Source organism: Panthera leo, chromosome D1 (genome assembly GCF_018350215.1).
Source record: "Panthera leo isolate Ple1 chromosome D1, P.leo_Ple1_pat1.1, whole genome shotgun sequence".
NCBI classification, from domain to species: domain Eukaryota; kingdom Metazoa; phylum Chordata; class Mammalia; order Carnivora; family Felidae; genus Panthera; species Panthera leo.
Genome location: NC_056688.1, coordinates 91,317,363 through 91,461,541, shown reverse-complemented (window position 1 = coordinate 91,461,541; position 144,179 = coordinate 91,317,363). Strand labels below are relative to the sequence as shown.

The window sequence follows — 144,179 nt, the reverse complement described above, 5'->3', positions numbered from 1 at the left end:
CAAACATTCCTGGGTGTGGCCGGCACCTGGCCATTTTTTGGTGAGACCCTCCTGCAGAGGGGCAGAACAGGTCAAAGCCACAGTCCTTCAGAAGTAAGGGGTCAGGAAAAACAGCCATATCTGAGACAAAACTCAAGAGGGAGGTGCTGCCTGGGGCTTGTTCACAGACTGTGTAAAAGTGGGGAGTGGATGGAAGCTGAAGACAAAGGACGGGTGCGTGATTGCTGTTCGGGGAGAACAGAGCTCTGATACTAGAGACTGGATAGCTAGGTGACACCATTTTCACCAGTCCCGCGCATGCACATGTGCACCTACAAGTGCCACGATCCACCCCAGTAAGCTAAGCAGTGCCATCTAGTGGAGAACAGGGCTGTTACACTGACCCCTGCCCAACTGGGTGAACCTCGCTCTTAAGGAACACAAGTCTCTCCTCCTGCTTAGTTTATGGACTATAAAGCGCTTCATAGATTGACTTCTAGGGGAAAACAGTAATTTCAGATGTATTTCAGTCTCTTTGCCAGTCCATCTATTCAATTTTCCTTCTTTCTTGTTCTTTTTTTCCTTTTTCTTTTTTCTCTTTTTCATTTCTTTTCTTTTTCTTGAATACAGAAAGAGAAAAAATTCATTTTCATTTTCAGTTTTTATTAAAAATATTTTTCTTTATTTTTTTCTACTATATTTTTTACTTTTGTGTAAATTTTTTCAAATTCTATTTTACTTCCACGTTTCATTTTAGTCTACTTCCGTGTATTCATTTTTTCCAATTTTCAAAGGATTTCCTTTTTTTTTCTTTCCCGTTTTTTCTCTAATCTATCAAGCCTCTTTCAACACCCAGACCAAAACACACCTAGGATCTAGCATCATTTATTCAACTTTTTTTGTGTGTATGTTTTTAATTTTTTAATTTTAATTTTTTTAATTCTACTTTTTTAATTTTAATTTTTAAATTTTTTTACCTCATTAATTTCTTTTGTCCCTTCAAAATGACAAAACAAAGGAATTCATCCCAAAAGAAAGAGCAGGAAATAACAGCAGCCAGGGACTTAACCAACACAGATACAAGCAAGATGTCTGAACCAGAATTTAGAATCATGATAATAAGAATACTAGCTGGAGTCGAAAATAGACTAGCATCCCTTTCTGCGGAGATAAAAGAAGTAAAAGCTAGTCAGGATGTAATAAAAAATGTTATAACTGAGCTACAATAACGAATGGTTGCCACGGCGGCAAGGATGGATGAGGCAGAACAGAGAATCAGCGATATAGAAGACACACTTATGGAGAATAATGAAGCAGAAAAAAAGAGGAAGATTAAGGCAAAAGAGCACAATTTAAGAATTAGAGAAATCAGTGACTCATTAAAAAGGAATATCAGAATCATAGGGGTCCCATAAGAGGAAGAGAGAGAAATAGGGGTATGTGAGCAAATCATGGAAAACCTTCCTAACCTGGGGAAAGACACAGGCATCAAAATCCAGGAAGCACAGAGGACTCCCATTAGATTCAACAAAAACCAACCATCAACAAGGCATATAATAGTCAAATTCACAAAATATTCAGGAAAAGATATAATCATGGAAGCAGCAAGAGAAAAAAATAAAAGTCCTTAACATACAAGAGAAGACAGATCAGGTTTACAGCAGACCTATCCACAGAAACTTGGCAGGTCAGAAAGAGTGGCAGGATATATTCAATGTGCTGAATCAGAAAAATATACAGCCAAGAATTGAAAGAGTTTGTGACCATTAAACCAGCCCTCCAAGAAATCTTAAGGGGAACTCACTGAGGGGAAAAAAGATGAAAACAAACAAACAAAGAGCAAAAGTACAAAGACTAGAAAGGACCAGAGAACACCACCAGAAACTCCAACTCTACAAGCAACATTCTGGCAATGAATTCGTATCTTTCAGTACTCACTCTAAACGTCAATGGACTAAATGTGCCAATCAAAAGACATAGGGTAGGGACGCCTGGATGGCTCAGGCAGTTAAGTGTCCGAGTTCTGCTCAGGTCATGATCTGGTGGTATGTGAGTTTGAGCCCTGTGTCGGGCTCTGTGCTGACAGCTGCTTCAGATTCTGTGTCTCCCTCTCTCTCTGCCCCTCCTCCACTCACACTCTGTCTCTCTCTCCTTCAAAAATAAATACACATTAAAAAATTTTTAAAAAAGACATATGGTAACAGAATGGATAAGAAAATACCATTTATCTATATGCTGTTTACAAGAGACCCACTTTAGACCTAAAGAAACCTTCAAATTGAAAGTAAGGTGATGGAGAACCATCTATCATGCTAATGGACAAAAGAAAGCTGGAATAGCCATACTAATATCAGATAACCTAGACTTTAAAATAAAGAGTGTATCAAAAGATGAAGAAGGGCATTATATCATAATTAAGGTGTCTATACACCAAGAAGACCTAACAATTGTAAACATTTATGTGCCAAATGTGAAAGCATTCAAATATATAATTCAATTAATCATAAACAAAAAGAAACGCATTGATAATAATACCATAATAATAGGGGACTTCAACACCCCATTCACAGCAATGGACAGATCATCCAATCAGAAAATCAACAAGGAAACAATGGCTTTGAATGACCCACTGGACCAGATGGACTTAACAGATATTTTCAGAACATTCCATACTAAGGCAGCAGAATATACATTCTTCTCCAGTGCACATGGAACATTCTCCAGAGTAGCTCACATACTGGGACACAAAGCAGCCCTCAACAAGTACAAAAAGATTGAGATCATACCATGCATATTTTCAGACCACAACACTATGAAACTCGAAATCAACCACAAGAAAAAATTTGGAAAGGCAACAAATACTTGGAGACTTTTAAATAACATCCTACTAAAGAATGAATGGGCTAACCAAGAAGTTAAAGAGGAAATTAAAAAGTTCATGGAAGCCAATGAAAATGATAACACCATAACCCAAAACCTCTGGGATGCAGCAAAAGGGGTCATAAGAGGAGAGTATATAGCAATCCAGGCCTTCCTAAAGAAGGAAGAAAGATCTCAGATACACAACCCATCCTTATGCCTTAAAGAGCTGGATAAAGAACAGTAAATAAAACCCAAAACCAGTAGAAGACAGGAAATAATAAAGATTAGAGCAGAATTTAATACTATCGAAACCAAAAAAACAGAACAGATCAATGAAACCAGAAGCTGGTTCTTTGAAAGAATTAACAAAACTGATAAACCACTAGCTAGTTTGATCAAAAAGAAAAAGGAAAGGACCCAAATAAATAAAATCAAGAATGAAAGAGGAGAGATCACAACCAACAGAGCACAAATAAAAACAATAATAAGATAATATTATGAGCAATTATATGTCAATAAAATGGGCAATCTGGAAGAAATGGAAAAATTCCTAGAAACATATACACTACCAAAACTGAAACAGGAAGAAATGGAAAATTTGAACAGACCCATAACCAGTAAAGAAATCAAATTAATAATCAAAAATCTGCCAAAAAACAAGAGGCCACGGCGAGATGGCTTTCCAGGGGAATTCTACCAAATATTTAAGGAAGAGTAAACATCTATTCTCTTGAAGCTGTTCCACAAAATAGAAATGGAAGGAAAACTTCCAAACCCTTTCTATGAAGCCAGCATTACCTTGATTCCAAAACCAGACAGAGACCACACTAGAAAGGAGAACTATAGACCAATTTCCTTGATGAACATGGATGCAAAAATCCCCAACAAGATATTAGCCAACTGGATCCAACAGTAAATTAAAAAGTTATTCACCACGACCAAGTTGGATTTATACCTGGATGCAGGGCTGGTTAAATATCTGCAAAAAAAATCATTGTGATTCATCACATCAATAAAAGAAAGGACAAAACCGTATGATCCTCTCAATAGATGCAGAGAAAGCATTTAACAAAATACAGCATCCTTTCTTGATAAAAACCCTCAAGAAAGTAGGGATAGAAGGAGCATACCTCAAGATCATAAAAGCCATATATGAAACACCCAACTCTAATATCATCCTCAATGGGGAAAAACTGAGAGCTTTCCCCCTAAGGTCAGGAACAAGATAGGGATGCCCATTCTTGCCACTGTTATTCAACATAGTTTTGGAAGTCTCAGCCTCTGCAGTCAGACAACACAAAGAAATAAAAGGCATCCAAATCAGCCAGGAGGAGGTCAAACTTTCACTCTTCAAATATGACATGATACTCTACATGAAAAACCCAAAAGATTCCACCAAAAAACTGCTAGAACTGATTCATGAATTCAACAACGTTGCAGGATATAAAATCAATGCACCGAAATTGGTTGCATTCCTATACACCAACAATGAAGCAACAGAAAGAGAAATCAAGGAATCGATCCCATTTACAATTGCACAAAAAATCATTAAATACTTAGGAATAAATCTAACCAAAGAGATGAAAAATCTATACACTGAAAACTATAGAAAGCTTATGAAAGAAATCGAAGAAGACACAAAAAAAAATGGAAAAAAGATTCCATGGTCCTGGATAGGAAGAAAAATATTGTTAAAATGTCTATACTACCCAAAGCAATCTACATATTCAATGCAATCCCTATCAAAATAACACCAGCCTTCTTCACAGAGCTAGAAAAATAATACCAAAATTTGTATGGAACCAGAAAAGACCCTGAATAGCCAAATCAATTTTGAAAATAATACCAAAGCAGGAGGCATCACAATCCCAGACTTCAAGCTATATTACAAAGCTGTAATCATTAAGACAGTATGGTACTGGCATAAAAACAGAAACTCAGATCAATGGAACAGAATAGAGAACCCAGAAGTGGACCCACAAACGTATGACCAACTAATCTTTGACAAAGCAGGAAAGTATATCCAATGGAATAAAGACAGTCTTTTTAGCAAGTGGTACTGGGAAAACTGGACAGCAACATGCAGAAGAATAAACATGGACCATTTCTTACACCATATACAAAAATAAACTCAAAATGGATGAAAGACCTAAACACAAGATAGGAAGCCATCAAAATCCTTGAGGAGAAAGCAGGCAAAAACCTCTTTGACCTCAGCAGCAGCAACTTCTTACTCAACACATCTCCAGAGGCAAGGGAAACAAAAGCAAAAATGAACTATTGGGACTTCATCAAAATAAAAAGCTTCTGCACAGCAAAGGAAACAATCAGCAAAACTAAAAGGGAACCAATGGAATGGGAGAAGATATTTCAAACAACATATCAGATAAAAGGTTAGTATCTAAATCTGTAAAGAACTTATCAAACTCAACACCCAAAAAACAAATAATCCAGTGAAGAAATGGGCAAAAGACATGAATACACACTTCTCCAAAGAAGACATCCAGATGGCCAACCGACATGAAAAAATGCTCCACATCATTCATCATAAGGGAAATACAAATCAAAACCACAAGGAGATACCACCTTACACCTGCCAAAATGGCTGACATTAACAACTGAGGCAATAACAGATGTTGGCGAGGATGTGGAGAAAGAGGATCTGTTTTGCATTGCTGGTAGGAATGCAAGCTGGTGCAGCTTCTCTGAAAAACAGTATGGAGTTTCCTCAAAAAGTTAAAAATTGGACTACCCTATGACCCAGCAATTGCACTACAAGGTATTTATCCAAGGGATACAGGTATGCTGTTTTGAAGGGACATACACCCCAATGTTTATAGCAGCACTACCAGCAATAGCCAAAGTATGGAAAGAGCCCAAATGTCCTTCAATGCATGAATGGATAAAGAAGATGTGGTGTGTGTGTATATATATATATATATATATATATATATATATATATACACATACATATATGAGTGAAATGGTAAGATTTCACTCTTTTTGATTGCTGAGTAATACTCCATTGTAGGTATATATATATATATATATATATATATATATATATATGTATATGTATGGATATATATTGTATACATTGTATGTATATATATGTATATGTATGGATATATATTGTATACACTGTATGTGTGTGTGTGTATATATATATATGTATATGTATGGATATATATTGTATACATTGTATGTGTATATATATATATATATATATGTATATGTATGGATATATATTGTATACACTGTATGTATATATATATGTATATGTATGGATATATACATATCCATTGTATGTGTGTGTGTGTGTGTGTGTGTGTATACACACACACACACACACACACACACACACACACATACAATGGAGTATTACTCAGCAATCAAAAAGAGTGAAATCTTGCCATTTGCAACTCTGTGGATGGAACTAGAGGGTATTATGCTAAGTGAAATTAGTCAGTCAGAGAAAGACAAATATCATATGACTTTACTCAGATGAAGACCTCAAGACACAGAACAGATGAACATAAGGGAAGAGAAGCAAAAATAATATAAAAACCAGGAGGGGGACAAAACACAAGAGATTCTTAAATATGGAGAACAAACAGAGGGTTTACTGGAGGTATTGTGGGAGGGGGATGGGCTAAATGGGTAAGGGGCATTAAGGAATCTACTCCTGAAATCATTGTTTCACTATATACTAACTAATTTGGATGTAAATTAAAAAAAAAATTAAATTAAAAAAATTAAAAACAACAACAAAGGAAAAAAGTAATGGCCTGAATTAGGCAAATGTGATTCAGGTAGGGGCTCACTAATAGTAAAAGTAACATTTAAGCGGACAAAGAAAAAAGAGCAAATCAGGCTAACAGGGAAGGGAGTGGGGAAATCATTCTAAGCAGATATAATATCAAACAAACAAGTGCTGAGCTAGGAAAGAGTTTAATATACTTCAGAAACTGGAAGAAAAAAAAATAAGACCAATAAGGCTGTGAGTGAGGATGGAAATTATGCAACATGAGGTTGAAAATATAATGGGTCATGGCACAAAGGGCCAGCCAACCTGAAGGTTTAGGAATGAAGTTTCATACTTCTACTTATTGCACTGGTTGACCCAGGAAATATTTAAATAGGAAGTGGCACATTTAGATGTTCAAAAACTCAGTCTTCCTACCACATGGCAAGCAGATTAGGGTGAGATTTAGATAAGAGACATTCAATTGTGAGAAAATGCTGGCTTGGATTATGATATTGGATAGTGGAGGTGCAAAGAGGAAGACCCATTGAAGACCTGCTTAAGAAAGTGAATTCGTAAGCTTTGCTGCTGGATTGGATGTAAAAATAAGGAAAATAATGTAATTAATTAATTAATTAATTAAAATGCTACATTTGAAAAAAAAAAAAAACAAAAAAAAACAAAAGCAAAACCACTATATTGGGGCACCTGCTGGCTCAGCCCGAAGAGCACAGGACTCTAGATGTCAGGGTAGTGGGTTTGAGTCCCACATTGGTTGTAGAGATCACTAAAATAAATAAACTTTAAACAAACACCGTATCAATAAAGAGTATTTACTAAGAGTTTATTGTGCATGTAACAACAGTTTGCAAACTAGGAGTTTAGCAATTTAGAAGTGATGTGAAACTCACCGGTATGAGGTGACAGGATGGTTTACAAGGTGAAAATGAAGATATTTAACCTTTACAGTGATTGGTTAGTTTCTGTAGATGGCAGAGGATTGCTTAACAGGGATTATCTTTTAATATTTTTAGGAAGATGACTCAAGTTTCTTTTATGATTTATAAGAGGCATTTACAAGAGGCAACCTAAGTTAAGTTCTGCCTGCATTCATGAAACAAGCTAGATTTAGCTTTGCTTATGTGGCTCAGATGGTTTTGTCTTCTCAGGGAATTCTCAAGTCCAGTCTCCATTTTGCATTTAATTCTAACAATTTCTAGATTTCAGGCATATGCAGTTCAGATATGGTGTCTTATTTCCCAAGGTTGGAAAGTTTACGGCTGAGCCAATAGGAATCGAAGTCATTTCACAGTCCACTGAATTTTGGACTGACTCTAAAACACCAACAAGAATAGCCAGTAGAGTTGCCTATCTTTGTAACTGGGATATAAAGTTGAGGAACATTAGTTAAAGAGATTATGTATTCACGAGTAGATGAGATCAATTTGAGAGGGGGTGAAAAAGAAAGGCACATGACCATACTCTGAGCAACTTAACATGAAGTGCTTGAAAATAGTTTAAATTTGATGTCTTATTGATTCATCCAGGTACAGGGAATGTTTTTGTTAATGTGTTTATGATAAAACACCCTTTAATTCAGCTTACGTTTGTCTTTTACAGCTGTTCAAATGCAACAAACAGATACCATCCTAAGTTTAAACCCATATTACTTTAAGGGGAAAAAAACCCCAACAGCTTACATTTTATGAAATCACAGCACTGTCCAGATTTTTCTATTCAACACTTGCATTTTCACTGAATAATTAATTGCACAATGTTTAGTTTCCTTTGGCTAGTGGAGGCAAAAATTGAAATTTTAAAAGGTGGGATACAGGAGAAGAAAGGTGTTCTTTCTCTAGAAAAAATATGCATAAACCTAATTTTGCTTTGCAATTTTTATTTGCCTCTGCCAAAGGCACAGTTCTCAGGAATAATACTGTATATAAATCCCTTTATAATGTTAGTGCTTGAGGTAAGGATGTTCCAGCCAGATAAGTAGCAGGAGCCAACCTTGTTAGGAGATCAATGTGTTATAACAGATTTTAACTGAATATGGTAGTTATGTTTAGGGGGGAAAATAGCATCTGAGTGTTTTTTTAAGATAAAAAGAAATTTGCAGTCCATCTAATCTCAATTGTACAGAAAAAGAAACAGAAGTCTGCTAAGGTTAAGTCAGTTTCTCAAGGTCATACAAGTAGCTATAGAATAGCTGTGGAACTTGAACTCAAGTCTCCAGACTGGAACCCCCGTAACATACAAGCTGACCTGAGCTAGCATGCATGTGCATCTGATGGTGCAGCTATTTCATCAATGAGCTATATTGGGATTGTCTTTTGGTGATACTGTTGCTTAATTACAGTTATAATCCTTGCTATGACCAATTATCTCTAAGGGGCTAAGAGAGGTCTCTTCAGAGTTTGGGGCAGATCCAAAAATGCATTTAATTTCTTCTACTCCACTAGTTGCCATCTCTTCTGGGTTTTGAGCAGCTGCCCCTTTGCCATTGTAACACTGAGGTTAAGAACACCAGGGTTTAGAAAAGCACAAAAATCAATCATCTCTACTTCACACATTGCTGAGATTTCTCTGTTACAAAGAGCTGTCTGGAGTTGGATTTTGTTCTGCCTTGCCTACAAAACTTAGAATTCTTAATTTGCTGAGCATTTAATTCAATTATTCATTCACTCATATATTCAGCATTCTTTAATTCAACAAATATTGTTATGCATGAATTTCGTGGTAAATTGAGTAGAAGAATGCAGAGAATCCATGAATGCAGAAGGGAACAAACCAGTCCCCATGTAGCTTATAGTATCAAGTATGAAAAAAGAAACTGTCAATTAAATGTATAAGTTCATAATTGCAAATTGTGATATGTACTATTTGAGACAGACCCAAGTGCCATGAAGAATTACACTGGAGGCACCTGAGGGGCTCAGTTAGTTAAGTGTCCAACTTTGGCTTGGGTCATGTTCTCATGATCCGACTGTGAGTTCAAGCCCTGCATCAGGCTCTCTGCTGTCAGCACAGGGCCTGCTTCAGATCCTTTGTCTCCCTCTCTCTGCCCCATCCCTGCTCATGCTCACTCGCTCTCTCTTTCTCTCAAAAGCAAATAAACTGAAGGAAAAAAAAAAAAAAAGAATTATAGGGGCACTTAGGTGGCTCAGTCAGTTAAGTGTCCAACTTCAGCTCAGTTCATGATCTCATGGTTGGTGGGTTTGAGCCCCACATTAGGCTCTGTGCTGACACCTCAGAGCCTGGAGCCTGCTTCAGATTCCACGTTTCCCTCTCTCTCTCTGCCCCTTCCCACCTTTCCTGCCGCCCCCGCTACAAAAATAGGTAAATACACTTTAAAAAAAGTTTAAAAAAGAAGAATTACACTTAGAAAGTATATTTAGATAGTAGGTTAGGGACAGTCTAAATACAAATGGGGCTGGAAACAAACACACTAAGCATTCAGGCAATTGAGTAAACAAAACATTTTGAAGAAAACCTGGAATATTAATTATTAAAGGTAATCATATTGAAGCCTTTCATAAAGAAATGTAGGTTTTTTAATCTGGGTAAATTTTTAAATTTTTATAGATACACACATCCTCAAATTACAAACTTCCTACAAACATACACACACAGTTAGTCTTTCCCTTATGATTTATACAGTTGTCTGAAACATTAGTAAGTTGTCAATTTCAGAGTATAACAGAGTTCACTATTGCAAACCATTATATATTCACATAATGTAAGTAGTCAAAATTTGGAGGGTGTTTTCTGGAAGAGAATTTTTCTTAAATCTGTGTATTCTCTGCTTCTTGAATCATAAATGGGTGACCTTCCTAGATACAAGGACTGTTGGATTTGAAAGAAAAAAGAACAAAGCCTACTTTAACTATGACCACTTGCATGACATTTGGCAGGATATTTATCCTTTTTCAGCCTAAGTATCCTTACATCTATAATTTAAAAAATTGCATCCATTTTATAAGGCTGCTCAGAGGTTGATATAATGCATAAAACAATGAACACAGAGGCGCCACCACAACATAAGCACAAAATATGTAACTAATATCATATCACCTCTATTAAAGAATTATCATATTGCATTTTAATTGTTCACTTATTTTTCTCCTCAACTGGTCTATGAATTACTTGAGGGCTGCAGCAACTCCTACAGCAGGGATTTATTTCTTTGGTTTTGAATTAAGTACCATAAATTTAAAAAATTTAACCATCTTAAAGTTGCTAAAAGGTATTAAGCATTTCCCTGCTTTCTTATATAGAGTATATTTGACTTAATGAACCCCCTTTGGAATTCTTCCAGTCTTTTGTGAAAGCCTGTTTTTTTTTTCTTAATATGGTTAATATCTCCATATTCACTGAGCTCTTTGATTCCTTTTGCCTACTTTTCTTTTACTCCTGTCTTTTCTTTGACTGTATGCTCTTATTTCTGTTGTACTGATACACCTGCATATTTCAGTCTTTGTTCTTCATGATCAATTATTTCTTCTAATCTTCTCTACACACACAAGCCAGATTATAAATCTTGAAACTATGATCTGTAATATATTGTATGGATTCTGAGTTAGATGTTCCTATATATGCCAAAAGCATAAGGTTTATCACATAATCTTTTAGGCACCTAATTTTGCAATTAATGTGTCCTTGAAGTTGCTTTCCTTATTATGCTTTGTTGTAACAGACATACCACTTAGTATGGAAGATTGTTACAACAGAGGTGAGATATTCATTACTTATGCCATAATTGTAGTAAAAGAGACATATTTTTTACCCAAGCAAGGATACATACTGATACTTGGAGATATCCCAAGATTCATCTCCTCCAACTTTCTCATTACAGACATGAGGAAACAGACAAGTTAACTGATTCATGCAAAGTTACACAGTAATTATGAACAGATACGAAATTTGAGCTAAAATATTTTAATTCTAGGTAATTTTTGTGTTATCTTGTATCTAATAACATTTTCTAGTGTCAAAAACTTATCTAATGACAAATTTTAATTGTATATGATGGTGAATAAAACATATTTCTAAAATCTAAAGGAAATATAAGTTGCCAGTAAGATATGGCATTTATCTAGACAGAGAGATCTAGATAGATAGATAGCTATCACAATAAATATGAAACAGGAGTTCTTTAATCTTATTTTCTATTTTTTGGTTTTGTTTTTGAGATTCTAGTGTCAGGTCAGCCATACTTTTCTAAAGTAAAATGGTCTTCTCATTTCAAAGTCCATAAACACTTTCCTACTTTCCAATTCCTTGGTTCTTATTATGCCAAAAACTATGGGAGGGAAGAAAGAGAGGTTCTTAAAAAATGCCTAGGATATTTGTGACACTTGAGCTTACCTCTTCAATGCCAGAATTCCTAAGAACATGGAAAGTATACACCTTGTGGTGTGGTAGGTTTAATTTACTAAGATTTCAAGTGGTCTCATTGTGCCTATTTTGCCCAGACGCCTGTAGATTATAACAAAGTCAGGAATTGGAGATTTATTTGCTTCTCACTCTTCTTCATAGGATCCAGGGTGTACTATTCCATTCTGTGTCATTTTTATGTAATTTTAGTTAGCAATGTGTAAAATTTAAATTGAACACTTATCAATATGCTACTTCTATGTGAATTCTGATAAGCGAGGGATATGAACTATGCATGCCAACCTGGATTTGCAAACCAAATCATGGACAAGCAAATCACATTTTCTATAAAGGCAGCTAATCATTTCATTGGCAGAAGAGAGAATTTTTTGGAAGGTAAAGTGTGGCATACCATTATAAGCCTTTTATTGGATTTTGATACAATATTAGGCTTTTAAATGTTTAAGGAAAAAGATACTGTATATTTTGGGTGTTTTACAGAGATTTTCCAGAAACTAAAAATAGTAGGCGTCATTTGCAAATTCCAAGAAACTGACCTAAATGTATTAGCATATAAACAATAATTACTATTAAAAAAAGAAGATAAGCATGTATTATGGGCTAGTACCATATTCTGAAAAAGTTAAAACCTTGAAAATAAAGCAGCACAGAATTAATGGTTTTATTCAAGGAAAGGACAATCTGGAAATCAGTCACATAGGCAGCATGAATGAACCTAGCAAGAGATAGCATAATGACTTCCAGCAATGGTTGTCATCATAACTTAACATTTGCATAACTTAAAAATATCTGTGGGGTACTGGCTAGAATGATAATTCACAATACTTACTACACTTTCCAAAAAACAAAATCCACATTATCGCATTTGATCCACTCAATGATGCTGTATTGTCCAATGACAGCATGGCAGTCTCTTATCATCCACAGAGATAGTATATATCGAGAGCTGGTTGATGACAGAATTTGAACTTGAACCTGTGTCCTTTGGGTTCAAACCTCATGCTATTGTATTCTATACTTCTCTATCTCAAAAGAGAACGGTAACTATATTCTAATAACTCAAATTAAGTAATCAAATTTAATTCCTCATTGATTTGTAATGTCAAATACATATGCAAACATAAATACATATTGATTTTTTAAAAATATTTAAAATAGCAAATATTTTCAAAGTCAAGGTTAAAAATATCAAAAAGCACCAAAAAGTCTTCATACTGAAAATCAAAGTCCCCTGACACACCCTCATGCCAGCTTTGTTCTTCAGAGGCAAACATTTTTTAACTATTTGAGTTTAACTTATTATTCTCCCCCTCTCCTTGCAAGGTGCATTTGTGCCTAGATCATCCTCATTGACATTTAATTTGGGTTACTGCTTCTTATTAGTTTTTATTATTTTTAAATGTTTATTTATTTATTTTGAGAGAGAGAAAGCGGGAGAAGGGCAAAGAGAAAGAAGGAAAGACAGAATCCCCAAGCAGGCTCCGCACTGTCACTGCAGAGCCCAGTACAGAGCTGGATTCCATGAGCCAAATGCTGAGTTCATGACCCGAGCTGAAATCAAGAGTTGAATGCTTAACTGACTGAGCCACCCAGGCACCCCAGGACTGCTACTTTTCAAATGTCTTCCTTAGCTCCATGCATTTCAACCCATGGACCAGTAACACCCTAAGCCCTTGCCTGGCTCACATTTCCAGCAAGCCAAATTCTAGCCAGTGGTGGCCTTAGCCACCTCAGGTTTCTCCTGTTAAAGAAAATTTAGTCCTTTGTATATTTCATCATTTGTTAATCTTGACTATACATAACATTTATAAGGCATGCTTAGTACTTGCCCACAAATTCTTCAAAGGCAACTTGAATAGACATCTACTTACTGAAAAGGTGAGTCTAGAAGCTCTGGAATTGGGTTTGGATATAATGGCGGTACTTATGGTTCTGAGGTGGTGTAAAATTCAAATGTACATGAAGGTGGCTTGGCACTGCCCTCTATCCATATACTTTATATTTTTCTACAGATTCTACCTCTTGTTAGAAAACACTAGGTGCTAAGGAACTATAAAAAGAATTAAGATGACTCACGGGGAAAATAACCCTATGCTAGTCTTTTATTCATCTCTGACCTTTTTTCCTCAATCTTGCATGTCCTCAGCACAGAGAGCCATAGATATACAAGGATAAAAGGCTTTAAATACAGAGCCCAGTGCACATTACACCGAACCTATTATCTCATACTCTAACCACAGTTTCCCTTATATCACAGATGTCTCAAAATCAAATTGAATTGCTTTGCATCTTAAAGTCATTTCTTTTCTTATCCTCTCTTTGACAACAAAACTATTCAAGATCCACTCACGACAGCCTGTTTACTCTTTTGCGTTTCAGTCTCTAGTAACAGAAACCCATTCTCATACTTTGGAAGGTGTATGCTAATATTGAAATACATTTATCAGTAGATAAATCGCCTGTTCAAATGAAAGGCGATTTCACGAGGATCATCATTTAGCCAACACAGCGGGGTTTCCAGATGTAGAAATGTAAAAAGTAGGACAAAGGATAGATGGCTTGTTCTAGGGCAATATATAGCAATGTGCCATTGGACCCTCTGATATATCTACAAATCAGTTGGAGGTGATTCATTTCTAGTAATGAGTAACATGGGGTTCATGCCATAAAAAGGCAGACGGGCCTAAAAATAAAAGCACCATATTTTGAACTCACAGGTAAATAAAGTTAGCAATATATGGAGTGTGTATTTCCATCGAAATAAAACCTAACACATATTATTTTTCCATGTTTTTTTTCTATCTCCTTTTGAAATCTCATAATATTGAAGGAACTACAAAATCACCATTAGACCAACACCAAAGTAATTGTTATAGGCAAGATTGATCTGGCAGGATCAATGGAGGTAAGATACATGGAAGTTCAAATTTATAGGCGAAAGTTCTAATAGAAAAGCAACACTTGTGGGGTGTCTGGGTGGCTCAGTTGGTTAAGCGTCTGACCGGCTCAGGTCATGATCTTAAGGTTTGTGAGTCTGAGCCCCGCGTCGGGCTCTGTGCTGACAGCTCAGAGCCTGGAGCCTGTTTCAGATTCTGTGTCTCCCTCTCTCTCTGCCCCTCCCCTGTTCATGTCTGTCTCTGTCTCAAAAATAAGCATTAAAAAATTTGAAAAGCAACACTTGTGTATTCCTAGCATCTCCTCTGAAATACATATTAATTACAAAGAAAAAAAATGGCAACTTTATGGTGAAGACTTAAGCCAGCAGTCACCACTTCAAGTGATCAAGGTTAATACCAGCAGGAGTAAGATATATTGACATTATGTCCCCCTTGATAAAATGCACAGAGAAGGGCATAATACTTTATGGTATTCAATCTAATCATGAGAAAATCAGACAAACCCATTTTTCTACACATCTGACCAGTACTGTTCAAAAGAGTGTGATAGTCGTGAAAGACAAAAAGAACAGAGAAGCTTTCCTAGAGTAGAGGAAACACAGAATACTTGGTAATTAAGTGCACTGTATCTCAATTAAATCTTGGAGACAAAGAAGAACATTAACAGAAAAAAATATAAAGTCAATAAGACATCAGCAAAAAAAGACGTTAGTAGAAAAACTACTAAAATGTGAATAGGGTCAGTAGTTTAAGTAATATGGTTGTATAAATATTGATTTTATGGTTCTAATGATCACATTATAGTTTCAAATATATTAATGTTAGGGACTCTGGGAGAATGATATAGGGAAATTCTCCGTATGATCTTGTAATAATCTATAAGATTCTATACATATAAAACTATTTCAAAATAACAAGTAAAAAATCATTTCCTAAATATTTGTAAATAACAACATAGTGACCATCAGAAAATCATTTTAATACTCTTTCCTATGAAGAGATATTATATATTTAAATAAGTGTAGAAATCATAAATATGCCTTTAAATAAATCACCCCAAGTGAGCATATTCGTACAATTACCACTGGGCTCAAAAAATAGAATATACCAACAACCTAGAAGTGTGCCATAAGGCTCTTCCAAAAAGTTCCTTTGTCTCTTACCCCCAGTGTAATCCCTGTACTGTCTTCTAATAGCATAGAGTTTGTTTCTGAATTTTGTATCAGAGAACGTAACAATTCATAGACTACGCAGCAAGAAATGAGAGTTTTCTTTGTTCCGCATCCTCACCGACACTTGGCTTTGTCATTTTTATTTTAACCATTCTGGCATGTGCAAGAAAGTACAGAGAGTTTCTGTAATACTTTTTCGTTTAATCCCAGTGTTCCAAATGGCTGAATTATGGCTGTGCAAAAACATTAATTAAAAAAGGAGTTCTTATCAGAATTTTAAAATATTCAGCATAATATAAACTACTTTTATATTATTAATCACATTCTAAAGTCTCATTTACAGATCCTAGAAGAAGCCAGATCTTTCTCAGAAGATTTGTCTTACAGAGACAAAATGAACAGCACTGAATACGGTGACTTGAAATTGTTTAGGTGTTGCGTGCTTTTATTTTACCATAAAATTATTTCAACTATTTAAGTTTCAAGCACACACATAAAAGCATAACATTCTCTCATGAGAAAAAGGACTGATAGCTATTTTAAAGATACAGATATTTTGTATTAATTTCATTTCAGGCTTTGACTTCCTTGATTACTATACATATCACATTTTTTCCAAATAGAAATAGGCCATTTATCAATACCATATATTGATAATTTCAAAAAAAAATTATAAAACATTGAAAGACAGTTGTAAATGACTTAAACATTCCCTTAATAGCCTGCTAACACCTGCATGAATATATTACAATGATTTGCTATAAAAGAGAACTTTTAGTAAATAAAATTGCCTGAGATATAGCAAGAGTGATTGATAAAGAATAACAAGTAAAAATGACAATGGACATTTTGGTAAATCTTATACAATTTATAAAATTATTTTTGATTATTTCTCAATAGTCTTAATGAGATTTTTTGTTATGTTCTCAGTTGTTCATTCAACCCCAGAGAGAGTTATAAATGTCAATATATAATGTGATTCCATTTATTTATGTTTTTTGAGTTTTTATAGCTCTATACTCAGAGTTTGTCCATCACAGTGTGATTTTTGCCCCCAAAAATAAAAAAAAAGAAGGAAAGAAATCAATTTATTGGTGCTTCACTTTACTCTTATGTGCATCCTATAGCTGAGAAAACAGATCACATGTAAGAGGCCACATTCCTAGTATATCGCAAAGCTTTCAATTCAAAGTAAACTCTGAATTAAAATCTATTATAGTATTTCCTCCTGCTTATCACTACATTATATTCTGTAGAATATGTACTTACAGTTACATTCCTCACTCAGGAAGTAAGGAGAAACCAAACCAGTGGTTTTGAAATACAATAAAACCTTTGTGAGCAAAATTCATTCTGGAAACATGCTTGTGGTCCAAAGCACTTGTATACCAAAGCAAACTTCAAGAACCATTGGCTCAGATGTGATCATGTGCCGTTCAGTGTCACAGAACTATTCGTATTGCAAGACATCACTCATGTATCAAGTTAAAATTTATTAGAAATGTTTGCTCATCTTGCGGAATACTCGCAGAACAAGGTACTTGCAACCCAAGGTTTTACTGTAACAGAATCAGTTGTGAACTTCATTAGACTTCTAACAGCTAAAACCTTGCACTTTCTTAAGGTCTACAGTCTACCTCTCCTCCTACTTTTCCTTTCCTCCCCTATTGCTCACTCCCTTCTACTTGCAGTCTTTCCCTCTTTTTTCTTCTCAAGTCATTAAGAAGTAAGCATTTGAGATAAGAACAGTTGACTATTGGCAATGATCTCAAGCATTTTTAGGACATAACTTTGTTAGGGTTACCAAATCAGAAAGAAATTGGTATTTCTCTGCTCAGTTGCACAAGAAGATACATACAGGATTTTGAGTCCCATCCTGATCTTACTGTAGGTACAGAGCCAGCTCAATACTAGAATATGAAAGAGGTGAGAGTAAAGTTGAACTTGCTAGATCAGGCAGCTGGGGTTGTACTTGACTTCTTTATGTGTCCAACTATCAGAATAAGATTTGGCTATTAGTTGCCAACCTGGAACCAATGGTGGTGAACCTCCTGTCACTACTGCTTCAGCCAAAATAACAGGTTTTTATTTGTGAAAACTTGACACCAATGATCCACTTCCATTCTTACTTGCACCACTTTATTCCTGTGTATATATGTATTTTGTTTAACCTTGTTTTCTTTTTATTTGAGAAAGGGGATTTATGAATTTGTTTTGTGAGTATGTAAATAAAAATCAGGTTTGACTACATGTATTAGAAAACTCCAAAATGAACAAAATGAAATTTTATTTCTCTCTCATATGTAATTGGCAATCAGGGGTTGGCATGGCAGGTCAATGATATTAACCAGGACATCTCCTTTTAATATCATACACTGCTACCCTAGAAGCCATCTCATAGTTAACTGTGACTTGTGAAATGACAGCAAAAAGAATAAAGATGAGGAATCATGTGCTCTCTCTCTTTAAGGAATCTCTTTTGGAAATCACAAACAAAAAACCCTTCTGCTTATATTTCATTTGCCAGAACTTGGTCACTAAGCCAAATCTAGCTCTAAGGGAGAAAAGAAAAATAATCATAATTTGATGCAACAATATATTTAAATAGTAAATGTATTTGACAAAGTTTATAATTATATGTCTATGTATATATAATAATATGTGTGTGTATAATATACATGCACATTCCAAAATGCAAATAAATTGGAACGTATATATCTTACATTTGTGTTAGTGTTGAGGGTAGAAAGACCTCTGAAGGAGGACCTCTGAAGAGGAGCACTCCTCTGAAGGAGTGCTCTGAAGGAATATTTCCTTAAGTCAAAATATTATCATCTACAGAGGAGAAGCAGTTGAGTACCAAGCATTTCAAACTGGTTAGCTATAATATTCACCTTTTCATAACTTTAAAATTTAATAATAGAAACTAAAAATGATATTCTTAAGAAAAATACCAGTGATTCAGTGCTAGATGACACAGCTTAAAAAAAAAAGGATAGAGATAATAATTAAACCTATTTTAATTATGAGAAAAAATAAATAATATTTTGCTGGGGTACCTGGGTGGCTCATTCTATTAAGTGTCTGACTCTTGATCTCAGCTCTGGTCATGCATGATCTCTTGGTTAATGAGATTGTGAGATCAAACCCCACATCAGGCTCTCTACTGATAGTACAGATCCTGCTTGGGATTCTCTCTCTCTGTCTCTCCCCTGTTCAAACTCACTCTCTCTCTCTCTCTCTCTCTCTCTGTCTGTCTCTCTCTCTCTCAAAATCAATAAATAAACTTAATAAAATAATAATATTTTACCTATTTACAAAATCCAAATAATCAATAATTTTTGTTTATGATATTATAATATATAGATGTTATATTTTAAATGCATGTATTATGTGGAAAATAATTTTGAAAATAACTTCTAGAAAGCCATCAACATAATAAAAATATTTTGTTGTTCAATAGTTTTTTTTTTCAAAATTTATATTATTTTATTTATTTTAAGAATAAGCTTCCACTCCCAGAAATGTCCACATATGGATAATAAATTGTATGGTTCTAGCTATTGTTCAATGATAGTATTTTGAGTCAAATTTTGCATTACACCTATTTTGACACTTTTCCAAAGAAGACATCCAGATGGCTAACAGACATATTTTGAGTTACTTTCACATAATTAAATGAAAAACCATATTATAATTATGTCATTTCTATAATTATATATGCTTATAATTATACAAAATGAGGCAATTAATCCTAATAATGGACTTTTATAAAAAAGTCTGCTTAGACACTCCCTGTTGACCATTTACCCAAGAGAACAAACAAACCTAACATAAATTAAGATAGTATACAAACTCTGACATTCCATCTATACACCCATTCAACTTTATATGTTTGGTCATTCACTTTAAATATATAATGATAGGATCACCTGGGTGGCTCAGTCAATTAAGTGTTTGACTCTTGATTTCGGCTCAGGTCATGATCTCACAGTTTCATGAGCTGGAGCCCCACATGGGGCTCTCTGTACTTTGGGTACATCCTGCTTGGGATTCTCCCCCTCTCCCTCTCTCTCTGACCGTCCCCTGCTCATGCTCTCTCTGTTTCTTTCAAAATAAACAAATAAATAAATGGGACACCTGGGTGGTTCAGCTGCTGATCATCTGACTTTGGCTCAGGTCACAATCTAACAGTTCAAGCCCGCCATCGGGCTCTGTGCTGACAGCTTAGAGCCTGGAGCCTACTTCAGATTCTGTCTCCTTCTCTCTCTGCCCCCTCCCCTGCTTGCTCTCTCTCTCAAAATAATAAACATTATAATAAATAAATAAACAAACTTTAATACACACACACACACACACACACACACACACACACAAAGAGGGTGCCTGGGTTGCTCAGTTGGTTAAGTGTCTGACTTCAGCTCATGTCATGATGTTACAGTTTATAAGTTTGAGTCCCACATCGGACTCTCAACTGTCAGTACAGAGCCTACTTTGGATCTTCTGTCCCCCTATCTCTCTGCCCCTCTCCCTTCTCAAAAATAAATTAACATTTTACATATGTATATATATATTCCCAAAATATGCTAAGTACTAAAATAAAGTAGGTTAAAGATGAAGACATACAAAATACAAAAAAAAGTAAAAAGAATAGATTTTAGGCACAGGAGCAAGCTTCTTTTTTGTGTGTGTGTATAGGATGAAACAAGATAGAAATGAGTTAGTTGGCTTTCTGATTATTACTTACATGTCATATTATTGCTTACATCAATGGAGTTTGTATTTTATCAGTTTCTTAGACTATAGCATAGCCCTTTGTATATAAAACTGAAAAGACCCACTCTTGAAAGAAAAACTAGAGAAATAACAAGAAAGCCCACACTTTTGAAGTTTACCCATTCGTATTGTAGTAGCTGCAGACTTTATCCACTGCTTTGCTATATCATACATTGTATTTGATATCACTGATATCATATCATATGCCATACTCATAAAATCCCCCCAAATAAAATATTTTAGGTTGAATCTAATTATATTAAGATGTTTAAAAAATTATTTTCCTAAATTAAATGTAGGACCTAATTTCTTTTTTCTCAACAGAACAAACAAAACACAATGATATTTTCACTTGATAGCACTATTTCATAACAGTGGGCATAAAAGGTAACTGTACAAAATTAAACCTGAAAAATTCTGACAAAGACGAAAAGAACACTAACTTCAATTCAGAAACCTGAAAGCAAAAGGCCAGCTTTACCACTAACTATATAATCTTGGTCTCCATACTTTACCTTATAAGCCTGATATTTTTCCATAACATACACAGAAAATAATATTTACCTTTCAATATTGGTTTGAAAATTCAATTAAAATTATGTGTGCATTTGTACAATTTAAGCAGGGTGCACTCTATAAAACTGAAATATGAATATTAATAATTTAAAGAATAATGGTAGGAATAAAAATAAACACTATTTCAAAAAACAGAAGATTCTACAAAATCAATATACCATTTTCCCCACTTAAGTAGTAGTATTTTTAGCAATTCTGTTTCAGAGAAAATGTGTACAAAGAAACCCCCTTAGGAAATTCTTTGTTGTTATTTTTTTTTTTTAATTTTTTTTTTTCAACGTTTTTTATTTATTTTTGGGACAGAGAGAGACAGAGCATGAACGGGGGAGGGGCAGAGAGAGAGGGAGACACAGAATCGGAAACAGGCTCCAGGCTCCGAGCCATCAGCCCAGAGCCTGACGCGGGGCTCGAACTCACGGACCGCGAGATCGTGACCTGGCTGAAGTCGGACGCTTAACCGACTGCGCCACCCAGGCGCCCCAACTTTGTTGTTATTTTTAATCTCAGAGTAATTATCTAGGAATACCCCTCAGAGTCATGTTTTCTTTAATTTGACATTTTACATATTAGAGATGATGAAAGGCAAGCCATGCCCCAGAGTTATTTAACCATATGTATCATTGTAATTTATCAGAAGTTTCAGGAGTAATGGCGATCTCTTAAAAAATAGTAATAATCCTCAAAAGCAGAATGTCATTTAAAATGCAACTTTCCCTGCTTCCCGGCCTCTAAGTCCTCACAATGAAGAGTAGCAGTTGGATTTATGTGATGATGTTGCTGATGATCTAAGAGGGAAGAGACAAAGCAACACTCTCAGAGTCTTCCTGGTCTGTATCAAACTCTGCTATGCCAACTCCAAGGATAAAAGCACAACTTGTTTTTGTTGGTAAAGTCAGCAAATGTGACTTGAAGATAAATAGGGAGCAGATGTGATGAGTTAGATCGTTTGCTTTTACATAGAGAAATGTGGCTGTAGCCATCATAACTGGGAAATGCTTCAGCTGCAGAATCCGCTTTGTCTCCTAAGTACCAAGCTTATGTTTCTTACCCTCTCGGCGGTTCTAAAGGAAACATAGAGAACGCACCAAACCTCTGAGCTCTCATCGGAGAACGTTAACTAAAGCAACATTAATTTTGAAAAATGATTTAAAAGGCATGTGTTGCCTTTTACACAGATTACAATGAAATGCACTCTGTTGGCGTTTTTGTTGTTAAAAAAAGAAAAGAAAGAACAAGAAAATAATGGGGAAAAAAGATGTTTGGCTGAACCGACATGGAAAAAGATTAAAAATGCAGCAGTTGTGATGGAGTTGGGAGATAAGAAAACACACACATAAAAACAACCTGTTATTAGATTTGGTGGGCCATTTCTGAAGGTGATATTTCTTTCCTTGAAAAGCCCAAATGCTCAGATATCGAACTTCTGACCTTTCCTTCTAAACCTTGCGGGAAGTTGCTAATCATCTGTGCCTCTGTTGTGGATGTTTAGTGCAATTTTTTAAGGCAGAGAAAAGGGAAGGCATATTCCCACTGCATTTGGAATCTCTCAGCTCAAATCTTAAAATCTAATGGTAAAATTCTATCAATTCTGAAAACCAGATCTGCTATTAACTTTTACCCCAGTCCTTCATTGTATCTGAGTGATACCTTAGGCAGGCGGCTAACACAGTTAACAGCGTAGCGGTGAATTACTTTTCATCTTTTCCTTTTTTTTTTTTTTTTAATGTTTATTTATTTTTGACACAGAGAGACAGACAGAGCATGAGCGGGGGAAGGGCAGAGAGAGAGGCAGACACAGAATCGGAGGCAAGCTCCAGGTTCCGAGCTGTCAACACAGAACCCGACATGGGCTTGAACCTACAGACTGCGAGATCATGACCTGAGCTGAAGTCGGAGGCTCAACCGACTGAGCCACCCAGGCGCCCCTTCTTTTCCTTTTTACACATATAACCTATAAACCTAAACAACAATTAAAACATGAACATTCATTTTTTTCTATACTCATCCTATTTTTTTTATTCTGGATGTGGTTAAGTGAGATTCCTGCTGTTTAATAATGCAAATTATTCTGACATTCTATTTTACTTCTACTAGCCCCAAAATGAAGTAATCCTTTGCATCCATTTATCTTACTATTATCTTTGATGTATACTGTCAAACTCCGTGTAAACATGCAGCAACTACAACACTATCCAGAGACCTAACTTGAACTGACAATATTATTTTCCTAACGTTTTTTAACATTTATTTATTTTGGAGAGTCAGGGCAAGACAGAGCACTAGCGGGGGAGGAGTAGTGAGAGAGGGGGGACACAGAATCCAAAACAGACTCCAGGCTCTGAGCTGTCAGCCCAGAACCAAAACCAGAGTTCTAATTCATGGACTGCGAGATCATGACCTGAGCCAAAGTTGGACATTTAACCGACTGATCCACCCAGTCGCCCCTGACAATAGTATTTTCTAATGCAAATTGCATGTGCATTCCAGAAGGATTTGATAGAACAATCTCCTGATATATGACTATGCTTAATTTCTGTGACTAATGCTAAAATTTAAATGAACCATGATATCACCTAGTCCATAAAGGTGGCAACAATGACATTTTCTGTCTATCCTGAACTCTGACTTAACCTGTTAGTTTTGCAGGCCTCCAGTTCTCCAAATGTAAAATGAAAATTGTAATATCTAACTTGCTGGGAGTTGAAAAAGATGAAATCATGTCATACTGGTATAAAGCTTCTAGTCCATAGGATTACTCCGTGTTTAGTTGTGCACACATATAATCTGATGGTCTGATTCTGACTCTTCCTGCCTGTGTAACTGCAGAAGCTCCTTAATCATCTGAGCTTCAATTTCTTCATCTGTGGGATAATAGCTACATCTTATAATGGTTGAAAATTAAATAAGGTAACAACTGATGAAGTGGTTACAATGGTGCCTGGCACCATAAGGCTTGTTAAATAGTAGGCTTAATAAATGTTAGTTGTTAATCTTAATTCTCCCTTTCTATAATTCTTTCATCTCTATTAATCTGCAGAATTTACAGTGAATATTACAGGTATGCCTCATTTTATTGTGCCTTGCTTTACTGCACTTCACAGATGTTGTATTTTTTACAAATTGTAGAAAAAATTTTGTTCTAATGTGTTGCCACAATGTTTCATAAGCTCTCTGCTCAACTCCACACCTCTATAAGTATAAGGCCGATACATGTATTCAAAGTCCTTGTTCTATTCTCCTAGCTTTCAGAGCCCTGTTGCTTGTTCTGAACCTAAGAGAGATTACACTGTAATCTTAAACAGCCCTTACTTACTTTGTGACTACATTTAAAATATAACTTTATAAAGTTAACTTTGAATCCATTGTTCTATTTTATGGGATACGGAGCACAAAGAGCCACAGAGAAGAAAATATGCTATATTTGCTCTCCAATCCATCCAACAGCCTGTATCACCCTATGGGAGTGACAGCCCCTTATACATATGTAATTAATTTTTTAAATATATAAAGACCTTTTTCACATAATAAGTCTAAGAAAGTACTGAATTTCTAAGCTTCCTGGATATATGAGATAGTAGAAATTAGAAAATGAGAGCTTTCATCCTGGGTTAGCTAGTTTAGAAGCAAGTTACTCAGAATAAGTTACATAGCTGCTTTGAAACTCAACTTGCTTATCTGTGAATTTGAGATGGTAAGTCACCTCCTGTAACTTCTTCACAGTATTGTTTCATTGAACATGTAAGAGGCTGTTCTACTTCCTCTCCCCACTAAGTACACCCATTATCTTTACTGACTTCACCTTCTAATGAGGTCATCTCAAACTGTATTCTTGCTCCTCCTTCGCACATCATCAGCGATTGCTTTCTTCATCATTCCAGATGAGTTACGTTTCATTTTGTCCTCATCCTGGATCTTGTCATTATCTGAATTTTTGTAACTTCCATAATCACTGATTAAGTCACATGATGCTTTCACCACACACTGTATTTCTTCCACACATGGTGACTGTTAGTCCATATGTACAGAACTCAGTCTTCTGAAGTCTCTTCTTTGTATTCCACGATTCTTCACCTTTCTATACTTATTTTCCCAGCTCAGATCCCACAGCTTGTTATTTCATGAAGATTTTTGCCAATACTACAGCTCACCTTGATATTTTTTTTTTGTTTATTATTATTTTTTTTTAGTTTATTTATTTATTTCGAGCACAAGTAGGGGTGGGGCAGACAGAATCCCAAGCAGACAGAATCCCAAGCAGGGTCTGCGCCAATCAGCACAGAGCCTGATGCGGGGCTCGAACTCACGAACTATGAAATCATGACCTGAGCCAAGATCAAGAGTCAGACACCCAATTGACTGTACCACCCAGACTTGATACTTTTTTTTTTTAATTTTTTTTAACGTTTTTTTTTATTTTTATTTTTGAGACAGAGAGAGACAGAGCATGAATGGGGGAGGGGCAGAGAGAGGGAGACACAGAATCGGAAGCAGGCTCCAGGCTCTGAGCCATCAGCCCAGAGCCCGACGCGGGGCTCGAACTCACAGACTGTGAGATCGTGACCTGAGCCGAAGTCGGACGCTTAACCGACTGAGCCACCCAGGCGCCCCCAGACTTGATACTTTTAATTCTCATACCCATCTAGCAAAATACCAAACCAACATGCAACTATTTTACACTCTTTATGTATATATTTCAATAGCAAGAGCTACTGGATAAGTCACAATTTGTTACTATAAATTCATAATTATGAACTTCAAATACACTCCCAGGTTATGTGCAAATAGTACTTAATTCTACAGAAAAACCCAGTCATAAAAATAAACACAACTAATATTTTCTGATAATCACCACCCTATGAATATATAATACAGAGAAACAGATGATAGGTAGATAGATAGACAATAGATAGATACATAAATACTTAAATTCATACCACAGAAATAATTTTAGAAAAGTATAGTCAGGGGCATCTGGGTGGCTCAGTCAGTTAAATGATCAACTCTTGATTTCTGCACAGGGCATGATCTCCTGGTTCATGTGTTCAAGCCCTGCATGGAGCTTTTCGCTGGAAGGAGGAGGCCTGCTTGGGATTCTCTCTCTCCCTCTCTGCCTGCACCCACCATTTCTCAAAAATAAGTGAACATTTTTAAAAAAGAAAAGTACAATCATGCTACATACTACATTTTAGATATTATCAAACTTAAACATATACAAATTTAGTCAAAGATGAAGAACATTTAATGAATTTGAATGCCATCTGAGATTTTAAGAAATTTTCCTAAAGATATGGCTGTCATCCTGGATTTTACATTATAAGATTTTTTTAAGGTTATTTACTTTTGGGAGAGAGGGAGAGAGAGAATGAGTGGGAGAGAGGCAGAGAGAGATGGGGACAGAGGATCAGAAGCAAGTGCCACACCATCAGCACAGAGCCCAATGCGGAGCTCCAACTCATGAACCATGAAATCATGACCTGAGCCAAAGTCGGATGCTTAACCGACTAAGCCACCCAGGCAACCCTAACTGCAGTTTTAAAGTTTAGATATTACACGTGTAACTTCCCCTTCTTCACAAACCACTCACTTCGTGTTAGTAATTTTGCTGTGCTCTGTTTGAGTGTGTTTTCCTAACCATAATTCCCCAGTTGCTTAATTTCAGTTGTACATTTATATGGATTAAACCCTCGGCAGTTATCTCTTTATCTTGGTGGCTTTATTATTAAGATCTTTATTATTCATATACCTTTGCCTGGATTTTGTTGTCCAGAGCTGTTATTTGTTGAATTTGGTTTGGTTTTGGTTTTGGTTCTATATGTCAAATGTGTTGAGTGTTACAATATCTACATTCTTCCATTTTCAAAAATTGATTTCATTAACATTCATACATTGTTCATATTCTCACTTAGAATAAGTTTCAAGAAGGCAGAGAATTGTCTGATTAAGTGCTGTTTCTAAGGGCCATAACAACAATTGGACATGTTAGGAATCCTGTAAATATTTACGTAAAGAATAAATAAAATAGAACCACAGTTAGAATTTAGAACTAGATCAGAGACATTTCCCAAAATGTTCAGAATGACTCAAGGCACATGGGATAGGGCATGGGTTATTTCATTAAGATATTAAATGACAAAAACCTTAGTAGTTATTGTTTGAAGTTTATATGGTTAAAGTTATATTGTTTAAAGTTTCATGGTTAAGAAAAAGATACCATTTTAAATACCCTGTTACGTTCAAAGTGGCTCCTGTTTACAGACAACTGCCGACAGTGAAGTTACCCCAGAATTTATAGAAATATTGGGAGTAAGAAAGAAGCAGATACATGAAGGAGATCTTAGGCACACAAGGCAATTGAAAAAGCCCCACACCTAACAACATGTATTTTCTAATTTTACAATAGTTAATAGAGGTAACATCAGACACATTTCAGATGCTATTTTTCCATGCAAATAAGAAATTATAATGGCAGCTTGCTGGAGTAGCTGTCCCTTGTTCTAAAAAGGAAAACACTTAGAAATAATGTGTACTATATTACATATTCTCCATAAACCCATGAAATAAGGAAAAATATCCCTGGTATTTGGTCTATAATAATACATTTACATCTCTGGCACTTTTTATGCATTGAATATATATTTATAGACATTTTGTTTATCCAAACATGCCAGGTAGAATAGTTACCAACATTTCAAAAGTAAAGTTATCGAGGCTAAAAGAGCTTTATATTCTTAGTGGGGAAAATGTAGCAGAAAAGTATGAGAGATGGATTTCATACTCAAGTCTTCTGACTGCCTATCAATTCTTATACCTCTGTGAGCTTTCTCTTCTAGTTAATAAGTAATTGATGCCAGTGTCATACATTTATAATACTCAAGATTGTCCTTGAATGCATACTCCAGATGTTCCTGATAAATAGCAAGCATACTAAAGCAACCTTAAGACAAAAGAAATAGTAGTCAATATTAGACAAATAGCAGAATTTAGTCAGAATCATTTCAAAATAACTAGGAAATACTCCATTGTAAATACATGCCTGAAGTGATTTTTTATTGAAGTATAATTGACATACAATATCTTATTACTTTCAACCGTACATCATCATAGTGATTTGAAATTTTATACATTATGAAATGATCCTCATAAGTCTAATTACCATCCATCACCACGCAATGTTATTACAATATTATTGACTATATTCCTTATGTTGTAATTTACATCCACATAACGTATTTATTTTATAGTTGGAAGTTTGTACTTCCTAATCCCCTTCATCTATTTCTCTTGTCCCTACCCTTCTCCACCCTGGTAACCAACAGTTTGTTTCTTGTATCTATAAGTCTGCTTCTGTTTTGTTTTGCTTGTTGTTTTTTTGTTGTTGTTTGTTTTTTAAGGTTCTGTATATAAGTGAAACAATATGGTATTTTTCTTTGTCCAATTTATTTCACTTAGGATAATACCTTCTAGGTCCATCCGTGTTGTCACAACTGGCAAGATTTTATGCTTTTTTATGGCTGATTAATATTCCATTATGTGTGTGTTCATGTGTGCATGTATACATATACAATTCATGTTTGAAAAAAAAATAAGTCAACACGCACTTTTGAGTGTTTATCTTGGACCCCAGTCCCCTTGTCCATCTGTGTCTATACCAAGAGATTTTATAATCCACCTATAGAATCTGGAAATCTACCTGCCAACAGAAACTCTAATTGCAGGCACATGCCTCTAAAAGAATGTTCCAAATCTAAGAGTTATTAATCCAAAGGGACTTTCTCAGTTATTTTGAAATGAGGCTGACTATATTCCACTATTTATCTAATATTAACCACCTCTGTTTTAAGGTTGCTTTAGTGTCCTTGATGTTTATCAGGAACATTTGAGATATGCATTCAAGGACAAGCTTAACTTGTATAACATGAGCAATCATAAATACATGATATCAGCATCAACTACCTGTAAAGTAGAAAACCCACAGAAGTACAAGAACTGGGAAAAGCAACAGGGTTATCTCTGGCTTTAAGTGGACCTCCCCAAGCATCTTTATTTAGAGGATTAATTTAATATGTTCCGAGAGAGAGAGAGAGAGAGAGAGAGAGAAAGAGAGAGAGAGAAACTAAGATGATCTGAAATTGGTAGCATCCTATGATAGAGAAGAAATTCTTTGAGATTATTAGGATATCCAGAGCTACTAAAGTGATCATCATAATTCATTGTTTTTCATGATATATCCACATCCTTCATCTTTTGCTAATAAGTGGGGAAAAAAAAAACATTAGCTAATGGTTTACATGCAGCCCCACCTCCCATGATAGATCAAGGCTATAACAACATGGTCTGAGACTCTTGTTACTGTTTTCATTTTTCTCTTGCAGCACTATTTTGTTAGGAGTTATCAGTAAAGCCTGGAACTGAAGGTTTCATTTTACTGGAGTCAGCATCAGTGGAATCATTCAAATAGAGTAGGAAAAGAGACATCCACGTCAACGACTTCATCAAGGTTTATTTTTCATTCCTTCCACTGTGTTTGCTGCTGAAATATGGTCTGACTGCTTTGCTGTATCATGGGGAAAAGCAGCAACAGAATGTGATTCAAAGCAAGCAGTTTCACAGTCTCATTGATGTAAAGAGCAGAAAAAATTTGTCTTAGGTTGTTCACTGTTCTGAATAGCAATCAGTAGTTTGCACTTGTAGGTAAAGCCATCTGTTAAATATATCATAGATGCGTTCCTTGTTAATATTTATTGAAAAAAAAATAGATCCTAGAGTCAGATTTCATCTCTAACAAGTTCCTTAACTCAATCTGGACCTTATTTTCCTTAAATGTATAAAATGAGAGCCCAACCCTAAGATTCCTTCTAGTTTTAATATGGCTAAGGCTCTATATAGATATATTTTTTAAAAATTTTAATGTTTATTTGTTTTTGAGAGAGAGACACACACAGAGTGTGAGCAGCGGAGGGGCAGAGAGAGAGAGAGGGAGACACAGAATCTAAAGCAGGTTCCAGGCTCTGAGCTGTCAGTACAGAGCAAGCACAGCACAGGTCTTGAACCCACAAACCAGGAGATCATGGCCTTAGCTGAAGTCGGAGGCTTAACTGACTGAGCCACCCAGGCACCCCTGTAAAGCCCATTTTTTAAAGGAAGTTGTGTATAAGATCTTCATTTTGCTTTTAACTTTAGGGCTGAAGCCACATTCCTGTGACTATCCTAAACTTCTCTGATAACTATTGATTTTATAAGCCAATTTATTCACCCTCCTGTAGCAAACCATGTTTCTATTGGTTTTGTACTGATGTTAGCCAGACTCCCTACTACTAGCCACACGTCCACGTCAATCCTGACCAAATTTAAGGTTGCTTCTGGTGATAGTGGGTCACTTTGAGAAGTTGCTTGGAATTATTTGTAGTTTTCATAGAGAGACTAAGTGAGCGAGAAGTAGTGATATACAGAAAACAGTATGGGCAGTGCCTATCACATCACATCACTTAATCAACAGTACCCCATATTATTATTAATATTATTCTTACACCCTATTTAGCAATAACTTCAAAAAAAAGTCAAGGTAGTTTTCAAAGTAATCCCCTTCCTCTCTTGCAAGTCTTTTGTTTTTTTTAACTGATAGACCATTACCATGAGATTTCTCAGTATTCTTGCAATCCAGAGATTAAAGGCAGAATCAAAAGTAAAGAATAATTTTTTAAAAATGGCCTACATTTCATTACTCAATATGCAAACTTAATGTGAGCTTAGTTTACGAGTACAAAAAATAATTTGTGGGAGAATATATTTCAGAAGATAAGTATTATAAATGTCAAAAATGATTTCCTGTGTAGACACTCTCAGGAAAGTACTAGAGGATGTTCAACAACAACAACACAACAACAAACAGAAGGAGACTAAAAGGTGAGTTAGTGTGGCTAAAAACTAGGGCATCCAACAGAGGAAATATGTAAACGAATTCACAGAACAGAGGCAAAGGACAGTCTTAGTAATGTGGCCATGTGAAAAGTCTAGAAAGTGGTCAGAAGAATCCAGGAGGGATATCTCAGGGGGAGGGGTATGAGGGGTGCAGATTTAAATTTAAAACATAATATTCTGACAGATTTGACAGTGGATACTAACTACACTGATACCTTTAACAAAGCTCTTGGAAGGATATATTTTACTTTAGAAAGGAAATTAACTTCCTCCTTCCCTCTCTCCCTTCTTCCTTTCTCCCTCCCTTCTTTCCTTTCTTCTTCTTTGCCTCCCTCCATTTTTTTCTCTCTCCTTTTCTTCCTTATTACTTCTCTCCTTTCTTTCTTTTCTGTTTTTGGTTTACACTGTAAAGGGAAAATTAACATATTGTGAATTTAAAACTAATTCAGATTAACCAAAAATATATGTACTTGCCTGAAAAATAAAACACAATTTATATTTTCAGCTATACAATATCTCTATAAAATCCTAAAACCTCAGTCTCTATGGCTTACCACAATTTTCCTTGTTTTACTAAATTGCTCTAGTAAATATGTTAATACAATAATTCATATTTTCCCAAGGCAATGTACTGTATTCAATCCAAGTGAGTCTTTGACTATGCCAACACAAATAATTTTAAATGGAATTCTCTACCTTTTTTTAAAAAAAAATAATGTTTATTTTTGAGAGAGAGAGAGACAGACAGACAGACAGCATGAGCAGGTGAGGGGCAGAGACAGAAAGGGGGAGACACAGAATCTGAAGCAGGCTCCAGGCTCTGAGCTGTCAGCACACAGCTTGACACGAGGCTCGAACCCACAAACTGTGAGATCATGACCTGAGCCAAAGTTGGATGCTTAACCAACTGAGCCACCCAGGCACCCCTAAATGGAATGCTCTTCTTTCTTGTGTTTCATTTATTACATTTTATATTTAGCAATGTAATTCTGAGAATAGTTTATTCTGGTGTAAATGATATTTTATTCTGATTTTATTGCCATCAGACACGGTTTTAGCATCACAGTTGCCATTTAGACACAACACACTATCTATATACGTAATTCTAAAAAATATCATGAATTTCAGTTACTTCAATATGGATTCATCCTCATGTATTCTGTTCAAACCCCTCCCTTCCCTTCCTTTTAAAGTTTTCTGCATTGGTTCATTGCCCAATTTACTTCATTTCCGTGTCTTTATCTTAGTTAATATTATTTTGATTCACTTATGATACTATGATACCACAACATAATTTTACATTCTCTTTCACTTCATTTTGGTCATTATGGATTACATTTTCATCATCTCAAATCTAATTCGTATCATTTTAAAGCACGCACTAGTCCTTGTGTGCTTGTGTGTCCAATTATAATTGTTTTCTTTTATTTCCTGTTATCTTGAATTCAATTACCCTTTTTATTCATTTCTCATCTGTTTATATTATTCTCAATTTGATTTTCTAAGGCTCTGGTTCTGCTAATATTACTTTACAATATAGTGTTTCCCTGATTTCATGTACTTCCTTTTCATTTATACTTGTTCAGTGTACATACACACACACACAATTTCTTCTAGAGAAAATTGCTTCACCTCATTTTATGCCTTTTGGCATTACTTATCATTGTTTTCAGTGAAACAATACTTTTAGAGTTTCACTTTTAACTTCACCAACTTTTTAACAGTGGTTTGAGTGCATTTCCCTTGCTAAATTCATCTGTTATTTTGGTCATAATTTTTTTTAATGTTTTTATTTTACTTTATTTTTGAGAGAGAGAGAGAGAGAGAGAGAGAGCAGGGGAGGGGCAGAGAGAGAGAGAGAGAGAGAGAGACAGAATCTGAAGCAGGCTCCAGGCTCTGAGCTATCAGCACAGAGCTGGATGCAGGACTCGAACTCCCGGACCATGAGATCATGACCTGAGCAGAAGTCAGACGCTTAACCGACTGACCCACTCAGGCATCCCAGTTACTTTGGTCATAAATTCTGCTATTACAGGATTTGTATAATGACACTTTTTCTTCATTTACAACTTTGAGTTGATCTTTATTCTATATTCTGTTTCTACTAGTGCATTTGGCTAAACTTCATACTGGCTAATCACTGGTGAAGATATTATTCTACTTCTAATTCTAAATCCTCCTTTCAAATCGTTAAGGAGAAGTCTAATGGTGAATTTAGATTCCATTTGTAGTCTCCCAGTTTGCAACACATGAGTAAAATAATAGCTTTTCACTTTACTATTCACAGTAAAAGTTTTTAATCATGCTTGACTTCATAGCCATTTACGCAATATTATGTGTCTCAAAATAATGGCAAAATGTTAGATTTGTGTAATTATTAACATAATAAGCATAACTTCTTAAATTCTGATGCAAGAAAAATTAATTGAAAACTTAATGCACTTATACAGAATCTTATCTTTTCTCATGTGTTTTTTTAATTAATTTATTTATTTATTCATTTATTTTTGTGGGATTCTTGAAATTCCCTATAGAAAGTGCTAGAGATTCATACACAATTTAAAATAACTTTGTCCTGGGTCACCTGTGTGGCTCAGTTGGTTGAGTGTCTGACTAAGGCTCAGGTCGTGATCTCATAATTCATGAGTTAGAGCCCTGTGCTGACAGCTCAGAGCCTGGACCCTGCTTCAGATTCCATGTCTCCCTCACTCTTGGCCCCTCCCCCACTCATTCTCTCTCTCTCTCTCTCTCTCTCTCTCTCTCTCTCTCTCTCTCTCATAAAAATAAACATTAATTTTTTAATAAAATAAAATAACTTTGTCCTATGGCTATAACATATATATTCTGTTTGTTGGGACTTGTCAAAGACAAGAGATTTGTTTTCTTCACATTCTTTCCTTTTCAAATGGAAGTTCTGATAATTCATTTTTCCAGAAAATGGGCCTGAGATCTTCATGTAAATTATAAGACCCCACAGAACCCCACATCAGTCTCTGTGCTGACAACTCAGAACCTGGAGCCTCCTTCAGATTCTGTGTCTCCCTCTCTCTCTCTCTCTCCCCTTCCCCCTCCCCTGCTCATGCTCATGCTCTGTGTCTCTCTCTCTCTCAAAAATAAAATAAAATAAAAACATCAAAAAAATTATGACCAAAGTAACAGATGAATTTAGCAAGGGAAATGCACTCAAACCACTGGTTTATCAACTGGTTTATAGATCGACTGGTTCATCCAGAGCAGTGCTGTTCAATTTATGTGACAATGGAAATATTCTCTAGACTGTCCAAGATGGCAGCTACTAGTGACATGAGCACTTGGAATGTGTCAAGAAACATGGGGGATTCATTTATAATGTTATTTAATTTTAAGTAATTTAAATTTAAACATACATATAGCTAGTGGCTTCTATAAACTGAACTATATTAAAGAAATACCCCTTATATCATTTAGGATCCTCAATATCACTATTCAGTATGTATTATTGCCAGCACATCCAAGAGGATCAAATTACATGAATCCAAAGGAAGATATCAAAATTTAATTTTTCAATAAGAAGAGCAAAACTTACAAAACAAAAATGGGGCACCTGGGTGGCTTAGTTGGCTGAGTGCTGGACTCGATTTTTGCTCAGGTCATGATCCCTGGGTTGTAGGATCAAGCCCCACTTCTCGAGCATCTGCATTGAGCATGGAACCTACTTGGGATTCCCTCTCTTCCTCTCCCTCTGCCCCTCCCCTGCTTGCTTGTGTGCTTGTTCACTCTCTCTCTCAAAAACAAAACAAAACAAAAACAAAACAACAAAACAACAAAAAAAACCCATAAAAACAACAAAACTCTATGAGTGTGTTTCAGAGACTTGAGTTGTTTGCTTGCTTTTTTATTTTTAATTCAACAGGTAAGAATATTTATTGACTAACTATAAGGTAGGGCATTTTCCCTGAAACAATAAGATGGAATGAGACAAGCGCAAAAACAAGTTGTATTTATGAGGGGAGTGACAATTTAAATCAATATTTCATAGCTGGACTGAAGTGATGGTACATTTAAAAAAGTAGGGAGAAGAATCCAGGGAAGGGACATTTCCAGAAAATATCTATACTGCTTTCAGCTCTACTGGTAAGTTACTTTCGTCAGTAGGGGAGAAGAGAATCTTTACCTGCAGCTGAGTCACGGAAATGAACTAACTTGGATGCTACTTTGTAAAAGTATTATTGTTAAGCTTTCCAGTTCCATAACATGTACATGGTATGTATGGAAAATTCTATTTCTACACAAAAATGTCAAAAAACAAATAAAGGTAAAACTGCCATTTCTAAATGAAAACTAGTATATTTTATGCTTTCACAATTAATATAAAGCTAATTATACTTCCAAGTTTTGATATGCCAATATGATACTTCTAAATGCAAGCAAAGTGTAACATGGGACAGGTATATTACAAATTTGTACCCAAATATTCAGAAAATTTGCTAAATGGCTCAAACGGAGAAATAACAAACATTCTCATCTAAGAATCAGGCAAACTACGGCAAGTAAAGAAAAAGGTTCCAAATGGCCACCTAGGACACCTGAGAAAAATGAAGGACTTCCAAAGTTTAGAGACAGACTTCTGGTTTCAGCTATACCCTATCAAGAACTTTGAAGTTATCATTCCATCCTCTTAAGAAAAAGATGAAGAAACCGAAAACCAATGATTTTTCTTAGATTCATCAAGAACTAAGCCTTCAAGGCAAACTGTCGCCCTAAAATCTGAAGAGGGGAAAATCCAGGGTCTGTCTCATGATTTGCTTAACCGGAACAGAAGCTGAAGGAGCCATAAACTTATAGGAACACTTCTAGGTAATTAAAATTGCTGGAGGGGCGCCTGGGTGGCGCAGTCGGTTAAGCGTCCGACTTCAGCCAGGTCACGATCTCGCGCTCCGTGAGTTCGAGCCCCGCGTCAGGCTCTGGGCTGATGGCTCGGAGCCTGGAGCCTGTTTCCGATTCTGTGTCTCCCTCTCTCTCTGCCCCTCCCCCGTTCATGCTCTGTCTCTCTCTGTCCCAAAAATAAAAAAAAATAAAAAATAAAAAAAAATAAAAAAAAAAATAAAATTGCTGGAGGCTGAATGTTGAGGACCCTGAGACTGAGAAACTTCTGGGGCACAGTATTAGGAAGGCACTATCTTTCCATGGGCTTTACCTTCAAGGATCCTTACTAGGTTCTCAGAATGAAGATCAGAGAAAAATCTCCTTAGGTCATGGCAGGAGAAGAAAAAAGGGGGAGTGGCAATCTTTGTGAAATATGCTCAAAGCCTTCTCCATAACAAAGGTCTGCTCTCCAGGGTGAAACTCTTCATCAAAGCCTCATCCAGGCTGGAGAGGGAACTGCCCACACCTCAGCCTCCTGGAATCTTTCTGTCTTATCAGAGTGAAGAAAGAAATGCTTTACTAGTGAAGAAAAACACTTATGCTGTCACAAGCCAAAGACAAAACCCACTGAAAATAATGATATAATCATCATATTATAGGATGCTTCCTCTCCTCAATACCTGAGCATACACAAATAAGGCTTCTGTCTAATAACAGTGGATTGCCAATAAAGAGCTGCAAGGCATAGACTCTCTCCCTGGAAGAGTACCTAGCAAAACCCGAAGTCAAGAGCAGAAACAAAAACAGACACTAGAGGAAGTAGACCTACTACTTACTACTACCTACTACTGTAGGCTCGGACCTACAGCTACAACAAATATTTGAACATAGCTCAACTCATAGGTTCACATAAATTCTCACATTAAAGTCCTACTTACCTCAGTTTCTATTATCTGACACAGTAAGTCCAGCTATCAGCAAAAAGTGAAGAGGCATACCAAATTGTAAGAAAAAACATTAAAGAAACAAAGGAAGAGTTAGAACCAAACTCAGAGATAGGACACAGATGTTGGAATTATCTGAGAGGGAATTTTAAATGACTATGGTTAATATGTTAAGGGCCCAATGGAAATAGTAGACAACATTCAGCAACAGATGGGTAATGTAAGCAGAAATGTGAAAACTCAAAAGGTTAGGGATGTCTCATATCTTGCTGGCATAACTTTTTATCTATAAATTAGTTGTGCAAATTTGCATAATGATGCCTTGAGAATGAAATAAGATATGCAGAAGATGATGTTGCCTAACATTTTAACAGTATTTTGGAGCTCACAATATGTTGTTGCTTATCTTATTTCATTAGGCCCTAACCACAGTTCTGGGAAGAAGAACATCAGGCATTATTGTTGTCCTTGAACAAAGCAGGGTTTAGAGGTTGTATCAGTCTGTGTAAAGCAAAGTCATGCTGTGATAACAAACAGCATCCAAATCTTATGTCTCTTAGATTACTGGTTAATCAAGTGTGTGACTTTGACTCTTTAATTCTAAGAAACAAGCTGCAAGAACATTGCTTTTGTCATGTTAGTGGGGGAAAAGAAAAGCATCGACAGAAGTAAGTGATGCTTCTTAAAGTTCTTTTGGAGAAAGAGTATATACCATTTCCTCTTATTTTGCATTGAAAAAAACAAATCATATGACCACATTTGTTGTCAGTGGTGAGCACTTTTAATCTACCCACAGACCATGGTTCAGTAGGAAAGAACCAAGAGTCATAGGCAGGAATTATTTAGACAGTAATATACTCTACAGCAGATATCAGGGCTTACTCAAGATTGTGTGGTGGCACTATGTGATTATAAGTTCTCTGATTCCAAATTTAGTGTTGTTATAATTTGTTCATTTAGAAAACAAAACAAAGGAAACTTAAAACTTAAAATTGAATATGTAATTTTAACAGTGTTAATTCAGTAAGCAAATGCATTCCTTCACATATCAGTTAGGAGTAGCATCAGCTACATGCTTTTTGCTGAATAAGTGGGAGTTTTATTTTCCTACCTAGTAAGAATTTCTAAAAAGACAGTCCTATGCCTGACACAGAGTTCCATGTTGCTATCAAAGACACAGGCATTTCAAAGCTTTTCTTAACATATGACTTTTGTCTTTATACCTATGGTCTCTAGTAACTCGCCCATAGTCATGTCTGTATTCCATGTAAAAAGAAAGACACATTTAAGAGATAGAAGTTTTCTAGTAAATGAAAACTTATTGTCCTTGACTGAATTTTAATAAACATTATATTTTTCAATAAATGCAAGCTTATTTTATCTAATACTTACAAATTTGATTTTGTACAAACTGTTGATATTAAACAACAGAAGAAAAATGGAGTAAGAAAAAATATATAATCAATTTTTTTAAGTGAAGGCCAGAAAGGAGATAAAAGAAACATTAGAGATAAACCAAATAATGTAAAATAAGATGGTAAATACGAAATTCAAATGCAGTAACTAATTATGTGTGATAAAAATGGACAAGTAATCTTGTAAAGGCATCAAGACAGATTTAAAAGAAAGGAAAAGAGAGTAAATAAAATCTAATGCTACACTGCTTACAAATGACTCATTAAAAGCATAAGGACCTATAAAGGATAAAATTAAAAGAATAAAAGCAAACAAAAATACTAGACAAATTTAAACTAAACATAGTAGATATAGCTATAATAATGCCAGGTAAAACAGACTTTCATATAAAAGCAGTTAAAAGTATAATGAGGACTGGGGCAGCTGGGTGGCTCAGTCAGTTAAGCATCTGACTTTGGCTCAGGTCATGATCTCACAGCTGGTGAGTTCGACCCCACGTGGGGCTCTGTGCTGACAGCTCAGAGCCTGGAGCCTCTTCAGATTCTATGCCTTTCTCTCTCTCTCTCTGCTCCTCCCCCTCTTACTCTCTGTCTCTGTCTCTCAAAAATAAATAAACACCAAAAAAAATTTAAGTGTAATGAGGATTACTTCAACATGGTTAATTAAACAAGAATATATTATACTTGTAGATTTGTGTGCATCTGATAAATAGCTCCAGAACACGTACAGTAAAAATTAATGGAATTACTGGCAGAAAGAGAGACAAAAAATGATACTTTCACGTAACTTTCTCAGTAATTGGTGGAATAAATCTATAAAATAAGCAATAAACAGGGGTGCCTGGATGGCTCAGTTGGTTAAGTGTCCAACTTCCGCTCAGGTCATGATCTCACAGTTTGTGGGTTTGAGCCCCGTGTCAGGCTCTGTGCTGACAGCCTGGAGCCTGGAGCCTGCTTCAGATCCTGTGTCTCCCTCTCTCTGTTCCTCCCCTGCTTAGGCTCTGTCTCTCTCTCAAAAATAAATAAATATTTTAAAATTTTTTAAAAAAGCAATAAACAAAAAATTTGAGCAAAATTGTTGACAAAACCAAAAAATGCAAGTTCATAGAATCTCAGAAACAACAATTTCAGAATATGCTTATTTCACACATATAGAAAGTTTATATGAATAGGACCACAAAATTCAAAACCTGTGATAACAAATATCAAAGGATAAAATACTATACTCCATAATCTGATCCCAATTCAAAAAAAAAGAAGCAAATAATGAAATATAAGTAAAAAATTCCCAGGTCTAATAAGTTAAAATAAATAACTCATTTATCAAATAAGCAATTATAAAGGACACTTAAAGCAATTTTTGGAAACCAGCGAATAAAAATATTAAATATCAAGAAGTCACAAAGTCACCATCCAAATATGGAAATACATAAAAATGGGAGTTGCAGATCAACAAGAGTTAGAGTTTTCAATAAATACTGCTAGGAAAATTGCTTATTTAGGTGGGAAAAAATGTCTATAAGGAAATGAAATTCCTTCCTTACAGTGTACAATTTCAACTGGATGCAAGACCAAAATGTCAATGGAGAAATCTTAAAATCTTTGAAAATGTAAAGAATATCTTCTCCAGTAAATGTTTTCTAGTAAAGAAGAAATTCTTAAACCAAGCTTTAAGAAAAACACTAGTAAAAACAAAATAATTGATAAATTTAACCATATCAAAATTAAGAAACTGTGTTCAGTAAATGCTCCAATAAAAATTCTGAAAAAGATAAGCTATGAACTGAAAGACAGTATTTGCAGAACACAGAACTATCAGTATCTAAAATACTCAAAGTCCTAAGAACCAGTAAGAAAAAAAGAGGTAACTCAAAACAAAAAATAAAAATAAAGAGGGTAAAAAGCTCACATAAGCTCCTCAACAAAAAGGAAACTTAAGTGGTCTATGAAGATATTAAAAGATGTGCCAATATATCAGTTTGAGGCATACCCAAAATAAAATTAAAATGAGATACTATTTTTAGCCAAATTTTTATTTAGGCAAAATAAAATTTAAAAGCATAAGCTAACAACTGCTAGTGAGATCACAGATCAACAAATACTTCCTTGGCAATTGTTAGGGGTAAAAATTTGTACGCTACTGTGGAAACTACTAAGACAACCCCTAATAAAATTAAATATGCATGCATCCTTCACTCAGTAATCTCATTCTTAAGTATAAACTTAGTATGTGTTGCATATTTCTGCCACAAGAAATACACAAGGCATCCACAGTAATCCAAATATCAATCAGTGGTAGACTGTTGCTTATGTTCGTAACATAGAATTTCATACAATAATACAGATGAATCCTACAGGCTTAGTAATAATAAATGAAATAAGCAGGCATGATTTAATGCATGCAAAGTTAAAAAACAGGCAATAATAAATAATGTAATTGTATTATTTTCACAAAAGTCAGGATGGTGGTTACCTTACTTTGGATGGGGAGCATGTGATTTGGAAAAGGCAGACATTGGGCTTCTAAGGTATTGGCAATAATCTACTACAAACCAGGTTATCCTCTGAGTATTTACCACGTAATAACTCCTTTAAGTGCACCCACAGGTTTTATATACTTTTCGATATTTATGCTAAATTTTTATAATAAAGTTACAAATTATAAAGAAATTCTAAATTATAAAGATTGTAACTATTCTCTGTGCATCATACAACACATTATGAAAAGAATGCAGATGTGGAGCTAGATCGAACAGCCTTCAAATCACTTTTCTATTACTGTCTAAGCCTGGACCCTGGAGGGCACTAGCCTCCCCTATTTATAAAAGAGGCATAGGACCACGGTTAGGATTAAATGAGATCATCTAACATGTTTGTGTTTTGTTATGCTCCCAAACGTACCTGTTCTTATTCTTAATATTTGTTAATGACACCACTACTTATTTCCTAATTTCTCAAGCCAGAAATTGGCTGGTCAGCCTTTTCCCCATTAGCCCTCATTTTTCACTCCAGTTCCAGCACATTGTACATCCTCAAGGTCCTACACATGTCTTCTCTATGCCACTTTATGTTTAGGCTTCTGTGATCTCTACCCCGAAATTATTTCTATGGCTTTAATTTTTATGTTCTTAGCTGAGGTCTTATCTACCCCCCCCTTTTACTTATCCCTCACAGATAAACAGAGCGACCCTTCCCAAATATATGAGCATGTCTGTTCATATATCTGCCATCCTTAAACAATTTCAATTACTCATCATTAACTAATTGATAACATACAATTTTCCCTCTATTTGTTTATTTATAAATATCCATGTATCTGCCTATTCATTGTTCAACTTATGCATTCATATATCCATCCATCTAAAATGTTATCATCTCTTTAAGTATATTAGATTTTTTTAATGCAATTACTGAGGCTGCCATAGTCTAATGAAGGATACTTTCATACTGTATAATATTATCCCTGAAATCTTATATTTATTTTCTCTCTGTAACACTTTTTTCTCCCAGAATACTGAAATATGAGTATCTGTTAAAACATACTTTGCTGTACCATTACGTTGTGATGTACCCTCTGTATCCATAGCCCTTTCCTGATGGTAAACACATTCTCACAATTAGTTCTGTATGATCTCATCTTCTGTAGGATGCCATCTTTGATTGTCTTGGATAACGTCAGTCATACTCACTTCTATATTCCTTTAGAGATTTCTGTCAATAAATCCATTTTATTATGTTTACATATTATGTTTACCTATCACAAGCTATTGAGAATAGAAACTGCCAAACTTAACTCTATAGTCTCATAAACTACACAAAGAGCTAGATCATCAAAGGCATTCAGTAGAAGATATGCATTTTGATGATATAATTTTGATGATTATAAGATTTTAATTCTTTTTTTCCCTCATATATTGTTCTATACTCTTGACTTGCAATTGCTTATTTTCAAGCCTCTGCATTTTTCTATCTCTCTCTTGTGAGGATTGTGCAGCCTACTTTGTTTCCTGTACAGTCTGGTAAATCTGGGAAGCTTAATAAATATTGGAATAATAATAACATATAGTGAGCCAGAGCCCCTGTTATTTTTATTTCTCTGCCCAAGACAACTTTATAGGCAGGAACTTCAAAGGAAATAATTTCATTATCAATGACAGTTGAGTTTACACTTTATAAAACTTTTTCTATTTTCCCTGTCTGTGAAATTTATGAGATACCCAAATGTGTTTAGGAAAGTAATTTGAAGTAACACTCTGGCCTTAATATGAGAAGTACTAAAACCTCTAATTGCATTTCAGGTAGTAGATCAACCCGACCTTCCATAATAGGAACCTGAAAGATAGGAGGAATTTGTGTATTGTTAACATTCAAATTCAATATTATCTTTATTTAAAATGCCTATGTATTGCTACATTGCGATAAGACAGCCTTCATTCTGACTCTACCAAATTCATACTCTTATACCCTAAGTACAGCACCAATAAAGTTACATTATCTGATTTGGAAGCACTCTATGCTGTGGATTACCCTTACCAACAAGCAAAGAGTTGTGAATAAAGTCCATTTGTCACCCACTGTTGAAATTTCAGGGTTGAACAGATTGGAGAAAATCACCCTTTCTTTTCTGCCTGTTGCATTTTACTATGAGTACTTATAAAATTAACTGGAAGAAGAGCACAATTTAAAAATATATATTTTCTATATTGACATGGTTCTCTCTTGTACAGGCAAATCATATCATTATCCACTCTGTCATCAAGTGGATTTTCTTCTGATTCTTAGTGTGAGCTTATTTTTTAAAGTTCTATTTCGAAAAAAAAAAACAACACTTCTATTTAGAAAATTGAAATAGCTTTCTATTGCTAACCACCTATACAGTGCTGTTTATTTCAGCAGCATTTTTTAACAGAAAAGACAACCTGTCTTTCCATCCTATTCCTTGGAATATTAAAACACTGGTAGATAACCTGTATTGAAATACGGTGTCGGGTGGGGGGTGGGGGGTGGTGTGTAATGTAACCTAGTTTGCATTCGCTATCCACCTGAAACATATTTACTTTCTCTATGAATGAAGCAAGGGCTCATTTCCTCATTCCACCTTGATGATTATGAACTTTTTACACAACCAAATTTTCTACTGATTATAATTTGATGAAGAAAATGTCAGAAACATTAAATCAAATCAAATGGCATTCCTCAGGAAAAACATACACACACACACACACACACACACACACACACACACACACTCATACACACATAAAGTGCCATATCCTGCATCTGTTAGGTTGCCAAGTCAAGGATTCTGGAATAGAATATAATGTTACTGTTACCATGGCTTATGGGTATAGAGAAGATCACCTACTCTTTGTGTCTTTTCAGAGCCTTTGCAAAGGCATTTGTCACTGTCAAATCTATGAATATGCATGCTTTGGTTGTGGATGAGCTATAACACAGCCATTCACTGTAGTTATAAATCAGCCACTCCTTGGAATATCATTTCTTGCTGCTACATAGAAGGTTAACAGAAAGGAAAAGTGTTCCCCCTACCATTTCTTACTTCTCACGGAAGTCTGTTCCCTCAGGTGACATTTATGAAAGAAACTGCGGTCTTGTTAATGCTTGTGAAAAGCATTAACTGTCAGCATATCTGTCCTCAGTTGCTCAATCTGCTTCTATTAATACAATTCGTCTTTAATGTCCCAACCCTCTAATTATCACCTGTGCCATCTAAAATTTAATAAGCGAAATCATGGGCTATGGTTTTTATCCTTCTTTGAGTCTTTATTAAGAGTGGAGGTAAAAGTCTAAATAATTTGCATGTGTTTTTTTTTTCTTGATTTCCTCAGTGGATGAAATCCCAAAAAGCAACTTATGGATTCTCTTGTTTAAATGTATAATTTCATCAATTCTGCTGCATTTCTGGATCCCAAATATGTATATGACAAGTAAAGATGCATTATATTCAAAAGAAATATTTAGGGAGAAGCAGATTTTGACTCATTGCATCATTTGGAGATGTATTTACCAAATTCAGTGTGTTATTATATCACAAAAATGGAGAGCTCAGCATTCAAATTCCATATGATAATAATACTTAACAGGATACATTACGAATACACATAGCCTTTTTTTCTGTTATTTAAATATGTGTATAGGAAATTAGATTATTGTATTTGGCAAGGCAAGAGTTAACATATAAAATATAAACTTCTCATTTCAAAGTGTATGGCAAGATGGACAGTGGGGGTGTGAAAGCCTCTGTCCAGGGACAAGAGACTGGGGTGGTGCCAATTTCCCCCCAACACCAACACAGTGGGACTTTAGAGAGCAACACAGCAGCCCCCAGTGGAGAGAGGACCCACTTACACCAAAACCTGCCCCACCCCCCAAATCCTGGCAACTGCTTATTTACCTGGGCAAGACTGACTCTGAGCCAAAGCAGTGGGTCTCTCCTCCAGAAGACCAGCACAGACAGAACCCCACATGCTGAAAATCGAGTGCTTCAAAATGACACCTGCAGTTCTGGTGGAAATAGGATCAAGCTTACTTTAGGTCGTCGTCGTCTTCTTCTTCTTCTTCTTCTTTTCTTTTGAAATCAGGCTGACAGTTTCTTGTTTTATGTTTTGTTTTGTTTTGTTTTTTTCATTTCCTTTTCTCTCTCTTTTGGATCAGGCTTATTTACTCTTTTTCTTTCTTTTTTCTTCTGTTAGCTTTTTTTTCTTTCTTTTTCTTTGGACTCAGCCTTATAGTTTTTTGATTCTCTGATTTTTGTTATTGTTGTTGTTACCATTCCCCTTCTTTTTCTTTTTTTTTTTTTTGGAATCAGGCTTTTCTCCCCACCTTTTTTTTCCAGGCTTATTTTAACGAACAAATCAAAGCACACATACTTAAAGGTCCAAATATTCCCCACTGCAAGCAAGGAGGAGCTCTGCAGAGGACGGACCAGTGGGAAAGTGTAGCCAAAACACAACAGCAGAGTGCACACAGCATACATCAGAAACACTTTCTGAAGTGCCAGGCCCTAGACAGTGTATGACCCCTTTTTAATATAGCAGTACTCTCAAGTGCAGGAAACATAACAAGCTTTCAAAACAAGGCAAAGACAGAAACTTAGTCAAAATGACAAGACAGAGGAATTCTCCCCAAAAGAAAGGTCAAGAAGATATCACATCCAGGCACTTGCTGAAAACAGATATAAGCAATATACCTGATAAAGAATTTAGAACAACAATCATAAGACTACTAGCTGGGCTTGAAAAAAGCATAGAAGACACCAGAGAAATGCTTGTTGCAGAGATCAAAGACCTAAAAACTAGCAAGTTGAAATAAAAAATGCTACAGCTGAGATGCAAAACTGACTGGATACAGTCACAATGAGGACTGAAGATGCAGAGGAGATAATAGGCATATAGAAGATAAAATTATGGAAAATAATGAAGCTAAAAAGAAGAGGGAAAGAAAACTATTAGATGACAAGAGGAAATTTAGTGAACTCAGTGATTTCATAAAACAAAACAATATCCATATCACTGCAGTCCCAGAAGAAGAAGAGTAGGTGCAAGGGGCAGTAGAAAAAAAAAAAAAAGGTTTTTTGAACAAATTATAGCTGAGAACTTCCCTAATCTGGGGAGGAAACAGGCATTCAAGTTCAAGAGGAACAGAGAACTTCCTTCAAAATCAACAAAAACAGGTCAACACCATGACACCACCATAGTGAAACTAGCAAAATACAAAGACAGAGAGAATTGTGAAAGTAGCTACAGACAAAAGGTCCCTAACCTACAAGGGTAGACACATAAGGTTAGCCACAGACCTGTCCAGTGAAACTTGGCAGGACAGAAGGGAGTGGCAATAAATATTCAATGTACTAAATGGGAAAAATATGCAGCCAAAAATTCTTTGCACAGAAATGCTGTCATTCAGAAGAGGAAAGATAAAGAGTTTTCAGACAAAAACTACATCAGCCCTGCAAGAAATTTTAAGGGAGACATTTTGAGTGCAGGAAAAAAAAAAGAAGAAGACCAAAAGCAACAGAGACTACAAAGGGCCAAGGAACACCACCAAAACAAAACAAAATGAAACAAAACAAAACCCAACAAAACAAACAAACAAAACAACAACAACGAAAAACTCTACAGGCAACACAATGGCACTAAATTCATATCTTTCAGTAATCATTCTGACTGTAAATGGACCAAATGCTCCAATCAGAAGACATAGAGTATCAGAATGGATTCAACAAAACAAAACAGCTCAACAAAACAGCAAGTCAAGATCCATCTCTAGCTTGCCTATTGGAGACTCATTTTAGACCTAAGACACCTGCAGATTGAAAATGAGGAGATGGAGAAGTATCTAGCATGCTAATGGATGTTAAAAGAAAGCCAGAGTAGCCATACTTATACCAGACAAACTAGATTTTAAAACAAAGACTGTAACAAGAGATGAAGAAGGGCATTGTATCATAATTAATGGGTCTATTCATTGAAAATACGTAACAATTGTAAATATTTATGCCCCCAACTTGAAAGAACCCAAATATATAAATCAATTAATAACAAACACACAGAAACTCATTGATAATAATACCATAATAGTAGGGGACTGCAACACCCCATTTACAACAATGGACAGATCATCTAAACAGAAAATTGACAAGGAAAAAAAATGGCTTTCAATGACACAATGGACCAGATGGATTTATATTCAGATATATTCAGAACATTTCATCCTAAAGCAGCAGAATATATATTCTTCTCGAGTGCACATGGAACATTCTCCAGAAAAGGTCACATACTAGGTCATAAATCAGCCCTCAACAGCTACAAAAAGATCGAGATCATAACATGCATATTTTCAGATCACAACACTATGAAGCTTGAAGTCAACACAAGACAAATTTGGAAAGCCCTCAAATACATGGAGGTTAAAGAACATCATACTAAAAAATGAATGGGTTAAACAGGAAATTAAAGAAGAAGTAAAATGTACTAAGCGAATAAAAATGAAAACACAACAGTCCAAACCCATTGGGATGCACCAAAGGCAATCCTAAGAGGAAAGTATATTCCAATTCAGGTCTATCTCAAGAAGCAAGAAAGTTTCCATTATGCCATCTAACCTTATACGTAAAGGAGCTAGAAATAGAACAGCAAATAAAGCCTAAAGCCAGCAGAAGAGGTGAAATAACCAAGATTAGAGCAGAAATAAACAATATAGAAACAAACAAACAAACAAACAACAACAACAAAAACCCAGTAAAACAGATCAATGAATCTTAGAGCATCTGAAAGAATAAACAAAATTGATAAAGCCCTAACCAGACTTCTCAAAAAGAAAGGAGAAATGATTCAAACAGATGAAATCATGAATGAAAGAGGAAAGATCACAACCAACACCACAGAAATACAATTAAGAGAATACCATGAAAATTATACATCGACAAATTGGGCAGGGGTGCCTGGATGGCTCAGTCAGTTGAGTGTCTGATTTCAGCTCAGATCATGATCTCACAGTTTGTGGGTCTGAGCCCCACGTTGGGTTCTGTGCTGACAGCTCAGAGCCTGGATCCTGCTTCGGATTCTGTGTCTCCCTCTCTCTTTGACCCTCCCCCACTCACACTCTGTCTCTGTCTCTCAAAAATAAATAAATATTAAAAAAACTTAAAAACAAACAAACAAAAGAAACAAACAAAACAAACTGGGCAATCTGGAAGTAATGGACAAACTCCTAGAAACTCACAGATTACCAAAACTGAAACAGGAAGAAATAGAAAATTTGAACAGACCCATAATCAGCAAAGACATTGAGTCAAAATAAAAAATCTCCCAACAAACAAGAGTCAGGGGAAAGCAGATTTATACTAGCCAAAGCAATCTACGCATTTAATGCGATCCCTATCAAAATACAATCAACATTCTTTGCAGAGCTAGGTCCAACAATCTAAAAATTTGTATGGAGCCACAAAAGACCCTGAATAGCCAATACAATCTTGAAAAATTGTATAGAAAATGTATACAATTGTACACAATGTACACAAAATGTATCATGTATACAAAATGTATACAAAATTGAATACAAAAATGTTTACAGCAGAATTACCAAGAAAAAGAAAAAAAAAACAAAACTGGAGGCATCACAATTCTGGATTTCAAGCTGTATTACAAACCTGAGGTCATCGACGCAGTATCGTACTGGCACAAAAACAGACACATAGATCAGTGGAACAGAATAGAAAACCCAGATCCACAACTATATGGTCAACTCATCTTTGACAAAGAAGGAAAGACTATCTAGTAGAAAAAAGATAGTCACTTCAACAATTGGTATTGGGGAAACTGGATAGCGACATGCAGGAGAATGAAACTAGACTGCTTTCTTAAACATCACACAAAGATAAATCCAAAATGGATGAAAGACCTAAATGTGAAACAGGAAACCATCAAAATTCTAGAGGAGAAAATGGGCAGCAAGCTCTTTGACCTCAGTCACAGAAACTTCTCACTAGACACGTCACTGAAGGCAAAGGACATGAAAGCAAACATGGACTACTTGGACCTCATCAAGATAAAAATTCTTCTATGCAGCAGAGAAAACAATAAACAAAATTAAAAGGCAGCCTACTGAATGGAAGTAGATATTTGCAAACGACATATGTGATAAAGGGTTAGTATCCAAAATATATACAGAACGTATCAAACTCAACACCCAAAAAACAAACAAGCCATTTAAGAAATGGGCAGAAGACATGTATAGACACTTATCCACAGGAGACATCCAGACGGCCAACAGACACATAAAAGATGCTCAACATCACTCATCATCAGGGAAATACAAATCAAAACCATGATGAGCTATGACTTCACTCTTGTCAGAATGGCTAAAATTAACAACACAAGAAACGACAGCTGTTGGTGAGGATGTGGAGAAAGAGGAACCCTCTTGCACTGCTGGTGGGAATGCAAACTGGTACAGCTACTCTGGAGAAGAGTATGGAGGTTCCTCAAAAAACTAAAAATAGAACTACCCTATGACCCAGCAATTGCACAATTAGGTATTTACCCAAAGGATACAAAAATACAGATTCAAAGGCATACATCACCCAATGTTTACAGCAGAATTACCAAGAATAGTCAAACTGTGGAGAGAGTCAAATGTCTATCAACTGATGAATGGATAAAGATGTGGTATATACATACAATGGAATATTATTCAGCCATCAAAAAAAATGAAATCTTGCCATTTGCAATAACATGGATGGAACTAAATGTATTATCCTAAGCGAAATAATTCAATCAGAGTAAGACAAATGCATGATATCACTCATATGTGGAATTTAAGAAACAAAAGGGATGGACATATGGGAAGGGGAGGGGAGAGAAGAAAGGGAAACAAACCACAAGAGACTTTTAATGATAAAGAACAAACTGAGACTTGATGGAGGGACGTGGGTGGGAGATGGGCTAGATAGGTGATGGGCACTGAGGAAGGCACTTGTGACAAGTAATGGGTGTTGTAAAGGAATGCTTAAACTTTATGAACACTATTTGGCAGTGACATTATGTTAGTTGAATTTACCTGCCTAAAGTCTCTTTTCTTATTAGTACTCTGATTTGTCCTTCCAACTTGCCTCCACTTCCTTTCTTAACAACCGTAAAAAGAGTAGTAAAGATTGAATTATAAATTTATTTCTAAATGATTCCTTGCATAAAAATGCATGTGATATTTCTGAAGACTAATGATCTTATGAAAGAATGGGGTTCTCTTTTGTAAGACTCTATCTTGTACACACATGACTTTAGGATTATTTTATGCTGCATTGAAATTATTTTTATAATCAAGAGTCTATACATTTCTTAGACCATGAGGGATTCACCTTTTCTACTATATTTTTAATTACATGACTTCAAATTCTCACCAGTGTAGTGACTGGACTGATGCCTTTGTCATCAGATGCAACCTTATGGAGTTTTACTATCGAACTGCTTTAAGTCCATGCAGTTAGGAAGTATTTCTTTCATTCATTCATTCATTCATTCATTCATTCATTCATTTTTAGGAGAGAGAGTGGGCAAGGGAGAGAAAGAGAGGGAGAATCTTAAGCAGGCTCTAAGCTCAGTGTGAAGCCTAACACAGGTCTTGATCCTACCACCCTGGGATCATGACCTGAACTGAAATCAACAGTCAGATGCTCAACCAACTGAGCCACCCAAACACTCTGGTAAGTACTTTAAAGTACTTTATTACATTGGTTATGTACACTGCCATGTGTGTGCATATTTGTGTGTGTGTGTGTGTGTGTGTGTGTGTGTGTGTGTGTGTGTGTATGCATATGTAATAGGAATCTTACTTATGGAAAAATTTTCAAATTATCTTTCACTGGACTCTATACATCAAGGCATTTATTTCCTAGTTCTTCTCCTATCACATATATTGAACTTATTCCTGTATTTGTTTTACAGTCATTCATCTGACGTAAGCTTTGAGTTTGTTTGCTACACAGAACAAATATTGCTAACTCCATGAAGATCTTCCTGGCTTCAAATTTAAGGAGAATTTTATTTTCCTATACACCTACAGGGTGTATTGCCTTCCCAGCTAGAATGTATACTATGTAAAGATTATTTTAAAATTACTTTTATAATATAGCAGAGTGCTAATAAATATTAGTTGATATGTTAGGAATAAAAGAAACTATAAAAATATTCTTTTAAAAATAGTATCAATTATTTGTCATTCACATCAAAGAAAAGCAGATGTTGAATTCACTGAGACTAAAAGTTTTACTAACCCACGTGGAAACACCAAATTAATTTTTCTCTCACCTCAGTAGCAACTGTAGTTGCTGAATACTGATAACCTTGAAATACAGCTTTCTAATTTTAATAAGACAGGTAATTAAGTCAACTTCAAATGTGGATTTGCACCATAAGACAGTGTCAGGTTCAAGGGGAAAGTCCTTAGTTGCACATTAAGCATATTTCTTTTTAACTAATTAGCTGAAACATGTTTTCTTCTATTTGTTTAATATTTTTAATAAATTGCAAGTAATCAACTTTCAGTTAGAGAACATGTGTGAAGTGAGTTGTCTGCTTCCTCACTAATGAGATACTTGTTCTGATTTGGCCAAAGTGCAAAGTCCGTGGTCTCTGTAAAAATGAAGGACAGATGAAGAATGCACAGTCCACTTGTTGATTAGCAAGAAAATTCTACCTGACTGATATCCTTAGTCCAATCTGAAGCTTCTCCAAACCACAACTCCCCTCCTTAAGTCATATCCTAAATGTAATGAGCAAAGTACTTTCTTCTTTGGCTACCACCTTATCCTACCTGTCATGCTTTATATTTCTTCTTGAAGAAGACCACCTGAAAGTCAATAAATATTTACATTTTTAAAGATCAATAATATTATATATTATTAGGAATAATTTAATTTACTCCAGGGACTATCCAAAATGACCAAACAGAAGAATTCCCCTCAAAAGAATCTCCAGGAAATAACAACAGCTAATGAACTGATCAAAAAGGATTTAAATAATATAATAGAAAGTGAATTTAGAATAATAGTCATAAAATTAATTGCTGGGCTTGAAAACCATAGAGGACAGCAGAGAATCTCTTGCTACAGAGATCAAGGGACTAAGGAACAGTCAGGAGGAGCTGAAAAATGCTTTAAATGACATGCAAAATAAAATGGAAAGGACCACGGCTCGGATTGAAGAGGCAGAGGAGAGAATAGGTGAACTAGAAGATAAAATTATGGAAAAAGAGGAAGCTGAGAAAAACAGAGATAAAAAAATCCAGGAGTATGAGGGGAAAATTAGAAAACTAAGTGATACGCTAAAAGGAAATAATATATGCATAATTGGTATTCCAGAGGAGGAAGAGAGAGGGAAAGGTGCTGAAGGTATACTTGAAGAAATAATAGCTGAGAACTTCCCGGATCTGGGGAAGGAAAAAAACACTGAAATCCAAGAGGCACTGAGACTCCCTTCAGATGTAACTTGAATCGATCTTCTGCACGACATATCATAGTGAAACTGGCAAAATACAAGGATAAAGAGAAAATTCTGAAAGCAGCAAGGGATAAATGTGCCCTCACATATAAAGGGAGAGCTATAAGACTCGTGACTGATCTCTCTTTTGAAACTTGGCAGGCCAGAAAGGATTGGCATGAGATCTTCAATGTGTTGAACAGGAAAAATATGCAGCCAAGAATCCTTTATCCAGCAAGTCTGTCATTTAGAATAGAAGGAGAGATAAAGGTCTTCCCAAACAAACAAAAACTGAAGGAATTCGTCACCACTAAACCAGCCCTACAAGAGATCCTAAGGGGGATCCTGTGAGAAAAGTACCAGAGACATCGCTACAAGCATAAAACCTACAGACATCACAACGACTCTAAACCCATATCTTTCTATAATAACACTGAATGTAAATGGATTAAATGCGCCAACCAAAAGACATAGGGTATCAGAATGGATAAAAAAACAAGACACATCTATTTGCTGTCTACAAGAGACTCATTTTAGACCTGAGGACACCTTCAGATTGAGAGTGAGGGGATGGAGAACTATTTATCTTGCTACTGGAAGCCAAAAGAAAGCTGGAGTAGCCATACTTATATCAGACAAACTAGACTTTAAATTAAAGGCTATAACAAGAGATGAAGAAGGGCATTATATAATAATTACAGGGTCTATACATCAGGAAGAGGTAACAATTATAAATGTCTATGCACTGAATACCGGAGGTCCCAAATATATAAAAAACAATTACTCATAAACATAAGCAACCTTATTGACAAGAATGTGGTAATTGCAGGGGAATTTAACACTCCACTTACAGAAATGAATAGACCACAAATAGATCTTTATTGACACACGGTCAATAAAGAAACAAGGGCCCTGAATGATACATTGGATCAGATGGACTTGACAGATATATTTAGAACTCTGCATCCCAAAACAACAGAATATACTTTCTTCTCGAGTGCACATGGAACATTCCCCAAGATAGATCATATACTGGGTCACAAAACAGCCTTCATAAGTATACAAGAATTGAAATTATACCATGCATACTTTCAGACCACAATGCTATGAAGCTTGAAATCAACCACAGGAAAAAGTCTGGAAAACCTCCAAAAGCATGGAGGTTAAAGAACACCCTACTAAAGAATGAGTGGGTCAACCAGGCAATTAGAGAAGAAATCAAAAAAACATACGGAAACAAACGAAAATGAAAATACAACAATCCAAACACTTTGGGATGCAGCGAAGGCAGTCCTGAGAGGAAAATACATTGCAATCCAGGCCTGTCTCAAGAAACAAGAAAAATCCCAAATACAGAATCTAACAGCACAACTAAAGGAAATAGAAGCAGAACAGCAAAGACACCCCAAACCCAGCAGAAGAAGAGAAATAATAAAGATCAGAGCAGAAATAAACAATATAGAAACTAAAAAAACCATAGAGCAGATCAACGAAACCAAGAGTTGGTTTTTTGAAAAAATAAACAAAATTGACAAACCTCTAGCCAGGCTTCTCAAAAAGAAAAGCGAGATGACCCAAATAGAGAAAATCATGAATGAAAATGGAATTATTACAACCAATCCCTCAGAGATACAAACAATTATCAGGGAATACTATGAAAAATTATATGCCAACAAATTGGACAACCTGGAAGAAATGGACAAATTCCTAAACACCCACACTCTTCCAAAACTCAATCAGGAGGAAATAGAAAGCTTGAACAGACCCATAACCAGTGAAGAAATTGAATCGGTTATCAAAAATCTCCCAACAAATAAGAGTCCAGGACCAGATGGCTTCCCAGGGGAGTTCTACCAGACGTTTAAAGCAGAGATAATACCTATCCTTCTCAAGCTATTCCAAGAAATAGAAAGGGAAGGAAAACTTCCAGACTCATTCTATGAAGCCAGTATTACTTTGATTCCTAAACCAGACAGAGACCCAGTAAAAAAAGAGAACTACAGGCCAATATCCCTGATGAATATGGATGCAAAAATTCTCAAGAAGATACTAGCAAATCGAATTCAACGGCATATAAAAAGAATTATTCACCATGATCAAGTGGGATTCATTCCTGGGATGCAGGGCTGGTTCAACATTCGCAAATCGATCAACGTGATACATCACATTAACAAAAAAAAAGAGAAGAACCATATGATCCTGTCAATCGATGCAGAAAAGGCCTTTGACAAAATCCAGCACCCTTTCTTAATAAAAACCCTTGAGAAAGTCGGGATAGAAGGCACATACTTAAAGATCATAAAAGCCATTTATGAAAATCCCACAGCTAACATCATCCTCAATGGGGAAAAACTGAGAGCTTTCTCCCTGAGATCAGGAACACGACAGGGATGGCCACTCTCACCGCTGTTTTTTAACATAGTGTTGGAAGTTCTAGCATCAGCAATCAGACAACAAAAGGAAATCAAAGGCATCAAAATTGGCAAAGATGAAGTCAAGCTTTCACTTTTTGCGGATGACATATTATACATGGAAAATCCTACAGACTCCACCAAAAGTCTGCTAGAACTGATACATGAATTCAGCAAAGTTGCAGGGTACAAAATCAACATACAGAAGTCAGTTGCATTCTTATACACTAACAATGAAGCAACAGAAAGAGAAATAAAGAAACTGATCCCATTCACAATTGCACCATGAAGCATAAAATACCTAGGAATAAACCTAACCAAAGATGTAACATATCTGTATGCTGAAAACTATAGAAAGCTTATGAAGGTAATTGAAGAAGATACAAAGAAATGGAAAGACATTTCCTGCTCATGGATTGGAAGAATAAATATTGTCAAAATGTCAATACTACCCAAAGCTATCTACACATTCAATGCAATCCCAATCAAAATTGCACCAGCATTCTTCTCGAAACTAGAAGAAGCAATCCTAAAATTCATATGGAACCACAAAAGGCCCCGAATAGCCAAAGTAATTTTGAAGAAGAAGACCAAAGCAGGAGGCGTCACAATCCCACACTTTAGCCTCTACTACAAAGCTGTCATCATCAAGACAGCATGGTATTGGCATAAAAACAGACACATAGACCAATGGAATAGAATAGAAACCCCAGAAATAGACCCACAAACGTATGGCCAACTAATCTTTGACAAAGCAGGAAAGAACATCCAATGGAAAAAGACAGTCTCTTTAACAAATGGTGCTGGGAGAACTGGACAGCAACATGCAGAAGGTTGAAACTAGACCAATTTCTCACACTATTCACAAAAATAAACTCAAAATGGATAAAGGACCTGAATGTGAGACAGGAAACCATCAAAACCCTAGAGGAGAAAGCAGGAAAAGACCTCTCTGACCTCAGTCGTAGCAATCTCTTACTCGACACATCCCCAAAGGCAAGGGAACTAAAAGCAAAAATGAACTACTGGGACCTTATGAAAATAAAAAGCTTCTGCACAGCAAAGGAAACAACCAACAAAACTAAAAGGCAACCAACAGAATGGGAAAAGATATTTGCAAATGACATATCGGACAAAGGGCTAGTATCAAAATCTATAAAGAGCTCACCAAACTCCACACCTGAAAAACAAATAACCCAGTGAAGAAATGGGCAGAAAACATGAATAGACACTTCTCTAAAGAAGACATCCAGATGGCCAACAGGCACATGAAAAGATGTTCAATGTAGCTCCTTATCAGGGAAATACAAATCAAAACCACACTCAGATATCACCTCACGCCACTCAGAATGGCCAAAACGAACAAATCAGGAGACTATAGATGCTGGAGAGTATGTGGAGAAACGGGAACCCTCTTGCACTGTTGGTGGGAATGCAAATTGGTGCAGCCACTCTGGAAAACAGTGTGGAGGTTCCTCAGAAAATTAAAAATAGACCTACCCTATGACCCAGCAGTAGCACTGCTAGGAATTTACCCAAGGGATACAGGAGTACTGATGCATAGGGCACTTGTACCCCAATGTTTATAGCAGCACTCTCAACAATAGCCAAATTATGGAAAGAGCCTAAATGTCCATCAACTGATGAATGGATAAAGAAATTGTGGTTTATATACACAATGGAGTACTACGTGGCAATGAGAAAGAACGAAGTATGGCCCTTTGTAGCAACGTGGATGGAACTGGAGAGTGTGATGCTAAGTGAAATAAGCCATACAGAGAAAGACAGATACCATATGGTTTCACTCTTATGTGGATCCTGAGAAACTTAACAGAAACCCATGGGGGAGGGGAAGGGAAAAAAAAGAGGTTAGAGTGGGAGAGAGCCAAAGCATAAGAGACTCTTAAAAACTGAGAACAAACTGAGGATTGATGGGGGGTGGGAGGGCGGGGAGGGCGGGGGATGAGTATTGAGGAGGGCACCTTTTGGGATGAGCACTGGGTATTGTATGGAAACCAATTTGACAATAAATTTCATATATTAAAAAAAAAAAAGAAATAATTTAATTTCTTTGCTTTGAAAATACTGAAGTTCCTGAACCAAAGATGTATGTCCAGTTTTCCTCATCATGGTGTTTCTCTCACTCTCTTTCTCCCTCTATCCTTCCTTCCCTCCCTCCCTTTCCTCTCCTCCCTGCTTACTTTTCTTTCCCAAGTAATAAAGAAAGAAGAAATAGGAGTAAATTTTCAATAGAAATTTTGTTCAAAAAAAAATCAAAGTCATATTTAATGATGGAGAAAATGTATTGTCACTTATAAAAGGGAAAAAGCTATCCATTTATAACAATAGTTATGTTGAAAATATGCTTCAATGTAAGAGACTAAAACAACTCCTCAGTGTAAACAACTATATTTGTCCTAAAATTCAAATGAGAGGAAAATATACAATGGAATCATTAACATTTCCATCTTAGTGAGCCAAAATAATAACATCTTTTACTTAAATATATTCTATTTCTCTATTAAAATATGTTGTTACTTTTACATGTGGTGATTTTCATATAACTTAGTTTCCTTTTTTTTTCAATATGTGAAATTTATTGTCAAATTGGTTTCCATACAACCCCCAGTGCTCATCCCAAAAGGTGCCCTCCTCAATACTCATCCCCCGCCCTCCCCGCCCTCCCACCCCCCATCAACCCTCAGTTTGTTCTCAGTTTTTAAGAGTCTCTTATGCTTTGGCTCTCTCCCACTCTAACTTTTTTTTTTTTTCCCTTCCCCTCCCCCATGGGTTTCTGTTAAGTTTCTCAGGATCCACATAAGAGTGAAACCATATGGTATCTGTCTTTCTCTGTATGGCTTATTTCACTTAGCATCACACTCTCCAGTTCCATCCACGTTGCTACAAAGGGCCATACTTCGTTCTTTCTCATTGCCACGTAGTACTCCATTGTGTATATAAACCACAATTTCTTTATCCATTCATCAGTTGATGGACATTTAGGCTCTTTCCATAATTTGGCTATTGTTGAGAGTGCTGCTATAAACATTGGGGTACAAGTGCCCTTATGCATCAGTACTCCTGTATCCCTTGGGTAAATTCCTAGCAGTGCTACTGCTGGGTCATAGGGTAGGTCTATTTTTAATTTTCTGAGGAACCTCCACACTGTTTTCCAGAGTGGCTGCACCAATTTGCATTCCCACCAACAGTGCAAGAGGGTTCCCGTTTCTCCACATACTCTCCAGCATCTATCATATAACTTAGTTTCCAACGTGATTAAACATGTTCCAACAATTAATAGACTCCTTTCCTTCCACAGGAGCTAAGATTAATAATCTGTCACAAGGGATCATTCATTTAGGAGTGACGTATCTCTGTACATTGCAGAGTTAAACTTTATGAATAATTCACTTTGCCTTTTATTAGTTATTTCTGATTCCATATTTTATTAACTTTCCTGGATATATTTTTGCATTCCATTGAGAATGTTACTTACACATGATCCACCAACAAAAGAAATGTGAATGTTCTAGGTTAAAGGAAGAGTAGAGATCCAGTTTCAATTTCATATTCTGCATTCAAGGATGAAGCTTAGATTTAATGGTTTTCCCCCAAGGTCACAACACAAAGTCAAGCTAGGATGAAATTTAGAAGAAAAACAACAGGAAGGGATACTCTAAAACGTGAGCCATATTTCAAAGTCATTTCAATGATAGCTACTGTCTGAATACAAGATAATCTAGATGGCATAGATGAAGTTTTGAAGAAATACTTAAGAGTAAAGTGAATTGTGGTGATCATTTCCCAATATATATGTATATGAAATCATCAAGTCACATCCTTTAAACATATATAGTTTTTGGTCAAGTATATCTCAATAAAGCCAGAGAAAAATGGAGAATAAAGCAGATATGATTTATATTACATCATATAAAAGGTGGGAATTATAGAATATACAAATTACGTGATAAGATCTGGCAGTTTAAACGAATATCAAGGTATTCATTAGAAAAGTTTAATAAAATATATAGAAGTAACACCGATTAAACAACAATGGACGTCAGAAGGAATATATGAAGAAGAATGGAAAAACTAGTCGTCTTTCAGAAAACTACTAAGAACTGATACTTTATTTTGGGATAGTTTCTACTATTATTTCTTTGGTAATTCCAACCCCAAATTTATTGCCTCAATTTAATTTTCGGTCTCCAGGATTTATTTCCCAAATCCTATCATTTTATTTGTTTGCTTGCTTTTTCTTGTTTTTCTTACATTGCTTGATTATTCTTTCTTGGAAAATTCTTCAACTTAATCATTAAAAAAGTTAATGCATTTTGGAGGATGAGTACAAGGTACACATTTTGTTTTTAGATACTGTCTTGTTTTTTGGATATACATTCTAATGTTTATACATAGTAATGCAGAAGAGGAAAATAATATTCTCTCTAAACTTCCAGGCTCATGGCTGAGAGCTCCCAGTAATAAAAGACAGATTATCAGGAGAAAAACAGAAATATTATAATATGTATATCTCCTGTTTACATGGGAGAGACCCAGGAAACCTGAGTGCCTCCCCTAAGTGCCCCAAACCACCACCTTAAAAATCATCTCCAGCTAAAAACTAAAGATGTGGGGGTAGTTATAAGAGGTTACTAGGTACAGCTCTGTAACCAAAGGTAAGGTTATTATGTAGGTTAAGCCCACTGTCTTCCCCATTGGTAAGAGTGTCTAGGTATTGTCATCCTTCTCCTCCTGATACATAGAGGGGGATACTGGTTACAGAGCTTTTCCTATGTCTGCTGTTTCTTAAAAATAATCAACCTAAAATAATCCTTATGCCAAAGACACATATTTTAGGGTGGTGAATTCCATTCCCTTCACTAACTTTACCAGCATCTTCTTGTCTATATATGTATATATACATATACATATATATATATATATATATATATATATATATATATATATATGACACATTTTCTCTTTTTGCTCTGTGAATATAAATAGCATTTTTAAAGCCTTCTATTCCTTGCTCTATTTCAGCTTCTCCAGTTCTTATATCATTTATTAGGCTCTTTTTTTCCCCCCTACCGACTCCAGAACCTCCTCCCCTTTACACACTTTTCTGATTAGACTCTGGTTTGTTCTTTGATCCACCACCATGGGGCGCTAGAGGGAACTGGCCCCGAAAGCAAAGAAGAAACTGTCAATGACCCTTGGATGTCCTTTCCAGCATCACCTTCACAATGTCTCCTCATTTTAGCAAATGCAGTTTGTCCAGGTTTCCTGTTTGTTTTATATTTATTTCCTCACATATTTGACCCATCCTCATCCTGCTCCTTCCTAGAAACCAGTAGCAGTCAGACAGCATTTCCTCTTCAGAGATCTGAGTCCCAGTTCCAAGTAGCCTTTTTTCCTGAGCTCTAGAGTTAACACCCACTAAGAACAGCTCTCTTCGGTCTTCAGAGTCCCTCCTCCAAAATTCTAGGTATTCATAAACCCAACATCTTTCTTTTTACTCCAGCCCTGTGAAATGGTCGTTGTTTCTGTTATTGCTACCTATATTACATCAGTGTTTTCTTTTGGCCATTTCAGTACTGGTAAAACCTGCATAACCCATTTTTCAGTTTCCCTTTTCCTGATATGAACCTGACTGTTACTGGGTTTTTCTCTGTGGGTCTTTATTTTGGTTATCTATGAACATCTAAGAAACTAAAGGATTAGGACTAAGTTATCTACTTGGCGCTATGTCAACTGGTGGGCTCCATCATTATTTAAAGCTTGTTCTGGGAGGCAACCATTTCACTCGGGCACCCAATATCTTCATAAAGAGGTACTCTCTCTGGTCAAGTCAGACTTCCTAGAGATAACCCTTCTCATCTTCTGCCTGACGGATACCCTCTCAGCTACTAGGTGTGCAAAGCTGAAGAAGAAAAAGATGGAACCACTTTTTTCAACATGGAAACTCCCAGTTAACACAAACATTTCCTGATCTTTACCTCAACCTTGCCCCTCTTTGGTACCTGATACTTCTAAGTCCCATAGTAACTGGCATTCAGAGGACAATTTGACCCTTTTCTCAATTTATCTACTCTAAGAAGCTATTGACTGTGGTTTTTCTCCACTGAGGTAATGGTTATTCCACATATAATCTGTTCTCTGATAAAACCATTGTATAATACTTGCTGTATCATGCTTGTTGATGCTCTTATTTTAATTAATTTGCTATTATTTTAAATTGTTCTTTCCATTTGTAGGATCCAAAGATCCCCCTCCTCTCTCTTTTTGTAGCATCAAATGTTTGATGGTGTATGAATATAAAGGCATACCCATCTTACGACAGTGAAAACAGGAGTGTAAAATAAACAATAATTTGAAGAGCAATTTAGCAATATAAAATCTACTCCCCCAAAAAACCTTTTAAATATAATTTTTCTCTACTTTAACATAAGCAAAAATTAAAAATACACACTCATACACAGATATGCTCACTCTCATAATCTTTATAATAATAAAATGTTTACCCCAACCTGAATAGATTATATTTAAACCATATGATAAAAATATAAGCAACCATTTGAGAAATTAAAAATAAATTCTCCAAAAGTTCATACGAGGCAAAATCACTATATATGATTCCAATCTATTAAAATCAGAATAATTAATTCCGATATATATACATATATGTATATATGGAAAATAAACTGAGCCCTAATAAAACATTTTTAAAAAATGGTAGGAATGCATATTGTGTTCTTTTAAATATTCATTTTCTGTAATGTAAATTTAAAATATATATTCGTGAGTGTTATTATTAAAATATATTTTAGAAAACTAAAACCACACATTTAATTATAATGAACATACCTCCCACTGAACTTTTCAAGTAAGATTGTTTACTCAAGAAAAGAATAGGTTAAAAAATGATTTCATCCTGTGGTTTCCAGCCTAATTTTTGCCTTCAACCTCTCAATGTAAAATGTTAACTTAATAATAATAATGAACAAAGTAAAATACTAAGACCCAAATAATGGTCATAATAGAGGTAGAGAGTTGCAAATAATTAACCATTTAAGCAAAGTGCATCCATTTCCTTGCTTAATTAATTCTTAACAACACACAAGAGATGCACCATTTCTGTCCCCATTTGATTGTTCAGACAACTGCACAAGAAGTTAAGATTCTGGTTTTGAGAGAGTGCCTCTTCTCATCATGCTGCATAAGGTGCCCAATGCATGGCAACTGACAACTGCTGATTTCTACTGATTTTAACTAGTAGAAGAATTAGTTATTTCAGTGACAACATTGGAGGAAAAAAACAATAACAGGTTTTTCAGGCATCTGCCTTTAAAATGTTAACATCTGATTTAAGGAATGTTTTTTTTTTTTAATTTTTTAAATGTTTTTATTTATTTTTGAGCCAGAGAGAGATACAGCATGAGCAGGGGAGGGGCAGAGAGAGAGGGAGACACGGAACCCAAAGCAGGCTCCAGGCTCTGAGCTGTCAGCCCAGAGCCTGACGCAGGGCTCAAACTCACAGACTGTGAAATCATGACCTGAGCTGAAGTCAGACGCAACCGACTGAGCCACCCAGGTGCCCCAGGAATGTTTGTTACTCAGAGTTAAATGATAAAACAACATATTTAAAAGCTGTAATAAGAGGATTAAACATGAAGGGAAAAATTTACTGTCAATGAGAGCTGTTCACAAGGACCAATTATAAAGTTACTCCAGGTTTAATATTGACATTTCAAATAATCTGTTAAAGTTATAAGACAATGATAAAGAATGCTTAATTTCTAAGACAAGATTATAACATTAAATTTGTTTAGAGCTATGGTTTCAAATGTAAATATCCTTGAGAATGGTAGTATATTCCTTCTGAGGCCCAAAATGTCTGATACCAGATATTTGGTAGAAAGTAGCAGAAAGCTAGGTACTTTTTTTTTTCAACAAAGAGTGTCTATGCATATTATATATCAACTCATTTGAGTTCAAAATTGAATACAGAACGATCCATACCCTACAAAGTTAACTGTCTGGAAAATACACACTTGCAAGGAACTCATTCCATTGTATTGTGAAAGCATTATCATTCGACCAAGGTAGAAAATGTAGTAGAAAAACCATAAGCAAGTGTACGGCTGATACTCTGGTACAAATTCACAAAGGTGTTAACATTTATGCTGACACATGAAAAAAAAAAAAAGAGTAAAAACAAGCCTGGAACACGAGATTTGGAGAAGGGTATTCACAGCAAAAGAAAGAAGGGATCCAAACATTCTAGGTATGCTCTATTTCTTTTATCTCAGAATGAAATGGTGAAGAGTCAAACTAGAAAGTTCTCCTGGGATCATAGTTCATGACAAATGTGAATGTGGATCACTGAGCACTTGAAAATAGACATCTTATAGTAAAAGAAGGAAAAGAGCACCCCAGGAGCAGAAGGATAGCACAACAATGAATTCTCTATTAAGTATCTTAAGGTTGGTCACGATACTTGAAAGTCTGCATTGTGACTTTAACATATATGTTATGTATTTTTAATTGTAATGGCAAAGAATGTTTGACAGGCACATGATGACATCCTAATTCATAGGCGGAGCAAGTAATCACAGCAAGGAGACCATAATTGTAAAAATAAAAGGAAACACAATTTTCTCCATTGCTGTTTGCCATATACCTTTTACAGAAGAAACACAACATGTTAGAACATGAATCTATCAAGTTGTAATGCAGTAAATAAGTATGGATTAAGCTTCAAATCACATATAATAACAAGTTTAGAATGTTGGTCTTTTATTTCAAACAGAAAAAAAAAAGTGAAGTTAAATAGCAAAGCTTTTGCTTTTAAAAAAATGAGTAACAGCTTAAAATTGTAGTAATTGGTCTCTTACTGAATGTCACCGATATCAAAATAAGGCCTCACAAGGACATCAGGGGAGAAGAAAAAAAAAAAGGAAAGAAAGAAAGAAACAGTAAAGCAATTAACTTGACTTTCTTCTCATTAAGTTCTCATAATTACATTTTCAGGATTAAGTGCATTTATGTGAGAGTCCTGCCATTTTATTTGGATAGTAAAAGTGACTTTGTTCCATCTGAAAAACATTGGACTATTCATATAGAACATTAAATTCAAATAAAAGTTTCCATGAAAATGATTAAGGAAAACACAATCCACAAATCTGTATATTTTAATGATTCATAAACATTTTATATTTTTTAATATATTAAATTGCACATACATTTACAAAACAAATAAGAATAAAAAAGTCTGGTGATTTTTTTTTCCCCTGTTGGACAGTCTGGAATTGTGAGAGTAGTTGATGTAAGTAAAGCTGTTCAGTCATGTGATTAATTTTAAAGAATCATTTGATATTTGTGTGTGTGTTTGTAAATGAAAGTAAAATCAATTAGTTGAGCACTTAACATCCAACACGATTCTATCTTAGGTTTTATTGTAAAGTATTACCATGGGGGGTCTGAAAGTACACCCTCTGAGTTTTGAAACCAGTAGAATGTAAATGAGCCTGACTGAAAACCTAGAAATAACGCATCAGGGAAATGCCACGTTCATTTCTACTGAAGCTAGTATTTGAGAACTTGCATTAAAGCTGAGAAAATGTGCTCTCCAGCAGAGAATTCCAGAACATGACTCTCTTGCTTACAGAGCCAACTTTTTCGTTCATAGCAAGGAGCAGACACAACATGGGAGGCAGGAAATGGGCCAGAATTCCTCTTATGGTACAGCATCCCACGGATGGGAGAAAAAGACAGGGCTAGGGGGAAAGACCTCACACCCTTGCAAACATATGCCTTTAAACTTAATACCTTTAAAAATGAGGATCTCCAAAACATGTGTAAAGTTGACGGAAACAGGGTTTAAAGTCAGTCAGTAGGTTAACATACTTCATGAAATTGAGAACTTCATGCAAGAAGAGTTTTGGAACTCACATTCTAAAATGAGGAGCACTGAAACAGTAGTTTTAGTGGTTTTCCTGCCTCTAGTTTTCCCAGCTCCACAATCCACCGTCAAGAAGAGTCAGAGTTATAGTTCTAAAATATTCTGTCCCCATTTCAGCTACACAGCTCACCATCTTCCTTAAGGTAAAATCCAAATTCTCCATAAAAGTCTCCATAATTTGGTGATTCATCCATTTCTGTGAACTCCTTCTTATACTTCTTTCTATGCATTTTAAACTCTACCCATACATGAGTTCTTTCATTTTTTTATTTTTTTAAATTATTTTACAATGTTTATTTTGAGAGAGAGAGAGAGAGAGAGAGTGTGCGAGTGAGCAGGGGAGAAGCAGAGAGAGAGGGAGAGAGAGAGAATCCTAAGCAGGCTCCATGCTGTTAGCACAGAGACTGACATGGGGCTTGAGCTCAAAGACCATGAGATCATGATCTGAGCTGAAATCAAGAGTCAGATGCTCAACTGACCAAGCCAACCAGACACTCCAGAAGTTCTTCATTTTTAAAAATGGATCATGCCCTTTATAACTTTCAAGCCTTTGAGTATGCTAATCCTTGGGAGACAGAATGATGTTCTGTGACTTCTTTATTTAGCTACACTCTATTTATCCTTCTTTCCAAGCTTAGACATCAATTTTGTTTTGAAATAAGATATAAGCAAAAGGAAGAAAGGAAAAGAAGTGCTAGTCCTTGTCCCAGTTTTGTTTATTCTGCCCTCATCTACTTCTCTGACACTTTATATTCCCACTACTAGCTTGCACGACATTCTGTACTGTAATGCTCATTTATTTGTATCTTCCCTCTAAAGTTTTATGACAGCAAGATGCATGTCTTTTTGGTTCAAAATTTAACTACACAGTATCCAAAAGTGTGTGAAATATAGCAGGATTAAATAAATAAGTTTGAAATGAGTCAGAAACTGAGGAAATACTTACAAAAATAAATGAGGGAGGAAACATTTAGAAATTATTGCAGCAGAAAGTTGATTTCAAAATTTAACTACAACAGACTTTTTCAAAAACACTTAATTTTTTATATGTGACATTTTAGGACATGGGTGTTCATGAACAAATTAAGTACATGGAAATCTGATGGATTGGTAAAAGCTGGCACCCAGCCGGCATCACACACATCCAGTGAAATGTGGCAGTCTTGGGGGAAGCATATTCATTTTTGTGTTTTCTGAAGAACATCTATGTATCTGGTAAAAATCACTAGACAATGAATTCTTGGCTTGGTTGCATCAACTGTTTGTAATAAAGAGCACTGGAGCCCTTGCCAACAGTTTTTACATGCAACTTTATATAAGACTAAGAAAACATTAGCTGATTACCAAGTACTATTGGAATTTTTAATAGGCATTCAGGGAAATTCCAACGGCAGCTTCTAGGAGTCCAGCCATTTGGGGGATACAATTGTAGATTCTTCAGCTACTGAGGGTGAAGTTGGAAGCAGATTATATAAAGACAATCATTCAGAGAAGATAAAGGAGAAATTATAATCAGTAGCACCAGGACAATCAGTGGGCCATGGGACTTGAAAGTAGGCAGATGTTATTTAAATGAATATGGGCACAGGATGTGTGACATATAATGGACAGGAGGAAAAAACAAGAAAGAAAGAAAAGATCTGGTCCTCAAAAGGGATCATCCTGAATATATATATGAACATGTACCTATAAATCTCATGTACAGAATAAGTGTCACTGGTTAAATGCAACAAGAATCCCCAGTGCATTTTCACATTTTTATACTCAGCTAAAAGGATACAACCTCTCCATCTTTCTTCAATGTTCCTCTACCCCTTTCCCATTTAATGTTACCTTCTCTCACATTCATTTAAACCAGCTTTTAATCCTGTGGACCACAAGCTCTCAGTTGGGGTGATTTTGTCCCTCTGCTAATGGACAATTGGCAATAACTCAGAAGTTTTTATTTGTCATAGTGGGATGTTGGTGCTTCTGACATGTAGCGGATAAATGTCAGGGGAACTTCTAAACATTCCAGAATTAAAAGACAATGTCATTGTAACAAAAATTTCCCAGCTCCCAATATCCGTATTTCTGAGGATGATGAATAGTGACTAGCCTACCAGTGAATTTTCTGGGGTTTCAACCATATCCCCATGGAATAAATGGCCTTATGTTGAAAATAATTTGATAAAGAAAGAGAATAGTTGGCATTTGAGAACAGTGTTTAATAATAATGCTTCTAAAGCTCCAAATCCATTGAATTGCTTAGTTTATCATGAAAATCTCAATATCCAAAGCTATCAGTAAAGAGAGTTTGAGTCAAAGCTTTCACATCTTTTGCCACATATTTATCAGTCCATCAAATAGTGACTTTCTATCAGAGGTACCAGCTAATAATTTCACTAGATAAAAGGTTTTGCCATACAATGGCATTATGAGAAAAACCCAAACAATGACAGAGAACAAAGAATAGTAGTAATAGAGCAATAAAAGATAGAGGAAAGCATAAATAAGTATAATAAAAAGAGAATTACTTTCATCTATGTGGATCAAAAATCATCTGCCTGGTGCTGATGTTTGCACTATACCAGCTGGAATTTCCAGACAAACTGCCGCATCTTTCACATGTTAAACTAATGCTCCTGACTGAACGAATGCAGTTTACTGCCAGGGCATATGATGTAGAAATACTTAAACTATGGAAATCAGACAGATGGCGTGGCAAATTAATCCATAAGCAGCACGCCATAAGGTCGGTCAGTGACAGTGATGGAAGACTGTGGTTGTTGAGAGGGATAACCACAGGAAATTCAAAGGTGAAAAAGATCATGAAGAAGGAATGGAGAGGTTGCCATTTAATTTTTATTATAAAGCCACTAGATATGTCAATAAATGTACTTTATTTTTTTTTTTAAGTGCTGAAAGAGAAGAATTTTACTATTCATAAACAAACGAGTGAAACATGAGATAGCTAAAACTTTGGGACCGTAGAGTGTTGTCCTTGCCCCAAGTGCCACACTAGAGTTTAAAACAGAGGCTCACTGTGGGGATCAAATATAAATCACTATGCTTATTAGAGGTATTGTACAAAATTTAAACTGTCACTTGTAATCTGTGACCACCTTTATCTTTTTTGAAACTCTTAAGAGTTTATTTGTGTGATTAAAAAACCACATTCAAAGACTAAAACATAAAACCACATATGTACTAATAAGTGAGGACAATCACTACTAATTGTTTCTGAAGATCGTGTCTATGTCAACCAATGTGATCATGCAATATATGCATCAAAAGAAAGGTTGTCACCTAACTATATATGGAAGAAATGACATACAAAGGCATTTAAACTATACTAAAATAAATTTCTATGAGATATTTTCTTTTTTATCAGTGAAGTATGAAGTGAGTCCATTCATTTATATCTCTTGATATAGGTGCCCTGCACTACAATGCTGATTTCCCTAAGGACCCACTCATATGCAGCTAGCGCCTTCTAAGTGTATAACCACATTTAAGTTTGATCCAGGAGGAGATATCAAAAACACCAAAATATATGCAAGATTCTGCCAAATAATATATGCAGGAACCTCAGAGAATATATACTTAATGGACTTTTAGAGTTTTGTACCATTTTGGAAGGAATGCAATTTTGGATGGAGTTAAATTTATTATTGAAACTATGGTAACACGACAGTCCAGATTTAGTGTGTTACTTTGAAGTGGCTGGAAGTGACTCCGACAGTTGATACTCTGAAGACTGGACACCAATGGTAGAATACAGTGAATTAAGTTGAGATGTCAAAATTTCCTTAGTATTTTGTAGGAAAAACAAGTAATAATAATTAAAAGGTTTGGGGAGATGGAAATGCTGGAATGGATTTATTATGGATTCTCTGCTAACCTACCTCCTCATTATATACTATACAAAGGCCAGGAGGATACCTTTTTCACACACATTTCTAGAAATATACAAATCAGGGAGTAACAGCACCTTTAAAGGTCCTATTGTGTCTATAATCTGTAGCCCAGGAGTCACAACAGAAAATGCCTCCACTGAAATGGGCTCCCTGACATTAATGGGGATGATGAGATACCAGAATGGTAGAGGCCACATATTATCCTCTAAAAAGAAAGAATATGAACAAAGTTACCATAATGGGCCATTATCAGAATTGTTTGACCAATAAAAATCCTTGGTTATGAGAATTTTCTAAGTCTGAAAAAATGGGCAGTTTACTAAAGTCTTAATTTATATAAGTGAAAATATCTTCTGGGCTGTTGAACTCATGGCAATAGAAAATCATGATCCCTCACAAAACTCCCAGATTTAACAAATTCAAAGATCCAGGGCCCTGTGAATGCAGGAGAAAATAGGTTGTCTTGAGGAAGAAATTTGTTATACCATTGCTCATTCTATGGTTATTTTCCAAGTTCCAGAATATACTGTGGAAGTCAACATATTTAGCACCTGAATATTCCCCATGTTGGTTTAGTAACCAATTTAGCAAGGTAGCAATAACACATTCTGGAGGAATTTCAGAGCTTTGTGTCCTTTAAACATAAAAGTTACAAATGTCAGGGCTGCGGGGGAGGGCAACCTGGGTGGCTCAGTTGGTTAAGTGTCTGACTTTTGGTTTTGGCTCAGGTCATGATCTCATGGTTTGTGAGTTTGAGCCCTGCATCGGCCTCTGTACTGACAATGCAGAGCCTGCTTGGGATTACCTCTTTCTCCCTCTCTCTGCCCCTCCTCCACTCACACTGTCTCTGTCTCTCTCAAAATAAATAAATAAACTTAAGAAAAAGTTACAAAAGTAGTGACTTTTATTATATCTTTCTTTAATACCTCTAAATGGCCTATACAAAAGACAGACACTTTGGAAACCCATAGTGGATTATCATGAACTTAATCAGATGTTAATTCTTACATCTGCTATTCCAGAAGTAGGTTCTCTGCCAACCTCATCTGGTATTAACCAAAGTCTCATGAGTGGCTTAGTTCTACATCTTTGTAAAAACCACCAGATTCAGATTTCTCTCACCTGTCGATGAGACTACTTGCTGCCTTACTGTAGGACTACACCAACTTTCCAGCCTTTTGTCATAATGTGGTCTACAGGAACATTGTCCATTTTTCATTCCATAGGACAAAGTGTTTGTCTTCTGTGTTGATGATATCATATGGGTTAGGCACTGGTGAAACACATGTGTACCGAAGTGTAGAAATAAAATTTTACATAATTAAGGAACTTGCCATTTCACTGAAATACCAAGGGTCTAATGAAAGGACAAATTGATGCATGTGGCATCCCCTACCACTACCAAGAGAAACACGGGTACTACTGGGCATCTTTGGGTTTCAGAGTTAACATGTATTTCAATTGCATGCTCCTTAAACACATTTACTGAATTACCCGCAAAGGGCCAAGAGGAAAAGGAGACTTTTCAACAGATTCAGGTTACTCCAAAAGCTGCTTTGTCACTTCAGCCATATGACTCTGTCAGTCACATGGTACATAAAGTGTCTGTGACAGTAGAAATGTTGGGAAGGGGAACTCGGTAGGCCCATATGGGACCTAATAGAGAATTTCAGCCCTTTAAAAGTGAATGGACACAGCACTATAGTCCCACTCGGGAATAGTCCTGAAAGGCAGTAGTGAAGAGAAAAACTCCAAGTGGCAGAACTTTAAGCAGAGTACATGATTGTTCACTTCACCTTAAAGGGAAATGGCTACAGATACTGATATACACTGATTAATAAATAGTGTCTAGCAGTTGGTCTGGAGATTAAAAAATTTGAAAGAATAAAGTTGAAAAGTGTCAATGGCATAAAGTGTGAGGATATTTATTCTAATGTGAATGTATTCACCAACAATATCTTCAGTACAACGGACTGTCAAAAATCATGTGGCAAAAATGACTGATTCTGCTGATATCAGTGAGCCTCTTTCCTTAGCCACCCTTGCCTTTAAATAATGGACTCACTGTGACAAATATGGAAATTATCATGGGCAAAGAAAGCTACATGGCATATTACCATCAACTACAGTTGATCAGACCACAGTCTTCAGCAGGTAATAACCACAATTTATCATCAGCAGATAATAACACTGATACAGCATCACTTCCCAGGAGACCATGCAGCCACCTGGTTGAAGGGGAACTGTTTGCACTTTCTGGAATAGGAACATATCTAGATAAAAACTCATGTTCAGTATTACTAATGCATCTGCCCAAAGTATCATCTGGAGAGTTAACAAAATGCCTTACTTTTGTCATGCTATTCCAGACACCAATGCTTATCTCCAGGAAATACATTTTACAGAAATTCAAAAACAATATTCTCAGGCTCAAAATGTCCATAGATCTTAGTATTTTCCCCATTACTCTGAAGCAGCTGTCTTGATGGAAGGATTCGACGGCCTTTGGAAGACTGTCAGGGCAGCAAATGAATGACCACACCTCGAGGTACTGCAGTAGTGTTCTGCCAGGTAGTGTTTATGCTCTGAATCAGTAACTGATATATAGTACCTTTGTAAAAAAAATGTCCATTTATTTATTTTGAGACACACACGCACATGCACGCATGCGCACACACACACACACACACACACACACACACACATAGCGTGTGCATGTGAATGGGAGGGGAGCAGAGAGAGAGAGAATCCCAAGCAGGCTCTGCACTGTCAGCACAGAGCCCAATGAAGGGCTCGGTCCCACAACTGTGAAATCATGACCTGAACTGAAATTAAGAGTCAGGCACTTAACTGACTGAGCCACCCAGAAGCTCTGATATTTGGTATCTTTTAAACCATAGCCATGATACATAGTCACAGGAAAGAAAACAAGGAAACCATATGCTTTGTTTATTACCTTTTATAATCTAAGAAAGAAATACTTCTAACAAGTAAAACCCATGGCCCATCTGATTGGAAGCAGAAGCTGCACAAAGAAAAGAATTACTGTGCTGTGCTGATTAATCTTATCTGTAATGAGGAAATTAGGTTGTTACTCCACAAGGAGAAAGAAGCAGCCCAGGATGTGACTGGAACCATGAGATTTTTTCTGGGAATACTCCAAGTATCCTAAGTCTTATGGTTATAATTAGCTGAAAACCACAGTAACCAAATATAACAGAGACAACTAATAGTGTAAACACTTCAATAAAGACATATGAGTTGCCCTAAGAAGTGAGATACCATAATCAGAATACAGATATACAACGGATTTTGGAATAAGAAACTTGTAATTGTCCTCTGCTACCACTTTATTAATTGCTATGTTATTTATGTATTTTCTTCTTTGCTTTGATATTATTTGTATATATCAAATAATTATTTTTTCTTCTCTTAACTCTAGTATGTGTTATTAGACGTTAAATCTCAAACTCATATTTAAATTAAAGAACATCAGAGGGAAAGTGTAACTTCACTGGAAAGAGAATAAACATCACCCAGAAATTCTATAGGACTTTGCGTCTACCCCTTTTGGGGAGAGACGTTGGCATGAGAAAATTAGTGTTGGCATGTCTTTAGTTTTATGTGACAGAGTTCCATTCAGTTAAACTGAAAATTTGCTTAATTAGTATCTTCATTCAGAAATTGCATATATTTATAAGGGGCATGTGTGAATGCTGCATTGACAAAGAGATGCATTATAATAAATTATTTGCTTCAAGGTAGCATCATCACTTTTGCTAATATTTCAGAACTCCCTTCCCAATATGTGTCTTGGTTAGTTTCCTCACCAGAGGTAACTGCCTAAAGTTTGAAGGCACTCATGAAGTTGAGTTATTATTCTAAACTGTTTGTAGCTGTCAGATGTCATGGTCAGAAGTGGTGATTGACACGTTAACTTCTAAAGATACAGAAACTTCTACAAACGTTGGCAGCTATTTAGACCTAGCTATTACCTCCTTTGTAATTGTTGTAGTAGAGTCTCAGATTTCCCCAACTGTCTGTTTTTCTCGTCGCTGGAGTGCTTAAGATCAAAATCATAGTAAGAGGTTTCTGATCTTTTGGCCACAGCCATCTAGACATTCTCTCACCCAACTCTACATACATCGGTGTTACCTCTAGGTCCTATATAAAATCTTTATTTTCGTAATGCTTGCTGTGGCTCTTATGTTCCTACTGAATCGAAAGAGATATAATAATTAAGTAGCTAAATAAACAAAAGAAGAACATATGTGAATGAGTGAAGTGAATATGTTATGAATCAATGATTAAGATTGACTCAAGTAGGACCTGACTGGGGTTCGGAGAAGAAAAATAAATAAATCAGCCAGATATGGCTATAAGTCATCTGCAAGTGATTCCCTTAATTGACAACATTTACACAAAGACGATACAAGATAAAAATCTCGGAGGAGACACATTAGACACAGTCTTCTACCTTTTTTAAAATTAGAAGCAAGACAAGAATAACCACTGTCCTTACTTCTATTTGCCATTGTACTTGCATTGTTTCTCATTGCAATACAACAAGAAAAAAAATAATATCAAAAATTATATAGGTATAAATTATGGTGAGTTGTTAGATTTAGATAACAGAAAGATGGGAAGATAGTCTTAGAATTGTATACCAAGGGAATAAGAAACACATGTATAAACACATTTAAAATAGGTGAAGGGGTATTGTATTTTTGAGGAGAGAGGCTTGGAGAAGTTCTTTGGGATAATACAAAGGTAAAAAAAAAAAACAATCAAAATGTAGTTAGGCCTCAGATGTACTATGGTCTTAAATAAAGAGATGGCAATCACTGGGTTTCTTTTATTTATTTATTTATTTTTCTTTCCTCCAGTTCTATTCAACTGTTTGGATGCATATGTGGAGACATACATGAATTTCAAAGGTTTTTGGGTAGGCAGGGCAAGGTTGGTGAAGAAGGGGGTAAAGTGATGAACACTGGATTCTAAATTAGGTAAGAAGAAGAGTGAGAAAACACACTACAGGGGGACAAACACACTACAGGGGGACAAACAGAGAGTAGTGGAATCACAATATGAGACTGGTGTATTTGAGGAAGTAAGGCCTAAAGACAGAGAGTAGTCAAAGAATAAGATAATGAAAAATTTTGAGTCTGGAAATGGCATAGTTGTTGGTAATGGAAATATTTGGAGCATGTATTGTGGGCATAGTCACTAGGGTGAAAATGAAAATCAGATTAGTGGAGGCAAAAATATTAATAAAAACAGAGAAAGTGAGTGATTTATATGGATAGTGAACTCCACAAGAATAAGGACAAAAGTAATGATTGAGGTAAAGACAGGGACACGTGCATTAAAATCTTCAGTGATTGAAGGAGAGTGACTGGGAGTTCAGTTGACTCAATAATTTTATGTCACAGGATTCAAATAACTCATTATTCATTTATTTGTGGAGTGAGGGGGGTAGTGGCAATAATTTGGATATGAAAATGAGAATCAACTAGGACAAATTCCTTAACCCCTATCCTACAGCATATGTGGTATAGAAGGAAAAAACAACAACAAAGCTTACCAGAAACAAATTATTTTACAATGTATCATATAAACTCTAACTAGAATCAAATCTGTAACAAGTAGACTCTTGACATCCTATATGAAAAACTCTGCAGTGTCAGTGTCACATTTATTTGGAAAGTAAAAAGTACATATTTATAATTCCTGACCAAAAACACTTAACAAAATTTTATACTCTGCCTTTTTAGTATGTCAATGGCTAGCAATATCCAAAAGTTTCGTTGCTTAAATTTTAATATTTCTGTCTTCTGAAAGATTTAATTCAGAACTTTTAAATGTAAATTTCTTTATCTTAGATAAGTTGTAAATGAAGGTTAATTTATATTATCATTAAGAAACTTTGATCATATGGAATTCTCTAATATTAGAGAATTATTTTCAATTTTTTCTTAAAAAGTTGCTTTATACCACTCTTTGTTTTGCTTTACATATTACTTCTACAAATGTAAAAGTAAATGGAGACAATGTGTTTAAAGAAGGTGTTCTAGAAGAAAATTATAGGCCTTGAATACTTTCCAAATTGTGTCTCAAGAACAAATAAAAATTGAAGCTGAGAATTTACACAATTCAGGAAAGCAAATACTTTTCAGTCCATTTCTTTTAACATGATAGAAGTATAAACTTTGTGTGTGTGTGTATCTGTGTGTGTTTAATGGATGGATGTCATGGGGCTTATAGAATCCCCATGTAACTATTTTCCTCCAGAATTATTCTGAAATTCATTTGGGAGCATTTTGTGTTGAGGATGAGGATAGGAAAAAAGGAACATAAACATTACAACCTATGTTCCCCATTGGAGTCAAAACTTTGTAGTAAATGTCGGTTTAGCAAATCAGTTTTGTGGTCTTACCAGAATAAGTACCAATTTTTATCAGGAAATACATGAAAGCTTTGCCTAACACAGAAATGCCTGAAAATGACTATTCTGGATACACTGACTTTGTTAGCATTCTCTAAATGCTCCTGGTAAGCTGTACCAAATAACACCACTAAAGAAAAATAACAACAACAACTAATTAGGGCAATGCTGATAAATCAGACCCTTGGGTTGAAAGAAATTAGATGTTGTTTACATCATTGCTGAAAAACAGACACTCATAAAACTATTCTTAAATGTTAGTTTGATAGCAATGTGTACTTCATAAAACAAATGCTTAGTATCTTCTGATAAGTAACTCACTCATAAACACACACATTTTGCTTGCCTAATTGTCACACAGCTATCTGTCCCACTTGAAAGATGATATGAATGAAAATTCAAGACTTAATGAAAGCTACATTCCCTAATGTTAACTAAATTAGCTTTAACCTTGACTTCACAAAGTCTGTATAACTTTATGACAAGGATATTCTCACATATAGAAAGATGCCATTCCCTGTCTTTCATCATACTTCAAATTACTTAGCACCTTAAAGATGGCCTTGAGAGGCTTATATAAATGGAAGAATAAATAAACAGGTACATCTATAATTACTCTTCTGTCTCACAAACTGACTTCCAAATCTACTATGATAAAGCCTTCAGGTTTTAGAAAATGTGCTGAGCCATGTTCCAAGATTCAAAAGATTTTGGATTTGACTACTGTTTTTCTGTGTGGCAATATGTTTGGAACCCCGGGGGATAAATCATATAGCATAAAAATGATAATGCAAGCAGAAGACAACAAGAAAGAAGGCTGGGAATTCAATATCAAGTCAGAATCACATCTTAAAATCCTGTAATAGCAATACATAGAAAATGAAAGACGTACTGTTTGATACTTGAGGAGCAAATCATCTTTCCACTTTAAAATTAGAAATGTCAAAGTATTAGGTGTTTTAAAAATAATTGTGTGCTGTATTCTTAAGAATTTGCGCCTAGATGGTTAGCTTCTTTTGGGGTTGGGGATGAGAAGAATGTCAATTTAAAATCCTGTCACATGAAACTCTTAATATTAATGCTACCCCTTGATTTTGTAATGTGTTCTTTGTGTTCAAAGATGCAACCTTTGAGGTGACTCAATGAAGAAGTGGGAGTGGGTGAGAGTATGGATAATATAGTTCAACAAAGTAGATTAAGTAGGTGTGGGGTGAGGGAGTGATTATTGTTCTGACACTTTGTGATCTAATCGGTGGCATAATTAACTTCAAGGAACCTCTAGCAGAATGGGAAAATGCCATAGACAACTTCTATTCCAGAGTTCTCTATACTCTCTTCATTTTCTTTCTTTCTTTCTTTCTTTCTTTCTTTCTTTCTTTCTTTCTTTCTCTTTCTTTCTTTTCTTTCTTTTTTTATCTTGCCCCTTTTCCTGGCTATTCTGACACAAATGTCTATGTTTCTGCCTAACGTCCAGGGAAGACTACTTGAAAGAACTCATTTCATCAAATACCAAAAAGCCAAGTCTTCTGAGATTCAGAATGGTCCACAAAAATAAACTTTGCAAGTTACTGAAAATTACTGTGGGATGTCCATTTTTTAAAGACAGAGAGATGTTAAAACCTCTCTGTTTTGTTGTAAACAAACCAAAAAAAAAAAAAAAAGGATTTTATTGAAATTAATAATATTATGTTAGGTTACAGTAATTCCTCAAAGTAGTTACTAATTTTACTTGATACTGTTTTTACTGAGAAGTTAAATATTTTTTTAAGAATCACTTGTAATAAATCAATCACAAGCTGCACAAATTAAGTTAACCAGTATCTCCTGATCTTCAGTGATTTTTCCACTAAATGAATAATTCATAACTAAGCAGTTAAAATGATTCCTGAATTAATTCTGTGCTACATGCGACACAGTCATAAACAAATTTATTAACGTGTTTTGCTCCTCCATTTTTTGCTCTTTAAACTAGGACTTGGAGGACTAGTGAAAAAGTTCTACTAGTTCTTCTCCTAAGACTTGAAGACATATGGAGTGAATAAATGCTAACAGGTTTCTAGAAAGGGACTGTCCCCCCAAGCTACATCTACTTTCCCCATACCCCTTTCATCCTGATTCAAGCTTAGAGGAAGGTAGTGACAGAAACTAGTATTTTTAAAATCCAAAGGCAGGGGACATTCGCTGCCTCTCTCAAGTAAAGCCCAGGAAGGAAGCAAGTACCCCATAGTGGGAATGGCTCCACGGTCCTGGTTTGATCTCATTGAGGTTCCCCTATGACTCTAGCAAGATGTGGAGATAATAACATAATTTCTATGTTCCAAAAGACAGCATGAAAGTGATAAAGGGTTATCACAATACTAGGAATACCAGGCACCAAGGGAGAGTAGAATAGATCCCAGCGACCTAGGAAAACATAAGAAATACTGAACACTGAGCTGCATCCTAGAGGCACTCGGTCACGTACAAGCCTTGACTTACTCATAACAAAAACAGAACATCTCAGCAGATTATCAGTGGACAATAAATTCTGTCACCTAATTATCACAAAAACATTAGCATGATTTATGGAATACAGAACTATAATTCAAACTTAGAATTCTCTAACTTCATATGATGATATCTTAATAATTCTACTATTTGAACTCCAACTCATTTCTATGTTGGTTGGTTGAGTAGAAGAATGAATACAATTGAATGAATTTTTCTATAGAGCAAATTAAAGATTCTAATTAATTTCAACTCAGTTTGTAAGTGATTTGACAGAAATTTGATTTTGGAGGTAATACAATAGTTTAGTTCTTATTTGAATTCCTATCAGGTAGATGCTTTTCAGCTTTGTTAGGAGGGATGCATTTCTTCTGACCCAGTTCTCTTCTGAGGAAATTATGGCCACATTGTATCACCTATGACTCCATCAAAATTCCCACTTATGTTATAGTTGGTAATGCATATCTCCAATTAGCTTCCAGTATCCACATAGAACTATCCTTAAATTCTTTCTATAAAATATCAAAGCTCAACTTTGTATATGCAAGTCAATTTAATCAAGGTTATATGTTTGTAGTTATATTAAAGAAAAATTACTTGTGTTTTAGAATTATAAGAGACAAGTAACACAGGATTATTTATAACAAAGCCAGAAGCAATTGTCTTCCTGGAATGTTTTTATCGGAGGGAGGCAAGCTGTTTTTCCTCTGAGGAAACCCATAATCATGCAATAAACACAGTGCCACTTGACTAATGATTTAAGTGTATTTGAAAATAATGCACTTACTCTTAGAGATCTTCTTACATTCTTAATTTTTTAAAGATATTACCTTGAAAAGTTTACATTTAAATAAATATTCTTATCTTTATAAACTTTCATCTTAGGTCTGTTTCTAATATGCTCTTGCATTGCCCCAGGGCAAGGCATCCACTCTGTTCTAATGCAACATTGTATCCTCAAAACATACTTCTATTATACAGAAGGTAAAGCCGAGGCTTTAGAATTTTCCTTTTCAAAAATAAACTTTGCTCACTGACAATATGTTATCTCATAAATTTAAAAGTGTATTCATTGGGGCACCTGGGTTGCTCAACCGGTTAAGTGTCTAGCTCTTGATTTTCACTCAGGTCATGATCTCGTGGTTCATGAGATTGAGCCCCACGTCTGGCTCTGCACTGATGGCATGGGGCCTGTTTGGATTTTCTCTTTCCCCCTTTTTCGGCCCTCCCCTGCTTATGCTCTGTCTCTCTCTCTCTTTCAAAATAAACAAACAAAAAATTTAAAACAATTATTTAAAAAGTGTGCTCATTATATTTTAAAATAATTATAAATTCATATCAATTATAGTTTAATTTTTTTAAGTTATATTTTATTTTTGAGAGAAAGAACATGAACAGGGAAGGGGAAGAGAGAGAAAAAGAGACATATTCCCAAGCAGGCTCCATGCTGCCAGTACAGAGCCCGATGTGGGGCTTGATCTCACAAAAAATGAGATCATGACCTGAGCTGAAATCAAGAGTCGGAAACTCAACCAGCTGAGCCACCCAGGCGCCCTCTATATCAATTACGGGGTTTTTGTTTTGTTTTTTGTTTTTTAACGTTTATTTATTTTTGAGACAGAGAGAGCGCATGAACGGGGAGGGTCAGAGAGAGGGAGACAGAATCTGAAGCAGGCTCCAGGCTCTGAGCTGTCAGCACAGAGCCCCACACGGGGCTCAAACTTACAAACTGCGAGATCATGACCTGAGCCAAAGTTGAATGCTCAACCAACTGAGCCACCCAGGCACCCCTCAATTACAGTTTTAAGACAAAACCATATGCTAATTATTTCCACATGTGCATAGAAAATTCCACGGAACTCAAATGGAAGTCTCATCCATACAATGGACTGCCATAATCTTAGGAAGTATATTTGTTCTTCAAGTACTTCTCTTATATTCTGCACAATGCGTAACCAATATAGGACTATCAGAAATATTAGTTTCACCTCCATCCACTACATAGTTAAGCATGTACATTTATGGCCAAGAAGAAGATGCAGGAACAAGTTGGTTTTTGTTACAGAGAAAATCAGAAGAGCCATGCAAGATGCATGACAAGAAGACCTGAGACACGAACTGACAAAGTGTGAAATGTAACAGGGACGAAGATAGGAGTTTTGACATAAATGACAACCCATTTCTCACTTACCTCTGATGCCTCAGGCTTCAAATCAGAGGAAAGATTTTGTAGCATGGAGAATCAGCGGGGGCTACAATCCAGCATGGCTATCATCCAACAGAAGTGATGGGATAAAAAAAATAAATCAAAGATTAAGGGATTAGTATTTAATACCAGCTGATTAAAGACAGAGAAATACCACATGCACTAAGCTTCTTTTTCTATTAAATAACACATAAGTGATTTGTTATTTAATAGTTGTCTTTTTTTTATCATTCAACTTTTGTTTTAATGGGTCTCAAGATTCTGTCTTGACCAAGAATTTTGGTCAAGTTGTTTCTATTAAAAGGTACTGATTTTAAAACCTAATAACTTAAAATGGCCACATAGACACACACACACACACACACACACACACAAACGGTCCACAGAACCTTCTCCTTTCCTTCTGAAGGCTCTATAACATACTGTGATCATTCACAGTCTTTTACTTTAAACTTAAATGGCTAATTAACACAAACAGTTCTGAGACCTTTCTCCCTCCACTGATTAAGCCTGGGGTAGCAGATATTGGAGACAACATTCATCTAACCTTCTGAGCTCTCTAGGCAGGCTTGGTGCCCTTGCCAGCTCCAGCTGCCTTGTTGTCCACTGCTTTGATGACACCCACAGTGACTATCTATCTCATGTCACAAACAGTAAAACAGCCCAGAGGAGGACAGGTAGAGAAGCTCTCAACATGCACAGGCTTGCCAGGAACCATATCAAAGATGGCATCATCACCAGATTTCAAGAACTTGGGGCCATCTTCCAGCTTATTCCAAAAACGAGGATCAATCTTCTCCTTCAGCTCAGCAAACATGCAAGATTTGTGAGCTGCAGGACAACCCGGCACGGGTGCATATCCAGCATATCCAGCACTGATGTGGCCCGGACGGTTCAGGACAATCACCTGAGCCATGAAGCCAGCCGCTTCATTGGTGGGTCATTTTTGCTGTCACCAGCTACATTGCCACAATAAACATCTTCGACAGATACATTCTTGACACTGAAGCACACACTGTCCCCAAAAGAGCCTCACTCAAAGCTCCATGGTTGCTTTCAACAGACTTTACTTCAGTTGTAATAAAGGTGACCACCATTCTAGGTTTAAGAACACCGGTGTCCACTCAGCCCACAGGGACAATATCAATGCAATTTTGCAGATGTCCTGGAGGGGCAGACACAAGGGCTTGTCAGTTGGATGAGTTGGTGACAGAATGCAATTCAAAGCTTCAAGCAGCATGGTTCCACTAGCACTGCCATCCTTACAGGTGACTTTCTATCCCTTGGACCAAAGCATGTTAGCACTTAGCTCCAGCATGTTGTCACCATTCCAACCAGAAACTGGCACAAATACTACTGTGTGACAGTTGTAACCAATTTTCTTAACGTAGCTGCTGACTTCCTTCATGAATTCCTTGTATATTTTCTGGCAGTAGAGTGGCTCACTGCAATCCATTTGGTTAACACCAACAATGAGTTGTTGCACACGGAGTGTGTAAACCAGAAGGTCATGCTCATGGGTCTGCCCATTCTTGGAGATACTGGCTTAAAATTCACGAACACCAGCAGCAACAATCAGGACAGCACAGCCAGCCTAGAGGTGCCTGTAATCACATTTCTGATAGAAAGTATCTGTGTCTTGGGGCATCAGTGATGGTCACAAAACACTTGGCCAGTCTTGAATTTCCACAGAGAGCTATCAATGGTGATGCTGCATTCAGCTTTCAGTTTATCCAAGACACAGGCATGCTCGAAGGAGACCTTTCTTACTTCAGCAGCCTCCTTCTTGAATTTTTGGATAGTTTGTCAAGCCCACCACATTTATAGATCAGATGACCAGTAGTGGTAGACTTGCCCAAGTCTCCATGTCTAATGACAATGATGTTGATATAAGTTTATCCAAGACACAGGCATGCTCGAAGGAGCCCTTTCTTACTTCAGCAGCCTCCTTCTTGAATTTTTGGATAGTTTGTCAAGCCCACCACATTTATAGATCAGATGACCAGTAGTGGTAGACTTGCCCAAGTCTCCATGTCTAATGACAATGATGTTGATATAAGTTTATCCAAGACACAGGCATGCTCGAAGGAGCCCTTTCTTACTTCAGCAGCCTCCTTCTTGAATTTTTGGATAGTTTGTCAAGCCCACCACATTTATAGATCAGATGACCAGTAGTGGTAGACTTGCCCAAGTCTCCATGTCTAATGACAATGATGTTGATATGATTCCTTTCCCTTCCCGTTTTGGTGTAGGTTTACAAGTGGTTTTCATGACACCTGTGTTCTGCCAGCAAACCCACTGTGACAAAGTAAGAGGTGTATTTTATTTCTCACTGAATGCATGTAATGAAATTCTCATATTTGACCCACCCAGGATACTCATATAACAAAAATAGTTACCAGTTCTCATACATTTGGACAGGAAGAAATTTTTCCCTCATAATCAATTTCTATCAAATTAAGAAGATGCATGTGACAAAGTGGCTTTTAACATTCTCCTCAGTTTGATTAAACTCAAGGCTTCTTCCTGACCAAAGGAACTTCCCTTTTGGTAGAGCATTTATTTTGGAAAACTGGTAACTGTGAATCATTTCCCTGTCCCTTTGAGATATACGCAAATCTTTTTTTTTTTTTAAATCATCTTGCCAGTTTTATGACCCAAGATTGTCAAGTATCTGGAAGCAATTCCTGTAATCACCAAGAAAAATTAGAGCCTGTATCATACATCTCTGTTAAGAAAGCAGGAGCCTAGGTTCAGTGGGTGCCAGTTAGCAAGGCTACTCACACAGAAAATCATTTGCAAACTCAGGAAAAATTCAATGTGGTGGACACATTCCATTAGTCAACCTCCTCTATCTGTACTAGCTCACCTTAGTGCTAAAAACGGAGAGAGAGAGAGAGAGAGAGAGAGAGAGAGAGAGGGAGAGAATACAACCTTGCAACTTTTGTTTCAATGGAACTGAGCCAGACTGAGTTCTGGCCTCTTTCCACTATTGGAATATTCTTGAATAAAGCCTTCCTTGCCAATTTAACTTTGCCCAGTGTAAATGTTTGTTTTGACATATGCATCCACATTTTGCATCTTCATAAGAAAACACAGCCATCATCCATTCATCATTCCTTGATTCAGAACTCACATTTATTCATTAATCTGGTACATGCAAGAGTCTTTCGAGTGTTGGGATAAAAAAATGAAATATCATCACTCCTTATATTTTAATGGCCAGAAATCTTAAAATTCTATTTGTAAAGTGTATGTTGGAAGTAAAGATTCCTTTGGGAGAAAAAAGCTTTACCCAATCTGGAGCCTCATGATTTACTCAGGAGTTTTTCATTTGTTTATTTTTATTTATTTATCTTGTTTGATTGTTTGATTCTGCTATTTATCTTCCCTGAGCTAGAATCCTGAAAAGGACTCAGACTCTCTTAACAAAGCCACAAACAGAAATTTCAGAAGGCTAGGTTTTTTTACAATGATTTTGGTGTCAGGAGAAGAGAAGAGCTTTTATTCACTTCTTTTTGTGGTCGTTGAATTATTTGCTTCATTTATATTCCTTTCAGATATGAGCATGCAAATGCAAAGCTGAATAGGTGCTTTGTCTTTCTGCTCATCCCTTCTTAGAGAGGGAAATCTACTTTAAACTTTATGTGTAAGTGCCTGATGGAACAGCGGTGTGCTACCCCCAGAGATGTCAGCCACATGACCCTATAGTCCTTCATACTGATTTGGGAGGAGGCAAAGGGACCATTGTTTTGAATTTGATACAACTATACAATTAGATCCTGTCCACTAGAGCCTAAACTTCACCTCTAGGGTATATACCTAAGCCATCATATTGTACCACCAGTTAGTAAAATAACAACTCAACTCTCTTAGAGAAGGAACAGAAGTACTTTAAAGAATGTGGCAGACATCAGACAGGTATACAAAGTGAGAGTACTTTCCAGGTACTCTCCTGGAAATGGTATTATCTAGAAGATGGTATTATCTAGAACGAATATTTAACTTGGTAAAGTACATTCATTATGACACTAATCCTAGAATAAGAAGCCACTTACCCTTTCCAAAGCCATGAGGAGAAAAATGTGCTACAATCAACCTATTAATGACAGCTATTTAATAATGTTAAGAACTAACTCAAGAACTAAAGATAGATTTTGACAGAACTCTGAAGTAAATCTACTACCCTGTATCCATGTGTCTTTATTTTGAAAGGATGAAGTGAAATCTGCTGAAGAGGCCAGAGAAATGGAGAGAATTTGGAGTCACATGCCCTGATGTGTGACTCAGTAACTGAAAGGTAAAAAGTATAACTTCAGTGGAATCTATGAAACAGATCAAAACTTCTGGAAGAATGCATGAGAAAGAAGTAAAAGACAAAGGCCATTTACCCAGTTAAAAGTCTAACAAGGTTAAGGATGAGAGAAACCACCTCCTGTGCACATTCCGATTCTGTAGAACTTCTGGCTCAGCTCAGAGAGAACCAAAGCACACATGAAAAAAATATTAAATGAAAAATTGCTGAGACCTAGCAGTTTTATGTTGCCAATTAAAAAAAAAGTGTTTACTTATCTATATTGAGAGAGAGAGAGAGAGAGAGAGAGAGAGAGGGAGCACACATGAGCTGGGGGGTACAGAGAGAGGGGAGAGAATCCCAACCAGGCTCTGCACTGTCAGCACAGAGCCTGACACAGGGCTCCATCTCATGACTGACTGTGAGATCATGACCTGAGCCGAAATCAAGAGTCAGATGCTTAACTGACTGAGCCATCAGGGAGCCCTGGATTTTTTTTTTTTTTTTTACATGTAAAGAAGAGAAGCACACTATGAGTATGAAAAGATGTTCATTGTAGAATTATTATTATTATTTTTTTCAACGTTTTTTATTTATTTTTGGGACAGAGAGAGACAGAGCATGAACGGGGGAGGGGCAGAGAGAGAGGGAGACACAGAATCGGAAACAGGCTCCAGGCTCCGAGCCATCAGCCCAGAGCCTGACGCGGGGCTCGAACTCACGGACCGCGAGATCGTGACCTGGCTGAAGTCGGACGCTTAATCGACTGCGCCACCCAGGCGCCCCTAGAATTATTATTTTTAATAACTAAAAGCTCTAAATTACCTAAATATTCAAAAAGAGAATGATTGAGTAAATAATAGTTTAGTTATAATAAAAGAGATTTTTAAGCAGATTTTCAAAATCATGTTTAAAAATTTAATGACATAGAAATATCCAACCTAATTTTAGGAGACAAAAGCAGCAGGCAAAATACAATTTATGCTAATCACAAGTATATATAATATTACTTATATGTACATATAGATAAATATTAAAATTTGTGCTAAAATCGAAATATTATCCTTCCCTAGGTAAGATTATGTATTTTTTTCCTCTTACATATCTTTTCTACTTATTCCTTGCACAAAAAAAAACACTGTTTTTGCAATCAGAAAACAATCTTCACAAATTAAAAGCTATAAATTGCTGAGACTAAAATTTTGCTCTGCATGTAAGGTAACCAGTCAGCTTGCCACAGCTTCACAGGTGTTGTCAAAGGCAAAGGTATTTATTACTCTTGACCCAGCAGCATGAGCCTCGTACTCACATTGGTCTCCTTGCCCCCAAGTCCCACAGGGGTAGGGCAGAAGATGCGGTTTAGGACCAGGGACCCAGAGTTTATGAAATCTAGATCTCTGGAAGCTTCTAGCAAACCTGTCTCCAAAGGGAGACATTATCTTTATCATGCCCTTCAGGTAACAAATCTGTCCTCTGCACCAAAGGGAGATACTGTCTCTGTCTTTGAAAGCTGTTAGCTATAAAAACATCTTTGAAAAGATGGTTTGGAGCAGAACTATCAATGCCTCTTGATAAAATAATTGTGCAGAAATACAAGAGACACCTCGGAGGTATGTGCCCCACGACAAAACACATTTGCAAACTCAGTATCTACTATTTTTTTTTTTTATTCTAAACCTCTTTGTAAAGGAAACAGTGTCTCCAAGACCTTATTTTTACAATTACTGATACTGCCATCGTGCTCCCCTTGCCCTGAGTCTGCTTATCGAGTTCATCATAGGACAGCATTAGAACTCACTTTAAAGACCTACTAAGAACCTATAGCCCTGATTCCCACTTGTGACACTGCATTTCACTGCTAAAAAAACATAGGCTTGCCCTTTGGTTCTTATGCGTAGTTTCCAGTATCTATCACTCCCCAAAGGAATCTGTGGCAGAGGTTATAGAACTCACACTACGAGGGGAAATCTTCCTACCCACCCTGATGTGTGATGGGGCCATTTTGGGTAACCAGCTCATTTCAGCCAGTCAGAACCCAAAGATACAAAATACATTTCCAATACCACTAAGATATATTCTGAGATGACTGCTCTTATCCATAAAATAAATAAAAATATGTTGTCAGACAAAATAAAAGTTTCTGATGCTGGTTCACACAGATACAGCATGCCCGTCTCCAACAAATCAGAATCTCCTACTGGTCAAATGGAGTCCACTGATACCAGAGTCACTAAATCACCATTCTTTCTGGCATTCAGGAAGTTGAAGTCCTCCTGAATTCTTGGATCTGTGTGTCTTTATTTTCTCTTTTTTCGAGAAAGAGATCAAAGTTAAGGTACCAGGAGTAACACAGGCGAATGTCACACCACCTACCCTAGCTGTAATTTTGAAAAATCACTCAGACTCAGTGATTTTTCTTTTTCTTACTACCACCATGTCTAACTTTGCCAGTATCCTATTTGAAGAAAAAAAAAAAAAAAGATCTACAAAAGTAGCTAGAATTCCTAGAAAAGTCTAAGTAGAACTTCAATTTCCTCACAAAAAATAAATAAATAAAAGCTGTAAATAGGTGAAGACATGTTAACTTGAGGGGTGAGTGGGAATCCTTTCACTGTGTTTCAAGTCATATCATCACACTGTACACTTTAAATATAGCTTATAATTCTATTTATCAATTATACCTCAATAAAGCTGGGGCGGGGAGAAAGACAAGCCTCTCTAGTCTGTCTAGAAAAGTTCATAAATAAAATTAAAATACTAAAATCATACAGCTTCTCTAAAATGTTCATGGCACCTAGTGATTTCTTGAAAAGGCAAGTAACAATTTACTATGATGGTAACTTGTAGGATTTGCAAACACCAATGTCTGAGAACAAAGAAGAGAATTAGTATGGTCTATGCTGATTATGAATTAGCTTTTCTCATGTTTCTGTTCATATCTCCTATTAAATAAATGCTTTGGTTTACATCCAATTAAAGATTTTATTGGTCCACAAAGCTTTCCTTTTCCCCAATCTATTATACTATCAATGGTTAAATAAATAAATAAAACTCTACACTATGAACAATGGTAGGAATACTGGTGAGTTAAAAAAAATGTTATATTTTTCATGCTGACATTTATGAAAAGTCAATAAAAATGTTAGAGAACAGAAGCAGACAATCATATCCTTTTTTTCTTTCTTTGTCAATAGTGTAAATAGGCCCATATTTTATAAATATTTTTGTGTCCTACTTCATTTCACTTAGCCTGAACATTTTCCAATGTCATTACAAAGCTTTATTGTAACCAATTATTCAGAAGTAATATAACTTATTTAACTATTCACTTTTGGGTACTAGTTATTTTCTTATTTTTCACACTCACAAAAAATAGCTGCCTATTTTTTCTGTTACCGATATTCTAGATCATAAATTGGAGACATGTTATTTCCTAAGCTAGATTCCAAGAAGCAGATTACTGTATTATTAAAGGATGGGGTCATTTCTAAGGCTCTAGATACCCTACTGCCAAATTGCCAGCCAGTATGTTGAATCTATTTGCACTTCTTTTCTGCTGCCTGGGAATTTTCATCCCACTGGAGTCTTCTCAGAACTCATCACTAGAATATTAGAAGAAAAATATTTTGTTTCTGTTAATGTTTGTTTGTTTATGTTATTTACATTTCTTCATTTTTGAGCAACAGAGAGGGACAGAGCACAAGTGGGGTAGGGGCAGAGAGAGAGAGGGAGACACAGAATCCAAAGCAGGCTCCAGGCTCCAAGTTGTCAACACAGAGCCCAACGTGGGGCTCGAACTCACAAACTGTGAGATCATGACCTGAGCTAAAGTCAGACAATTAACTGAGTGAGCCACCCAGGCGCCCCAAATGTTTATTTATTTTTGAGACAGAGAGACAGAGCGTGAGCGGTGAAGGGGCAGACAGAGAGGGAGACACAGAATCTGAAGAAGGCTCCAAGCTCTGAGCTGTCAGCACATTCATTTTGGTTTTAATTTCTATTTTTTTACTGAGAATTAAAATTAAACTTTTTTTCTCTCATAAAAATGTACCATTCATACTCCTTCTTCAGCAACTTCTTAGTCTTTTATGATTGCAAAGGCTTTTTCGATCTCTATTTTACTCTCCTGTTCATAGTGGTTAAGCTAAAAATCTGTATTTTTCTCTAGTCCCTTAATGTGAATTGGGTTGTACCCATCAGAAAGCATGAGTTCTGATGGAAGTGGAGGTTGATGCCACCTCTCTGCTGTGGTACCAGCAGACTAGCGGCTTCCAGAGCATGTAGATATTGGCAGTGCCCATTTTCCAAATTCTGTTGTCTACTCACCAGCTTCATCAATGTGGAGCACTTGTGACATTAACAGCAAAGTTTCTAGCAGAGCAAAATTGGGATCCTGGCCATTCTCAAGGCAAAAATCTTACTGTGGCTCTCTGCCTGAAGCCGAGCTATCCAACCAGCCTGATGGCAGGGCCTGGGCGGTGGATGGATCGGAACTGCAAGGCGGCCCACAAACAGAGAAGCTTCTTGTACTCCTGCTTTTATGTAATTTGGCCTTAATAAAAGTACCTGGGGAACTGTCTGTTGGGGAATTGCCCTCGACAGGCCCCCTGGGAAAAGAACCATTGGGAAAGAAATAAGGTTCTGCAAGGAAATTGTGCGGTCCTACATATAGCCCTTGCCACCCCCTATAAAGACTCCTCTACCTAAAGGAAGGATAGCCTCATACATTTCCCAGCCAAGGAAGGAACAAACGGATTTGAAAGCCCCACTCCAGTAACTAAGGAGTGTATCAATGGCCACAGGTCACTCCAACCCCTAGGCCCACTGGGCCCCCAGGAGGCATTCCAGATGATGATTGAACCTAGTCAGTTAAGGTACAGAATGGTTCATTAGTTCCCAGGTGCATTGTCTCTCTGGGAATGCGTAAGGCGTGGGTTCCTAAGGCCCTCTTGGCCCCCTCCTGGAACCTCACACCGAGGTGAACACTTTTGTTCTTCAAAACCACAAATGGTTCAGGGAAACAACTAAGAGGTCATGTCCCTGTAACTGTTCCACTTGAGGTATGAGAGATAAATGACCTTTCATGAAAACAGCAAAGCAAATGCTTTATAGATTATAGATAAACGTAGATACATAATGAAAACAATGAAAGAAATTAATCAATAAGCAAAGGGCAGGAGGGAACATTACGAGAAAACAATCATGTTATTCCTTAAAGGGTGATTACACAAAGGAACAATTTTAGAATTAGGTAATGCCAGAAAACATAGATGACGCACGCTATAAGGAAATTGCTAGCAAATATAATGCCACGTTTGCCACAATAAAGTGGCCAGTCCAACACGTTGCTGTTGTCTGTGTCCATTTTTATTTTTGTTTTATTTTATTTTCACTTTTTCACTGATGCCATTCATCCTTCGGGAACCCCCGGACCTGCTGGAGCTGGACTCCGGCAGCTCTCTGAATCCCACTTCCCTAGCCATTCTGAAAATTTTGAAAGCACCTCTCTTAAATTTCTTTCTGCTATAAATATCTGCAGTGATTTCCATTTCCTACACTGAAACATGGCTGATACATTGTCTATTCCTCAGGCCTTCAGGTTTCTGTCCTATGGCATAGTTTACTGAAAAATTTTAGTGACTTTTTTCGCAAAGCATTGAAAAAACAATTAATATCAAGTATTTGATAATCCTCTTCATAAAGGGTTTTTAACTACTATACCCTAGTATTAGTATTAATATATCTATTAGTATTTATTCATTCCAGGATCTTTGATTTCTATATTCTGGATTCCAACTTTTCTCTAGACTATTCATTAATTCCCTTTATTATTACTTTTTAAATTATGAGATACATTTTAGCTTTTGATACATTTAGAAAATATAAAGGTTAGAGTTATTTTAGATTTTAAGTGTTTTTGTTTTTTTTTTTTTTTTTTATCATTAGTGTGTTTTCTTACCTGTCAAAGAAGAATGTCCTTATTTTTCTTTAACATTTTTTTGGGTACTCATATAAATTATTTTCTTCAGATGAACTTGAGAAATGTGTTGTCAAGTTCTAAAAACTAAGTCCTAAGCTAGTTTTAGAATGGTTTACATCTTTACATGGCTGAAACTTTCCATCCATATTCTTCATTTATCATTTATTCAACATTTTCATGTCTTAATAAAATATCATATTCCTAATTTTCTTTTTTTTTTATTTTTTTAATTTATTTTTATTTTTTTATTTTTTATTTTTTAATATATGAAATTTACTGTCAAATTGGTTTCCATACAACACCCAGTGCTCATCCCAAAAGGTGCCCTCCTCAATACCCATCACCCACCCTGCCCTCCCTCCCATCCCCCATCAACCCTCAGTTTGTTCTCAGTTTTTAACAGTCTCTTATGCTTTGGCTCTCTCCCACTCTAACCTCTTTTTTTTTTTTTTTTTTTTTTTCCTTCCCCTCCCCCATGGGTTTCTGTTACGTTTCTCAGGATCCACATAAGAGTGAAACCATATGGTATCTGTCTTTCTCTGTATGGCTTATTTCACTTAGCATCACACTCTCCAGTTCCATCCATGTTGCTACAAAAGGCCATATTTCATTTTTTCTCATTGCCACGTAGTATTCCATTGTGTATATAAACCACAATTTCTTCATCCATTCATCAGTTGATGGACATTTAGGCTCTTTCCATAATTTGGCTATTGTTGAGAGTGCCGCTATAAACATTGGGGTACAGGTGCCCCTATGCATCAGTACTCCTGTATCCCTTGGATAAATTCCTAGCAGTGCTATTGCTGGGTCATAGGGTAGGTCTATTTTTAATTTTCTGAGGAACCTCCACACTGCTTTCCAGAGCAGCTGCACCAATTTGCATTCCCACCAACAATGCAAGAGGGTTCCCGTTTCTCCACATACTCTCCAGCATCTATAGTCTCCTGATTTCTTCATTTTGGCCACTCTGACTGGCGTGAGGTGGTATCTGAGTGTGGTTTTGATTTGTATTTCCCTGATAAGGAGTGACGTTGAACATCTTTTCATGTGCCTGTTGGCCATCCGGATGTCTTCTTTAGAGAAGTGTCTATTCATGTTTTCTGCCCATTTCTTCACTGGGTTATTTGTTTTTCAGGTGTGGAGTTTGATGAGCTCTTTATAGATTTTGGATACTAGCCCTTTGTCCGATGTGTCATTTGCAAATATCTTTTCCCATTCCGTTGGTTGCCTTTTAGTTTTGTTGGTTGTTTCCTTTGCTGTGCAGAAGCTTTTTATCTTCATAAGGTCCCAGTAATTCACTTTTGCTTTTAATTCCCTTGCCTTTGGGGATGTGCCGAGTAAGAGATTGCTACGGCTGAGGTCAGAGAGGTCTTTTCCTGCTTTCTCCTCTAAGGTTTTGATGGTTTCCTGTCTCACATTCAGGTCCTTTATCCATTTTGAGTTTATTTTTGTGAATGGTGTGAGAAAGTGGTCTAGTTTCAACCTTCTGCATGTTGCTGTCCAGTTCTCCCAGCACCATTTGTTAAAGAGACTGTCTTTTTTCCATTGGATGTCCTTTCCTGCTTTGTCAAAGATGAGTTGGCCATATGTTTGTGGGTCTAGTTCTGGGGTTTCTATTCTATTCCATTGGTCTATGTGTCTGTTTTTATGCCAATACCATGCTGTCTTGATGATGACAGCTTTGTAGTAGAGGCTAAAGTCTTGGATTGTGATGCCTCCTGCTTTGGTCTTCTTCTTCAAAATTACTTTGGCTATTCGGGGCCTTTTGTGGTTCCATATGAATTTTAGGATTGCTTCTTCTAGTTTCGAGAAGAATGCTGGTGCAATTTTGATTGGGATTGCATTGAATGTGTAGATAGCTTTGGGTAGTATTGACATTTTGACAATATTTATTCTTCCAATCCATGAGCACGGAATGTCTTTCCATTTCTTTATATCTTCTTCAATTACCTGCATAAGCTTTCTATAGTTTTCAGCATACAGATCTTTTACATCTTTGGTTAGATTTATTCCTAGGTATTTTATTGTGAATTGTGAATGGGATCAGTTTCTTCATTTGTCTTTCTGTTGCTTCATTGTTAGTGTATAAGAATGCAACTGATTTCTGCACATTGATTTTGTATCCTGCAACTTTGCTGAATTCATGTATCAGTTCTAGCAGACTTTTGGTGGAGTCTATCGGATTTTCCATGTATAATATCATGTCATCTGCAAAAAGCAAAAGCTTGACTTCATCTTTGCCAATTTTGATGCCTTTGATTTCCTTTTGTTGTCTGATTGCTGATGCTAGAACTTCCAGCACTATATTAAACAACAGCGGTGACAGTGGGCATCCCTGTCGTGTTCCTGATCTCAGGGAAAAAGCTCTCAGTTTTTCCCCGTTGAGGATGATGTTAGCTGTGGGCTTTTCATAAATGGCCTTTATGATCTTTAAGTATGTTCCTTCTATCCCGATTTTCTCAAGGGTTTTTATTAAGAAAGGGTGCTGGATTTTGTCAAAGGCCTTTTCTGCATCGATTGACAGGATCATATGGTTCTTCTCTTTTTTTTTTGTTAATGTGATGTATCACGTTGATCGATTTGCGAATGTTGAACCAGCCCTGCATCCCAGGAATGAATCCCACTTGATCATGGTGAATAATTCTTTTTATATGCTGTTGAATTCGATTTGCTAGTATCTTATTAAGAATTTTTGCATCCATATTCATCAGGGATATTGGCCTGTAGTTCTCTTTTTTTACTGGGTCTCTGTCTGGTTTAGGAATCAAAGTAATACTGGCTTCATAGAATGAGTCTGGAAGTTTTCCTTCCCTTTCTATTTCTTGGAATAGCTTGAGAAGGATAGGTATTATCTCTGCTTTAAATGTCTGGTAGAACTCCCCTGGGAAGCCATCTGGTCCTGGACTCTTATTTGTTGGGAGATTTTTGATAACCGATTCAATTTCTTCGCTGGTTATGGGTCTGTTCAAGCTTTCTATTTCCTCCTGATTGAGTTTTGGCAGAGTGTGGATGTTTAGAAATTTGTCCATTTCTTCCAGGTTGTCCAATTTGTTGGCATATAATTTTTCATAGTATTCCCTGATAATTGTTTGTATCTCTGAGGGATTGGTTGTAATCATTCCATTTTCATTCATGATTTTATCTATTTGGGTCATCTCCCTTTTCTTTTTGAGAAGCCTGGCTAGAGGTTTGTCAATTTTGTTTGTTTTTTCAAAAAACCAACTCTTGGTTTCGTTGATCTGCTCTACAGTTTTTTTAGATTCTATATTGTTTATTTCTGCTCTGATCTTTATTATTTCTCTTCTTCTGCTGGGTTTAGGCTGCCTTTGCTGTTCTGCTTCTATTTCCTTTAGGTGTGCTGTTAGATTTTGTATTTGGGATTTTTCTTGTTTCTTGAGATAGGCCTGGATTGCAATGTATTTTCCTCTCAGGACTGCCTTCGCTGCATCCCAAAGCGTTTGGATTGTTGTATTTTCATTTTCGTTTGTTTCCATATATATTTTAATTTCTTCTCTAATTGCCTGGTTGACCCACTCATTCGTTAGTAGGGTGTTCTTTAACCTCCATTCTTTTGGAGGTTTTCCAGACTTTTTCCTGTGGTTGATTTCAAGCTTCATAGCATTGTGGTCTGAAAGTATGCATGGTATAATTTCAATTCTTGTAAACTTATGAAGGGCTGTTTTGTGCCCCAGTATATGATCTATCTTGGAGAATGTTCCATGTGCACTCGAGAAGAAAGTATATTCTGTTGCTTTGGGATGCAGAGTTCTAAATATATCTGTCAAGTCCATCTGATCCAATGTATCATTCAGGGCCCTTGTTTCTTTATTGACTGTGTGTCTAGATGATCTATCCATTTCTGTAAGTGGGGTGTTAAAGTCCCCTGCAATGACCACATTCTTATCAATAAGGTTGCTTATGTTTATGAGTAATTGTTTTATATATCTGGGGGCTCGGGTATTTGGCGCATAGACATTTATAATAGTTAGCTCTTCCTGGTGGATAGACCCTGTGATTATTATATAATGCCCTTCTTCATCTCTTGTTACAGCCTTTAATTTAAAGTCTAGTTTGTCTGATATAAGTATGGCTACTCCAGCTTTCTTTTGGCTTCCAGGAGCATGATAGATAGTTCTCCATCCCCTCACTCTCAATCTAAAGGTGTCCTCAGATCTAAAATGAGTCTCTTGTAGACAGCAAATAGATGGGTCTTGTTTCTTTATCCATTCTGATACCCTATGTCTTTTAGTTGGTGCATTTAATCCATTTACATTCAGTGTTATTATAGAAAGATATGGGTTTAGAGTCATTGTGATGTCTGTATGTTTTATGCTTGTAGTGATGTCTCTGGTACTTTGTCTCACAGGATCCCCCTTAGGATCTCTTGTAGGGCTGGTTTCGTGGTGACAAATTCCTTCAGTTTTTGTTTGTTTGGGAAGACCTTTATCTCTCCTTCTATTCTAAATGACAGACTTGCTGGATAAAGGATTCTCGGCTGCATATTTTTTCTGTTTAGCACACTGTAGATATCGTGCCAACCCTTTCTGGCCTGCCAAGTTTCAAAGGAGAGATCAGTCACGAGTCTTATAGGTCTCCCTTTATATGTGAGGGCACGTTTATCCCTTGCTGCTTTCAGAATTTTCTCTTTATCCTTGTATTTTGCCAGTTTCACTATGATATGTCGTGCAGAAGATCGATTCAAGTTACGTCTGATGGGAGTTCTCTGTGCCTCTTGGATTTCAATGCCTTTTTCCTTCCCCAGTTCAGGGAAGTTCTCAGCTATAATTTGTTCAAGTACCCCTTCAGCACCTTTCCCTCTCTCTTCCTCCTCTGGGATACCAATTATGCGTATATTATTTTTTTTTAGTGTATCACTTAGTTCTCTAATTTTCCCCTCATACTCCTGGATTTTTTTATCTCTCTTTCTTTCAGCTTCCTCTTTCTCCATAACTTTATCTTCTAGTTCACCTATTCTCTCCTCTGCCTCTTCAAGCCGAGCCATCGTGGTTTCCATTTTGTTTTGCATTTCGTTTAAAGCGTTTTTCAGCTCCTCGTGACTGTTCCTTAGTCCCTCGATCTTTTTTTTTTTTTTTTTTTTTTTTTTTTTAATATATGAAATTTACTGTCAAATTGGTTTCCATACAACACCCAGTGCTCATCCCAAAAGGTGCCCTCCTCAATACCCATCACCCACCCTGCCCTCCCTCCCACCCCCCGTCAACCCTCACTTTGTTCTCAGTTTTTAACAGTCTCTTATGCTTTGGCTCTCTCCCACTCTAACCTCTTTTTTTTTTTTTTTTTTTCCTTCCCCTCCCCCATGGGTTTCTGTTATGTTTCTCAGGATCCACATAAGAGTGAAACCATATGGTATCTGTCTTTCTCTGTATGGCTTATTTCACTTAGCATCACACTCTCCAGTTCCATCCATGTTGCTACAAAAGGCCATATTTCATTTTTTCTCATTGCCACGTAGTATTCCATTGTGTATATAAACCACAATTTCTTTATCCATTCATCAGTTGATGGACATTTAGGCTCTTTCCATAATTTGGCTATTGTTGAGAGTGCCGCTATAAACATTGGGGTACAGGTGCCCCTATGCATCAGTACTCCTGTATCCCTTGGATAAACTCCTAGCAGTGCTATTGCTGGGTCATAGGGTAGGTCTATTTTTAATTTTCTGAGGAACCTCCACACTGCTTTCCAGAGCGGCTGCACCAATTTGCATTCCCACCAACAGTGCAAGAGGGTTCCTGTTTCTCCACATCCTCTCCAGCATCTATAGTCTCCTGATTTCTTCATTTTGGCCACTCTGACTGGCGTGAGGTGGTATCTGAGTGTGGTTTTGATTTGTATTTCCCTGATAAGGAGCGACGTTGAACATCTTTTCATGTGCCTGTTGGCCATCCGGATGTCTTCTTTAGAGAAGTGTCTATTCATGTTTTCTGCCCATTTCTTCACTGGGTTATTTGTTTTTCGGGTGTGGAGTTTGATGAGCTCTTTATAGATTTTGGATACTAGCCCTTTGTCCGATGTGTCATTTGCAAATATCTTTTCCCATTCCGTTGGTTGCCTTTTAGTTTTGTTGGTTGTTTCCTTTGCTGTGCAGAAGCTTTTTATCTTCATAAGGTCCCAGTAATTCACTTTTGCTTTTAATTCCCTTGCCTTTGGGGATGTGCCGAGTAAGAGATTGCTACGGCTGAGGTCAGAGAGGTCTTTTCCTGCTTTCTCCTCTAAGGTTTTGATGGTTTCCTGTCTCACATTCAGGTCCTTTATCCATTTTGAGTTTATTTTTGTGAATGGTGTGAGAAAGTGGTCTAGTTTCAACCTTCTGCATGTTGCTGTCCAGTTCTCCCAGCACCATTTGTTAAAGAGACTGTCTTTTTTCCATTGGATGTTCTTTCCTGCTTTGTCAAAGATGAGTTGGCCATATGTTTGTGAGTCTAGTTCTGGGGTTTCTATTCTATTCCATTGGTCTATGTGTCTGTTTTTATGCCAATACCATGCTGTCTTGATGATGACAGCTTTGTAGTAGAGGCTAAAGTCTGGGATTGTGATGCCTCCTGCTTTGGTCTTCTTCTTCAAAATTACTTTGGCTATTCGGGGCCTTTTGTGGTTCCATATGAATTTTAGGATTGCTTGTTCTAGTTTCGAGAAGAATGCTGGTGCAATTTTGATTGGGATTGCATTGAATGTGTAGATAGCTTTGGGTAGTATTGACATTTTGACAATATTTATTCTTCCAATCCATGAGCAGGGAATGTCTTTCCATTTCTTTATATCTTCTTCAATTACCTGCATAAGCTTTCTATAGTTTTCAGCATACAGATCTTTTACATCTTTGGTTAGATTTATTCCTAGGTATTTTATGCTTCTTGGTGCAATTGTGAATGGGATCAGTTTCTTCATTTGTCTTTCTGTTGCTTCATTGTTAGTGTATAAGAATGCAACTGATTTCTGCACATTGATTTTGTATCCTGCAACTTTGCTGAATTCATGTATCAGTTCTAGCAGACTTTTGGTGGAGTCTATCGGATTTTCCATGTATAATATCATGTCATCTGCAAAAAGCGAAAGCTTGACTTCATCTTTGCCAATTTTGATGCCTTTGATTTCCTTTTGTTGTCTGATTGCTGATGCTAGAACTTCCAGCACTATATTAAACAGCAGCGGTGACAGTGGGCATCCCTGTCGTGTTCCTGATCTCAGGGAAAAAGCTCTCAGTTTTTCCCCGTTGAGGATGATGTTAGCTGTGGGCTTTTCATAAATGGCCTTTATGATCTTTAAGTATGTTCCTTCTATCCCGACTTTCTCAAGGGTTTTTATTAAGAAAGGGTGCTGGATTTTGTCAAAGGCCTTTTCTGCATCGATTGACAGGATCATATGGTTCTTCTCTTTTTTTTTGTTAATGTGATGTATCACGTTGATCGATTTGCGAATGTTGAACCAGCCCTGCATCCCAGGAATGAATCCCACTTGATCATGGTGAATAATTCTTTTTATATGCTGTTGAATTCGATTTGCTAGTATCTTATTAAGAATTTTTGCATCCATATTCATCAGGGATATTGGCCTGTAGTTCTCTTTTTTTACTGGGTCTCTGTCTGGTTTAGGAATCAAAGTAATACTGGCTTCATAGAATGAGTCTGGAAGTTTTCCTTCCCTTTCTATTTCTTGGAATAGCTTGAGAAGGATAGGTATTATCTCTGCTTTAAATGTCTGGTAGAACTCCCCTGGGAAGCCATCTGGTCCTGGACTCTTATTTGTTGGGAGATTTTTGATAACCGATTCAATTTCTTCGCTGGTTATGGGTCTGTTCAAGCTTTCTATTTCCTCCTGATTGAGTTTTGGAAGAGTGTGGGTGTTTAGAAATTTGTCCATTTCTCCCAGGTTGTCCAATTTGCTGGCATATAATTTTTCATAGTATTCCCTGATAATTGTTTGTATCTCTGAGGGATTGGTTGTAATAATTCCATTTTCATTCATGATTTTATCTATTTGGGTCATCTCCCTTTTCTTTTTGAGAAGCCTGGCTAGAGGTTTGTCAATTTTGTTTATTTTTTCAAAAAACCAACTCTTGGTTTCGTTGATCTGCTCTACAGTTTTTTTAGATTCTATATTGTTTATTTCTGCTCTGATCTTTATGATTTCTCTTCTTCTGCTGGGTTTAGGCTGCCTTTGCTGTTCTGCTTCTATTTCCTTTAGGTGTGCTGTTAGATTTTGTATTTGGGATTTTTCTTGTTTCTTGAGATAGGCCTGGATTGCAATGTATTTTCCTCTCAGGACTGCCTTCGCTGCATCCCAAAGCGTTTGGATTGTTGTATTTTCATTTTCGTTTGTTTCCATATATGTTTTAATTTCTTCTCTAATTGCCTGGTTGACCCACTCATTCGTTAGTAGGGTGTTCTTTAACCTCCATGCTTTTGGAGGTTTTCCAGACTTTTTCCTGTGGTTGATTTCAAGCTTCATAGCATTGTGGTCTGAAAGTATGCATGGTATAATTTCAATTCTTGTATACTTATGAAGGGCTGTTTTGTGCCCCAGTATATGATCTATCTTGGAGAATGTTCCATGTGCACTCGAGAAGAAAGTATATTCTGTTGCTTTGGGATGCAGAGTTCTAAATATATCTGTCAAGTCCATCTGATCCAATGTATCATTCAGGGCCCTTGTTTCTTTATTGACTGTGTGTCTAGATGATCTATCCATTTCTGTAAGTGGGGTGTTAAAGTCCCCTGCAATGACCACATTCTTATCAATAAGGTTGCTTATGTTTATGAGTAATTGTTTTATATATCTGGGGGCTCGGGTATTTGGCGCATAGACATTTATAATAGTTAGCTCTTCCTGGTGGATAGACCCTGTGATTATTATATAATGCCCTTCTTCATCTCTTGTTACAGCCTTTAATTTAAAGTCTAGTTTGTCTGATATAAGTATGGCTACTCCAGCTTTCTTTTGGCTTCCAGGAGCATGATAAATAGTTCTCCATCCCCTCACTCTCAATCTAAAGGTGTCCTCAGATCTAAAATGAGTCTCTTGTAGACAGCAAATAGATGGGTCTTGTTTTTTTATCCATTCTGATACCCTATGTCTTTTAGTTGGCGCATTTAATCCATTTACATTCAGTGTTATTATAGAAAGATATGGGTTTAGAGTCATTGTGATGTCTGTATGTTTTATGCTTGTAGTGATGTCTCTGGTACTTTGTCTCACAGGATCCCCCTTAGGATCTCTTGTAGGGCTGGTTTCGTGGTGACAAATTCCTTCAGTTTTTGTTTGTTTGGGAAGACCTTTATCTCTCCTTCTATTCTAAATGACAGACTTGCTGGATAAAGGATTCTCGGCTGCATATTTTTTCTGTTTAGCACACTGTAGATATCGTGCCAAGCCTTTCTGGCCTGCCAAGTTTCAAAGGAGAGATCAGTCACGAGTCTTATAGGTCTCCCTTTATATGTGAGGGCACGTTTATCCCTTGCTGCTTTCAGAATTTTCTCTTTATCCTTGTATTTTGCCAGTTTCACTATGATATGTCGTGCAGAAGATCGATTCAAGTTACGTCTGAAGGGAGTTCTCTGTGCCTCTTGGATTTCAATGCCTTTTTCCTTCCCCAGTTCAGGGAAGTTCTCAGCTATAATTTGTTCAAGTACCCCTTCAGCACCCTTCCCTCTCTCTTCCTCCTCTGGGATACCAATTATGCGTATATTATTTTTTTTTAGTGTATCACTTAGTTCTCTAATTTTCCCCTCATACTCCTGGATTTTTTTATCTCTCTTTCTTTCACCTTCCTCTTTCTCCATAACTTTATCTTCTAGTTCACCTATTCTCTCCTCTGCCTCTTCAAGCCGAGCCATCGTGGATTCCATTTTGTTTTGCAATTCGTTTAAAGCGTTTTTCAACTCCTCGTGACTGTTCCTTAGTCCCTCGATCTTTGTGGCAAGAGATTCTCTGCTGTCCTGTATACTGTTTTCAAGCCCAGCGATTAATTTTATGACTATTATTCTAAATTCACTTTCTGTTATATTATTTAAATCCTTTTTGATCAGTTCATTAGCTGTTGTTATTTCCTGGAGATTCTTCTGAGGGGAATTCTTCCGTTTGGTCATTTTGGAGAGTCCCTGGCGTGGTGAGGACCTGCAGGGCACTTCCCCTGTGCTGTGGTGTATAACTGGAGTTAGTGGGCGGGGCCGCAGTCTGACCCGATGTCTGCCCCCAGCCCACTGCTGGGGCCACAGTCAGACTGGTGTGTGCCTTCTCTTCCCCTCTCCTAGGGGCGGGATTCACTGTGGGGTGGCGTGTCCCGTCTGGGCTACTTGCACACTGCCAGGCTTGTGTTGCTGGGGATCTGGCGTATTAGCTGGGGTGGGTAGGCAAGGTGCACGGGGGCTGGAGGGGCAGGCTTAGCTCGCTTCTCCTTAGGTGATCCACTTCAGGAGGAGCCCTGTGGCAGCGGGAGGGAGTCAGATCCGCTGCCGGAGGTTTGGCTCCGCAGAAGCACAGAGTTGGGTGTTTGCGCGGAGCGAGCAAGTTCCCTGGCAGGAACTGGTTCCCTTTGGGATTTTGGCTGGGGGATGGGCGGGGGAGATGGCGCTGGTGAGCGCCTTTGTTCCCCGCCAAGCTGAGCTCTGCCGTCCGGGGGCTCAGCAGCTCTCCCTCCCTTTGTCCTCCAGCCTTCCCGCTTTCCGAGCGGAGCTGTTAACTTCTGACCTCCCAGACACTAAGTCGCGCTTGCTGCCGGAACACAGTCTGTCCGGCCCCTCCGCTTTTGCCAGCCAGACTCGGGGGCTCTGCTTGGCCGGCGAGCCGCCCCTCCGCCCCGGCTCCCTCCCGCCAGTCCGTGGAGCGCGCACCGCCTCGCCGCCCTTCCTACCCTCTTCCGTGGGCCTCTGGTCTGCGCTTGACTCCGGAGACTCCCTTCTGCTAATCCTCTGGCGGTTTTCTGGGTTCTTTAGGCAGGTGTAGGTGGAATCTAAGTGATCGGCAGGACGCGCTGTGAGCCCCGCGTCCTCCTACGCCGCCATCTTCCGGAACCTCCAGTCCCTCGATCTTTGTGGCAAGAGATTCTCTGCTGTCCTGTATACTGTTTTCAAGCCCAGCGATTAATTTTATGACTATTATTCTAAATTCACTTTCTGTTATATTATTTAAATCCTTTTTGATCAGTTCATTAGCTGTTGTTATTTCCTGGAGATTCTTCTGAGGGGAATTCTTCCGTTTGGTCATTTTGGAGAGTCCCTGGCGTGGTGAGGACCTGCAGAGCACTTCCCCTGTGCTGTGGTGTATAACTGGAGTTAGTGGGCGGGGCCGCAGTCCGACCCGATGTCTGCCCCCAGCCCACCGCTGGGGTCACAGTCAGACTGGTGTGTGCCTTCTCTTCCCCTCTCCTAGGGGCGGGATTCACTGTGGGGTGGCGTGTCCCGTCTGGGCTACTTGCACACTGCCAGGCTTGTGTTGCTGGGGATCTGGCGTATTAGCTGGGATGGGTAGGCAAGGTGCACGGGGGCTGGAGGGGCAGGCTTAGCTCGCTTCTCCTTAGGTGATCCACTTCAGGAGGAGCCCTGTGGCAGCGGGAGGGAGTCTGATCCGCTGCCGGAGGTTTGGCTCCGCAGAAGCACAGAGTTGGGTGTTTGTGCGGAGCGAGCAAGTTCCCTGGCAGGAATTGGTTCCCTTTGGGATTTTGGCTGGGGGATGGGCGGGGGAGATGGCGCTGGCGCCTTTGTTCCCCGCCAAGCTGAGCTCTGCCGTCCGGGGGCTCAGCAGCTCTCCCTCCCTTTGTCCTCCAGCCTTTCCGCTTTCCGAGCAGAGCTGTTAACTTATGACCTCCCAGACGCTAAGTCGCGCTTGCTTTCGGAACACAGTCCGTCCGGCCCCTCGGCTTTTGCCAGCCAGACTCGGGGGCTCTGCTTGGCCGGCGAGCCGCCCCTCCGCCCCGGCTCCCTCCCGCCACCCTCCCGCCACCCTCCCGCCAGTCCGTGGAGCGCGCACCGCCTCGCCGCCCTTCCTACCCTCTTCCGTGGGCCTCTAGTCTGCGCTTGACTCCGGAGACTCCCTTCTGCTAATCCTCTGGCGGTTTTCTGGGTTCTTTAGGCAGGTGTAGGTGGAATCTAAGTGATCGGCAGGACGCGCTGTGAGTCCCGCGTCCTCCTACGCCGCCATCTTCCGGAACCTCCTAAAACTGTAGGTTTAGATCAGGCCGAAGATCACCAGTCATTTGAAATACTTGTTCCATCTCTGGATAGTCAGAGTTGAAAGCCAACAAAGTTTATTGTTTCACCCCTAAACCGTTGAAACAGGATTATTTTCAGTTCCCCATATAGGCCGATCTGGAGAGGAGAGCTTGATCCAGCGAGACCAGATAGAATGTTCTAACAAAACCGAACTGAGCTTTGGAACATTTCAGGCCTGGCATGGAATGCCGTTTTTACACAAGCTGCACTGATGCAGAGGTGAGATACCGGGGAGAGAGCCCTAATTTTCTTAAGATATTTAAGATTATTCACAATATTTTCTTTTTAATTGTGTATATATTTTTTCTTTTTAATAATTCTTTATCCATTTCTCCCAACCCCCACCTCCCACCTCTAGCAACCACGAACTTGTATCTATAAAACTGTTTGTACTGGATTCTACACAGAAGAGAGATTGTATGGCATTTGTTTTTCTGTCTGATTTCACTTAACATAATATCCTTCAGGTCCATCTATTTTGTTGCAAATGGCAAGATTTCACTTTTTATAACTGAATAATATTCCTCTGTGTGTGTGTGTGTGTGTGTGTGTGTGTGTGTGTACCACGTCTTCTTTATCCACTTCCATGACAGACACAGGTTTTTTTCATAACTTGGTTATGTAAATAATGCAGCAATGAACACAGGGTTGCATATATCTTCTTTTGCATTTATGCTTTTAAATCACTATTTTCATTTTCTTTAGATAAATACCCAGAAGGAGAATTGCTGGATCATAAGATAGTTGTGCATTTTTTGTAATTTTTTGAAGAACCTCCATAGTTCTTTCCATAGTGGCTACACACATTCCCACCTACAGTGCACAAGGGTTCCCTTTGGTCTACATCATCATTTCCTGTCTCTTTGATAAAAGCCATTCTGACTGGCGTGAGGTAATATCTCATTGTAGTTTTGATTTTTATTTCCCTGATGATTAATGATGCAGAACGTCTTTTCATGTACCTGTGGGCCATCTGAACATCTTCTGTGGAAAAATGTCTGTTCAGGTTTTCTGTCCATTTTTAAATCAGATTGTTTTTTGTTTGTTTGTTTGTTTGTTTTGGCTATTGAGTTGTATGAGTTCTGCACATATTTTGGACATTATCCCTTTATTAGATAAGTGATTTGCAAAAAAATTATTTTTTCTCAATCAGCAGACTGCCCTCTCATTTTGTTGATAGTTTCCTTCAGTGTGAAGGATGTTTTAGTATGATGTAGTCCCACTTATTTTTGCTTTTGGTGTCAGATTTTAAAAAAATAAAATAATCTCCAAGACCTATGTCAAAGATCTTACTGACTGTATTTTCTTGTAGGAGTTTCTAGTTTTCATGTCTTACCTTCAAGACTTAATTAATTTTGAGTTAATTTTTGTGTATGCTATATGACAGTGGTCCAGTTTTATCGAAGAGACAGTTCTTCGCCCATTGTATATTTTTGGCCCCTTTGTCATAAATTACTTAACCATATATGCATGGGTTTGGTTCTAAGCTTTCTATTCTATTCTATTGACCTATGTGTCTCTTTTTATGCCAATACCATACTGTTTTAATTACTATAACTTTGTAATATAGTTTGAAATCAGGGACCATGGTACCTCTAGTATTGTTCTTTCTCAAGATTGCTTTGGCTATTTAGGTTGTGTGTGTGTGTGTGTGTGTGTTGCTATACAAATTTTAGGATTACTTATCTATTGTTTTGAAAAATGTCACTGTAATTTTGATAGGGACTGCACTGAATCTGTAAATCACCTTGGATAGTATGGACATTTTAACAATAGTGATCATTCCAATTCATAAGCATAAATATCTTTCCATTTACTTGTGTTTTCAATATCTTTCATTAAAGAAGTTCCAATATATAGGTCTTTTACCATCTTGGTTAAGTTCATTACTAGGTATTTTAACCTCCTGCATGTAATCATACATGGAATTGGTTTTTGTTTTTGTTTCTGTTTTTTAATATTTATTTATTTATTTAGGGAGACAGGGAGAGAAACAGAGAGAAAGAGAGAGAGAGAACAGGGTAAGGACAGAAAGAGAAGGAGAGAGAGAGATAATCTCAAGTAATAATCTGTGCTGATAGCACAGAGCCTAATGTGGCATTCAATCTCACAAACTATGAGCTCATGACCTGAGCCAAAATCAAGAGTCAGATGCTTAATTGACAGAGCCACCCAGGCACCCCCGGAATTGTTTCCTTTATTTCTGTTTCAGATAGTTTGATTATTGGTGTATAAAAATGCAACAGATTTTTGTGGATTGATTCTTTATCCTGCAACTTCATTGAATTAATAAGTTCTAATATTTTTTTAAAATTTTTTTGATGATGTCTTTAGGGTTTTCCAAATATAATATAATGTCATCAACAAGTAGTGACAGTTTTACTTCTTCCTTTTGAATTTGAATTTTTTTCAAATTTTTTCTTGTCTAATTGCTCTGGCTAAGACTTCTATTACCATCTTGAATAAGACTTGGTAAGACTGGGCATCCTTGTGGTCCTGGCTTTAGATGAAGGCTTTCAGCTTTTTATTGTCAAGTATGAAAGGTTTTCAGTTTTTTACTGTCAAGTATGATGTTTAGCTATGGGCTTCTCATATATGGTCTTTATTATGTTGATGTAAGTTCTCTCTGTACCCACTTCACTGAGAGTTTTTTTTATTATAAATGGATGTTCAAGTTTGTCAAATGTTTTTTTTTTCTGCATCTATTGAGATGATCATTTAATTTTTATCTTTCATTTTGTTAATGTGGTATAAGACACTGACTTATAAAGGTTGAACTACCCTTGCATCTTTGGAATAAATCCCACTAGATCATGGTGTATGAAATTTTAATGTATTGTTGAATTCATTTTGCTAAAATTTATATCTTCTCATACAATTATACTATTCACAAATGGGCCCCAACTTATAATGGTTTGTGATTTTTTTGATGTTACAATGGTGTGAAATCAATGCACATTCAGTAGAAACTATACTTCAGTATTTGAATTTTGAACTTTTCCCCAGACACCAATATGCAGTGTGATACTCTATCGTGATGCAGGGCAGCAGCATCACGAGGGTAAACAAAAATATACTTATTACTGTCCTGTACCCATACAACCTTCTGTTTTCACTTTCAGTATAAGATTCAATAAATTACATGATACAGTCAACACTATTTTATAAAATAGCCTTTGTATTAGATCATTTTGCTCAACTGTAGACTAATGTAAGTGTTCTGAGCGTGTTTAAGGTGGGTTGGGCTAGGCTATGATTCTTGGTAGGTCGGGTATTTTCAATTCACAATATTTTCAATTTATGATGGATTTATTGGATGTAACCCCATGATAAGTTGAGGAAGATTGTATATTGCTCCAATATTTGCCTAATAACCTTTGCCAGCATTCATCTTGTGCAACAATGGGATCATTTAATTGTGCTCTCAGAGAGTGATTTCTCTCTAGTATCACATCACTCCCAAATACTTGTAGTTGACTTTCATTTGTTTTTTTTTTCTTTAATGTTACTATCCATTGCTAAAGATGCAGTGTTTAAATTTTCTAAAAATAGATTTACCAGTCACTTTTTGTTTTGTTTTGTTTTCAAGCCCTTCTTTGCAGAACCACAGTGGTCTTCTGAAGTATTCAGAAGCAATCATACATATGACTTAGAAGCACTTCTAAAGGAAGCAGGTGGATAACCACAGGAGCCAAGTTCACCTTGGAAATGGACTCTGAAGAGTTATAACTCTCTATCACAAAGAAAATAACCCCAGGGCATCACTGCTCGCTTCCCCCAAACTATGTGATACACATATAAGATTCAGTGCCACATAGTGAGAATGAACACTTTCAGAAGTGTGAGAATTGCTGATAAAAGAGAGTTGATGGCACTGGGGAATGGATATACTTTCAAAGTAGGTAAAAGCAACCAGTGCAAATTATACCTTAGAGGATCCAGAGTTCAAAACCAGTCTTAATCTAAGTTGTGAGTGAAGAGACAGGGAGCAGTTCTGGAGGCTATGTTTTTTCACATATTCATTTATTATATTTGAATTAATAACATCAGAAAATAACTACTTGGGGGAAAAAAAGCATTTCTGTGATTTCTAAAGTCCAGAAAGAAAAAAAAAAATCAACATTCTCTCATTTAGAAGACATCTTTTCAGGCTTCAAATAGGATTGAGAATGCATTAGGTACAATTATGTGATTCTTCTTCTAAATCATTCCTTACATTAGGTGTGGAAAAAGTAAGAAATTTGCCAAAGGATCTATGATACTATTCCAGCGAATTCAATGTGCCATAACTTTAGCATATCTTGGAGCTATTTTGACAACTAATACCAACCCCATCATTAATATTTGCACAGAAATCTAGGACAGTGTTCAGGAACCTTTTTCTGTAAAAGGCCAGTTTATAAATATTTTAAGCTTTGCAGGCCATTTTGTCTCTGTTGCAACCACTCAACTTTGGCATTATAGTGCCAAACCAGCCATGAACAATATGTAAATTAAGTCAGTGCTGTGCTCCCATAAAAGTTTATTTATAAAAGTGGGCTGTGGGGCAGATTTGGCTGGGCCATTTATACGTTATCAAATCTTAGTCTAAAACATCTATTTACACTTGAGTTATAAATTGCAGACTATTCTTAGGATGAAAGAATGTCTGTTTATCTGCATTATTTTTTTTTTCCTTCTTGCATCCCTTGTGATCACTGTACACATTACTCACAGGATGCTCTTGGTGTCATCCTTGATTTATCTGCATTTTCCTGCATTCGGAACATTGATCCTACCAGGAGTTCCTCACATATCTTTACCTGGAAATCTCATTCATACTTTTTTTTTATAGTTTATTTATTTTTGAGAGAGAGAGAGCGTGAGCAGGGGAGAGGCAGAGAGAGAGGAAGAGAGGGAATCCTAAGCAGGCTCTGGTGTGGAGCCCAATGCAGGGCTCGATATAGTGACTGTCATATCATGACCTGAGCCCAAATCAAGAGTCAGTCAATGGACTGACCTACCAAGGTGCCCTTCCTTCAGACATTAAACTAACTCTAAATGTGCCTCCATCTTCCCTCAGCTGTGTCATTCTTCCTCTTACCTCTTAAAACCATGTATCTGCAGACTCCTTAGGAAACCCTCAGTTTCTCCTCTATTTTCTTATTGTTTATAAACATGCATTCAGATAAGTGGATTTCAGATTTTTCCCCCTTAAATTAACCAACACAGTGCTTTGCACGGAACGATACACAGTTATCCAGTGGCTAAATGCCTCAACAAGCATTTATATTAGAAGGGAAAGGAAAAGGATTTAAGGTAAATGTCATGGAATCAATTTGGCTAGAATGTTTCAAGTAAACCACAAGTCAATTAATTTTTATTTCCATGTTAATTAAACAACATAGCCTCTCCATATTGGAAAATTCCAAAATTGGCTGAGACTCTTGATACAATATGTTTGAATAAGAAATTTTTGTCATTTAATGAAACTGACCCATTAGTTTTATTAAATCATTTAATTTTTCTAAGGAATTCCACATAAAATACTGTGTAAACATATAAACAGCATTTTATTATTTTTTTTTTAAGAGACAGAGAGACTGAATGTCAGCGGGGAGGGGCAGAGAGAGAGGGAGACACAGAATTCAAAGCAGGCTTCAGGCTCCAAGCTGTCAGCACAGAGCCCTACATGGGGCTCAAGAACTGTTGAGATCATGACCTGAGCCAAAGTCAGAGGCTCAACTGACTGAGCCACCCAAGTGCCACTATAAACAGGATTTTAAATAAACGTGGGTGATTATCTTCTAATGACATCTAAGTTACTAAATTGGTATTCCATTAGCATTTCAATATTATCATAGATAGTTGTATTGTTTTTTGGCGATATGAAACTAGATCACAGAAAAATTCAAATTATTAAATAAATACCAGTATATTCTTTGCAATTTCATATATTTATCCACCAACAAATTTATCAGTTGTTTTCAATTTTAAACTCAATAAAAGAGACTCAATTAAAGAAAATTAAATTAAAAGAACATCATGAAACTCAAGGACTTTCAATCCTTTGATGGGAAAAGCTAATTCCCATAGTTCTCTTGCTTTCAGGAATTCTGTCATATATCTTTTCTTTTTTCCATTTTTTTTTCTTTTCCTAAAAATAATCTGAGTTCTTATAGCACTTTACCATTATGTAAATTCAATTGCACTTACATCAACTTTGTTTTGACAGTGAAAAGGAGACCTCTTTCATGTCTAGTGTGTTTTAGGTACAAATGCTTGGGGAGAGAGTCACTGAGGGCAGCAAAGGACAAGACAAGGTCAACTGGAGACTGCAACTTAAGAGAATCAGAAATAGCTCTTCATCCTGGATCAAAAATCATGTCTTAAAATACCACATAAGAGTACACAGTAATATTCAGAAGGCAGAATTTTAAACACAAGCAAAGATGTCTTGGGTTATTTATGAGGGTCTGGAATCTACAAATTCAGTCCAGGTATTGGAGGAACTAGTTGCCTATATTAAGTGGGATTCTCTGAAGAAGAAATAAATTAAAAAAAAAAAAAAAAGGATTCTCTGGATGCAAGTATCCAAACCAACTTGACCAGGTAGAAACAAAAAAGCGAATTTATTTTAAGGATTTAGGGGCTGATTCCAATAAGATGGCAGTAGAACCTCAGCAAGGAACTAAAAATGAAAACTGAAAAATTGGCTGAACTCTTCAGCACTTGACTCTGCCTTTCTCTCTGTGCAGTGCTTCCAAGATCTCTTCCAGAACATGACCTTTCCTTGTTCTTCTTCTTATACATAACAGGTAAAAGTAGGTTACCCATCTTTCCTCAAAAACCTATACCAAAATAAATTAGAATTTCCTCATCCTAATTCCAAATGTCCAAGGGTGATAATTTCATTTGCCCAACTTGTGTCAGGTGTCAATAGTGGCCTTAGTGAACTGTACCATCACACCTGTCAGGAGACCAATCAAGGTATGAAAATAGGGAAAGTAGGCATTGTAAGCTGGAATGAAACCCCCAAAATGTGTTTACTCTAAAGTCTCAGAATTCAGATCAGTACATAGCTCAATGTGGAGGACATTATCAAACAACGTGGATAGGGATGAAAACTGTTGGCTTAAAATTTGGCAATGGTGACCATAAGCATAAATAAATATTTTGCCCAAGAAATTGCATTTTTAAAAATTCTGAAACAAAGGTATAAACTTTGCATAAAATGTAGGTATAAGGATGTTAATCATACCTTGTTTAGAGAAAAAAAAAGCCAAACAATTGAGGTTCTAAAAATGATATTATATCCAGAGAGTGTTGTTGGTTACAACTATACTAAGAATTCAATATAATGTGGGAATTTTTTTTCCCAGCAAGAAAAGTAAATTTTTGGAGAATATTTATATTCTATGGCCCTGACTGAAGGTTTCATTTAAATTTCCAAAGGATCTATCTCCTGGATATAAACACTTGTGATTTATAAACTTTTTTATTTATTATCCTAGGGATGCCTATATACATACCAGAGCATTTCAAAACCACAAATTATATCACTCATTTAGTTGCTGATATTCAATTATTTTGGAAAAAGTATACATTTGCTTACATTATATTTGAATCCCTTAGCCCTTTGTGAATTTATCCACAGCCTATAAATCAGTTTAGTCTAAAAGGTCCAAACTTTTTTCAGGTCTACATATCTTACTGCAAGAGAGCACAAATAATAATTCTGACTCTAAAATTTTGATATTCAAATTCATTTTGAAGTTTAGGCTCTTCAGCAATCCTACAATCAGGATAATACCTCTGAGGAGGTGAAAACCAAAGTCAGAGAAATCAGCAATATATGTTTATTGGGGAGGGTACATAAGATATTTAGGCAAAAGCAAGAGTCTATGTAAAGTTCCAGAGATAGGACAGGGAGAATACATATATGTGTGTGTGTGTGTGTGTGTGTGTGTGTGTGTGTGTATGTGTGTGTGTGTGTGTATGACATTTAAACCCAAAGTAAGGAAAAAAAATCCATTAGTCCATACTGATAGATATAAATGATTAAATATAGAAGTAAATAATGACCAATCTCTGATGCAGAAAAATTCTGAATAATTTATGCCAACACTTTGCTTTCAAGGAGGTGAAGCAAAGCTCTCCATTACTTAAGTACAGGATGTGTATAGTGACCACCTTCCAAAGACTACAGTATGGAAAGAGAAAGAAAAAAAAAAGAGAGAGAGAGAGAGACAACCAACGGTGGAAAAACATGACTAACACTACTTCAAGCCAGGTGATCAGGTTTAACATCAGCACCAATATGTTATATTGATAGTATGCACCCTTGATGTGATGTGAAGAATATGGCAATTACCTCTGTGGTCTTCCTCCTCAAAAACCCGTAGTCCCAGACTAACCATGAAAAAAACATCAAACGTACCAAAATTTAAGGATATTCTACAAAATATCTGACTAGAACTCCTCAAAATTGTCGAAGGAAGTCTGACCAACTGTCTCAGCCAAGAGCAGTCTTACTAGATATGACCATTAATGCAATATGTTACCCTGGATAGGATCCCAAGAACATAAAAAGGAAAAGAGGGAAAACTGGGCAAATTTTAATGAAATATGGACTTTAGTTGACAACAGTGTGTCAATATTGGTTCATTAATTGTTACAATTGTACCATATTAGTGTAAGATAGTAATAGAGGAAATTGCATGTGGGGTATGCAAGAACTCTGTGCTATCTTCATACTAGTTTTGTAAATCCATGAAGCTGAAAAACTGTCCCATGCGTTTCATCTTAAGAGAGATATACCATAGCATAAGCTGAATTCAAAAGATGTGAATTCAGAAATGATTCACCAACTGCCTTCCTTTGCGATCCAGCCTGTGCAGAAAGTACTGTGGTCCTTATCTCCCTGGAGCATTAACATTTCTAGTAGGATAGTGGACAACAAGCCATTAAGCCAATAAATGAAAAAATATAATCACACACTGCAATTGTTCCCATGAAGGAAATAGGCAAAACCCCTACATGTAAGCTTCATAGTGCCCCAAATGTTATTCCCTTTTTAGTCCTTCACCCACCTGCAGCCCATCCCTCGCCCTGTGCTTGCTTGTCAACTCATAGTTTGGGATAGCTGGTTGCAGATATCAAAGTGTGTGTAACAAAATGCAGTAACAAAAATGTGTGAAATGTGTTGTTGTTTTCGTTCTTACTACTTCTCTGGGATGAATTTTACTCTTCCACTATTTCCTTTATATTTTAACAACATATATTTTAGAAGCATAGCCACATATATTCTAAAAAATCCTTTTAGGAGGATTTTTCTTACCATGGAAAATCATGGATTCTGGAGGACTATGGATCAAGACTGAGGGAAGGAAAGAAAGCTACCTAATCTGGCCAGACTGCGAAAATGAACCATGGCTTTCACTTAGACATTGTTAGACATTACAGTCACAAGATCCTCACGTATATGTCTAGCTGCTTTTTATTTTTATTTTTTTTTTTCATTTTAATTATTTGAGAGAGAGAGAGAGAGAGAGAGTGCTAGCTGGGGAGAGAGGCAGAGGGAGGGAGAGAGAATGTTAAGCAGGCTCAGTGCTGAGCCTGATATGGGTGGGGCTTAAGCCAAAATCAAGAGTCAGGTTCTCAACCGACTGAGCCATCCAGGCGCCCTTAAGGCTAGGTGCTTTTAAGATATTTGAGTTTGTTGACTGAGATAAAATTAGGCATTCATTTTCATTTGTTTTAAACTTAGTTTTTATTTGAAACTTTATTTCACATAGTCAACTTCGGTGCCTACCTGAAATTTTTGCTTTTTAAAATTTAGTTTCACACCATCAACAATATAAAGCAACTTTGCTTAGATTAAGATATAATTTTTGAAAATTAGTGGACCAGCTGTAATTTTTCCACAATTGTTCTCTTATTTAATGGTGCATTACAGTTGTCTTTAGAATTCTCATGTTGAATAACCATAAACAGAGTGAGCATCCACTTTCAGCGATACATCAGGTCAACAAATTATCGTGTGAATCTGTGTTAGGATTTGAACTGATCTCAGGTTTAAAGTTTTGTTGCCATTTCGTTTTTCTTCATTTCTTTAGTTTAGAGGTCAAAGGTCATACCAAAAACACTGAAGCTTCTGGGTGTCGTAACTTTCTGGACTTGAGACCATGGAGTTCCCAGAACCATTTAGATGGAAGAGAATTAGCTAGAAAGCACTGTTTCATCTTTGAAAGTGTCGACTGTATAATTCCAGAGTCATTATGGAAGCAGGACAAATTTCCTAAGGGTGACCAAGCACAGGTAAACATCTTTGTGAGGAAATTCTTATGACTGTTAACCCCCAGGTTATAGGGCGACATTGGTTCAATGATTGTAGAGCAATGAAAAAGAGAGAAAATGTGATCGTTATTTAAAATACTTTGGAAACTATATTTTTAATGGGTATTCAATTTGAAAAGATGAATGAGTTAAAATGAGCATAAGAGAGGCTTGTGTGGATAGAGCTATTTCAAAATGGTTTCATACAAAGAATAACATTCTTATTCACACAATTTAATTTGTATGGAAGAAAATGAAAACCCCTAGAGCAGACATTTGAGGACTGTCTGACCAGCGTCCATCCAGTCTCTTCTGAGAACTTCTCCTTTATTTTTTTATCTGATGAACTCAGATAAAACCTGGGACATAGTCATCAAGGAGTGGTTATTAAAATGAGCAGTCTTTAAGGTTTTCAAACTGGAAAATGGTTGGGGGGGGGCAGAGTTAATTGGTGGTAGGTGATTCTTGAATGAGAAAAAAAATAATTGATTATATAGGTTCTTAGAAAAGTAAAAGAAAATAGCCTATCTTTAACAAAAAATCATTTAATGCTAAATAAGAGAAGCTAAACATACAAAAACAGGGAGACAGTATGTTAACAGTTAAGAATATGCTGTTAACAGTAGAATCCCTGTTCCCAGATATTTTCAGAGTCTTACTGGAGTCTTACTCCATGTTCTTCCAGTGGCTTTGTGGTTTAGCATTTCCTTCTTCAGAGATTCAATAAATGAATCGTATTTTATATTTTGTGAGTGTTGTTCCTATTTAACCATCTCTTCTTCAGTATTGGAATTTAAGGTATCTGAAGTATCTATTGTACAGATCCATTTCAGTTTATTAAACTTCACTATTTTTCAGGGCTGGGAGGGTCTTTATTTCATTGATAATATAAATAATAATTAATAATATAAATCATACCAATGCTTTTTCTTCTCATGTCTTTATTTTTTTAAAGTTTATTTCTTTATTTTGGGAGACAGGGAGCAGGGAGGAGGGTGAGGAGCAGAGAGAGGGAGAGAATCCCAAGCAGGCTTCAAACTGTGTGCAGGGAGCTGACAGGGGAAGGGGGCAAACTTGCAAACCTTGAGATCATGACCTGAGTGGAAATCAAGAGTTGGACATTTAACCAACCACCCAGGCACCCCATAATTACTTTATTTTTATTCTATTGCTTTTTTCCCCCAGATCCTTTAGTTCAGCATATGTTATTTAAAAAGTAAACAAGGGGCGCCTGGGTGGCTCAGTCGGTTAAGCGTCCGACTTCGGCTCAGGTCATGATCTCACGGTCCGTGAGTTCGAGCCCCGCGTCGGGCTCTGTGCTGACAGCTCAGAGCCTGGAGCCCGTTTCAGATTCTGTGTCTCCCTCTTTCTCTGCCCCTCCCCTGTTCATGCTCTGTCTCTCTCTGTCTCAAAAATAAATAAACGTTAAAAAAAAAATAAAAAATAAAAAGTAAACAAAAAACTAGTATTATTTGCGATCATAAACTATTTATTTATGTTTAATTCTGTTTTAGCGGTATCCTCCATTGACATGTTTTTCATTAACATTTCATGTATTATTCTTGCATTTGTTAATTTCTTTTATAATTTCCTGGATAACTCAAGTTATATCATAATAGTTGGTTCCTAAGACAGATTTTTTGGTCTCTTTTGATTTACTATCTAGTTTTTCTATTTGTATGTATTTTTTATTTTATCAAATTAAGATCTTTTAACATGTTTCATGAATATTCAAAAGTATGCATATTATCAGGTGTAGAACTCTAAATAAAAATAAAGTCTTAATGTTATACTGCTATTCAGATCTTTAACCTCCCCACCTTTTTTCTTCTCCATCCACTAGCTTCAGAGAATGTTGTGTTAAAAATTTGTAACTATTTCAAAGTTCTTAATTTATCTGTATTTCCCCTGGAGCTTTGTCTCTTGATGCTTTATACATGAGATAATATTTTGTTAATTACAATTATTTTTATGATGATTTTGTTTTATTTAGTTCTTTCTTTTACTAGGTTCTATTTCATTCTTCCCTGATTTTTCCCTTTTTATCTGAATAAAATAATAACACATGATACAATCAGAAACCCAGATTTGTTTTGTTTTGTATTGTCCACCTTTATACTATTTTCTAAATTTTCAGTTTTTATCAAATTTTGTTCTTTTTTTTCATCTTTGACAACATATTGTTGAAGCTTAAAATTAATTTGAAAGACTTTTTAGTACATAAATTTGTTTTTTCTGTATTCATATAAGGACTGATATATCAAAACTCACTTTGAACATGTTTGGTTCTGTTCCCTTGCTTTTTTGTTGTGTTTGCTGTTTGTCTTTTGTTTTGTTTTGTTTTTTGTCTTGATTAGGTCAAGTTTTCTTCTATCTTAGGTCTATATTATTTTTCTCTCAGTTACTCTCTTAATACTTACATAGTCATTTTACCCACTGATATTTATACTGTGTAACAATATAGTTACAAGAATATTCTCTCATTTCACTTATAACTTTCATACTGAAAAATTTGAGTTTTGTTTCTTGAGTTGTTATGGACATAATTTCTTGGTTTGGAATCAGAGGTTTTAGGACAACAACAATATGCTTTCATAAATTATTAGATCAACCTTTAATCCTGTATCTTTTTTCACACCTGAATTACTGGTTTTTAAAACTTCATATTTGAGTATTTTCAAAACAGGTTTCTGTTTGCCAAACATTCAAACATCTGAGATGCCTTAGAACATCTTTATTACCTTCTCAAATTTAAATGAAAATTTGAATGTTTTAAAATTGTAGAATTACAAATTATTTTTCATTCCTATATTAACCAGAATGAGCTATACTATGTTATTATAATAAACTACCCTGAAATATCACAATAAAGTTTATTTGTCGGTCATGTCTGAGGCAGATCAGGCTGCCCTCCATGGAGCCCTTTCCATGCGGTGACTCAGGAATCAAGGATACAGAGGACTGAAATCTTTGCTTTGTTTACTAATATTTCATGAGCCTAGAAGAATGCCATGCACTTAGTGAGTCCTCAAGAAACATTTGTTGCATCAATTAAATAATGACTAAAAAGTAGAGGAAAACATGGACAGAAAAACAGAAAATGTTTGTAGCATTGTACTACTGAGGAAGTTGATATTTATAAAATAATACGTAGTTTGTTTAATGTATCAACATATGCTAAGAGGAATTGCTGTAGGACTTTCTTCTAATATAGAATACAATTCATTTGCATCTTTAACTGGGTGTGAAAGGATGCCCAGACACATAAATATGGTGGTGTTTTTCTTAAGAATGTGAGCAAACTTCCTAAAACACTAATTTAGTATTAGATGACAAAAATTAGGGAATGCAGAGCTTGATGAATCTTATTAGTTCTCAATTTCTCCATTGTTCCCCTGTTCCCTTCATCACTTCTTCCTCTAACTGTGCCCTATGATTTACTGCCCAATACATTTTCAGTAGAATTATTGCGTAATATTTGTTTTGGGTTACAATCCAAAATGTAGTCAATCAGTCATTTGTGATTGTTGAATTGAGTCTACTCGCTTTTATTTCTCATTGTTGCAAATTTAATTATCATTTTTAAGGGAACATTCCATTTTATGAAATATATATTCACATAAAGAAATTTGTTAGGCCATAGAAATCTGCTATCTAAAAAGAAATTACAATCTTAACCATCAGACCCTTGGTTTCTATTCATTGCTGTACATTAGGAAGCTCAAAATGGAGTTAAGGGACCAAAAACAAATTGCAGTTATATTTTCAAAGAATATTCTAAGAATTATTTCCACTCCATGTCCTATTAATAAGTCATTGCCCAAGGAAGCACGGGCATGCCCTGTAGAGGAAAGTTTCCTCCCTTATACTTTTGATGCTAACCCCCACCTTGCTGCTCCTTTAGCAAGGTGACTTTTCTGACATTTCATATGTCATTAATTATTTTTCCATTTTGCTTAATCTTACCACCCTCAGTAATTTGTCATATCCTTTGAATTCAGACACATGTGGTTGCATGCTAAAGGGACTGAAACACATCAGGAATCTAATTTTTCTTGACAACTACATTATGTTACCTCTAGCATTGGCATATTTTAAATTTCTATGTTTTCTCCTGATTTGATTGACACATAGCATACTAAATGGCCTTAGCTCTCAAATATACTTGACTATAGCCCCAAGAACTTCACCCTCTGATAAGTGAGTATGCTCTGATTTTTAGAAGCAAATATTCTTGTAATTAAAGGAAACCTTTCTTTTATCCTTACTTAGGATAACACCTTAAGGAATAGCTTTCAATTTGGGATTGGAGCTTTAAAACTTATTGGCTTATAAATACTATAATTCAGTTTGACGTTTGGAGTAACAAAATATCTCTATTCTATAGTATTTAGCTTTTAGTTTATCTAAAATTCCACAGTATTTAGTGTCTATAAGCATTACTGACTGTAAGTTTCTTACTTTAAATTTTTTTCTCATGTTTATTAATTTTTGAGAGAGATAGACAGAGTGCCAGCAGGGGAGGGGCAGAGAAAGAGAGGGAGACATAGATCTGAAGCAGGTTCCAGGCTCTGAGATGTCAGCACAGAGCCGGACATGGGGTCTCAAACTCACGAAGGGTGAGATCATGACCTCAGCCTAAGTTGCTAGACCTAGAGCCTGACCGGCTGAGCCACCCAGGTGCCTCAAAGTTTCTTTCTTTTAACTGTGCATCTGGGGGCACTTGGGTGGCTGAGTCAGTTAAGCTTCTGACTTCGGCTCAGGTCATAATCTCACGGCTCATGGGTTGGAACCCCATGTCGGGCTCTGTGCTGACAGCTCAGAGCCTGGAGCCTGCCTTGGATTCTGTGTCTCCCTCTCTCTCTGCCCCTCCCCGACTCACACTCTGTCTCTCTCTCTCAAAAATAAATATTAAAAAATATTTAAATGTGCATCTGAAAGAAACCTAATTAATGTACTGAATTCCCTTTGCCATAAGCCATATTTACACCATACATCATTTTCCTGAAGATAAGCACAGTGATAAGGAAACTACATTCATAATAACATTTGGCAATTTCTTTAAAGATAGGAAAACAAGACTGTTGTCTTTTTCCTTGAAATGAAAACAATGTCTAAAAAGGGATACAAATTCAAATAATTTGGCTTTAAAAAATAGCTCATGGCCTTTCTACTAGTTTCCTATGACTGTCATAACAAGTTACCACAAACTGGGTGGTTTTATTTATGTATTTATTTATGTGTTTATTTAACTAAAAAAATATATTTTCTTAATGTTTATTTATTTTTGAGAGAGAGACAGAGCATGAGCAGGTGAGGGTCAGAGAGAGAGGGAGACACAGAATCTGAAACAGGCTCCAGGCTCTTAGCTCTCAGCACAAAGTATCACATGGGGCTCAAACCCACAAACCATGAGCCATGAGATTATGACCTGAGCTGAAGTTGGAGACTTAAGTGACTGAGCCTTACAGGAGTCCCAAACCAGGTGGTTTTAAACAACAGAAATTTATTCTTTCTTGGTTCTGAAGACTAGAAGTACAAAGTCAAGGCATCTTTAAGGTCATGTTCTCTCTGAAGGCTTTAGGGAAGAATCTTTCCTTGCCTTTTCCTGGCGTCTGGCAACTCCCAGAAATCCCTGCATTCCTTGACTTGTAACCACCATCAAGCTAAATCTCTGCGTCTGTCTTTACACAACCTTCTTTTCTATGTCTTTATGTGGCTTTCTATTCTGCATGTCTCTCTTTCTGAATCTCCCTCTATTTTCTCTTCTAAAGAACGTGTCATTGGATTTAGGGCCCACTGAATCCAATAAGACCTCTTCCTGACTGGGCACATATGCAAGCACTGAATGTCCCCAAGATATTGCATTCTAAGGTTCTAGGTAGACATGAATTTGGGGGGATACCATTATAATCTGCATCTATAAAGTAGAAGACTATATACGGAAACACTTCTGAAAATGAATCTTACAGACAAATCGTTTTAAAAGCTAATATTAATTCAATCGTCCATTTTCCACTAAATCCTAGTAACACTAGGATTTGCCCTCACCAGATATGCCCATATTACCTATGGCAGCACGTAAGAGACACCCTAGCACTCCATGTGCTTTAGCTGGGACCACCCCTTCCCTGGTGTTGACACTTCCAGCTCAATCACTGCAAATCAACCACTTACAGGACCAATTACAAAAAGGAATCTATAATTAGAGTTGATTACCACTTATTTCCAAAAGAGTATCAGCACAAATCTTATTAGGTTTTTTATTCCTGTGTATCTCACTCATTTCTAAGTATAGCAATCTTATACTTTGTCTTCCAAATGAGGCCACTTTGGAAAGTGGAGGAAACACTATCAAGAACTACAATGAATAGGCGCAGGCATAAATGGAAACAGACATATGTACATTCTACCAATAATGGCCCCTCATCAAATGGGCCTTTATTCCTATGTCTCTAGCCACTGAACTAAATACCTGTGGGGCTCTACCCTCTGGGTTTTTCAAACCCTTCTGCTATGCCCTCTAGAGTGTATGTGAGCCGTCATCAGTGAACTGTATCCTATACCCCAAACTCTGCTGCCTTCACCATTTTGTTCAATCTGAAACCTACCTGCAGACACCTCCAGTGTAGATTATTCCAACATTTCTCCTACCAGGGAGCCTGGGGTCGACTAGGTGTCTTCCTTGTTCTTCAAAATGCCATTTCCTTTCTAAAAGGCATGACTTCACACTATACTACTGAGACACTGTATGCTTTTGTGGTTATCTGCTAATCTCCAAATCATTCCCCCTCCTTTCTCAAAAATTATATTATCCGGTTCTCTCTCCAGCACTATTTTTGTTGTACTTTTAGTGACTCATAATTTCAACTGTATCACCCACCCAACACCTTAGTGATTCAGTTCCTTCAGTTGACCACCTTTAGCAATATTTACCTCCACCGTTTATCATCCACCTCTCCCATGTGAGACAGCACTATGTCTCATACAAGCAGTTTTAAGTACCCACTAAAATTACCACCCTCTATCTCTCCAGTTTATCGTTCAGCTATCTTCTACTCCTCCTGTCATCAGTGCATCCACTGTGACTATCCTTACCATCATATAAACATGCTGCAATATTTCTCATGTAGAGGAGAAAAACACTCTTAGTTCTCACAGAATCCCCTCTAGCTCCTATCTCTTTATTTAGTACAATTTATAGCAACACTTACTGAAAGTGTTGTCTACCAACCTGTCCAACTGCTCTCAAAAGTCAGTTGCATTATGCTTCCATCCCAATAACACTACTAAGCCAGGGAGAGCTCTTGTAATTGCAGCCAAGAATTTTCATCTTGCCAATATGTTTGGACCTCTCAGCAGTGATGACAAATTGATTTCCTTCCCCTTCTTGAAACACCTGCTTCACTCAGCATCCTGGGCACTACACACTCTTGTCAGTCCTCCTTTGCTGTCAGCTCCTTCTCAATATCTTTTGCCCTTTTTTCTTCACTGTGTTCACTCTCTGAGTCATCATTTTCATTCCCATGGCTTTATGCTACTTGTACATGCTATTGATTACCACATTTTCCCCCTTCTAACCTGGATGTCATTGCCCAGGCCTCCAGGCTCAGGTGTGCATTTACTTACCTATCATCTGTCCTCAGAAGTCTAACACATATCCCAAATTGAACATAGCCAGGACAGCTCTTGAAGCTACCCTCAAACTATTTTTTCCCTCGTGGGTCTTCTGTTAATCGATAAAGATCACCATCATTCACCTGGTGACTCAGTCTAAACACTTAGGAAACACTGTCACATTTTGTTCTCTCCTTCTCATACCCCATCCAATTTTTTGACACGATTGGCTCTTCTTTCAAAATATACCACAAATGAGACCACCTCTTTCCATGTATTACCACCCTAGTCTAAGACACAACCACAGTTCTTGTGAAATACAAACAAAGGTCCCTATGGGTCTTTTTTCTTCCGCTATTCTTATCTGAAATCTATTTTCAGCACAGTTTTCCTCAGTGATCTTTTTCAAAGGCAAGGAAGATCTAATCCTTCCTTTGTTCCATCCTATCACAGGTAGAAAATGCCAATTCTTTATGTTGGTATACAATGACTAGCTTGGCCTAGCGGGTGCTCACCTCTCTAAAACCATCTCCCTACTTTTGTTTTTTATGGTTTACATCTCTTCCAACTGACTCTTTCCTGATGCTTCTCAAGCATACCTATTTTTTTCTACTTTAGAGTCTTTCTACTTTCTAACTTCTTCCTTAAATGTTGTTTCCATAGATATCCACATAGTCCACACCCATTTCTTGTAAATCTTTACTCAGCTGTATCTCAAACCATGATCCCGCCCTCCATTCATACTTTTATAAAGACTTTCATAAAAATATAAACTATAAAAACATGTCAAAGATTACATTTAATCCATTAATTAGGGAGGGATCAGCAAAATGTTATAAGCAGTTCAAAGGAGAATTTAAATAATCATGCATATATATGCAATAAGGAATTCTTAAATAAGTTTATAAATAGATGCCAAACCAGTCTACCCATGGGGCAATGATCAATAGAACTGTGTCACATATGATTTATTTGCATTTTTATGAATGCAATTTTTATTATTACCAGTTTTTGACATTTTAGAGTTGCAAATTAGCTCAAAGGCAATGAAAGGAAGAGATTACTTGGAAGAATACACTAGATGGGACACACTCAGTAATCTTTTTTATTTTCCCACTTCAAAGTCTTTAATAATGTTTACTGACACTTGCTCTCCTCCTATCCTCCTTTACTCTCCCTCACTAAACTTATTACTAAATTAAAATATATTATATTTTTGCATTTTTATCATCTGTCTCTCTCATTAGAAAATAAGCTCCATGAAATCATAAAATCTTAAAATTTTGTGGCATATAGTAGCTGTTCATAATCTGTTGAAGGTTGAAGTCATGCATATATTTCATAATAGCTCCTAGATATTATCTATTCATATCATATATTTTTTAAAAGGTAAATAATGACTCTGGTCAAACAGAAAGTGAATATATTTCAAAGATTGTGTTTAACTCTTTAGTTACCTAGTAAGAAACTAGTTAAAATTAAAACTATACTGTTAAAACTAGTTTGAAAGATAATTCAAAGTAAGCACACATACATAGAAAATCAGGAATGGTTTCACAAGAAATAAGTTGGTTATAAATTCAAAACTGATGTGAGAAGGGCCAATCATACCTCAATTGGACACATCCATTTTCATTTTTATGAAAACTAATCATTGGCATTACTATCAATTTTCTACAACTTACAGAGTTTTGAAATAGCTCAAATATAATGAAAGGTATGGATAATTTGGAATATTAGAGAGAATACCTGGTAATCTTTTACTCCATTTCAAAATCTTTCACGGTTTTTTTTTCTAACATAGCATGGAATATAAAAATATAAGAACATTACTGTCAGAAAAAAAAAGAACAAAAAGAACATTATTGTGAGAACTATTCATAATAGGGAACATACCTAAATTTTTTGTATTCCCAGTACTGCATGTAAGTTATCAGCCAAAATTTAAGCAAGTTGTAAGCCAACAAAATGTGATTTTTTTCACCATTAATCTTGCATTTTGAATGTATGTTTTTCTAATTATCTTAGCTGTCTTAGTTTACAGAGCAATTAAATCAGGTGTGCTAGTTTGGCCTTCTATACGGACTAGTTAGCTTTTCTCTCTTTCTTAGTCATATTAAATCCTCAAGTTAAGTTTTTTTCTCTCCTATATAATAGAGTCTTGGCCACAAGAGACTGTGGAAAAAAGATTCGAATATTTAACACGAATCTTTGTTCATTGCTTTAATTGTAACTAATGCTGTACTGAGAAACAATTCTGAAATGTTCTCCTTACCTGTTTAGATGAGCACCAGAATCTTAATTCTAAAAAGAAAATGGGTACCATCCATTCTATAGATTTTCTTAATTTTATTTTGTTAATGTTTGTTTATTTTTGAGAGAGAGAGAGAGAGAGAAAGAGAGGGGGAGAGAGAGAGAGAGAGAGAGAGAGAGAGAGGAAGCATGAGTCGGGAGGGGCAGAGAGAGAGGGAGACACAGAATCTGAAGCAGGTTCCAGGCTCTGAGCTGTCAGCACAGAGCCCGACATGGGGTTCAAATCCATGAACCTTGAGATCATGACCTGAGCTGAAGTTGGATGATTAACCAACTGAGCCACCCAGGTGTGCCTAAAGATTTTAATACTACACAGTAAGTATGAAGTTTGGTTAAACATCCATGAATTTGATTGAAACATTATTATACATTTGACTGTCCATAGCTATAGATTACTACATATAGACAATTTCTTATCAATGCTATTTCTCCCTAGTGTATATTTCAAGTACCTATTGATAACTCTGATCCATTCTGGATATTGATTTGTTTCTCATGCTAGTTTTGCCCATGTGGCCTGTCTGAGAAATCAGCATATTACTTCAGACCCTTCTTTCTATGTCTTAGACTTTATCTTTACATTGACTCAAACTAGAACTTCCAATCACTGACTATAATAGTCATAATGGCTGCTTTATGACATAAATCTGCCTCTAAATGTAAACTCTTCAATGAACTCCATTCTTCAACTAGGCCACCCTCTGTTCTCATAGCAAGCATTACAATGCTAAGGTGCTGAAACAATTTGTGAGAAGACTATTTTCCTGATTAGAGGCAAAAATGAAAAAATGGGAGCTGTGTCAAAACATTTCCTTTACAACACCATTAAGCATGTCCCAACCAACACCCATAAGTCAGAACGTTGCAATTACAATATTTTACACTCAGTATAGTATAGGTTATACTAGCTTATCTTACAGTGCTGGTCATTAACACAATATGAAAAGAGGACAAATTATCTTGTAGAACACACTCAATATACCCTGAAATTTTGACTTTTTTCAGGACCATATGAATTTATATATTTCAGTAATCTTTCTATATTGTTTCAGATTGCTACCCATGTCTCTTATATATTGGAAAGAACACCAATATCAATACAAGATTTTCCTTGGCCTTTGATCTGTTTAACATTGATTTCAACCAACATATGATACAAAATTAAACTGCACAAATTACCATCAAACAGTAACTGATCTAGGCCAGGTGTATTCAGAGCATTTCAGCTTTGGAATATGATCTCTATAAATCAGTAACAAAACTCATGCATGGCCAGTATCTAGGTACCGACCTGTATGTGTGTACATGTGTAGTTGTGTGTGTGTGTGTGTGTGTCTATGTGTGTGTGTGTGAGTGTGTGTGTATGAGCACATGTGCTCATGCTTTTCTTTGTTTTCTGTTTTACCGTTTGGTCTTCATAAAAAATAAATGTGCAACAGTGCCAATGCATTTACCTAAGCACATGTTGATTTAGTTTTCTTTTTTGTAATCAATAATATTTTGCATAGACTTAAACTGTGTAAGTGTACATGTAGATACATGTGTGCGTAGATATTTTAGATGGCTATGACTGTACCTATAGCTATAGATACAGTGGTTCAGAGTTTTTAAAAGTGGTTTTCTGGGGCGCCTGGGTGGCTTGGTCGGTTAAGCGTCTGACTTCGGCTCGGGTCATGATCTCACGGTCCGTGAGTTCGAGCCCCGCGTCGGGCTCTGTGCTGACAGCTCAGAGCCTGGAGCCTGTTTCAGATTCTGTGTCTCCCTCTCTCTCTGCCCCTCCCCTGTTCATGCTCTGACTCTCTCTGTCTCAAAAATAAATAAACGTTAAAAAATTTAAAAAAAATAAAAAATAAAATAAAAGTGGTTTTCAAAATTTTCAACAATGATTTATCTAAAACTCTTAGAATTTACCTGGAAGACATTTAAATGATAAAGTCAGATACTAAAAACATGAAAGAGCATCTGATTTTAATGGTACAGTTTTCAGACACTCCTGTTTCTTCCACTAGTTTTTGTCCTTCACAAAAAGAGTTGTAACACTACTAAAAATAACATCATCTGATAAAAGATGCTCTGTAAGTAAAAACACCATGATAATAAAATAATCAACTCCCCTAGGAAGCCTTAACTGACATTCTCTCCTAGGTGATATCATACTTTTTTTTTAAAACATAGAATTGCTTGCCTGTGGCCCTCAGGAAGGCAAATCTTTTGGGTGTGTAGGGATTGGACTTTTATATCTATTTCCTTAGTTCCTAGCATGCTGCGTACACCAGAGCAGGTGCTCAATCTATATTCTCTGAATCAGTAGAAAAAAATATCACAGGAAAAAATAGCTGAAAACGATTTCCCTAAAGAAAATTATCATCAAGACACAATGAGAACAACCATTAGAATTGATAAATATATATCTCCATTAAAATATTCTGCTTCACAATCATTTGAACAAAGAGAAAAAGCAACAGTTGTTAAGATTAATATAAATGGGCTAGGTGCTACACAGGAACAAGGATGGAAGGTTGTTCCTGGTTCAGAATGAAATATGGCGTATTACATATTAACTCTGTAGTATGTATTCTATATAAGGTGTACACCTTATGGAATAGAAGACGAGCCATGGTAACTATGAACGTCAGAGGAAACAGATAAAGGCACATTGAGCGAGCAGAGCATACAACCAAATATAAAATAAACAGTGGAATTTGGGGAAAAAAGGGTGGACCAGAAGTAACTGAGTTGGGTCTTTGTCATATTACCTACTGATTTGATTACTTAGGGAGATTGTTAGACACATGTATTTTATCTAAGTTAATAGAGAGATGGTGGTAACAAATTATAGTATGAGCATTTGAAAAAACAAATGTATGAGTGGGAAAACCAAGTATTAGTTCCTTGATCTGATGTACAGAAATGTAATTTTCTAAGAAATAGAATGTGAACCTGATTCTGTGATGTTTCTAAACTATAGCATTCTGCTCTGAATTGTGATAGATTTTTACAAGCTTTAGTTAAGCAACAATGATGTATCTAAAATTATCTACATGTATTCCTTTTGTCCTTTTAGGTTTCTATATATCTTTTGTATTGTATTTTTATATCACTATCTTAGCATCTTCTTTCTAATACCTTTTATATGTATATATGTATACACACATTTGCATATAAAAGGTTACATGATACAATTGAATTGCATGTCTCTATGTAGACATTCAAAAATGTATTTATTAAATGTGTATTATGTGCTAGAAATAAAACACATAAAAGAAAATGAGATATAGTCTTGCCTTGTGGAGCTTGGTGTCAGGGTGGGGAGATGAATACATTAAAAAGTATTAGAGTATACAATAAACAATCTTTGATCAAGATTTATATAACAATCTATGGCAGTATAGGAAAAGGAGTGTGCAGGATATTTATTACAGAGAGGCAAGGAAGGTTTCACAGATGTTAAAATACTTGAATGCAGTGTCTAAAATAAAGAACACACAGGGCATAAAAAAGAGAAGAAAAGAGGCAATGTCAGAAAGAAAATAGCACTTGCAAAGGCACAGAGGGGTACAAGACTGAAACACACTGAAAATCACATGCAGATCAATCTGACAATGTGTTACAAATATATACAGATATGTGCGATTTGAATAAATCCAGGCATATTGCTTTTTTATTCTGTTTGGACACATACTAATTTTTCCTTCTCTAATTTTCCCCCAATAGTAGTAAGAAAAAAAAATCCTTCTTTTTCAAGGACATACAGAAGAAATCTGGCTAATACTTCCTCAAAGCAATAAAGCAAGAGTAATGTAATTCAATCCAGCAGCTACAGGACACTCTACTCCTCTTCATTACTCCATAAAACATTTTGCCTATTTGTGAGGAAAACATTTCACTTTTAAATTGGGATTCCAAACTACTCTCATAAAATGGAGGTTCTTCAGGTCCAAATTTTATTTATTTATTTATTTATTTATTTATTTATTTATTCATTTCTGATCATCATAGTTGTCATTTCTTGCTTGTCCTGGGAATGGGCTATTTCCTCCCTCCTACCCCAGCCTTTGTAAAAAAAAAAATCACACAAGGGAATGAAATAAAATAAAATCATGATTTACTGGTTTCAGCTCTAGTCAGAGAAGCATTTTGTCAATTCTTTCTAAACACCTTATAAAGCATTTACATCTTCAATGATACCCAAGGTCATGTGAATCTCTGAGGCTATTTTTGATGGAATATTTTTACCAGGTCTGACAGCAGAGAACATAGCACTGAAGCTCACACTTCACAAATGTAATTTGGAGTGTTAATTGGAAAGGACCTAGCTGACCCAGTGATTTCTACTCTCTAAGAACTCATGACAAGATATCGAATCCTTCCTTCTGAAGTCTGGTGGACAGGAAAGGTGAAGATCATGTGGGATTTTGTTGAGGGAGGAAAAGGTACAGATTATGGAAAATAGGAGAAGAAAAATAAAAGGAAAAAAACGTTTTGATTGCTTGGTAAAAATAATGAAAACAAATTATATCACTTCGGAAAGTTGAAGCAAATGATCTAAGAATGGTTGGGACTAGTCCAGTTTCTATTCAGAATGTCTTTGAAGTAAAGTCAAGAAAGATGCCCAGAAGTTTTGGGACAGAAAAGTCAAGCAAAACCACAAGGAGACTTGTAATTTCTCAGTAGGAAGTGTAAGCCCACCTAGCACACTGTAGGCCATCTTTCTCTCATAATCTGCACAGCTAGATTATGTGTACCACTTAGACCAGGCAAGCATGAGGAGCTCAATTTCAAAATCCTATAAAGCATGTTCTGAGGTAGAAGTAAACTGGAATTTCTGGGGACCTAAGAAGTACCTTCTATACAAACCAAAAATGTATGAGGGCACTGGGGTGCCAGGGATGGGGGTTGGGGTCGAGTAGAAGTCACAAATAAGGAAAAGTAACTTAAGCACAGAGAGAGGCGTGTGCCATTCCCTCCCCTAGTGAACACTTTTCTCACTCATAAAACTAGTCTGTTTAGGCAAAGAAAATTTAGTCTGTATTAAAATCATGGCATTTTCAAGAAGAAATGTACTTGTTTAGATCATATGTTATGTAAAATGAAGAAATTGACAAATTTTTTTCTTAGAAGACTTCTATCAGTACTGACTACTAAATAGATTGAGAAAATCATCTCTCCTGGTCTTAAATTTTTATAGATGTTCCTAAAATGTTCATTTAGCTCACCTCTGGTAACAGATTGAGTAGAATGATTTATGAACAGGGCTGATTTCCATACCACTGATGGATGCTTTATTCACTTAATGATCACTGGCAAGTAGCAGCTACTATAAAACTTCAAGTGCCATTAATAGGACTTTTTAGCTCTTATACTGTAAAACACAATTTGTGAGCTTTTTTTAAAAAGACATAAAGCCTTAAAAAAAACTTTACTTTTCCATGTACTAAGCATTTTAACCTCAGATCATATATCCAACTACTTTACTGTTATGTTTTCAGGCAATATATATAAAAACCAGAATGAATAATATATTAAGGATGGATAATACACTAAACTACATATCATGAAGAAAGAGAATCTCCAACAAAAAATAGGAATATCTCCTTTTGAAAAATTATCTACATAAATAAATGATAAATCTAATGATAAATGATAAATCTAAGTAAATGATTTTACTAATACTATCAAATGCAGGCTGCTTTAACTGTATACTGTATACTATATGTTATTTTCAGGTGTTGACATATGTGTGTGATTTTAAGGAATTTGGTATTAGAAATATTTTTAAAATATTTTCTTTATATATGTTGCTGTTTTTATATAGAGGATATAAATCTGTGCAACTTTAAAACTCCAAGGGACCTACTGGATATCATTCCCTAATTCAGTAATTCAAAGGCTTTTGTCAAATTTACTCCTATATCAGTGATTTATGGTAGGTATGGTGAGGAGGGCTGGTGCTTGAAATTGTTTTCCATTTGATAGAGGGCATCATGACACCAAAATCGGTTATGTGGGTCTTGATGTCTCAATATTCTCATCTGGGTACTGAGGGGGTTTGACTAGCTGATCTCCAAGGGCTCTGACATCTCATACATTATTCATTTCTATAAACCCAGAACATAAAAGGAGACACTCCGCAAATTTAAAACAGTAAAGTGTACGATGACTGACATCCCCTCAAAAAACTTATTACATCCATTTTAAAACTACAATCTTTAGGGAGTATATAGGGATTTTGGTAAAAATCTTGTATTAGTCCGAAAATACAAGACATAGACCACATCCTGCTTCTAGCATACATCTTCTTAACTATAGCAGAGCATGGTTGTATATTCAAGCACGATAGTCATTTAAAAATTTACTAATATAAAAAAAAGATCACTTTCTTGATGCAATGTCTCTTTCAAGGTGAGGGGTTAGGGGATTAGAGATGCTGACTTTATGCATTACAGATTAAACCATCCCTAATGAAACGAGAAGGTTCAGTTTCCCACTCATGTTACCATTCATCTTATAATCATTTTAAACTTCCAGGTACCTCAGGATGCATCTGTTGGGAGAAATAACTTTGAACTGAACATTTTTTTGTTGTTGTTAAAACTCCATCTATAATCTGGCTTTTTATGTTTTATCTGAGTGAAACTGTTCTTTGACATTATGAGGATGGGAAAACACAATTTAACATCCAACTGGAAACCAGAAAAATTACAAATCACTTCCATTTCTTTATATATACACACACACATACATATACATATATGTATATATATTTTTTTCCTGTTTCACCAAACTTCAAGAGTTACATGTCAGGAGACTGGACTCTATTTATTTAGGGAGAGCAACTAAGAGACAAGTTCACCTCAGGAGCCTGAAGCACATAGGCAAGGCAATTTATCACATAAGGTTTAAGAGTAGATAGGGCCTACTTGAAACAAAAGCAAAATGTCACCTCAGTGGACTTGATGAGAAAGGAGGGACAGAATGTAAGGAACTGAAAGAGGTTCAAGTCATGAAAGGATTACATTGTAGATATCTTCAGTCAAATCCCACTCTATGGGCCCTTAACTCCTGCCTTGCCTTGTAATAGTTTCCCTACAGGAGCCACTGTGTTAAGCAAGTTATACGAAGTTACTTGGGCCCACTTGCAGTGATCTGTCCCCCAGAGACATGACCATGGACTGAGCTCTCCCTCTCTGTGCCCTTCCCACTTGCAAATGAGGCACACCACCTCTGAGGTCCAAGATAGTTGTTTTTATTACCAAAGAACCATTTAGCAACAATTGGGAAACAGGTGTTATTTGAATGTTTTTTAGCATTATGTTTGTTAAAAATAGAAGGAAGTGGGGCAACTGGGTGGTTTACTCAGTTAAAAGTCCCAACTTCAGCTCAAGTCATGATCTCAAAGTTCATGGGTTCGAGCCCTGCATCGGGGTCTGTGCTGACAGCTCGGAGCCTGGAGCTTGCTTCAGGTTCTGGGTCTCCCTCTCTCTGCCCCTCCCCCACTCATACTCTGTGTCTGTCTCTCAAAAATAAATAAACATTAAAAAATTGTTAAAAAAAGAAAAACAGAAGGAACAGCCAACTACTTTGGCTGAACTTGGAAATGTGGGTCCTGATATTTTCTTTTCACATTACTAAAAAAAATGGAGGTGAGATTTTCTTTTGTTTTTTTTTTTTTTAATAAAGGGTATTATACCCTTTGGAAGATGCATCTTTTGCATTGTTTGCAAAGTAAAAACAGCCTGTTATTATAGACTAAGAACATTCAAAAAAAAGTATAGAAGCTACAAACTATAAAATCTAATCAGCAAGAGAGTTGTATCAGTTAATGTTATACTTACCTGCAAGTAATGGAAAGTCTTACAAAATTAGCTTCAATAAGAGTTAATTTCACTTGCAGGGCAAGAAGCCCACAGGTGGTCTGTAGATGATGAAGCTGATTAATGACTTCATCAGAGATGCAGTCTTTATAAACCATTCCTTACTTAATGGGAAAGCACATTCCCTTGTGTCACAAGATGATGGCTCTACTTTTAAGCATCACCCCAGATTCCAAGCAGGAAGAAATAAAGAGGGCTAAATCAAAGGGCCAGGACAGACAGGTCTGTCTCATTTTATCAGGGAAGCAAGAACTTTGCCAAATGCCACACCCAGGAAATTCCAGTTATATACCATTGGCATGAAGTAGGGCTCATGGCTACTAACTGCACAGCTGTTAACAGCTGAATTCCTTATGTGCACTAATGCAAGAAAGAGGGTAGCCCCATTCTTCAAGAAGAAAGTCAGAGCAAATAATAGGCAGACAATGAACTTGAGGGTTATTTTTTTTAAGTTTATTTAGTTGTTTTGAGCAGGGAAGAGGGTCAGAGAAAGAGAGAGAGAGAGAGAGAGAGAGAGAGAGAGAAATCAAACAGGCTTTGTTTGTGTTTCTGTCATGCATAGCCCTACTTGGGACTCGAACTCATGAACCGCAAAATCATGACCCGAGCCGAAATCAAGAGTCTGTCGCTTAACCGACTGAGCCACCCAGGTGTCCCTAATCTTGAGTTTTTAAACTCCAGCTAGCTTATATTTTTGTATGTGTGTGTGTGTGTGTTTTTGTATAATGAGAATTCCCTGACAGTATGTGTGTGTGTGTGTGTGTGTGTGTGTGTGTGTGTATACATACATATATATATATACATACATACATATATATACATATATATATATACATACATATATATACATATATATATATATACACACACACACATATATATACAGGAAATTGTCATTTTCTTACTTATGTTTGTTAGTTATATATTTTTCTTTATAAAAATATCAAAAACAGTTACTCTGTACCATCTTAGCCTTCAGTTAAAAACCAATATAATCTTGGCTTTGGAGCTCAATGCCAAGTTGAACAATTACATTGGATACAAGGCAACAAAAGCCACAGACAGCATTCTATAACAGTACATGAGAAGGAAACAGAACTTCCCCTGGGAGATCAAAGAAATCATTTGTTTTGTTAAAGACACTTAGGCTTCCACAAAATACAGAAATATTTCTGGTGACACTAAAAATTAATATAAATAAAAACCTGACATGGAGAAACACACTTTAAAAATAAAAGAAATGTGAAAAAATATATGATTAAGAAAAACACCCAAACATCTATTCAGAGGAGTCTACCAAAATGGCCTAAATTAGATTACATACGAGTTTATATTACCAAATAAGGGATATGAACATCCCGGTCTCACTAAATATATTTCTGCCTAAGACTTGTGAATTCTAAACTCCAAAAGTGAATTGTAAACTCCAAATCACTTTACAGTAGGTGCTCTTTAAATTGTCACCAATTTGTTCTACATAATAAGGGTAATGTTGTGTTTTCATATCTCTATGAAATGATCACCGTGCTGACAATACCAAGATCATTTTAAGTAGAGAACAAGCCCTTAATTTGCTGTTTGAAACAAGATGGGCATAATTAAATAAAATATCGGTTTCATTAGTTCATCAACTTAAATGAGCAACTACAGTGTGTCAGCATATCATCAGATAGAAGTATTAAGATCAATACATTATGGTTTATTGTGCTTATGGAGCTATGGGATAATCAAATAAGACAACAGTTATATATTGGGCTTTGTTATTTTTAAATAATGTAACTCCCTTAATTAAAGGTAGCAGATAATTTCACAGATACCCACACAAACAAGAAATAGAAGTAGCCAGAAAGCTGTCAGAACAGAGCTGAACATGGAGCTCGATCTTGTGATATCATGACCTGAGCTGAAAGCAAGAGTCAGGCACTTAACTGAGACACCCACGGGCACAGGCCACCCAGGTGCCCCTGCCAGATCTCTTTTTAAATGCCTGGAACAGGAAAGAAAGAAGGGAAGCAATCAGTGGGGAGGGAGCGGGAGGAAGGAGAGGAGAATAAGAGGCCACAGGGGTGGTAAGAAGTGGATGCAAAGAGAGTAAAAGCAAAGGGAAAGAAAAGCTGAAAAGATGAGGAGCAGAGAGAGAAGGGGAGAATAAGCAGAAAGTCACTGCACTGCGACATTGCAGAACTCATTGAAAAAGCCCTGGGCTGGGAGTGCAAATGAGCAAACAGAGTGGACACATAGATGCACTAGAGAGGGCCAGCATGGTGGCCACAATGGCCACGCTCCTAACAGGTCTCCCTACTTCCACCCCTACAGCCTGCAGTCTGTCCTCAATAAAATAGTCAAAGTGAACCTTACTGACCGTGGGCTGGGTCATGTTTCCCTGCTCAGCAACTTTCCATGGTTCTTCATTTTATTTAGGGTAAAAGTCAATAGCCTTTTAATGGTCTACAAGGCCTTCTGGATTTTTTTCCCTATTTTTAAAATTCTCTGACCTCATCTCCTACTGCTGTGCCCCAGCTCACAAGCTTCCTTCCCCCTCTGGAATATCCGATAAGGGCTCCTAGCACAGAACTCTGCACTGGCTCTCTTCTCTTCTAAAAATCGCTCTTCCTAGCTACCTTCTGGCTCTTTCAAGTCTTTGCTCACATGTCAACTTCTCAGATGCCTATCCTTAAGCGAATAAATGGTTTGCAATCCCTTTCTGACAACACTCTCAATCCTCCCCACTTTGTTCCATTGTTTCTCCTTATCCAGAACACTTGCCAAATCAATTGAATTTATCACATTTTCTGTTTAATATCTATCTCTTACAATAGAATATAAACTCTTTGAAAAATATTGTCAAAGATTTTATTTTTTTCTTTTTGTTCACTTATAGACCCTTAACATTCTATCTTATCCTGAACAGCAGACAGCTCATAGTCATGAATATATATATATATATATATATATATATATATATATATATATATACCTACACACACACACACACACATACATACATACACTTTAATAAATAAATGACGTTAGTTCTATACCCAATTTTCTTTAGGGATCCATATCAGAGCATCAATTTATTCTTAAATTTTAAATTTCAAAATATATTTCTTCTATATAGATTACCAAATGTTGATGTGATTCCTACAAACATATCGTTAATGCATTTTGATGGATACAAATACTTTATAGCTTATTCTCATTCATAATAATCCATGTAAAAATAATCATCATTTCACAATCTTTTTGGATGCCACTTTCAAGTATGTGTGTGTGTGTGAGTGTGTGTGCACGCGTACCACACTTTCTACCCTAGTCACACATATATGGAAAAAGTCTTGCAAAAGGTACTAGAAAAGCTCAAAAGAAGCTGTATTAAACAAGGAGGTGTTAGGAGGAACATTTGAATGATTTCATGAGTACATAATGGAACATATTATAGTCATTCTGAAATTATTTAGGCAATCAAGACAGGATGGGGTGTTGTGAGATTAAGAATGGAGAAATTATACAAAAGTGTAGTATTTTGTGTGAATTTCCTATGTGGATTTTCATGTAGCTATATTTAAAAAGGCATCATGTGAAAAGTGATGGGAGATAAAAAATGACCAAAATACTCAACTTCTTTCAAAATCCAATGTTTTCACCTCTCTACCTTACCAATTAACACCTCCTCTAACCCCTCTCCTTACCATTCTAATAGTCTCCCTCCCTTCTGTATTCTTCCATACAGAAGAATAAAATTTTTTAGAATCAAAATGTTTTCAGTTATAAAAAATCAATTTTAAAATTAATTGTTATTTATTCCCCCTAAAATTTCAATTTTCTTATAATTTCAATCAATTTCTGCCTTTCCTATTGGTTTACTGTTCACTTGCTTGGTTCCTCTGTTAGAAATTATGTTTTCCCCAGATAGTTGTAACCTGTTATTTACCTTTGCAAGTGCCATGATTATTTAGATATGAAGGTATTCAATAAAGAATTCTGATGAACTTCTGAATTGAATAACTGGTGACCTTGTACACCGGTTTGCCAGAGACAATCTTAGTTTATGCTATGACAACAGTGTAATTATTAATAGAACCACCTCTTATTCTTAACAATGCTGCCATTTGGATGAACAGTTGTGTGAACTTCCTCTTTGTGACCCACACTAGAGCAAAACCTATAATGTAGCACCACTGTGGCAATGCAAGTTGTAGTAACTGCACCAAAGCACTCTAAACTTCCCAGTAGTTGGTAGCACTTGCTTGGAGTCAAAATCAATGTCTTTATTCCATTCTTATGTAAACTCCATCATGGGTCTTTTTCTGACACTTAGAAACTTGTACCTATAATCTCAACTCCTATCTCATTTTTTTCTTTTTTTTTTCCCTCCTTCCCCACCCTTCTACGATGTTTAGTTAAATTCTGACTTCATTTCTCTGTATTTTTTAAAGTTTTTATTTAAATGCCAGTTAGTTAACACACAATGTAATATTAGTTTCAGGTGTGCAATATAGTGCATTTCTCTGTATTTCTAATGTGCTAACAGATGGGATTGGCATCCTTGCCATGGATTCACTATCTAACACATAATATTGTCTGTAAACGTTAGATTTTATAGTTGTCAATTACTCAAACTATTTACAAAATAATTTAGTATAAAAATAATTTATTAGACTGACCCCAGGTTTATTACTGAATGTCCATAAACACTGGAACTAGGAAATGCAATAACAAGTGGTCCCAGATATTGGCCGATTAAGATCACATCACCGGTACCCTTCTTTTTCATTCACTTTCTGCTCAGATGATTTGTTTTCTTCCATATTTCTCTCACCTCGATGGTGTAGCAAAAACGTATTCCCCTTTAGTGATCAGGATCATCACTCAAACCAACACTCGAATCCCAGTCTTGACTCATTCATGGAATAAGGAAGCAGAAAAGCCTATTAAGCAGGTTTAGTTTTCAGTTCAATGTAGGTTTACTGTCATTATTTTGGAAATATTTTTCCAAGTCTTTAAAGCATGGGCCTCAGATTTGCAAGGACACAGACATATTTCAAGTGGGCCAGTATGTCCAACATCAGAAGATACCACCCCAATGCCTCCTAAATGACTCCGATTTAGTTTGGGACTCACAACCATATCCCATTGCTAGAACTTTGTGAATGTTACTTTACATGGCAAACTTTATGTTGAGATGGGAAGAGTACATCCCAGGGGACCCAATCTAATCACAAGAGTCCTTAACCATGGAGAGTCTCTCCAGGCCACAAAGAACCAGAGAAATAGCAATCTGAGAAGGAATCATCTTGCCTCTTCTCCTCATTACTGGCTTAGAAGATGGAGAAAAGGGCCGCATGCCAGTGACTGTGGGTCGCCTCTTAAAGTGGAAAAAGAAGAAAACATTCTCCTCCCTAGAGCCTTCTGAAAGAAAAGCAGACCAACTGACATCTTGACTTTAGCTCAGTGAGGTGTGCACTGGACTTTCAGTAAACAGAAGTATAGCACAGTAAGTTTATATTGTTTTAATTCACTAATTTTGCAGTAATTTGTTACAGAAGCAATAAAAATATTTTATGCTTGCTATAGGGAAACCTGCACATTTACAATTGCTGGTTAACAGTATGAAAAGAATGATCCTGACTTGACTGCACATTAAAATTACCTGGAGAGCTTTTAATATTTGCAATGCCCAGGAACCAGTGTCCAGCCCAATTAAATCAGAATCACTGGGGCTGGAATCCAGGTAACAATATTTTCAGAGCTCCCCAGATGATTCCAATATATAGTCAAGTTTTGAGAACCACTCATACTTGGCATTCTGCAGAAGAGTATTTATCTGCTCATACTGTGACTGAAATACTAGTACATTTTTTTTCCACAAACCTGTAAATATTGGCTACTTCTAGATAAGAAATTATATACAATAAAACAAGTGAACCCCGCTCGCTCGCTGGTAGCAACTAATTACTTTATTTCAAATATGCAGGGACCTTCCCAGAGAATGCTTCTTTGCAGAACATTAGATAATATAGTTAGTGTTTTTCCAAAATTTTCATTCTAAGCTAGAGGTCTTGAGTAAGCATCACCTGTTTCATATTTTTGATGAGATGAAAATAATTTGGTGGAAGGATGATTTTAACAAAAGAGGGAAAGGACAAACATTTGAAAAGTGAATGGCCTTAGAATGGTCATGTACTGCTGCATTTTAAAGGTCAATCCAGTCATCAAAAGGAGGGAAGCATACTAGGTCTATTCTTGATGAAAATTACCAAGCTTACAGTTGAAAATGAAGATGTATTTTTAGAAAGGTGCATTTTTTTACAAAAAGTAAATTTATCCTGTACTTCATGACTTCAATTACCAAAGCAAATAGTTTACACAGTTAAAACTATATCTTTTCTACTTGTATGGTTTATTTTTACATGTATTGAAAATACAATTGTTATAAATGTGATTGTATTATATTACCACAAGATATAAGAGCTAAGGATAAGGGAAAATGATAAACAAAAAGAGTTTAGTAAGCTGGCAACAGGGCAAGAAGTTCCATAAAAAACACTGGGCTGTGACACAAAAACAGGCATACAGATCAATGGAACAGAATAGAGAACCCAGAAATGGACACGCAGATGTATGGACAACTAATCTTTGACAAAGCAAGAAAGAATATCCAATGGAATAAAGACAGTCTCTCCAGTAAGTGGTGCTGGGAAAACTGGACAGCGACATGCAGAAGAATGAACCTGGACCAATTTCTTACACCATACACAAAAATAAACTCAAAATGGATGAAAGACCTAAATGTAAGACAGGGAGCCATCAAAATCCTCAAGGAGAAAGCAGGCAAAAACCTCTTTGATCCTGGCTGCAGCAACCTCTTACTCAACACGTCTCTGGAGACAAGGGAAACAAAAGCAAAAATAAACTACTGGGACCTCATCAAAATAAAAACCTTCTGCACAGTGAAGGAAACAATCAGCAAAACTAAAGGCAACCGACAGAAAGGAAAAGTTATTTGCAAACAACATATCAAATAAAGAGTTAGTATCCAAAATCTATAAAGAACTTATCAAACTCAACACCCAAAAAAACAAAGAATCCAGTGAACAAATGGGCAAAAGACATGAATAGACACTTCTCCAAAGAAGACATCCAGATGGCCAACTGACACATGAAAAAATGCTCAACATCACTCATCATCTGGGAAACACAAATCAAAACCACAATGAGATACCACCTCACACCTGTCAGACAACAGATGTTGGCAAGGATGAGGAGAAAGAGGATCTCTTGCACTGCTGGTGGGAGTGCAAACTGGTGCAGCCACTCTGGAAAACAGCATGGACATTCCTCAAAAAAAAAAAAAAAAATTAAAAATAGAACTACCCTACGACCCAGCAACTTCACTACTAGGTATTTATCCAAGGGATACAGGTGTGCTGTTTTGAAGGGACACATGCAGGGGTTGGAGGGAAGATGGCAGCGTAGGAGGACGCTGGGCTCACCGCGCGTCCTGCTGATCACTTAGATTCCACCTACACCTGCCTAAAGAACCCAGAAAACCGCCAGAGGATTAGCAGAACGGAGTCTCCAGAGCCAAGCGCAGACGAGAGGCCCACGGAAGAGGGTAGGAAGGGCGGCGAGGCGGTGCGCGCTCCACGGACTGGCGGGAGGGAGCCGGGGAGGAGGGGCGGCTCGCCAGCCAAGCAGAGCCCCCGAGTCTGGCTGGCAAAGCTGAGGGGCCGGACAGACTGTGTTCCGACAGCAAGCGCGACTTAGCGTCTGGGAGGTCATAAGTTAACAGCTCTGCTCAGAAAGCGGGAAGGCTGGAGGACAAAGGGAGGGAGAGCTGCTGAGCCCCCGGACGGCAGAGCTCAGCTTGGCAGAGAACAAAGGCGCTCGCCAGTGCCATCTCCCCCGCCCATCCCCCAGCCAAAATCCCAAAGAGAACCAGTTCCTGCCAGGGAACTTGCTCGCTCCGCGCAAACACCCAACTCTGTGCTTCTGCGGATCCAAACCTCCGGCAGCGGATCTGACTCCCTCCCGCTGCCACAGGGCCCCTCCTGAAGTGGATCACCTAAGGAGAAGCGAGCTAAGCCTGCCCCTCCAGCCCCCGTGCACCTTGCCTACCCACCCCAGCTAATACGCCAGATCCCCAGCACCACAAGCCTGGCAGTGTGCAAGTAGCCCAGATGGGCCACGCCACCCCACAGTGAATCCCGCCCCTAGGAGAGGGGAAGAGAAGGCACACACCAGTCTGACTGTGGCCCCAGCAGTGGGCTGGGGACGGACATCAGGGCAGACTGCGGCCCCGCCCACCAACTCCAGTTACACACCACAGCACAGGGGAAGTGCCCTGCAGGTCCTCACCACTCCAGGGACTATCCAAAATGACCAAACGGAAGAATTCCCCTCAGAAGAATCTCCAGGAAATAACAACAGCTAATGAACTCATTAAAAAGGATTTAAATAATATAACAGAAAGTGAATTTAGAATAATAGTCATAAAATTGATCGCTGGGCTTGAAAACAGTATACAGGACAGCAGAGAATCTCTTGCCACAGAGATCAAGAGACTAAGGAACAGTCACGAGGAGCTGAAAAGCGCTTTAAACGAAATGCAAAACAAAATGGAAACGACGACGGCTCGGATTGAAGAGGCAGAGGAGAGAATAGGTGAACTAGAAGATAAAGTTATGGAAAAAGAGGAAGCTGAGAGAAAGAGAGATAAAAAATCCAGGAGTATGAGGGGAAAATTAGAGAACTAAGTGATACACTAAAAAGAAATAATATACGCATAATTGGTATCCCAGAGGAGGAAGAGAGAGGGAAAGGTGCTGAAGGGGTACTTGAAGAAATTATAGCTGAGAACTTCCCTGAACTGGGGAAGGAAAAAGGCATTGAAATCCAAGAGGCACAGAGAACTCCCATCAGACGTAACTTGAATCGATCTTCTGCATCACATATCATAGTGAAACTGGCAAAATACAAGGATAAAGAGAAAATTCTGAAAGCAGCAAGGGATAAACGTGCCCTCACATATAAAGGGAGACCTATAAGACTCGTGACTGATCTCTCCTTTGAAACTTGGCAGGCCAGAAAGGCTTGGCACGATATCTTCAGTGTGCTAAACAGAAAAAATATGCAGCCGAGAATCCTTTATCCAGCAAGTCTGTCATTTAGAATAGAAGGAGAGATAAAGGTCTTCCCAAACAAACAAAAACTGAAGGAATTTGTCACCACGAAACCAGCCCTACAAGAGATCCTAAGGGGGATCCTGTGAGACAAAGTACCAGAGACATCACTACAAGCATAAAACATACAGACATCACAATGACTCTAAACCCGTATCTTTCTATAATAACACTGAATGTAAATGGACTAAATGCGCCAACCAAAAGACATAGGGTATCAGAATGGATAAAAAAACAAGACCCATCTATTTGCTGTCTACAAGAGACTCATTTGAGATCTGAGGACACCTTTAGATTGAGAGTGAGGGGATGGAGAACTATTTATCATGCTACTGGAAGCCAAAAGAAAGCTGGAGTAGCCATACTTATATCAGACAAACTAGACTTTAAATTAAAGGCTGTAACAAAAGATGAAGAAGGGCATTATATAATAATTACAGGGTCTATCCATTAGGAAGAGCTAACAATTATAAATGTCTATGCGTCGAATACCGGAGCCCCCAGATATATAAAACAATTACTCATAAACATAAGCAACCTTATTGATAAGAATGTGGTCATTGCAGGGGACTTTAACACCCCACTTACAGAAATGGATAGATCATCTAGACACACAGTCAATAAAGAAACAAGGGCCCTGAATGATGCATTGGATCAGATGGACTTGACAGATATATTTAGAACTCTGCATCCCAAAGCAACAGAATATACTTTCTTCTCGAGTGCACATGGAACATTCTCCAAGATAGATCATATACTGGGTCACAAAACAGCCCTTCATAAGTATACAAGAATTGAAATTATACCATGCATACTTTCAGACCACAATGCTATGAAGCTTGAAATCAACCACAGGAAAAAGTCTGGAAAACCTCCAAAAGCATGGAGGTTAAAGAACACCCTACTAACGAATGAGTGGGTCAACCAGGCAATTAGAGAAGAAATTTAAAAATATATGGAAACAAACGAAAATGAAAATACAACAATCCAAACACTTTGGGACGCAGCGAAGGCAGTCCTGAGAGGAAAATACATTGCAATCCAGGCCTATCTCAAGAAACAAGAAAAATCCCAAATACAAAATCTAACAGCACACCTAAAGGAAATAGAAGCAGAACAGCAAAGGCAGCCTAAACCCAGCAGAAGAAGAGAAATCATAAAGATCAGAGCAGAAATAAACAATATAGAATCTAAAAAAACTGTAGAGCAGATCAACGAAACCAAGAGTTGGTTTTTTGAAAAAATAAACAAAATTGACAAACCTCTAGCCAGGCTTCTCAAAAAGAAAAGGGAGAAGACCCAAATAGATAAAATCATGAATGAAAATGGAATTATTACAACCAATCCCTCAGAGATACAAACAATTATCAGGGAATACTATGAAAAATTATATGCCAACAAATTGGACAACCTGGAAGAAATGGACAAATTCCTAAACACCCACACTCTTCCAAAACTCAATCAGGAGGAAATAGAAAGCTTGAACAGACCCATAACCAGCGAAGAAATTGAATCAGTTATCAAAAATCTCCCAACAAATAAGAGTCCAGGACCAGATGGCTTCCCAGGGGAGTTCTACCAGACGTTTAAATCAGAGATAATACCTATCCTTCTCAAGCTATTCCAAGAAATAGAAAGGGAAGGAAAACTTCCAGACTCATTCTATGAAGCCAGTATTACTTTGATTCCTAAACCAGACCGAGACCCAGTAAAAAAAGAGAACTACAGGTCAATATCTCTGATGAATATGGATGCAAAAATTCTCAATAAGATACTAGCAAATCGAATTCAACAGCATATAAAAAGTATTATTCACCATGATCAAGTGGGATTCATTCCTGGGATGCAGGGCTGGTTCAACATTCGCAAATCGATCAACGTGATACATCACATTAACAAAAAAAAAGAGAAAGAGAAGAACCATATGATCCTGTCAATTGATGCAGAAAAGGCCTTTGACAAAATCCGGCACCCTTTCTTAATAAAAACCCTTGAGAAAGTCAGGATAGAAGGAACATACTTAAAGATCATAAAAGCCATTTATGAAAATCCCACAGCTAACATCATCCTCAACGGGGAAAAACTGAGAGCTTTTTCCCTGAGATCAGGAACACGACAGGGATGCCCACTCTCACCGCTATTGTTTAACATAGTGCTGGAAGTTCTAGCATCAGCAATCAGACAACAAAAGGAAATCAAAGGCATCAAAATTGGCAAAGATGAAGTCAAGCTTTTGCTTTTTGCAGATGACATGATATTATACATGGAAAATCCGATAGACTCCACCAAAAGTCTGCTAGAACTGATACATGAATTCAGCAAAGTTGCAGGATACAAAATCAATGTACAGAAATCAATTGCATTCTTATACACTAACAATGAAGCAACAGAAAGACAAATGAAGAAACTGATCCCATTCACAATTGCACCAAGAAGTATAAAATACCTAGGAATAAATCTAACCAAAGATGTAAAAGATCTGTATGCTGAAAACTATAGAAAGCTTATGCAGGTAATTGAAGAAGATATAAAGAAATGGAAAGACATTCCTGCTCATGGATTGGAAGAATAAATATTGTCAAAATATCAATACTACCCAAAGCTATCTACACATTCAATGCAATCCCAATCAAAATTGCACCAACATTCTTCTTGAAACTAGAACAAGCAATCCTAAAATTCATATGGAACCACAAAAGGCCCCGAATAGCCAAAGTAATTTTGAAGAAGACCAAAGCAGGAGGCGTCACAATCCCAGACTTTAGCCTCTACTACAAAGCTGTAATCATCAAGACAGCATGGTATTGGCATAAAAACAGACACATAGACCAATGGAATAGAATAGAAACCCCAGAGCTAGACCCACAAACGTATGGCCAACTAATCTTTGACAAAGCAGGAAAGAACATCCAATGGAAAAAGACAGTCTCTTTAACAAATGGTGCTGGGAGAACTGGACAGCAACATGCAGAAGGTTGAAACTAGACCACTTTCTCACACCATTCACAAAAATAAACTCAAAATGGATAAAGGATCTGAATGTGAGACAGGAAACCATCAAAACCTTAGAGGAGAAAGCAGGAAAAGACCTCTCTGACCTCAGCCGTAGCAATCTCTTACTCAGCACATACCCAAAGGCAAGGGAATTAAAAGCAAAAGTGAATTACTGGGACCTTATGAAGATAAAAAGCTTCTGAACAGCAAAGGAAACAACCAACAAAACTAAAAGGCAACCAACGGAATGGGAAAAGATATTTGCAAATGACACATCGGACAAAGGGCTAGTATCCAAAATCTATAAAGAGCTCATCAAACTCCACACCCAAAAAACAAATAACCCAGTGAAGAAATGGGCAGAAAACATGAATAGACACTTCTCTAAAGAAGACATCCGGATGGCCAACAGGCACATGAAAAGATGTTCAACGTCGCTCCTTATCAGGGAAATACAAATCAAAACCACACTCAGATATCACCTCACGCCAGTCAGAGTGGCCAAAATGAACAAATCAGGAGACTATAGATGCTGGAGAGGATGTGGAGAAACAGGAACCCTCTTGCACTGTTGGTGGGAATGCAAATTGGTGCAGCCGCTCTGGAAAGCAGTGTGGAGGTTCCTCAGAAAATTAAAAATAGACCTACCCTATGACCCAGCAGTAGCACTGCTAGGAATTTACCCAAGGGATACAGGAGTACTGATGCATAGGGGCACTTGTACCCCAATGTTTATAGCAGCACTCTCAACAATAGCCAAATTATGGAAAGAGCCTAAATGTCCATCAACTGATGAATGGATAAAGAAATTGTGGTTTATATACACAATGGAATACTACGTGGCAATAAAAAATAATGAAATATGGCCTTTTGTAGCAACGTGGATGGAACTGGACAGTGTGATGCTAAGTGAAATAAGCCATACAGAGAAAGACAGATACCATATGGTTTCACTCTTATGTGGATCCTGAGAAACGTAACAGAAACCCATGGGGGATGGGAAGGAAAAAAAAAAAAAAAAAAGAGGTTAGAGTGGGAGAGAGCCAAAGCATAAGAGACTGTTAAAAACTGAGAACTAACTGAGGGTTGATGTGGGGTGGGAGGGAGGGCAGGGTGGTTGATGGGTATTGAGGAGGGCACCTTTTGGGATGAGCACTGGGTGTTGTATGGAAACCAATTTGACAGTAAATTTCATATATTAAAAAATTTAAAAAAAAAAGGGACACATGCACCCCAATGTTTATAGAATCACTATCAACAATAGCCGAAGTATCGAAAGAACCCAAATGTCCATCGTTGGATGAATGAATAAAGAATAAAGAAGATGTGATACACACACACACACACACACTAGAGTATTATTCAGCAATCAAAAAGAATGAAATCTTGTCATTTGCAACTACGTCAATGAACTACAGGGTATTATGCTAAGCAAAATTA

General features: G+C 36.7%; 1 pseudogene; it reads right to left on the bottom strand.

The window, feature by feature from the left end:
- Positions 1–80,569: 80,569 nt before the first annotated feature.
- Positions 80,570–130,658, bottom strand: LOC122201277 (annotated as a pseudogene).
- Positions 130,659–144,179: the final 13,521 nt, after the last annotated feature.